The sequence below is a fragment of the Girardinichthys multiradiatus genome, chromosome 14 (assembly GCF_021462225.1).
Source record: "Girardinichthys multiradiatus isolate DD_20200921_A chromosome 14, DD_fGirMul_XY1, whole genome shotgun sequence".
NCBI classification, from domain to species: Eukaryota; Metazoa; Chordata; class Actinopteri; order Cyprinodontiformes; family Goodeidae; genus Girardinichthys; species Girardinichthys multiradiatus.
In genome coordinates this window covers 11646748-11790926 of record NC_061807.1, presented here as the reverse complement: position 1 = coordinate 11790926, position 144179 = coordinate 11646748, and the positions used below count along the sequence as shown (strand labels likewise).

Here is a 144179-nt window from a genome sequence, read left to right as displayed (position 1 = left end):
AAAGGAAGAGAAAATACAAAACCTATATATAAAGATGTATTACAGAGTGTTGAAGAAACAAATAATCTGTTAAATGTTGAATTTACAAAAGCTGAATTAAATTATGCACTTAGGAAGACAAAAAATACAGCACCAGGTAAAGATCAAATTTGGTACAGAATGATAAGGCAACTTGGTGGAAAATCGAAAGATATAATATTACAATTATATAATAAAATATGGGAGGAGGGAAAATTACCACTGAGCTGGAAGGAATCAATTATAGTACCAATAGCTAAACCAGGAAAAGATAAATCAAATCCAGGAAATTATAGACCAATAGCCTTAACATCAAATCTATGTAAAATAATGGAAAAAATGATTAATAGTAGACTAGTATATTATTTAAATAATAAAGGATATATGTCAAAGTATCAAAGTGGTTTTAGAAAAGGGAGGCGTACTAATGATCCAATGCTATGCTTAGAGCATGAAATTAGAAGAGCACAGGTAAATAAAGAAAGTGTAGTGGCAGTATTTTTTGATATAGAAAAAGCATATGATATGATGTGGGTGGAAGGATTATTAATTAAATTACAAATATTGGGCATTAAAGGGAAAATATTTAAATGGATCAAAGATTTTTTAACAAATAGGAAAATACAAGTTAGAATTGGGGAAGTGATCTCAGGAAAATATATAGTAGAAAATGGAACTCCACAGGGGAGTATTATAAGTCCGTTATTGTTTTCAATTATGATAAATGATGTTTTTAAAGATATTGGAAAAGTAATGGGATGTTCACTTTTTGCAGACGATGGAGCTGTTTGGAAAAGAGGAAAAAATGTAGATTTCATTGTAAAGAAATTACAAGAGGTTATTATTGAAATAGAGAAATGGGCGTTACAATGGGGATTTAAATTTTCAGTTGGAAAAACCAAAGTAATGATATTTAATCAGAAAAAAATAAACAAGGAAATAAAATTAAAATTATATAACCAAGAATTAGAGCAAGTAAAGTATATAAAATTTTTAGGATTATGGTTTGATGAAAAACTAAAATGGAATATACATATTCAAAAAGTTGTTGATAAATGTAAGAAAATGTTAAATATTATGAGATGCTTGGCTGGCAGTGACTGGGGAGCAGATAGGAAATCACTAAAACAGATTTACACAGGAAGGATAAGATCTAACATAGACTTTGGTTGTATAGTTTACGGTTCAGCAGCTAAAACACATCTGGTTAAATTAGATATTATCCAACATCAGGCATTAAGATTATGTACTGGAGCATTTAAAACTACACCAACAGCAGCAATAGAAATAGAAATGGAAGAAATGTCGTTAGAGTTAAGAAGAATAAAACTAGAAATAAATTATTGGTTAAATTTACAAGGTAATAACTTGGATCATCCAATTTGGGAAATTTTTAATCCATTGTTGGATGGGTGCAAAAACTTGTTATCACTCATGTAAAAACTTTGTGTTGCAAGGCACCTGCACTATGCTTTCCTCCCTGTGTGTGTGAGATCATTGTTATCTCTGTGTGAACCAGCCTCCTTTCTGTCTCACACACACACACACCCTGTCTGAACTGTCTGTTGAACTGTGCATATAAATAAAGAGATAGGGTGTCAAAAACTTTGTAGTTTCACTGCAAAGTGGGCTACCCTTGCTGCAAGTAACTCTGACTGTATCGTTCTTACCTCTGAGTTGACTAAATAATACCTAACATTTATTGGTCCTTCGTAGCCGGATTAATTCAATAACCTTATTTCTCTTTGCTTTAACAGTGACTCTGGGATCCGTGGGGGAAGCCTGACGTCGAGCGAAGCACCGCTGCACAGCCTCCATTAGCCGGAGTGGCTGAAAGTCCCGGTGTGTGTGAATTCACACCTGGCCAGTGGGTTATCGCCTTCCTCTGCGCGGGGTGACTCTCACAGGGTCCAAAGAGTCACCAAGAAGTCAACTCCGAGGTGAGACAGTTTTAAAATACAGTTCATAGGAAAAGTACTTAACAGTCGTTGGTAGTGCGTCGCCGGTAAGGACGCTGCATTCGGATGGTTTTATTCCACCGTGAAAGGAATAGTGACAAATTTGGTACAATCCCGCCGTGAAGGGGATTAAAGAAAACGACTGAGGATTATTCCCCTGCGAGGGAATAGAGTAAGCGCTATATAAATAAAAGAAGAAAAGTACTTAAAAGTCGTTGGTAGTGCGTCGCCGGTAAGGACGCTGCATTGGGAGGGTTTTATTCCACCGTGAAAGGAATAGTGACAAATTAAGGTAGGGCCCTGCCAAGAAGGGGGCCAAATAAAACGACTAAGGGTTATTCCCCTGCGAGGGAATAGAATAAGCGCTATAAAAGTAAAAAGAACGGAGTAAATTGAGCTCATAAAATAACACCAAGTTAACTTAGAAAAATTACAAGGTACCTGAAACTAACTGTGTGACTGTGTTGTGTGTGTATGGAGGACTAAGCATTTTAATAGAATCAGCAGGATTCTGCTAGTCCTGTGTTTTCTTTTGCCCAGATTAAAACTACGTACTGGTGACTTTGGAGATTCAGGTTGGATTTCATTCCAGAAAATTAACACCGCTGTGAATTAGTCGCAGTAGAAGGCCGTGTTAATGTCCTCTCCTTAAAGTCTCATGCCAGTGACCTTTTATCTGGGACATTTATACTACAATTAAACTAACATAAAACATAATGGGGAAGAAACAAAGTAAACTAATTGACTTAGAAGGGGAGGTAAAGTTTATGGAGAACTATGTAAAAGGAGCAGGTATGATCTGTCATAGATGGAATAAAAAATAAAAAACATGGGTTTTTGGGCAAATTAGATACAAAGGATGTCTTAAAATTACAAGGGGATCTAAAATTAGCAATAATGAAAACTAAAAAGAGAAAAATAACAAAGAACAATGGGGGAAGAACAGAGAAAAAGCTCTGATTTAACAGAAATATGTGCACGATGGCATAAAAATATGGATTTTCAGGTAACTTAATTATCACTGAAATCCTAAAACTACACAGGGATCTTAAACTGGAGATTATGCATTCAAAAGATTCAAGAGACAATAAAAAACCTTGCCAGATTATAATTTCAAAGGGGACCTTTCAGTCCCTGAGTGCACACAGTTAATAAACAGATTAAAACAAAAAGTTTAATTAAAAAAACAACAATAAGAGCAGCTTTTAACTGACATAGCCATAATACTGAGGCCTTAAGAAAAGCACAGGAAAAAACTTTCAGCTTAACTGAAAACAAATAAAGGGGGGCGGACCGCCACCCATCCCAGGTTAGAATACCAAGGTAGCCCCAAATTATAAAGACTAAGAGGTGGTTTTAGAGGACGTGGTAAAAGAAGTTAAAAGAGGAGGTGACAATGTGGACAACATGGAAACTGTCCAACTGGACAACCCAGTGAACAATGACTAGAGTTGTTAAAGAAGTAATCTGAGAGTAAAAGATTTTGTAGGCAAGCATTAGTGAGAAACAGGTGCTTTAAAAATCATTCTATGGTGTTATACTACCAACAATATCATGATAAAATGCAAAAGATTCATTTTACAGGGAAATAATCCATATTTGGCTCAGATTGTGTGCATTCTTGATTTTTCCTCTTTGAGAGAAGTTAAATTTCAGCTCTGTGAAACAACCTTAACAAAGAGATGCAGCTGCCTGAAAACAAAGATAAAACTTCTGCAAACAGCAGAAGCCTGTCTCTGCTGAAAGGTCTGAAAAAAATTGTAACTCTACCTCTGCATGTGTCAAACTCAAGGTCCGCGGGCCAAAACCGGACCCCAGAAGTTTAGTGATTCTCTAGAAGTAGAGCCTTTTAATATGGTGATTGTGTGCTTGAATGTTATTTTGTCAATCAATAAGCAGTTTTGTCTACATTCTGCCACAATCTGCCTTTTGAAAATGTTTTGAATCTTGCTCTTTATGTATAAAAAAAAAAAAGAAAGAAAAGAAAAATTGGCTAAAGTTTGCAGACACAAAATGAACTTGGATTGAAGCTCTAACTAAGTTTATTTAATCTGAGATCCTCTCCAAATGCAACAGTATATGTCAGTCTACATGAGATACTAACAACTTCACCTACTGGTATAATATAAAGATCTGATTGAATATGTGAAACAAACAATGATGAAAGTTTTTCAACAGGTGATGCTCATCCAGGAGGAAGACAGTGTTCCTAGGAAATGCAGCTCATTCATTAACAATCAATTTTCTCCTATAGGTGGAAGTTTTGCTGACTAATCATAGGATGGATCTATGAAACATTATGAGCACAGAACAAATGACCAAGGTTCTGACTGACTTATGAACCTCACTGACCTGACAATGATAACATGACACCCAACAGATAACACCTTTAAGGTGGACCCACTAAGACCACCTTATTGATTCTTGGTGGATAAAAAAAAAAAGAATTGAAGTGTTCAAAACAGACCTTGTGGAAACAAAAGGGGTTATGAGGAAACAATGTGCATTTTAAGAATAATAGAAGTCAAATTATGTTCAAATTTTTGCAAATAAAAATGACTCTGACAGAGAAATAAGTAAGTAGTGTGTGAATGTGTGTGAATGGAAATCACTGATTTCATTGTAATGCATCTTTGAGGGACCTTAAAAGCGCTAATAAAGGTCTGATGTTCTGATGATCTTTGCCAAATTTATATCTTAATAAGGTTTCCAGAATCTTTTTCGAAAAATCATATAAAGATGGCAAAGGTTCTACCTGTATTGAAAATACTGATAACCATAAGAAAGTTCATAGATCCGTCTTCAATTTTTCACAATTCTTTTACAAACAGGGTATTTAAACTTTCATGTGGCCAAATGTCTGTGTTTGACTTTCTGTTCTTGTGAAATAAATGTCTGTTTCATGTTATGTAAAAATTAGAGTCCTGAATATTACCATAATAATATTAGGTCAGTTCTCTATGGTAAAACAAAAAGATTTTAACAGATGTTTAGACTTTTTCCAGCCAGGTTCAAAATTATTGAATTAGACTCAAACTTAACATAAGATGAAATTAACCTTAACAGAATTACTGGATTGGACTGAAATAGATAAAACTTGAGTTAATTGAAACAAACTTTAGTTACTTGAACTAAATACAAAGCTGACTGAAACTGTATGTTGTATCTATAAAACTGGGTAAGATAAACTAAGATTATAAGATATAATATGCCCTTCATTTTTTGTGTTCATCAGTGAGTGAGTTTTTATTTTTTATTTTTAATAAGAACTAAACAAAGCATTATTTATAATAATAGCAACTACCAAAAATATTGATCTCATTTTTAAATGTAATAAGGACTTACTTTATAAAATATGATAAAAAAGAATAATAAGAATTTGGAAAAACAGAGGCTTTAAACCTCTGCAGGAACAGCACTGACACTGTCAAAGGTAGATCCTAATACAGGAATCTGGAAGCTCACTCTGGAGTGGATAGTCAAAGTCCATCCAAGGACACATTTAGATGAGGCAGAGGGACAAATACAGGGCTTAGCTGAGAGCAAAGAGAGCAACATGCATCCTGCCCTAGCTGCTGTCCCACCTGAACTGTGGTCCCAATCATCAACTGATGTAGGACTTATAAAGGGGTTCCCACCATACAAGGTTAAACTAATATCTGAAAAAAGGCTATTAGTCCGTCAATACCCCTTCAAGCCAGAAGCTGAAGAAGGTACTAAGCCAGTAATACAAGATATGTTGAAGTCAGGAAAATTAAGAGAAGCACCTGACGCTACATGCAAGACATATCACACTGACATCGCTATTATTATCACAGCCAAACATAACTCTAAAAAGATGTGCCCTTTAAATCCAAGTACTCTAATACCTACTGCAGAAGATGGAAAACCACATTCTTATAAAGCAAAAGTTGAAGAAGACACCAAACCCAGACAAGACATTTCTCAAACCCTTATACCAGATTCATGTGTTGTGTTTGTAGATGGCTCAGCATCTAAAGATGAATATGGAAAGAATAGAGTTGGTTATGCAGTAACAACCATCGATAGGATAATATAAGCTAAATCTCTACCCAATACATGCTCAGCCCAAACAGCAGAATTATATGCTGTAGTAAGAGCATGTGAATTACATGAGGGACAAATACTTACTATATACACAGACAGCCAATACGTTTTTGGATCAGTACATCACCATGCTAAGATTTGGCAAAATAGAGGTTTTAAAACATCATCAGGGACAGAACTAACTCATTTCAACCTATTAAAGAGAAAATGTCAGATCTGCTATTTATAGACACAGACGTGCTGAAAGACGCCCAACAGTCAGCACCCAAGACAGAAATAAAGGCCTGGCTAAAGAGAGGAGCACAGAAAAAAGATGACATCTATCAGATAGAAGATAAACCAATCCTCCCAAAACATTTATACAACACAGCGGCTACAGTGACACATTGGGAAGACCCACGTGTCAAGGGGGGAATATGTCACATCTGGTAAAGCATTAATGCTACACTATAAATATTTCTGACTATGCAAATCATTTTTGCAGATCATGCATAATTTGTTGCAAACACGAGGGAAGAAATATTGCCTAGTTGTAATAGATGAACCTAGTGACACATTTCTTCCCCACATATGGTATCCCACAGATTATAAGGTCAGATAATGGAACTCATTTTGTAAATAAATTAATAGACTAAGTTCTAATGCATTAGGGTTTCAGTTAAAGATTAAGGAAAACAATGGAAGAAACAGGGAGGCCATGACCCGAATGCCTATCCCTGGTTAAATTATGGATGAGAATAACTCCAAATCAAACTGGTCTTACTCCATTTGCCACCTACTGTACATCATTGTATAACTCCACCCACTATATTCTGTGTCTGAGATCACGTGGCACCAAGTTGCTGATGTGAATTTGTATTCTCAAAGAAATAGTACATGGCAGACCGTTTTCTCTGCCCTCTGACATGAATGAAATAGATAAAGCACAACAGGAAACTTCATTAGCTGAGTGGATGAATAAAATGTTGCAGACAAAAGAAGAACAAATGTCCAGTGGTCTGCCGATAATCTCTGCTCCTATCCCACAGAATGAGGCCTGAAGACCTGGTCCTGATTAAGACACTCCACCGGAAGGATTGGAGCACTCCTCGGTGGAAAGGGCCGTTTCAAATACTCCTGACAACGCCCACAGCTCTGAAAGTAGCAGAGAGGCCTTCCTGGATCCATAAAAGCCACTGTAAGCCAGTTTTGCCGTTACAGGAGCCAGATCAACCGACGGGGTAGCAGAGGAAGTCCGGGTTCAAAGATGGCCCAGCGTCTCAAACCGGTGAAGAAAACAGCTGATCTGCGCCCAATTATAAAATGGCTCTCTGTAACATGTGGACAGGACTGATAAGCCTGAGCTTAATTCTGGTAGCAGGACTCTTTCTCTATCTAAAGCAGGATCCACAGGAGGTGATACCGCACCAGAAGAGATGGACATCAGACGGGACCCATCTCAGAACACTGACGGAAGAACATGACGCACATCCATTCCTACAGAATTTCTGGTATTGTTCATGGTGGCATATGCAACACTGAACTAGGTAGAAATACACAAAAATGAAGGGGACGATTATGATGACATGTTGTAAATAAATCACATCAAAAGCCTGAGTGTACTCATACATTGTATTTCATAAAATGACCTTACAACAGAAAATCGAAAGAAGTTGTTGCTTAAGTGAAATGAGAAAAAGTACAATGATGACATAAACAGGGCAGATTTTTTAATTCCTTTATTATATTTCACTGTTTTCATTAAGTATTCTTTTATTTTTATGATTTCAAGTATTATTCTTTTATTTTTATGATTTCAAGTATTATTCTTTTATTTTTATGATTTCAAGTATTATTCTTTTATTTTTATGATTTCAAGTATTATTCTTTTATTTTTATGATTTCAAGTATTATTCTTTTATTTTTATGATTTCAAGTATAATTCTTTTATTTTTATGATTTCAAGTATTAATCAACATTTAACTTTTAATGGTCGCCGAGGGCGGCGGGGCCGTGTGAGTATTTCCCACAAAATATAATCTGTTTACCGTCCGTGGGTTTTCGCTCATACAAAGTATTTTTCTTACTCGTTTTTATATTAAATGTTTTTACTTGTGATAAAAGGAGGGACTGTTGGATGGGTGCAAAAACTTGTTATCACTCATGTAAAAACTTTGTGTTGCAAGGCACCTGCACTATGCTTTCCTCCCTGTGTGTGTGAGATCATTGTTATCTCTGTGTGAACCAGCCTCCTTTCTGTCTCACACACACACACCCTGTCTGAACTGTCTGTTGAACTGTGCATATAAATAAAGAGATAGGGTGTCAAAAACTTTGTAGTTTCACTGCAAAGTGGGCTACCCTTGCTGCAAGTAACTCTGACTGTATCGTTCTTACCTCTGAGTTGACTAAGTAATACCTAACATCCATGTTGGGATAAAGAAAAGAAAGAAATGAAGAGTTTTGGAAGGACAATTGAAAATAAAGTAAAAGAATTTAAAATGATTGATTTAGAAATTAGTCAAACATCACCAATATCAATTATACCACCATGGATTCTACCAGAAGCAACAGTAGATATGTCAATAATGGAAAAGAAGCAAGATAAATCTTCCATAGTAGATAGTTATTCAGTACAGATACATTTAAATAATTATTATAGATATATTCAAATATATACAGATGCATCAAAAATAAATGGAAAAGTAGGAATAGCTTTTGTAGTACCAGAATTCAATCTAAAAATAGGAAATCGAATTACAGACGGCTTATCAGTATACGCAGGAGAAATATTGGCTATATTATTAGCTTTACAATGGGTAGAAGACATAAAACCATTAAAAACAGTCATTTGCTCAGATTCAAGCTCTGCATTATTAAGTTTAAAATATAATCAATCAGATAGTAGGATGGACATTTTATTAGAAATATTTCATACATTATACAGAATACAAAAAATGGGCTTGATAGTTATATTTGTGTGGGTTCCAGCACATATTGGAGTAGAAGGAAACGAGAGGGCAGATAAAATAGCAAAGAGAATCATTCAAAATCCTATTAGTTTTATAGTTACAACAAGTAAATCTGAGGGAAAGAGTATTGTTAAAGGAAAGCTGATGGAAAAATGGCAAAAAAGGTGGGATGAAGGAAAAACAGGAAGATGGTTTTATAAAATTCAGAAGATAGTAGGAGAAAGAAGAAATGGAAGACGAAATAGAAAGGAGGAAAGAGTGATAACAAGGTTGAGATTTGGGCATACAGGACTTAATTATACACTTTTTAAAATTCAAAAGCATGATACTGGTAAATGTGATTACTGTGGAAAATATGAAACAATAGAACATGTTATATTAGAATGTCATAAATATGAAAGAGAAAGAAGATATATGAGAAGAGAGTTTGAAGGTATTAAGGAAAGGGTTAATTTATTAGATATTTTGAGGAAGAATTTAGGGAGTAAACATGTACAAATAGTGATTCGTTTTTTAAAGAAAACAAAATTATTTAATAGAATTTGATTATAGTAGATAAAATTGTGAAAGTATGGAGGATATAGAAGGGTAGAATACAATGTAATGTGTAAGTATGTCTATTTGTATATATACATATAGGTAAGATATATTTATTTATTTAATTTGTAGAATTAAATATATATATATAAATAGATAGACCGACACGAACCACACTCCATACCAGTAAGTGGCGGTAATGCTACTAAAAGTTTGTTGCCAACCGCCAATAAAACCAACAAGAAGAAGAAGAAGAAGCTTGGGGTAGATTGGAGCTGGAGAGTTGACTTGTGTCGCTTGAAGGAGGTGTCGGCTAGGCGGTGCTCGAGCGGAGCGCGAAACTTCGGTGTGAAAACGCTGGTCTACTTAGAACCCCACAGTGGTAGAAATTATTTACTTTTGGAAGTGGCAGTAAAAGGCATAAACTAGTTTGTGACTGGTTCAGAATGGATACACAGGAGGACAATATGGACTTTAATGAATGGACGCCAGTAAGTAGAGGGAGAGGACGGGGAAGAGGTAAAGCAGAAGAAGAAAAAATGTTAGACAGCCAAAGGACTAAAAGAGAGCTGGAAGAAAACAGTTCTGAAGAAGAGAGAGAAGTTAGGAGGAAAATTGGAAGGGAAGAATGTAAAATAATATTAAAGATAAAAAATGAAGAAGAAAAAGAGAACCTGAGTCCTATTTCACTATCTAGAGAAATAAAAAAAAAGATAGGAGATGTTGAAATGGTGAAGGTATTGAGAGATGGAAATATACTGGTGTTGTGTAAAACCGAAGAACAAAGAAGGAAGGCTTTACAAGTTGAAAACATTTGCAAGAAGACGGTGACAGAGAGGAAGATTATAGGAGAAGATAAAATCATTTGGGGGGTAATTTATGGCATAACTCTGGAGGAAGATATAGACAAGTTAAAAAAAAGCATTGTTGGTGCAAAGATAAAAAATCTCAAGAGACTGACAAGAAATGTAAATGGAGAAAGAGTAGGAAGCCTGTCAATTTTAATAGACTTTGAAGAAAAGGTGTTGCCACAAAATGTCCAAATAGGATATCTGAGTTTTTCTGTGAGGCCTTTCATTCCTCCACCACTAAGATGTTATAAATGTCAGAGATATGGTCATATAGCAGCTGTCTGCAAAGGAAAACAAAGATGTCCAAAGTGTGGAGAAGATCACAGAATTGAAGATTGTGGGGAAGAAGTGCAGGAAAAATGTTGCAATTGTGGAGGGCAACATAGAGTTACATTCGGGGGATGTGAGGTAAGGAAGAAAGCAAAAGAAATTCAACAAATTAAAATGACTAAAAACATAAGCTATGCTGAAGTAGTCAAAAATGTACAGAAAGAAAGATTAAGGGATGAAGGTCAAATTAGGATTCAAGATTATCAACAAAGAAAAGTAGAATCAGAGGAAAATGTTACAATGTCTGTGGAAAAACTGATATTTGTAGCTTATGTCATTAACTGCACTGAACAGGCTAAACACAAAACAGAAAAGATTAAAATAATAGTCAGAGGAGCAGAAAAGTTTGTAGGGTTTAAAGAAGGATCTTGGGAAAACATTAATAAAAAGTTGGAAACAGATGGAAGGCAAGGAGGAACCCCAGCTGATAGAAACATATGATAATATTACAGTGGAATGAAAGAAGCTTAATAGCTAATGGACAGGAATTTAAAGGGTATATAGATGGAATTGAAGAAAAACCAGAAATTATATGTATACAGGAGACGTGGTTAAAACCAAAACTAGATTTTGTGTTTAAAGGGTTTAATAGTATCAGTAGGGATAGAATAGAAGGAAGTGGAGGAGGATGTGGAATATTTATAAAAGAAGGGATACAATATCAGATATTAGGAAAAGGTAAAAAGTTAGAATACATAGTAGTTGAAATTTACAATAAAAAAGAAAAATGTAAGATAATAAATTTTTATAATCCATGTAAAATATTATCATTCGAGTTGATGGATGAATTAATGGGGTATTTAGAAGGAAAAGTAATCTGGTGTGGAGATTTTAATGCTAACAGCACATTATGGGGAAAATGTAATGATAAAAATGGACAAGTTATTGAAGAAATAATGGAAATAAAAAATTTGGTATGTATAAATGATGGAAGAGGAACAAGAATTAATGTAAAAACAGGTACAGAGTCTGTGATTGATTTAACATTTATATCAAATTGTTTAGCTAATAACTGTGAGTGGGACATTGACAAAGATACAACAGTAGGCAGTGATCATTACCCCATTAAAATCATAACAGGAATATTAATAAATAACAGGAATACAGGGTTATATAAAAGATGGAAATTTAATAAAGCTGACTGGGAAAAATTTAAATATTTAAGTCAAAAGAAAATGGAAGAAATAGATGAGTTAATTGATATAAATAGTTTAAATATAAATATCTATAAAACAATCTTACAACAACAGAAGAGTCAATTAAAAAAGAGGGAAAAAAGAACGATAACAAAAAATTGTGCCATGGTGGACAAAAGAATGTAGTGAAGTAATAAAACTAAGAAATAAAGCATTTAAAATGTTAAAAAGTAACCCAATTTATCAGAATCTAATTGAGTACAAAAGAAAGCAGGCAAAGGTAAGAAAGATCATTAAACATACAAAAAGAGAATATTGGAGAAACTTTTGTAATACCGTAGGGAGAGAAACAAAAATTGATCAAATTTGGAAAACAATTAAAAGAATGAAGGGTATTAGAAAAGAATATGGATATCCTATATTAAAAATAAATAATACAACTATAACGGAAGATAAAGAAAAGCAGAAATATTAGCTAAAACATTTAGTAAAATTCATAGTTCAAATAATATTAGTGAAGAGGGAAAGAAAGGTAGGGAAATCACAAAGATGAAATATAAAGAATTAATGCAAAATAATGTAGATACAAATAAATTAATAAATGAACCATTTACAAAAGGAGAATTGAACTTTGTTACCAGGAAAACAAAAAATACATCACCTGGAAAAGATCAAATGTACTATACGATGATAGAACATCTTAATGACAAAGCAAAAGACAAAATATTAGAATTATATAATAAAGTCTGGGAGGAGGGAGAGCTGCCACAGAGCTGGAAGGAAGCAATAATTATTCCAATAGTTAAACCTGGAAAAGATAACACAAAACCAGAAAATTATAGACCGATCGCATTAACATCAAATATTTGTAAAATAATGGAAAAAATGATTAATAATAGATTAACATATTATTTAAATATTAATGGATATATATCTAGAAATCAAAATGGGTTTAGAAAAGGGAGAAGCACAAATGACTGCATTATGTTTAGAATATGAAATTAGGAGAGCACAAATAAACAAAGAAAATGTAGTAGCTGTATTTTTTGATATAGAAAAAGCATATGACATGATGTGGGTTGAAGGATTATTAATTAAATTAAATAAAATGGGTATTACTGGAAAAATGTTTAACTGGATTAAAGATTTTTTATCAAATAGAACAATACAAGTAAGAATTGGTCAAGAATTGTCAGGTAAATATATAATAGATAATGGTACTCCTCAAGGAAGTATTATAAGTCCTTTATTGTTTTCTATAATGATAAATGATGTATTTAAAAATATTGGTAAGGAAGTCGGTTGTTCACTATTTGCAGATAGTGGAGCTTTATGGAAAAGGGGTCGTATTATCAAATTTATTGAAAAGAAAATACAAGAATAGATTATTAGAATAGAACAATGGGCATATCAATGGGGATTTAAATTATCAGTAGAAAAAACAAAAGTAATGGTGTTTACACAGAAAAGGAAAAGAGAAAATATAAAACTAAAATTATACAATCAAGTTTAAGAACAAGTAAAAAATATAAAATTTTTAGGTATATGGTTTGATGAAAAAATTATATGGAAAGTACATATAGAAAAATCATAGATAAATGCAAACAAATATTAAACATTATGAGATGTATGGCTGGTATTGATTGGGGAGCAGATCGAACATCATTAAAAAGAATTTATACAGGATTAATTAGATCAAATATTGATTATGGAAGTATAATTTATGGATCAGCAGCAAACACACATCTTATAAAATTAGACAATATACAACATCAAGCTTTAAGAATCTGTACAGGAGCAATCAGAACCAGTCCAACAGCACCACTCCAGGTAGAGATGGGACAGATGCCATTAGATATAAGAAGGAAACAGTTAGCAATAAATTACTGGATAAACTTACAAAGCAATAATCCATATCATCCCACACGTGATATTTTAAAACCATGCTGGGAAAAATAAAAATAAACAGAGTTTTGGTTGGATTATTAATAACATAGCAGAAGAATTTAAAATATATAGAAATAAGTTCAATGTTGCCTTTGCCAGTAGTGCCACCTTGGCTATTACCAGAGGCAGTGGTGGATATGGTATTGATGGAAAAGAAAAAGGATAAGAAATGTATTTTAGATTCAAGTAAAATACAAGAATATATAAACAATTACTATCATTATGTCCAGATTTACACAGACGCATCAAAAACAGATGAAAAAATAGGAGTAGCATTTATAATAAGACAATTTAAAATAAAAGTAGGAAAAAGAATTACAAATGGATTATCAGTATATTCAGGAGAATTATTAGAAATATTGTTAGCAGTGAAGTGGGTGGAGGATATAAAACCATTAAAAACAATCATTTGTTCAGACTCAAGTTCAGCATTATTAAGTTTAAAACATAATCTTTCAGATGGTAGACCAGACATTTTGTTGGACATAAAACATACTTTATTTAGAATACAAAGGATGGGATTAATATTAGTGTTTTTATGGGTACCAGCCTATGTAGGAGTTGGAGGGAATGAGATGGCGGACAGGATAGCAAAGAAGGCAACACAAAACCACATTAGCTTTATAATTAATATTAGTAGGTCAGAGGCAAGAAATATAATTAAACAGAGAATCAGGAAAGAGTGGCAAAAAAGGTGGGATGAAGAAAGGAAAGGAAGATGGTTTTATAGAATCAACAAGATAGTAGGAGAAGTAAGAACTGGAGCAGAAAAGAGGAAAGATTAATTACAAGATTAAGATTTGGACATACAGGATTTTATTCTACATTGTTTAAAATAAAGAAACATAATAAAAGAAAATGTGATCATTGTGGAGAGGAAGAAACAATAGAACATGTAATATTAAAGTGTCACAAATATGAACAAGAAAGAACAATTGTGAGGAGAGAATTTGTAGGTATTAAAGAACATTTTATTTTGATAGATACTTTGCAAATAAGTTTAGGTAGCAAACATATTCAAATTAGTTAGATTTTTCAAAAAAACTAAATTAATAAATAGAATTTGATTGTTGTAATAGTAAATAAGATTTAAAACCATGAAGAACCGCACTCAAAACCAGTTGGTGGCGGTAATGCGCACCATAAAGTTATTTGCCAACCACCAAAAATAATACAAGAAGAAGAAGAAGAAGCTTAGGGGAGGTTGTCAAAAGTAAATAAAAGTCAACAGAAGAATCTGAAACCGGTGGTTGATGGTGTTTTCTTGTTCACCTTGCTGCTCCTTGACGACACTACTTCACATTGTACAGAATCTTCTGGTGTGTTTGGATTGCACTAACTGGGATGTTTTCAGGACTGCTACCAACAACCTGGATCAGCGCTTTGAATGCCTTGTTACTGAAAAGCGCTATATAAATAAACTTACCTTCCCTTCTGTGAGGACAGCTGTATACCAACATGCACCAGGGTGAGTTATAACAAGAATAAACCCTTGTTTACAACCAAACCCAGCCTCCCTGTTAAATTCAGAATATAATATAAAATTCTCCTCCTCACATATAAAGCCCTTAATGATCTAGCTCCATCATACATCAGAGATCTGATTGTTCCATATGTTCCTAACAGAGCACTTCGTTCTCAGACTGCAGGTTTACTGGTGGTTCCTAGAGTCTCTAGAAGTAGAATGGGAGGCAGATCCTTTAGTTATCAGGCTCCTCTCCTGTGGAACCAGCTCCCAGTTTTAATCCGTGAGGCAGGCACCCTGTCTACTTTTAAGGCTAGGCTTAAAACTTTCCTTTTTGATAAAGCTTATAGTTAGAGTGGCTTAGTTTATCAGGGAGGGAGCCTTCCTCCCTCACTGTTGGTTGGAGTAAGGGGGAGTCAGGTTTAGCGTAAACCGGGTCAGTTATGGTTGAGGTGCAAACACACCCTCCATTTCTGCTACCTGTGTGACCCCTTCTCTTTTCCAATGGTTATAATCAGTCTGACAGAGAGAGGTATCCCAATCGTTGTGGTTTTTAGTATAACAATGACCATCAGTGGGACCCTTTGTGGGGTGTCTTGAGACAGATGGCCGCTCACACTGAGCCTGGTTCTGCTGGAAGTTTCTTCCTGTTAAAAGGGAGTTTTTCCTCTCCACTGTCGCTACATGCATGCTGAGTATGAGGGATTGCTGCAAAGTCAATCCAAGCGACTGTTCACTGTCCCTACAGGAGGAGTGACTGCTGCAAGTCACTGACGCGATGCAATCTGCTGGGTTTCCTTAGATAGAAAACCTTTTAACCAACTGGAATAATAAACTGAATCTGACTGCACTGTTTGATGGTTAGGATCAATTGGAATGTATGTACCTGACTTGGAATCTGTATGATTCAATTGAATTGACTTTGTAGAGAGCCTTGAGGCGACATGTGTTGTGCATTGGCTCTATATAAATAAAACTGAATTGACTCATCAGGCCTAACGCTCCCACCAGGTTTAGCGTTTACCTTTTCGATAGTTTTCCTTGGAGCACTCCCTTCTCCACTACTCACTTCAACCGTGCTTTTTTTCCTTGCCTTTTTAGTTTAGCCAGTTTCCATTTCTGAAATTCCCTCATCACCATCAAAACTATGATCCATTGCTACGCTAACCACACAGTTTGGTTACATTCATTCATGCTTAAAAACTTAAAATAACCCAAAAGCAAAATAATTTTTAAGACATTAAATTAAATATATCCATGTGAGGAATATGATAATTTTTGTTCTTTTTGACAGGTCTATGTAGAATCAGTGCAACACCTTGTTTTCTGCCTTTCATTTTCATGATCAACAACCTAATCATTCTTGCCAAAGATTTTATACACAAATTCCCATTTTTTTAAAGTTCCCCCCTAAACTTTTATTTTTCAAAATTCAGGTTTTTATGTTTGTGTATATATATATATATATATATATATATATATATATATATAATCACAAGACATGTCATCTCAAGGCACTTTATACAGACCGATTTCAAATCAAGTACATTTATTCCAGGTTCCACTTGGTCAAAAATATATCATTGATCATTACCATGAACAACATTGGACTAAATAGGCTACCTTGAGGTTCTCCACAGAAAATTAAAGGAATTCTTTCTCCAGTTGTACCTTTATAGTTCTTCCAAATTAGAAATGACAGATCCAATTATATCAGTTTTATGAGGAGGCCCTAATAAAACTGCTATGGGGTGCCATTTGTAAAGTTAAATATTCAAATATTGACGGCAAAATGTTGAGTTAATTTAGTCGTAAGAGAAAAAACAGGGATTCATTTTTCAGTGTCTTTCATATATTTAAAAAAATGTCACAGTCCCAAACTAAATATTCGATTAGCACATTAAATATTTGATTTATGAACAAAATATTTAGCTTGTCAATAAAACGACACCACATACGCTCCTTTGAAAGTGCATCATAAACTTTTTTACTATTAAAAATTATCACCTTGTGCTTCTATTTCAGATTCCAAGCATAACAATGAATTCATTGTGTTTTTTGCCTTTCTTGAATCCAGTTTGACTTGGTGAAAGATAATTTTGCATAACCTTTCAGGTTGTATTATTAAAAATTCAATGCCTAATTGTGGCTAGAGATAAATTTATGACTCACTAGCTGATACTGCAGCACCGCAGATTTTACTCTCTGCACACTCAGATTAATTGAACACAAAATTAGTAGCCAGTTGTCAAACTCAAGATAAATCAGCTGTCCAAGCTGCTCTTTAGCTTTTACCAACTGGCTTCAATAATTGAAAAGGTTTTTGTTTTCTTGAGCAAATGAAGACATAGGGTGGTTTCTCCTTTGGAGCTGCTACATAAATGACCCCTCTGGCCACTAAAAGGTCTTCACCACACACTCAGAAGAATCAGAACCAACTTTATTAACCAGGTTTCAGGGGACAGTAAGGACCATTTACTAGGATTAGTAGGAAACTAGGTTTTAACATGAAATATTTCAACAACTTTCTCAAACAAGATGACTGATCTCTGAGCAGTGAAGAAATAACAACAATGATCTCTCAGCAACAATGATGGTGACTAAAGAAACTGGAACTAAAATACATATTTTAACCAACTGGACCTCAGAGCAGTTCTGACTATTTCAGTTTAACAAACTCAGCAGAAGATCCAATTTGAACAAAACACTGTGCATGTAGAGGCTGAGTGAATGTGGTCTGGACTCTGTGGAGGAGAGTCATGGTTCTAGAGACGCTCTAGAAAGACAGAAGACCTGCTCTGTGATCCAGATACACTCCTATTCTGTAGGAAATTGGACATGGCAGTCGGATTAATTTTTTGTGACAAAATGTGAAAAACATTGTGTTACAACATAATTGCCAAACATCGTAAGCGGATTAACTGGCTTCTCCAGTGGTGACATTCTTGTATGAATGTCCTATAACAACTACTTCTCTCCACTCCACCTCCCAGTAACAACGTCCAGTCAGACTCTCTCTACTCAGAACCGGTTTATTGTAAAAGATATTACCTGACATATCAAACTGTGTCGGTGATGTCACTTTTCTGTTGCCCTTAGAAAGTGCCAGCCTCCTGTTTGTTGTGTTTGGATCCAGAGTGATTTCTTGTGAATATTTTAAGAATTCAGCTCTGGTCTTTGGTTCTGGTTCTGACAGTAAACCATCTCCTTCAGTGACTGTCATTGAGATGTTTGTCCATGTGTCTCTCAGGATGTCCTGTAGTTTATCTCTGAGCTCTGACACAGCTGCTGTCACATCCTCAAAGTATCTCAGAGGACGAATATTGATGCTGGATGAGTGTGTAGACTCACTGAGTGCTGACAGTGAGGGGTAGTTGTGGAGAAACTGGTTGTGATCCTCTGTGTTTGAGAGCTGCTCCAGCTCAGCATCTTTCCTCTTCAGCTCAGTGATCTCCTGCTCCAGCTTCTCCTGAAGATCTTTGACTCGACTCACTTCAGTTTCCTGCTGAGATCTGATCTGCTGCTTCACATCAGAGCTTCTTTTCTGGATGAGACGGATCAGCTCAGTGAAGATCTTCTCACTGTCCTAACTTAAGATACAGTGAAATAGATAAAACCATCAAAAACAGAATAATACACTTAATGGTTAATAAATCCCAATCCAAACAAAATGGTCTTTAGTATTTATTCAAAGATTCAGGGGCAGATCTACAGTTTTGCTGTAATGTAATTTAAAACAAGAGTATTCTTTTCAAAATAACTCGTATTATTAGTTTTTTTGTTGTTGTTTTTTTTACAGCAAACTGACCCGACAAGGTAAGAGACACTGCCACAGATAACACAAACGCTTTTAACTGCAAATGAAAAGATAAATACAATCCCCATTGGTTTCGTGTGAATCCTGAAAGAACCTCAGTCAATTCCTACAGGAGTGAAGAAATGTATGGGAGTGACTACTTTATTGAAACCCTTGAATGAAAACTGATTTTCTTTAGGCCTATAAATCCTTAAAGAATCAAATATATGTGAAATCATTAGCTTTTTTTCCAGTGAGTCAGGCACTTTGCAGAATTGCCAAACATATAAGCAACTTATGCTCTTTAAATGTTTTCTTACTTGCCAGGAAGATGTCACGACTGTAACTGTTCTTTTTTTATTTGTACTTACTAGTGATGTAAACATTTAAATGGAGCAGCTGTGGCTCAGGAGGCAGGGTGGTTAGATTGCTGGCCCCTCCTGTCCACATATGTAATTCTTCCTAGGCAAGACACTGAACCCCAAGTTGCCCCTGATGCTGTGGATCGGAGTGTGAATGTGACAGTGAATGGGCTTAGGTCTCCCTGGTGAACTGGTTGGCACCCTGCATAGAAGTGCCTGGCACAAGTGTGAGTGTGTGTAGAAGGGTGAATGTTGACTTGTAATGTAAAAGCACTCTGAGTGGCTGAAAAAACTAGAAAAGCACTATACAAGTACAGTCCTTTTACCATATAGAGCCAATTATAGGATCAAGTCGTTGAGATAATAGATACAGACAGGTGCAGATCACACACTCAGAAGAATCAGAACCAACTTTATTAACCAGGTTTCAGGGGACAAACATGAATTTTAACTTGGGTTTCCATCACTTGCATCGTAAATCAAACATCAGTCTCTCACAACAAACACAGTAAGTAAAAAAAAAAAAAAAAAAACACCGTAGAGGGATGAAGTAAGGACCATTTACTAGGAAACTAGGTTTTAAAATGAAATATTTCAACAACTTTCTCAAACAGGATGACTAAGTTAATGTTCAGACACACATCAAAGCTAATATTACAGGACTTCCTAGCTGAGCTTTTATTTCAGTTCAAGTCATATTTCCTCCCACCTGATCCCAAACAGTTCTTCTGATATGAAATATGTTAAAGAACTAGATTTGATGAAAATGTCCTGATTGATGATGATCATGATAATTACAGTTTCCATCAGCTCATCTGTACATGGATTTGAACAACAACAACATTTGGTCTGACAAAGCAATAAATGAGAATGTAATTAGTTTAGGTGAATAAAAATCCTCCTGAGCAGTGATAGCCTCCATGGCTGAACAGAAACAGGAAGGGGCAGCACCCAAACAAACTCCAACATCAACAAAACAACAAACAAGATAACAAAGTAGCTCCATAAAGACAGCTGATCTCTGAGCAGTGAAGAAATGACACAACAATGAGCTCTCAGCAACAATGATGGAGACTAAAGAAACTGGAACTAAAACACACATTTTAACCAACTGGACCTCAGATCAGTTCTGACTATTTCAGTTAAATAAACTCAGCATTTCCCACAGTGACAAAAACTCCAGCATGTAGAGACTGAGTGAATGTGGTCTGGACTCTGTGGAGGAGAGTCATGGTTTCAGAGATGCTGTAGAAAGACTCTGGAGGAAACTGGACCTGGTACTAGAGTAAGAATGTTGGGCTGTGATAAAACATGTAACAGTTTATGTAACAATCTAATGACCAAGATTTGTTATTGTATCCAAATAAACATGTATCTGAATCTCCTGCACTGCAGATGTTCTTGTATGAAACTGCTACATTTTTAAAAATCTAATTTGACAGTTATTCTTTCTTTTCTATATAACAGGTCAATCTATATAACATGTTAATGTCTGTCATTGTTTACATAATTATGCAACGGTTAGACGTTAAAGAGGTAGCTATGTGGTTGCCTGGTTTTGTATAGTCCTTTCCTGGTTTTCGTACTGTTATTACTGTGGCTTCCTTCCAGACTCTGTTATGTAATTCTAAAATGTCTTTCTATGACTCACTAAGATGTTTTCCCATACTTGTACTCGTAATCTTCCACTCCATCTGGGACCGGGTCGCGGGGGCAGCAGACTCAGTAGAGACACCCTGACGTCCCTCTTCCCAGACAACTCCTCCAGGGGGGAGCCCAAGGCGTTCTCAGGCCAGCCAAGAGAAACAGTCCCTCCAGTGTGTCCTGGGCCGTCCCCTGGGCCTCCTCCCGGTGGGACGTGCCCGGAACACCTTCCGAGGAAGGCGTCCAGGAGGCATCCGCTATAGATGCCCGAGTCAACTCAACTGGCTCCTCTCGATGTGGAGGAGCAGCGGCTCTACTCCGAGCCCCTCCTGGATGGCCGAGCTCCTCACCCTATCTCTAAGGGAGTGCCCAGCCACCCTACGGAGGAAGCTCATTTCAGCCACTTGTATCCTGGATCTCATTCTTTCAGTCATGACCCAAAGTTCCTGGCCATAGGTGAGGGCAGGAACATAGACCTACCGGTAAATCAAAAGCTTTGCTTTTTGACTTAGCTCTCTCTTGACCACAACGTACCACAGTGTCCCCATTACTGCTGCAGCCACACCGTCTGTCGATCTCCCGCTCCATTCTCCCCTCACACGTGAACAAGACCCCAAGATACTTGAACTCCTCCACTTGAGGCAGGAACTCATCTCCAACATTAAAAGGACAAGCCACCCTTTCCCGGTCTAGAACCATGGCCTCGGACTTAGAGGAGGTGGTCTACATCCCAGCCGCTTCACACGCGGCTGCGAACCGCCCCAGTGCACGCTGTAGGTCTTGGCTTATAAGTCTCTGCTCTCTTTAATAGTGTGTTCTCCTTTCATTTGCCCTTCTTCACTAATATTATTTGACCTATCAATTTTAATAAAAGCTTAAGCCATCATTGCTGCTTTCTCAAAATGTTTTTATAGAACACCAATTCACAACACGTTGTCTCAAGACTCTTTACAAAGTCAATTCAATTTGATCATACAGATTTTAAGTCAAGTACGTACATTCCAATTAATCCCATCAAACAGTGCAGTCGGATTCAGTTTTCTATTCAAATTGGTTAAAAGGTTTTTCTAAGGAACCCTAGCAGATTGCATCGAGTCAGTGACTTGCAGCATTCCCTTTTCCTGCATAAGCATGTAGCGACAGTGGAGAGGAAAACTCCCTTTTAACAGGAAGAAACCTTCAGCAGAACCAGAACCAGGACCAGGCTCAATGTGAGCGGCCATCTGCCACGACTGACTCGGGGTTTGAGAGAACAGAGCAGAGACACAAAAAGAACACAGAAGCACTGATCCAGGAGTATTTTCTATGGGAAGAAAAAAATAAAGTTGCTCCTTTAGTGGCTTCATCTACATTGTAGCCATAGCTGCAGACTAACACAGGTGGGGCAGCCATACAATCAGCGCCACTGGGTACTCTGACCACCGCCAGCAGGCAAGGCGGGTTAAGTATCTTTAAGGTGAACAACATTTATCTGACAAACCAAGTTCAGGGACTCATAAACAGTGGATCATTAAATGTAACAATTGAAAAGCCTAATTAATTACAAAATTAAAATATGGTTATTCTCAGAATCACAATATCAACACTTCAGTTGTAAGACAATCATTTTATTGGAATTAGTTGCTTACATAAAACATAATCTAACAAATACAGGATATCTCGACACACAGCTGTTCTTCAGCCAGGAAGGTCATCCTTAAAGTGGTCGGTGGTCTCTCTAATGCATCTGGACTCTGAATGCTGTAGTGTGAATACAAAAGTAAACAAGTCAATGAAAGCAACCTTCCTGGATGAGCTTGGTTCTGATCTCTAGGGCAGGTGCACAAAGTCATGATGCCGGGCCATGTGGGATACTGCTCTTCAAAGAGAGGCTGATGGTGTGTGTTTTTCAGGATCGAATATTTAAGACAAATAGAAAAGGCGTACAGAAAGGAGCCTTGTTTGAAGAAAGCCTTGAGCTACAGCCACCAGGCCCAGGAGCTACAGCCACCAGGCCCAGGAGCTGGGGAACTGGGGCAACACGGTGCTGGTGCTTAGGAACTGGTGAGGCATTGTGATATTGCTGCTGTTAAACTCTTTATAAGACTGCAAAATGCCACCTAAAAAGAACACTGGATTAGAGGAGGAGCTGGAGAAATAAAGAAATCACTGAACTTCATGCCTGGGGAGATCGACAAAGTAGCAACGCAACAAGAGAAACTTTTGAATTTAATGGAAAAAGTCAGTAAACTAGAGAACATGGTCAAAGAAAAAGACAAAAAATTGAAAATTTAGAAAAGAGAATTGAAGATCTGGTGTATGACATAATCATACAAGGACTGGAAACAAAACACCAGACATGCAAGAGCTGCATTAACTTATAGGGAGGAGGGAAAGAAAGAAGAACTAGAAACACTAGAACAGCAAATTATAAAGTTTTTTGAGAGTAACTTCAAAGCCTGTAACAGCCTTTCAAAAAAGGATGAGAAGGCGAGACCTGTTACAATTGTCAGGTTCTGGAACAGGAAGTATAAAACTCAGCTTCTTAAACAGGCAACAAAACTAAAGGGCTACTTAAATGAGCACTTGACTCCAAAGAAGGCAGAAATGGCCAAACAAGCTCGTATTCTCAAGAAACAAAACAATATTACAGCAACATGGACCAGAAATTGTAAGGTGATGATACGACCCAAGGACAGAACATGAGTTTTAAAGAAATAATAGACTTAGGCAAATATAGATAAGGTTGTATAAATGCTACTTATCAAAATAGAATCATTAACTGAAAGTAAATAAAATAAATTCACTAATGTCTGGTGTAACAAAATAATCACATTAATGAGGAAAAAGGCACCTATTAATAATAGCAACCAGTCATATTTCATCCAATGATTTAGGGATGCATCAAAGGATCCTGGACTACAAGCATCAAATAATATTTACAACAATTTGTGCAACCATTTAGTATTACAGCAATATCAGAAACACGGTTTAATGAAGATAACATAGTTCATTTTGAGTTAGATGGTTATGATTTGAATTAAAAATAGAGCAAATAGAACAGGTGGAGGAGGTGCTATTTATATTCACACAAAATTCAGATTTAAAGTGATTGAAAATATGACATTAACAATAAAATTATGGTGAGTTGTTTATATCGGTCACTGGGCTCCAGTTTGGAAATATTTATAGAGTGGGTTGAAAAAACACTTTTAAGAATAGGTAACAAAAAATAGTTATCTGTGGGGATTATAATATTTATTTGATAAATCTAAATCAACATAAAACAACTGATGAATTAATCAATAAGATGTACAATATGAGTCTATATCCAACTATTACAAAACCCAGTAGAATTACATAACACAGTGCTACTCTCTTTGACAACATTTTTACAAATAATATGGAGTCTACAAATGTCAGTGGCCTAATGATCTGTGATATAACTGACCATCCGCCTGTCTTTACATTATATGATAATAACTGTAATTACCATAAAGCTCCCCAAAAACCCATATATAAACGACTAAGAACCAAAGATGCAATTAACTCGTGAATTAACAGGACAAGACTGGAATACTGTATATACAGAGAAAGAGGTGGATTGTGCTTTTGATAAATTCTTAGATATTTTTAGTTCAGCATACAATAGAAACTGTCCAATTCATCAATTTAGTAAAAACAACAGTTATAAAATGTCCATGGTTAACTGAGGGTTTACAAAATGCTTGTAAGCAAAACAAATACTTACAATACAATTAATCAGATTAAAGAAGGACGAATCTGAACATATATATAAAATATATAAAAACAAATTGACTGATATAAGAATTAGTAAGAGATTATATTACACCAGTCTTTTAAATAATAAGAATAACACTAAGAGAGTCTGGGGAATATTTAATACTGTTATAAAAGGGAATACAAAAAAAAAAAAAAAAAAAACATATCCAGACTACTTTAGTGATAAGAAGAGTGATAATTATAATATGAATGAAATTATAGATATAGTTTCAATAATTTATTCATTAATGTTGGCCCAGACTTGGCAAATAAAATCCCTAAGTGTATAAGAAATATTAATTGGATAATTCATCCATAGAAATAAATTCAAAGACAATATTTTTGTCTGGAGTAACTGAGGTAGAATTAATGGATATTGTTAATAAGTGTAAGAAAAAAATCATCTATGGACTGTTATGATATAGATATGACATTAGTAAAAAGAATTATACATAGTATCTCTAAACCATTCACATATATATATGTAATCTATCATTTCAAACAGGAACTTTTCCAAGTAAAATGAAAATTGCTAAAGTAATACCACTATACATGAATGGAACACAATTTCACTAACTATAGACCTATCTCTCTGCTCCCTCAGTTTTCTAAAATCTTAGAAAAACTCTCAAATAATAGAGAAATTTATAGAAAAACATAATATAATCAATGAATGTAAGTATGGGTTTAGGTCAGCTAGGTCAACATTGATGGGCATAATGGTGGAAGAGATTGCACATAGGTTAGATAGGAAGAAATATGCAGTGGGAATATTTGACTTAAAAAAAGCCTTTGACACTCATCAATCATAAAATATTACTCAAAAAACTGGAAAAATATGGCACTAGGGGAGTGGCTTTGATTCAAAGCTACTTTGGGTGTATTCCCACTTGCCACTTTTGGTCCGCTTTAAACGGACCAGAATTCGTTTTCCCCGTTGGTCCAGACCGAGACCCACTTTTTGAGGCGGTTTCGGTACGCTTCCAAACGGACTCTGGTGCGGTTCGCTTATGGTCTGAATACGAACCGGCCCCAATCCGAACCAACTGCAGAAAACGCACGTCTCTTTGGACTTAACAAGCCACCGTGGCCGATAGCAAAGGTGTATGTTATACTCAAAACAAAGCTGGCCAGCTGATTGTTGCAACACCGGGCATGTGGGACCGGGCACGCAGAGCACACCGTCTTCTTCAGCGTTCAACACGCATTCTCCATCGCTGTTCCAAACGTATAAACAGAATGTCGCAAAGTCTGCGTTGAATGAGCTGCTCTTCACCTTCACAATAATATAGCAGCTGGAATAATGGCACAAATATGCAGAAGAGAGGTGCTGCACGCAGCACGTCTACAGTTGCTTTTCTAAATTTCCGGGTCTGTGCTCTGTGCCACCCCCCTCATTTCTGTCCAATCATCGACACCCTCGTGGCTTTGTTTACAAATAATAGTTCACTTGCAAAAAGTACAATGTGAAAGAAAACCGCACCAAACAAAAAGATAAAATAAAGTCCAGTTTTGCTCCGGACCGAACAAGCGGACTTTCCTGGTGTGAATAATGAAGAGACAACAGAATGTGAGTATGGGTGAGTTTGAATCAGGGTATTTGGGCATTGCTTGTGGGGTCCCACAGGGATCTGTATTGGGTCCGATGATGTTTAATTTACATATTGATGATATATTTAATGTATCTAAATTATTAAACTTAATTTTATTTGCAGATGACACCAATATATTTTACCCTATTGATTGTTATAGTAATTTAGTATACAATATAAATAATATAAATATATGAACTAATTAATGAACTATAAAAGTTTACTACATCCCCTCTTTATACTCTTTATACAAAAATGTGAGTTATACATAAAGGATTTTGTGATCACACTAAATACTTTATTCTGGCAGTCTAAATTGCTAAACTTTTTTGATTTAGTGGATTTTTATTCTGCACAACTTCTATATAAAGCCAGTAAAAATATATTACCCACTAACATCCAAAAGCTCTTTACACAGAGAGAAGGGGGTTATTATTTGAGGGGCTGTGGTAACTTTAAGGTCCAAGTGGTGAGAACTACTAGGAAAAGTTTGTGTGGTATTAAACTTTGGAACCGATTGGGATCACAGCTCAAGCAATGTCCAAATATTCATCAATTTAAATCAAGAAATAAAGAAACAGTTTGGTCACAATACATGGTTATTGGCAAGGGGGTCTGACTGGATGTGTAATTTATATTTGTATATTGTGGTTATAATAACTATATATTGAATATGGTAATTATTTTCTTTATGTATGTTATCGATGTAATATGCTATGCTGATATGACAGTGAAGATTTAATTATCAAGCTGTAAATGGCAACAATCATGTAATTTCTTAAGCAAAGTGAACAAGGGGTGGGACTGAATAAGATTTTCTTCATCCCACTGCTTTCCAAGTCATTGTTAGTATTATTATCACTAGTATTATTGTTATTTTTGTACTCTGTAGTACACTATCTTTTTATTTATTTTTGTATTATATGCGTTTTCTTACTGGCTTGGAATAAACCTTTAAATAAAAAAAAATAAAAACATTTGGCTGAAAATTGATTGGATGGTGAACAAAACTATACAGGTCCTTCTCAAAATATTAGCATATTGTGATAAAGTTCATTATTTTCCATAATGTCATGATGAAAATTTAACATTCATATATTTTAGATTCATTGAACACTAACTGAAATATTTCAGGTCTTTTATTGTCTTAATACGGATGATTTTGGCATACAGCTCATGAAAACCCAACATTCTTATCTCACAAAATTAGCATATTTCATCCGACCAATAAAAGAAAAGTGTTTTTAATACAAAAAACGTCAACCTTCAAATAATCATGTACAGTTATGCACTCAATACTTGGTCAGGAATCCTTTGGCAGAAATGACTGCTTCAATGCGGCGTGGCATGGAGGCAATCAGCCTGTGGCACTGCTGAGGTCTTATGGAGGCCCAGGATGCTTCGATAGCGGCCTTTAGCTCATCCAGAGTGTTGGGTCTTGAGTCTCTCAACGTTCTCTTCACAATATCCCACAGATTCTCTATGGGGTTCAGGTCAGGAGAGTTGGCAGGCCAATTGAGCACAGTGATACCATTGTCAGTAAACCATTTACCAGTGGTTTTGGCACTGTGAGCAGGTGCCAGATCGTGCTGAAAAATGAAATATTCATCTCCATAAAGCTTTTCAGCAGATGGAAGCATGAAGTGCTCCAAAATCTCCTGATAGCTAGCTGCATTGACCCTGCCCTTGATAAAACACAGTGGACCAACACCAGCAGCTGACAGCACCCCAGACCATCACTGACTGTGGGTACTTGACACTGGACTTCTGGCATTTCCTTCTCCCCAGTCTTCCTCCAGACTCTGGCACCTTGATTTCCGAATGACATGCAGAATTTGCTTTCATCTGAAAAAAGTACCTTGGACCACTGAGCAACAGTCCAGTGCTGCTTCTCTGTAGCCCAGGTCAGGCGCTTCTGCCACTGTTTCTGGTTCAAAAGTGGCTTGACCTGGGGAATGAGGCACCTGTAGCCCATTTCCTGCACACGCCTGTGCACGGTAGCTCTGGATGTTTCTACTCCAGACTCAGTCCACTGCTTCCGCAGGTTCCCCAAGGTCTGGAATCGGCCCTTCTCCACAATCTTCCTCAGGGTCCGGTCACCTCTTCTCGTTGTGCAGCATTTTCTGCCACACTTTTTCCTTCCCAAAGACTTCCCACTGAGGTGCCTTGATACAGCACTCCGGGAACAGCCTATTCGTTCAGAAATTTCTTTCTGTGTCTTACCCTCTTGCTTGAGGGTGTCAATAGTGGCCTTCTGGACAGCAGTCAGGTCGGCAGTCTTACCCATGATTGGGGTTTTGAGTGATGAACCAGGCTGGGAGTTTTAAAGGCCTCAGGAATCTTTTGCAGGTGTTTAGAGTTAACTCGTTGATTCAGATGATTAGGTTCATAGCTCGTTTAGAGACCCTTTTAATGATATGCTAATTTTGTGAGATAGGAATTTTGGGTTTTCATGAGCTGTATGTCAAAATCATTTGTATTAAGACAATAAAAGACCTGAAATATTTCAGTTAGTGTGCAATGAATCTAAAATATAGGAATGTTAAATTTTCATCATGACATTATGGAAAATAATGAACTTCATCACAATATGCTAATATTTTGAGAAGGACTTGTAGGTAAGGATTAACAAAGACACCACAACCAATTGTTAAACAAGATGGTTAAAGCGCTGTATTCTGGTTCTGTGTCCATCAACCCATCGCTGTCCTCCCGACTTCCTTTAAAGTAAGGTAAGGTAAGTTTATTTATATAGCGCTTTTCAGCAACGAGACACTCAAAGCGCTGTACATACAATTACAATACAATCACAAAGAAAATAAACACAGATACAGAAAAACAAATCAAATGATAAAATCAAACAACAGTGGTAATTTAAAAAAGTAAAATAAATAGAATAGAATAGAATGATGGATAAGAAAATGAAAGGAAAACTGGACTGAAAACGTAACCAACAATGTTTAGATGGCACAGTCAAAGGCCACTCTAAACAAATAAGTTTTTAATCTTGATATAAAGCAACTTAGGGTTTCAGCGCTTTTACAGAAGACCTGAGAGGTCTGGCTGGTTGATACACTGACAACAAGTCTGTAATGTATTTTGGTGCTAAGCCATTCAGTGATTTATAGACTAACAGAAGTATTTTAAAGTATATTCTCTGAGCTACAGGGAGCCAGTGTAGGGACTTTAGAACCGGGGTGATGTGCTCCACTTTCTTAGTTCTATTGAGGACGCGGGCAGCAGCGTTCTGGATCAACTGCAGCTGTCTGATCGACTTTTTTAGGCAGTCCTGTGAAGACACCGTTGCAGTAATCAATTCTACTAAATATGAACGCATGAATTAGTTTTTCAAGGTCCTGCTGAGACATTAGTCCTTTAATCCTGGAGATGTTTTTTAGGTGATAGAAGGCCGACCTAGTTACTGTCTTTATGTGCCTCTGAAGGTTCAGGTCTGAGTCCATCACTACACCCAGCTTTCGAGCCTGACTGGTGGTTTCTAGCTGTATTAACTGAAGCTGTGCGCTAACTTTTAAACGTTCTTCCTTTGGTTCAAAGATTATTACTTCAGTTTTGTTTTGATTCAGTTGAAGAAGATTCTGGCCCATCCATGCATTGATTTCTTCTAAGCATTTACCCAGCGCTTGAATGGGTTCATGGTCACCTGGTGTCATTGTAACGTATAGCTGTGTGTCGTCTGCATAGTTATGATAACTTACGTTGTTGTTTATTAAAATCTGAGTGAGGAGGAGCATGTAGATATTGAATGGGAGGGGCCCTAAGATGGACCCTTGGGGAATGTCACATGTGATTTTTGTGGTCTCTGATGTAAAGTTACCTATTGACACAAAAAAGTCCCTGTCCTTCAAGTAGGATTTAAACCAGTTGAGTGCTGTACCAGAAAGGCCGACCCAGTTTTCCAGGCGCTCTAATAAAATGAACAACAGTGTCGAATGCTGCACTAAGGTCCAATAATACCAGCATTGTGGTTCTTCCACAGTCTGCATTTATACGGATGTCATTGAACACCTTGACAAGAGCAGTCTCTGTACTGTGGTGAGCAGGAAGCCTGACTGGAAGACATCGAAACGGTTGGTCGTTGTTAGGAACTTGTTCAACTGCTGAAACACAGCTTTTTCAATAATCTTACTGATGAAGGGGAGGTTTGATCTAGGCCTGTAGTTCTGTAGTAGCAGCTTGTCCAAGTTGCTCTTTTGCAATAGAGGTTTGATAATTGCTGTTTTTAGGGCCTGGGGGAAAACACCTGACAAAAGGGACGTGTTTATTATTTGTGTTAAATCAGATGTTATTACAGGCAAAGCTTTCTTAAGGAAAGCTGTGGGTAAAAGATTGAGACAGCAGGAAGAAGAGCTTAGTTGCTGTACGATTTCTTCTAAGTTTTTGTAGTTTATTTGGTGAAATTGGGAAATTTTGTCAAAATCAGTTCTAGTTGGAGACAACTTTGGTACTGGAGTTGATGTGGATGTGCTGACTGCCTCTCTGATCTTTTGGGTTTTTTCAGTGAAGAATTTCGCAAATTCATTGCAGGCCCTGGTAGAGTGGAGTTCAGATGCTACAGTTACAGGAGGGTTTGTTAACCTGTCGACCGTGGCAAATAATTTACAAGCATTGTTAATGTTTTTACTGATGATCTCAGAAAAGAAAGATTCCCTTGCATTTTTCAGTTGTAGGTTATATCTGTATAGTCTCTCTTTATAGATAATATAGTGAACCTGGAGTCCAGTATTTCGCCACCTGCGTTCAGCTTTTCAACACTCCTTTTTTCACTTCTGACTGGTGGAGCACTTCTCCACGGAGACATTTTCTTCCCAGAAACAACTTTCACTTTAATTGGACCAATTGAATCAATGATGTCAGAGATTTTAGAATGAAAGTTATCTACCAACTCATCTACAGTGTTACAGGGCAAAGTGGAGGTTGAAGAGTAAATCTGGTTAAAGGTTTCAGCAGCATCGTCCTTAAAGATGCGTTTTCTTATCATGTCTCTTTGGCAAACTGAGTCATTGCAGATGATGCTTTCAAAAATAACAGAAAAGTGGTCAGATAGAGCAACATCAGTTACAGACACCTTGGAAATGTTTAGACCCTTAGTGATGATCAAGTCAAAAATATGTCCGTTTGTGCGTTTGCTGTTTAACATGTTGAGTCAAACCAACAGTTCTAAGAGTGTCACATAGATCTATTGCACTTCTGTCTTCAGGATTGTCCATGTGAATGTTGAAGTCTCCCACAATAATTAAACAGTCATAATCAACACATCACAGATAAAAGCTAATTAAAATCACTGATAAAGTTTGTTTTGGACTTAGGAGGCCTGTAAATATTCAAGAACATGGTTCGGACCGGGCTCTTTACCTGGAGAGCCAAATATTCAAAAGAGTCAAATTTGCCCAGAAATACTTTTTTACACTCTAATAAATCTTTAAACAAAGTGGCCACCCCTCCACCTTTTCTTTACTGTCTGCTCTCACAAAGAAAATTGTAGTTCGGAGGCGTCGCCTCTATCAGAATAGGAGCTTCATTAAATTCATGTAACCATGTTTCTGTTAAAAACATAACATCACGTTTGTGGTCAGTAATGAAGTCATTGATTAAAAATGATTTTCCTGACAGAGATCTAATGTTCAGTAAAGTCAGTTTATATGACTTAGTTGCTGATATTAACTCTGTGTCTGGTTGTACCTGACAAGTTTATGGCTTTTGTTGATTGTTTATTACTGTCTCTTATCCTTTTGGCTTTGTTCTTTCTGTCACGTAAGCACAGATATTTTACAACTATCTCCTATTAGGGGCCCAAGTTTTTCCTGGACATGTTCATTTCTGATAGAGTTACCACTGGGGCCCAGACTGATGTTGGTTTAGTAGCAGGGCCTCGGCCACGGGGGGTGTTGAATGGAGAAGATGTCAGAGCCATTTGGGTCCTGATTTTAAGAGCTCCTTTCATGTTATCAGAGTCCAGTAAAGCAAAAAGCGGGCTCAGTGGGGAGATGGGAGAGTTCTGTGTGGTCTGGGTCGAGGTCTGGGGTGAGGGGGGTTTACCGCGGGGGTTGGTCTGGGTTTGGGAGAGGGGGGTCTAACGGGGGGTCCACCTCTCCTGTGGATTTCGACGGGGAGACCTTTCGTGATGACCTCTCTTTCTCAGCCAACTGGCCGGTTGTTTCTGCTGGAGCTGTTGGAGGCAGCGTTATCATTGTTGTTGATACTCCATGTTCTCTGCTGAAGGTCGAAGCTGCTGGCGGATTATTTACTGAATAGAAGAGATTAGATGTGACACGTCTGGCTCCTGGCTTGTTCAAACAGAAACCATCTTGCTTGAAGAGTTGCCATTTTTCCCAAAAAATATTAAAGTTGTCGATGAAGTTCACAGGTGTGGTGGCACATGTTTTTTTCAACCACTTATTAATCATCAGAAGTCATCTCCACAACCTCATCTCCACAAAAAAATCGGTGCAAAGGGTCCGCTGAGAAACACCTTGATATTGAGACCTCCAACAGTATTCAGAAGACGAGTGAAATCCTCCTTCAGTCCTTCTGATCTTTTCTTAGCCACGTCATCCATGGCTCCACAGTGTATAATAAGGTTTTCTAGAGATGGGCGCCTTTCTGTGATTGGAAGAATATTCTCTGAGATATCAGAGACAACATTACTGGTACCAATCATAACTTCTGTGTTTTTCTTGTTGCAGAAGTTTTTAATCCCATCCACAGCTGTGTTGCCCACTATTAGGGTTCTTGGTCCGGTGGGGCGCTTTTTCTCTGGCAATTTAGGAGAAGACTGTTTAGAATGAAGGTTGTTCTCAAACCTTTTATTGTTCTCAGAAGATGGATAGTTTTCCTGGTTTTCATTCTGTAGTGGAGCAAATCTGTTTTGGAGGTGAACTCCATTATTTCCAGCTGTCTCACTCCTATCAGTTGTTGTGACAGCAGCTCGCTGTCAAAGTCTCCTTTTCACAGGGGAAACGGGGGCATTTCTCTGTAATTCCGGCCATTCTAATTTATTTAATTGCTGAGATCTTCCAGAGAGTCGTCCACCTTGATTTTTTTGGGCATGCCCCTAAAACATGCCAGGGAGGTCTGCTGGTAGGTTTATTCTCAGTGTTCTGAGTTGTTGAGCTGGCTGTCACTGTTTGGGATCACAGGGAGAGTTGAATCATCGTTGTACCCCATATTCACCTCCACATTCACTTCTAGTCTATGGATTTTCATCTCCAAAACAGCCAATTTCTGTAAAAGTTTGTCAGAGTCCTCTGTGGTGAAGGAAGGCATTTTGTGCTGATTAGCTGCTGTCAACTTGTCCTGCTTTCGAGTTCGATTATAAAAACATCAAAGTCCTTTAAAAAAAAGATAATAATAATCCTTGGGAGTCGCTAGTAAGAAGTTGTTTTAGTCCAATATTTCCGTAATTTTGGCTAAGAGATAAAAAGTTAGGAGTAAAGAGCTTAGGAGAAAAGCGTCTGAGCAGGCAGAGAGGCGGAAGCAAAAAAGTTTAGTTTAACAGTTTAAGGCAAGGGTCCTCAAACCCTGCACTGCAGTCCAAATCCGGACCCAGAGAGCCTTTTGTCCGGACCGCGAAGCATTTTCTCATTTACCGTGTAGACAGATATAGACATTTTATTCCTGCCGGCTGCCGTGTCTGACTTTTGAACAGGTGCGGCGGGCAGCTATGTGGATCAGCCAGCTGGTGGCAGTAATGCACCACATCGTTGTATGCCGACCACCAGAAAAAGACAAATGAGAAGCTATGGGGTCTTTGATCGCAGTTTGCTACGTTACTAGTTTGGGAGCTGACGCTTAGTGACAGTAAATGTGAGTTCCCAAACTAGTAGAGTGGCTCCACCAAGTGGTGCGCCGATGAGTGAGTAAAACAAGATTCTTTGTCTTGTCAAAAATACATAAAGTGTTTAAACACAAAAAGTATTTCACTGACTCGAAAATTATCAGAGTGCATGGAAGCTGTGGGAGAGACACTTAGATGTAAAAGGACAACAACTTAAGGAAAGGGTGAAGCAACTTGCCATGTCTGCCGCAAGCACAAGTAGAGCGCAGGTTATACAAAGATGTACAGACCCAGTTCAACTGTGCCATTCAAAATGTGTTTAATATTGGCACTTAAATTGGATTACACGTTTCTGCTCAGCAGATGATTTAATTGGCATATAATGAATTGGTCAGTAATTCAAAAACTAACAATGGTTCATAGCTTACCATGGTTGATCATGATTTATTTATGGGTCGTTTCAAAAGCTTTTTGAGTTCTAAACTAGCAGAATGAGATTAATCACCCATCAGAGATTTTTGATTTACATGGACATGCATCCAAGCAGTTCAACATAACAGCTTTATAGACACAAACATTGCAGATTATGATGCTTTAATAAACGTGAATGTTTATAGTTTATCTACAAAACTTGGGTTTTCATCACTTGTATCGTAAATCAAACATTAGTCTCTCACAACAAACAGTAAGTAAAAAAAAAACCACCGTAGAGGGATTAAGTAAGGACCATTTACTAGGATTAGTAGAAAACTAGGTTTTAACATGAAATATTTCAACAACTTTCTCAAACAAGATGACTGATCTCTGAGCAGTGAAGAAATAACAATGAGCTCTCAGCAACAATGATGGAGACTAAAGAAACTGGAACTAAAACACACATTTTAACCAACTGGACCTCAGAACAGTTCTGACTATTTCAGTTTAACAAACTCAGCATAGTCTCCGTCATCTGAAAGCCAAACCCCAGCATGTAGAGGCTGGGTGAATGTGGTCTGGACTCTGTGGAGGAGAGTCATGGTTCTAGAGACGCTGTAGAAAGACAGAATACCTGCTCTTTGATCCAGGTACACTCCAATTGTGGAGGAAAATGGACCTGATATTGGAGTTTTAACACTGTTGTGCCAAAATGTGTAGGCTTTTTCTTCACAATGTAAAGCCCAAGATTTGTTGTTGAATCCATATACACAGTCTTGTGAGGTTCCTGCTCTGCTAATATTCTTATATGCAACTGCTACATAAACTTCTTCCCCTCCCCACTCCACCTCCCAGTAACAACATCCCGTCAGACTCTGGATACTCAATACTTGCCACCATCGAGCAAATCTGTCTGGGTGATCAGAATAAAGCTGTGGTTTTTCCATCAAAGTCACTTTTCTGTTGTTCTTAGATAATAAGAGATATCTGTGAGCTGTGTTTGAATCCAGGGTGATTTCTTGTGAATATCTTAACAATCCAGCTCTGGTCGTTGGTTCCGTTTTTGGCCATAAAACACAAATTTTATTGAGTGGCTGTAAGATGTTTCTCCATGTGTCTCTCAGAAACCCCTGTAGTTTATCTCTGAGATATAATACTTCGTCAACAGTCCATGAATTGATGCTGGATGAGTGTGTAGACTCACTGAGTGCTGACAGTGAGGGGTAGTTGTGGAGAAACTGGTTGTGATCCTCTGTCTTTGAGAGCTGCTCCAGTTCGACATCTATCCTCTTCAGCTCAGTGATCTCCTGCTCCAGCTTCTTCTGAAGCTCTTTGACTCGACTCACTTCAGTTTCCTGCTGGGATCTGATCTGCTGCATCACATCAGAGCTTCTTTTCTGGATGAGAAGGATCAGCTCAGTGCAGATCTTCTCACTGTCCTCCACTGCTCTATCAGCAGAGACATTGATGACATTCACATCCTGCTGAAGCAGCTTCAGATCTTTCTCTTGGTCCTGGATTCTCTGGTTGATTTCTCGTCGACTCACCTGGAGCTCCTTCTGCTTCTCAGTCCTTTCTGCTGCAGCTGGGACTGTTTCATGACCTTTATGTTCATCCATAGAGCAGAGATAACAGATACACTGCTGATCAGTACGACAGAAGATCTTCATCACCTCATCATGTCGAGAGCAGATGTTCTCCTGGAGGTTCTTGCAGGGTTCCACCAGCTTGTGTTTCTTTAATGGTGGAGCATCATAGTGAGGTTGGAGGTGATCCCTACAGTAGGAAGCAGGACAGAATAAACAGGACTTGGCAGCTTTCATCTTCCTCCCAGTGCAGACATCACAGGCCACATCTTCAGGTCCAGCATAGCAGTGATCAGCTGGAGCAGCTTGAAGACCAGTCTTCTTCAGATCCTCCACTAAAGCAGCTAACGTGACGTTTTTTTTTAGAACAGGCCTTCGTCTGAAAATTTTCCTGCATTGAGGGCAGCTGTGGGTTCTCCTCTGATTCTCTCCATCCCAGTTGGTTTTAATACAGTTCATACAGTAGCTGTGTCCACAGGGAATAGTCACTGGATCCTTCAGTAGATCCAGACAGATGGAACAAGAGATTTTTTCTTGCTCCAGATTAGACATTTTCTGTGCCATTTCACCTCTCAATAACAATGACTGTTAGTTTCACTGGTCTGAGTTCAGATCTCAAAGGTGGGTTGCTCTAGAGAATCTCATAAATTCTTCATCTGATTTGTAGATCTGAAAGAAGGAACATGGAAATATGTTAGTTCACAGTAAAAAAAAAAAAATCAGCTGTTACATTACAGAGTTGGATTTAACATTGTGGATAATATTTGTTCCACTGATATTTAAAGTAAAATTTACTCCATAGTCAGTCTTACTTTTCAGGATTAATCTGATGTCAGATTAGGATAAGCCCCGAGTTATCTATATTCATGTGACTTACAAAATCACTGCTAAGATGCTTGATAAACAAACATTAATTTCTGAAATATCAGATAGAAGAATAAAAAGCTGCTATAGTGAAAAACATTCTGCAGTTTCAACTAAATGTGCAAAGCGAGACAGACATGTAAAGCACTGAAATGATCAAGACAACATGACTTACTCAAAGTGACCCTTGCAGGGCCATTAGCTAAATCTCTTAAATATTTCATCCTTAGCTTTCCTCATCCAAACTGCAAAGCACCACCACCAGGCCCTTATTCTCAATTTTTAGATCAGTTCTCAGACTTCTTTTCTGATTAAGTGTTAAATGCTGATACATTCATTATAGTGGGGGATTTTAACATTCAGGTTGACACTGAAAGTGATAGCCTAAATATAGCTTTTAATGTTGTCTTAGACTCAATTGGCTTTGCTCAAAACATTAGCAAACCTACCCACTTTTGTCTTCATTCTCTAGACCTTGAGCTGACATATGGCATCGAGTGTAAAGAAATAACAATATTTCATCATAACCCTGTCCTGTCTGACCATTTTTAATATCCTTCGAATTTAACCGAGTACTCCACACCTGAAAGAAAATATTATAGCAGATCATTATCAGACAATGCTGTAACAACCTTTAAAGAATCTGTTCCATTTTTAATTTCTTGATCATCAGAGAAAAACAGTGGAGGGCAATAATTTTGTTTCTTCCCCTTCACAAATTGATACTTTTGTTCATAGTGTTACTTCCTCATTGCATGGTGCATTAGAAAATGTAGCCCCATTGAAAAAGAAGATAATCATTAATAGGAGGCTAGCTCCTTGGTTTAATTCAGAGCTGCGTACTTTAAAGGACAATGTTAGAAGATTGGAGAGAAAATGGCACGCTACACACCTAGAAGATTCCTACTTAATCTGGAAAAATAGCCTACTGTTGTATAAAAAGACACTTCGCCAAGCTAGAACAGCTTATTTCTCATCATTAATAGAAGAGAAAAAGAATAATCCTAGGTTTCTCTTTAGTACAGTTGCTAAACTTACACAGAGTCATAGCTCTGTTGAGCCATCCATTCCCTTAGCTCTTAGCAGCCATGACTTTATGGGATTCTTTTTAATTTTTTTAAAATTGATTCTATTAAAAATAAAATCTTTGACATACTCCTGAAGATGATTACTTCATCCTCAGCAAGTGAGACAACATTGGAAATAACTGCAGAACCTGATCTGTGTTTGGACTGTTTTGATCCTGTGAAGCTTCCTGAGTTATCAGAAATATTACCTTCATCTAAACCTTCAACTTGTATGTTAGACCCAATCCCAACCAAATTATTTAAGGAAGTGTTCCCTCTGATTACCAGCCCCATTTTAGATATGATTAATCTATCTTTAGTAAATGGATATGTACCACAAGCTTTTATGGTAGCTGTAATTAAACCTTTACTTAAGAAACCTTCGCTTGATCGAGATGACTTAATAAATTACAGACCTATATCCAATCTTCCATTCTTATCTAAAATTCTTGAGAAAATAGTTGATGATGAAATGTGTGTAAATAAAATCTGATTAACTAAACAGCCCTGTTCTGCAAAACAGAAAAAGGAAGGAGACGCTGAACTGGTTGAGAAGCAGTTAGAAAAAACACATTTTTGTTTTCATCCTTCATGCTGTAAAAAGGGTTAGGGTTAGCAATGACCTGTTTGAAGAGTTTCAGTCAGGCTTCTGAGCTCACCATAGCACTGAAACAGCTCTACTGAAACTCACTAATGATATTCTTATGGCCTCAGATAATGGACTTGTGTCTGTTCTGGTTCTGTTAGATCTCAGTGCTGCATTTGATACAGTTGACCATAATATTCTCTTAAAAAGGCTGGAATATGCTGTAGGGATCAGGGAAACAGTGCTAGGCTGGTTTAAATCTTATCTGTCTGACAGATTCCAGTTTGTTCATGTAAATGATAAATCATCTTTAAACTACAGGGTTAATTGTGGAGTCCTGCAGGGGTCAGTGCTGGGGCCTTTTTTCTTCACTACATGTCTATATGCCTCCAATAGGTGAAATTATCAGGCAACGTGGGATAAATTTCCACCGTTATGCCAATGATACTCAGCTTTATCCATAAATCCTGATGAGCCCAACCAGCTAGACAGACTACAGTTATTACTTGAAGACATAAAAACTCCGGAACATTGCCAAAATGAGAAATATCCTCTCCAGGAGTGACGTTGAAAAACTAGTCCATGCATTTGTTACTTCAAGGCTGGACTATTGTAATTCTTTACTATCAGGATGTCCACAAAATGCAGTTAAAAGCCTTCAGCTGATCCAAAATGCTGCAGCAGACATTCTGATAAAAATAAAAAAAATAAAAATCAAATTCCTCAAAATCTAACTTCCCTTCATTGACTCCCTGTTAAATCCAGAATAGAATTTAAAATTCTCCTCCTCACATTTAAAGCCCTTAATGATTTAGCTCCATCATACATCAGAGATCTGATTGTTCCATATGTTCCTAACAGAGCACTTCGTTCTCAGACTGCAGGTTTACTGGTGGTTCCTAGAGTCTCTAGAAGTAGAATGGGAGGCAGATCCTTTAGTTATCAGGCTCCTCTCCTGTGGAACAAACTGGATGACATAATGACCACTTTCCCTCACTCTGCTACATTCTCCTACTGCTCAACAATTGTTCATTTCTGATGTTATTTCAGCTTTTAACCAAGTTCTCACTCTCTCTTCTCTTTATAGAAGCTACATCTGGCCTGGCTCTGTGTTCAGCCGCTGCACCTTCCTGGAGGGGGGCATCAGATAAACTGCTGCTGTCAACAACTTAATGTTATCCTTCTACAGATGATAGACTTGGCCCTGCCTTTCCTAGACATAGCTACTGATTGAGCTTCTACTGTGACTAACTGTATGTGCTCTCTTTCATACTCTAGACTTGAAACTGGCTCAGAGTTCATGTGCTTAGCTGTCTTTCTCTCCTAGATAAAGCCTCTAAAGGAGCTACAACCATTAATGTTTTACTTTTCCTTTCCATAGAAAACATTCCTGGATCAGTGCTTCGGTGTTCTTTTATGTCTCTGCTCCATCCACCAAAACCCCCAGTCAGTCGTGGCAGATGGTCGTTCTCACCTGGTTCTTTCTGGAGGTTTTGTCCTATGAAAAGGTAGTTTTCCTCTCCACTGTTGCTACATACATGATCAGTATGAAGGCATTACTGCTAAATCAATGCAGGCACCTGTCCACTGTCTCTACATGCTTACCCAGGAGGAGCAGTGTATGGAGGTATAGGAGCTACTGTTGGGGGCCTTCCAGGTTGTGGTTGATTTTAACAACCCCACACTGAAAGGGCACCAACCATCGCCGTGGCCAACAACCCCTTCCCCCTTCCAAAAAGCTTCCATTTGTAGGCATTTCTCCGTTGTGTTTATCTCAAACGAACAACATTTATGTGACTTCACCTCCACACACGTTATTTTTTCAGATGTAAATCGTATGTCTTGTGATGTGAACCGATTACCCAGAGTTTTTAGGAGGGAACACCGCCTAGCATAACAATAAACTGGGTCCTAACTTTGAGAACATTGAATCTATTTGTTTGTGCTGTGAAAACCATTTTAGACGCTCTTGGTTGAATGTAATCTGTCTAAACGAGACAAAATGGTTCAATGTAAATGCTGCAGGTATAAAAACCGAGTTAATATCAGAGAAGCAGTGAAATAAAACGTTCTGGTTAAACTGTGTTAGCATGGCGAAGCTACAATGTGACCGAGTCTGTAGTCAGTGTTTGTGGCTGTTTACAGCTCTCTGTTCTACGACGAGACGATTTCCAGTCAGAAATATTGACTAACTTCAGCTTCCAGGTGTTACCACGATGTAATAATTTATGTTTCAAACGTTTTTAGTCAAGATAAAAACTTTACGTACCTCGGTGGAGCTCTGGTGCTCTTCTTCTTCTGGAATTTAATGGCGGTTGGCAAAAATATGCAGGTGCGCATTACCGCCACCACCACTCATCTTCTTCTTCTTCTTCTTCTTATGTTTTTGAGATTTTTCGGTTTTTTTTGGTGGGTGGCATCAAACGTTTAGATGCATTGTCGCCATCTGCTGTGCTGGAGTGTGGGCCAGAGGATCTAACTGACCTGTTTTATATTTTTGCAAATAATCTTAAAAATCTTATAAATATTCTATTTATCATTTCATGTTTAGCTAGTATTGTATTCACTCTTAATGCTTCCATACCATACTTTCTTTATTCTTGCTTTAATTTTTCTCTACTCACCCTATATTTTTCACACTGAATTACAACCTGCTCTACTGTTTCCAAATCCATTCCACAATCACATGTTCCTGTTGGATGTTTACCCAACATATGTAAAGTTTTATTTAATCGTGTATGTCCTAATTGTAATCTTGTTATGACTGCCTGTTCTTTCCGATATTCTCCAATTACTTCCATTTTACCTACCAATTTTTGTATTTGAAATAGATGTCGCCCTTTGGTTCCCTCCTCCTAAAGCCGCTGCCATTCTGATTTTACTTTGTTCTTAATAACAGATTTTATTTCAGATTTAATATATGCTATTTCCATAATTCTATCTTGACTTAAAGACTGTTTGGCTAAACGATCTGCAACTTCAATACACTCTGTTTCTTTATGAGCAGGAACCCACATGAACTTAACTATTAAATAAAATTGTGTAAGTCTAAATAAAGTTTCATAAATTTCATAAACTAAATCTATACGGCCTTGAGATGAGAAACCCATAATTGACATCAAGGAGGACAGTGAATCTGAGCCGATACGAACTCTTTCTATTCTGTTTTGTTCTACCCATTGTAACGCCATCAGAATTGCAATCATTTCAACTGTAAAGACAGCTAAATGATGTGATGTTCTTTGTTTCATGTGGTTCGTCATGGATTAATATCTTTCTTATATAATCAATTTCTATTAAGTAATTTAGTTCTTTTCAGATGTAATATCATTTGTATATGTTTTCTCCATATGTTCTTTTGCAATGTATCTATTCTGCCATTCTTCCTTCAATTTTTGTTTGATGATACTCCTTGTCTATGACTTACTTATATGTACTTTAAAGTTTATATGATTTTGAGTTACCTTCTTAGCCATCTTATCTGCCATATAATTTCCTTTTATTCCAGTTTGAGCTGGTACCCATAAGAATACTAATGTTAAACCCGTCTGAATATTGTATGATGTATCTCAATAATATATGACGTATCTCTAATAAAACAAAAAACGTCCTGCTATCTGATTGATTGTGTATTAAATTCAATAATATGGAACTTAAATCAGAGCAAATTATTGTTTTTAATGCTTAACTGCTAACATATATTCTACAGAAAAACAATTGGGATTTGTTTATCTTTTTATATTTGAAATTAAAGGTCTCTACAGGTCACCTGTATAAATGTGAACTTACTGATAATAACTGTGTATATATTCCTGTATTATGCTTACATTTAAATTGGATGTCTGATCCTATTTCATTAATGTCATATCAACTGTTGCTTTTGATAATATCCATGGTGGTATTCCAGCTAGACATAGTATTGGACTTATTTTTAAACTATGTACTTGACGTTTTTCTGCAAACTTTCTACTAATGCATCCAAAACTATTCACTTGTTTTTTTCCTTTCTCCCAACATGAATTTAGGATGTCACCTGTTGGTTGAACCAGGTACTTTCCTTGTAAATTTACCCAATAATCTATGGCTAATAGTTTTCTTCTCAGATCTAACAGCATTTACCATTTCTACCTGGAGTGCTGCGCTTGGGAAGGTTTGTCACCTTTTAAGGAAGAAGCAATAAAGATGAATTAAACAGAAATAAGTTCAAATATGGTTATTATTAAAGAAGAAAATTGTTACAAATCTGAAATGTTCATATGCATGGACCTTAATTGTGGTCAGTGAGATTTAGACACGCAGACCCCGTCTTCTCAGCTTAGATCAGAAGTTGTTTTCTCTAGTAGTTTGCCGTTTATTTAGGAAATGTGCAACTATCTAAAAGACTAGATGGGGAACGTCCAGGTTTAGACAATTGACATTCCCCGATGATTCGACGCTGCATTCCAGGATTCAATTCAATTCAGTTTTATTTATATAGCGCCAATTCACAACAAATGTCGTCTCAAGGCACTTCACAAAGTCAGGTACATACATTCCAATTAGTCCTAACCATTGAACAGTGCAGTTGGATTCAGTTATTTATTCAAATTGGATAAAAGGTTTTTCTGTCTAAGGAAACCCAGCAGATTGCATCCAGTCAGTGACTTTGCAGCATTCACTCCTCCCGGACAGGATACCTCTGTTCTGACATCACTGCTACTTCTTGTACAATTTCACCATCAGCTTCTGCAAGATGAGTTACACATTCCTACCCCCCAGCATCCTTTATGTGGTTAATTAAAGCTTAATTAAAACAAAGTATACTCTGAATGATAACATCTACGGTTCCTCCAAGATAAGTTTCACAAGCATTTCCCCTTAACACTATTATCTAATAAAAACTTATTTTCCTGCTTTTATAACATTCTGCTATGTGTCCCATGGTTTTTACATTATTTAGCTTCATGTAATTGTGCAACAGGGCTAGAAAACAGGTAACCTTTAACTTCAAGCAATTGTATCTTATTGTTTTTAAGTTAAAGCAAGCCCCTAAAATTATACTAAGAATAATACTATTAATCATACTCATTTTAATGAAAAGAACCTTTATCATTATCCATAATTTAATATATGCTTATTGTTCAAACCACTTAATCTAATACATCAAATAATATGTTTATAATAAATGTTTATTTCCAACAAAAGCTCCTGCACAAAGTCTCAATGCTTGATGTTGTAAAATGTTTAATTTTTGTAGACGAGTCTTTGATGCGAAGATTTTCATCCATCTATTTTCTATAACCATTTCTTCCGTACAGGATTGCTGGGGAACTGGTGAGAGGCTTGGTCCACACTGGACAGGTCGCCAGTCCATTGCAGGGCAACACAGAGACACACAGGACAAACAACCATGCACACTGCAACAATGAGCCACTGTTCAATTTCTATTGTAGATCCATAATTGTCAGTAATAACACATATGTAATGTACAGTTCAATAACAATACAGCAACTGGTTTTTCATTTAGTTTGTTTGCTTGGAACGTGTGTATGTGTGTCTGGGTGTGTCATTCACTAAGGGTCTCATCTTGGCGTTCCTTCCTGAAAAAGGTGAACAGATGATAGTGTTGTGGTTATTCTCAAGTGTATCAATAGAGTTTTGATTTTAGCTGCAATAGAACACAAAACTGTCTTAAGAAACTAAAATAATGAAACCTTATTTTTAGTAAATACTTACCTCTGCCATTTTTTTCATAGGCAACAGCCAAAGTATGCTAATCGTTTTCACCATAAAACATTTTAATAACTCAAATTCTTTGAATAACTTGAATACTTTTAAACTCTGACGGAAAAAAGTGCAGTTTGCATATGTAACAGCAACATCACAGCAAACACAGTCAACAAAAAACTTTCTGTAAACTCTGTTTAAAAGAAAAAAGACGGGGACCTCTTGGTGTATGAGTTTGTCCCGTCATGGTGTGGGGTCGGGGGTCCGGTTGTGGGTGGGGTGCTGGGTGGGGTCTGCCCTGTTGCGCCAGTGGGGGTGTTTTGGGGGGCCTTTAGATGTCTGTGGCTCAGATCTCCTCAGTGTCCGTCCTGGTACCATGGGGCAGGTCTGTGGGTCCTCACACTCGCTATTGCATATTTTTGTGGAGAAACCTTGTATACAAAAGCGCGTCCACACCCATACTCACAGGTGTTAAGCTTCAGGTGTTGACAGATACACAGATGTTCTATATTGGGCTGCACCTCTCACTAAGTACATTTTATATTCAGAATTACCGTGTACTATTTTGTTAAAAAAAACAAAACAAACAAAAACAAAAAAACCAGCTGCAGGTGTACAAGCAAGCAGAGTGTAATGTATTCTCTTCATCCTTCTTTCTCTCCTCCACTCTTTCCTCTTTTTCTCCCCTTTTTCCCCCCATCTCTCTCTTTTTTGAGCTTCTTTTTTCCTTTTCATTTCAGTCTCCGTGTCTGTAACAATTGAAATATTCCCAAAGAAGTTTATAATAAAGTTTATTTTATAAATATCAAGCAGAGCTTTAAAGCATTAGCTGTGATGCTCTGCTTGATGGGCAATTTCTTGGTACTCAGACAACAATTCTGAGCGATACTCTGCCGGACAGGACACGGTTAAAAAAGAAAAAATACATATTTGAGATATTTTCCATATTTTCCCCACATACTAAAACTCATTCTCGCGCGGTCTCATCACTCCTTTCCCCGTCTCTGGTGTGTGTTTGGGGTGTGTCGAGTCAACTCGTGGGGGCACGATAACCAGGAAACGGGGCGTGGAAAGGACAAAGTACCTTCCACTCAGTTTCGCTTTATTGTGAGGAGCTGGGAGATGATCAATGGTTTTCACTTAGAAAGAAAGCCAAGCCCAAATAAGCAACCTTATGTAACTGAACTAAAAGGCAGGTTGTTAACCATGAATGTTATTTTAACATTATATTTTAGGTGATATTTATGTTATTTGAGAACATCCAGAAGAACATTGAGAGAAAGTATTCCTTCAGGAGCGTTCAAGACTTCACGTCACCAAACGTTTAAAATGAAATTCACAAAAGGCATCAACTCTAATTTTCTACAGTCATGTAAATAACCACATTGTGGAGAGAAATCAATCAAATCTGTTTATATGACCGTTGAGAGATGTCCTGGCAAAATTTGGTTCACCAACAAAATCATTTCAGTTCATCCATCATCTGTCCAATAAAATAATGACTGATGTCCTGATTGATGATGATCATGATAATTACAGTTTCCATCAGCTCATCTGTACATGGATTTGAACAACAACATTTGGTCTGACAAAGTAATAAATGTAAATGTAATTAGTTTAGGTGAATAAAAATCCTCCTGAGCAGTGATAGCCTCCATGACTGAACAGAAACAGGGAGGGGCAGCACCCAAATAAACTCCAACATCAATAAAACAAACAAGATGACAAAGTACACTGAACAAAAATGTAAACACAGATCTTCCCATTTTCCATTATTTGAACTGAAAGATATGACAGTATGTACGCAAAAAGCCTATTTTTCTCAAATATTGTTTACAAATCTGTCTAAATCTTGCCGAGACAATCCATCCATCTCGTAAGTGTGGCTCAAGATGCTAATTAAATAGCTTGATTATTGTACATATGTGCCTTAGGTTGGCCACAATAAAAGCTGAAGTTGTATCATGCAGCACAATGCCACACACGTCACCAGTTTTGAGGAACAATGCAACTGGCATGCTGACTGCAGCAAGGTCCACCTGAGCTGTTGCCCATGAATTGAATGTTCAATTCTCTATCATAAGCCAGATGGCTTATGATAGAGCAATTCTCCAACTGATTGCTCCTGGTGGTGGTGGTGGGGTTTTGGTGTGATTAGGCTTACGTTAATGACAACAAACACAGGTGCATTTTACTAGGTGGCAAGTTGAACGCAAGGATCTGTACACAATTCCTGGAAGCTGAAAACATTCCAGTTCTTGCATGGCCAGCATACTCCCCCAATTCAGCATGTTTGGGAGGCTCTGGAACAGTGTATACAAAAAGCACTTTCCAGTTCCATTTTGCTCTCTGTCGCAAATAGATATAAATTCAGGTTCATTTACCATTTCCATTTAAACAATACACCAGGCCCAGTGACACCAATATACCACAAACAAGTAAACCAGAGGGTCTTGGGAGTTATTTGATACCGTGGAAGACAATGAGTTCATTCTGCCAGCGAAAAATTTGTAAGAAAGAACACATCCTTTTTATAAGGATAACAACAGAAAGAAGGAGGATTGGGACAAGATAGTGGGAGTCACTGGATTAGATGGTGAGTTTGTCCTGCTTATTGTCAAATAGTGAGTGCAGTCTGTTCAGTGGTCTACAAGTAGAGACCGTAGTATTCATGCTGAATATTCTGTTTATCTAAGAGTTGTGAGTCCAATTGCCTCTGCAGTTGTCGGATGCATGAACGGATACTATAAAGGCCTTTAGTGTGAATTGCCAGATGACACAATGTTTTGACGGATGATGAAGCAGAAACTGAACATGGTCAATGTTAATTCAGGGTTATCTCAACAAAGAAGAAGGCCTCACCAACACCGTCTTAGACAGATTTGTGAACAATATTAGAGGGAAGGAGTCCTTTTTAATACCTAGGAAAAAGTCTTAGATCTTTGGTTTCAACTGTTAAAAACGGGAGTCTGGGAGTCATGGTTTCAGAGATGCTGTAGAAAGACAGAATACCTGCTCTATGATCCAAGAACACCTACTCTGAAGGAAACTGGACCTGATACTGGAGTTTGGAGATTTATCATTGAATCCAAATCCTCCTGCTTTGCTGATGTTTTTGTATGAAACTGCTACAACAACTCCTCCTCCTCTCCACTCCACCTCCTAGTAACAACGTCCAGTCAGACTCTCTCTGCTCAGAACCTGAGGCCAATGCGTAAATCTGTTGGGATGATCAGGATAAGACTGTTTCTGTCTCATTAAAGTAACGTTTCCATTTCCCCCAGATAAGGCCAAATATTTGTTTGCTGTGTTTGGATCCAGAGTGATTTCTTGTGAATATTCTAAGAATTCAGCTCTGGTCTTTGGTTCTGGTTCTGGTAGTAGAACCTCCACCTCAGTGACTGCCAGTGAGACGTTTGTCCCTCTGTCTCTCAGGATGTCCTGTAGTTTATCTCTGAGCTCTGACACAGCTGCTGTCACATCCTCCTGTCCCTCCCCACAGATAAAACTCCAACCCCTCATTTGAACATAAGAACATGAAATAACAAGAGCTTAAAATGAAAAACGGGGTTAAAAAATAAAAGTCACTGAAATACGTAAAGTAGCTTTACGAAATAAAAGTGACACAAAATAAAACTGCATTATGAAATTAATAAATAAATAAATATTTAAGTAAATTGAATAAATCTTGAAATTAATTAAATAAAACAAGAGAAAAATGTCTTTTAACATAATTATTTTGTTTTATTTTATGGGGATATTTATTTATTTCATAGAATATTTATTAGTAATTTATCAATAGCAGTATTTATTTATTTATTTAATTTTGAATGAAACGGCTCTCCATAGTTCATGGCTTTTTATAGTGCAGAGAAAATACACTGCTGATCAGTACGACAGAAGATCTTCATCACCTCATCATGACGAGAGCAGATGTTCTCCTGGAGCTTCTTGGAGGGATCCACCAGCTTGTGTTTCTTCAACCCAGGAACATCATAGTGAGATTGGAGATGTTTCTCATAGTAAGAAACCAAACAGACCAGACAGGACTTGGTAGCTTTCATCTTCCTTCCAGTGCAGACATCACAGGCCACATCTTCAGGTCCAGCATAGCAGTGATCAGCTGGAGCAGCTTGGAGTTCAGTCTTCTTCAGATCCTCCACTAACTCTGCTAACATGATGTTCTTCTCCAGGACAGGCCTCGGTCTGAACTCTTTCCTGCACTGAGGACAGCTGTGGATTCTCCTCTGACCCACTAAATCCCAGTGTTCTTTGATACAGTTCATACTGTGACCACAGGGAATAGTCACTGGTGTCAGTAGGTTTAGACCAAAACGCAGACATATTCTCAGAAGCAGCGTTGTGAGATTTGTCTTCTTTCTTTAATGAAGATCAGAGACGGAGTTACATAAACTGTAGACGCAAAGATCCAGAATCAGGAGATATCAGGAATTTCACAGGAATGAGACATAAGGAACCAGCGGGGAATTATGAGCACAACCAGGTATACAGGTCCTTCTCAAAATATTAGCATTGTGATAAAGTTAATTATTTTCCATAATGTCATGATGGAAATTTAACATTCATATATTTTAGATTCATTGCACACTAACTGAAATATTTCAGGTCTTTTATTGTCTTAATACGGATGATTGTGACATACAGCTCATGAAAACCCAAAATTCCTATCTCACAAAATTAGCATATTTCATCCGACCAATAAAAGAAAAGTGTTTTTAATACAAAAAACGTCAACCTTCAAATAATCATGTACAGTTATGCACTCAATACTTGGTCGGGAATCCTTTTGCAGAAATGACTGCTTCAATGCGGCGTGGCATGGAGGCAATCAGCCTGTGGCACTGCTGAGGTCTTATGGAGGCCCAGGATGCTTCGATAGCAGCCATTAGCTCATCCAGAGTGTTGGGTCTTGAGTCTCTCAACGTTCTCTTCACAATATCCCACAGATTCTCTATGGGGTTCAGGTCAGGAGAGTTGGCAGGCCAATTGAGCACAGTGATACCATGGTCAGTAAACCATTTACCAGTGGTTTTGGCACTGTGAGCAGGTGCCAGGTTGTGCTGAAAAATGAAATCTTCATCTCCATAAAGCTTTTCAGCAGATGGAAGCATGAAGTGCTCCAAAATCTCCCGATAGCTAGCTGCATTGACCCTGGCCTTGATAAAACACAGTGGACCAACACCAGCAGCTGACACGGCACCCCAGACCATCACTGACTGTGGGTACTTGACACTGGACTTCTGGCATTTTGGCATTTCCTTCTCCCCAGTCTTCCTCCAGACTCTGGCACCTTGATTTCCGAATGACATGCAGAATTTGCTTTCATCTGAAAAAAGTACTTTGGACCACTGAGCAACAGTCCAGTGCTGCTTCTCTGTAGCCCAGGTCAGGCGCTTCTGCTGCTGTTTCTGGTTAAAAAGTGGCTTGACCTGGGGAATGCGGCACCTGTAGCCCATTTCCTGCACACGCCTGTGCACGGTGGCTCTGGATGTTTCTACTCCAGACTCAGTCCACTGCTTCCGCAGGTCCTCCAAGGTCTGGAATCGGCCCTTCTCCACAATCTTCCTCAGGGTCCGGTCACCTCTTCTCGTTGTGCAGCGTTTTCTGCCACACTTTTTCCTTCCCACAGACTTCCCACTGAGGTGCCTTGATACAGCACTCTGGGAACAGCCTATTCGTTCAGAAATGTCTTTCTGTGTCTTACCCTCTTGCTTGAGGGTGTCAATAGTGGCCTTCTGGACAGCAGTCAGGTCGGCAGTCTTACCCATGATTGGGGTTTTGAGTGATGAACCAGGCTGGGAGTTTTAAAGGCCTCAGGAATCTTTTGCAGGTGTTTAGAGTTAACTTGTTGATTCAGATGATTAGGTTCATAGCTCGTTTAGAGACCCTTTTAATGATATGCTAATTTTGTGAGATAGGAATTTTGGGTTTTCATGAGCTGTATGCCAAAATCATCCGTATTAAGACAATAAAAGACCTGAAATATTTCAGTTAGTGTGCAATGAATCTAAAATATATGAATGTTAAATTTTCATCATGACATTATGGAAAATAATGAACTTTATCACAATATGCTAATATTTTGAGAAGGACCTGTATAAGCAGGGAGAGGAGGAGAATAGACCAATGAGAGGAAGCTATGGTGATCAGATGGGAAGTGGGAACAGGTGCTGTGGGGCCTGAGGGAATGAATGGTTATTGTGGTAACTGGACTAAACTATAAGAAAACCAAAGGGAAACTAGAATCTAAGGATAACATTATCTGATAAGGAAGAGCAGTGAAGCCAAGACCTAGAATTACTATAAACTAAAACATAAACAATAAGTGGAACTAAGCCTAGTGAGGAAACAAATAACTATAAACTATAACCTGTTTGGAAGGAACTTAAACAGTAGAGACTAATACGGGGAACTATACTAGAAATAAGGATCTCTCCAGATTGGGCATCGTCTGTGCCTTTTCACCTCTCAATAACAATGACTGTGTTCATTTCACTGGTCTCAGTTCAGATCTCAAAGGTGTGTTGCTCTAGAGAATCTCAGATAAATCCTTCATCTCATTTGTGGATCTAAAAGTAGAAACGTGGAAATATGTTAGTTCACAGTAAAAAGAAGGTTAGCTTTTAATTCACAAAGTTGGTTTTCATTTGTTCCACTAAAATTTATAGTAAATTTTACTCCATAGTCAGTGTCCACTTTTCAGAGATGATTTGATGTGACATAATCGAAATACTGTCGAGGTAAATTGTCCACTTCATACACAAGTTAAGTCTTTCCTTTGTTAGCTAACAACTAATGCTAGACCCATCTAGGTTAAATATTAACATCTGACTTGTCTCCATCTTGTGAGGGTCCATGGATGTTCCTCTCTGCCATTTTAGTAGCCCATTACTCCATGTTTTGGCTAGTTAAAACTGTAAGATCAATTATCCAAAAAGGTTATTTGCTTCTAAACTAATGATAATAAGCATATAAGCAATCATAATAATTTAGACGTATTGACTTTATTGATCTTACAATGTAGAAATTATCCCCTGCATTTAACCCATCCTTCAGGGAGCAGTGGGCTACCATTGTGTGGCGTCCGGGAAGCATTCAGGGGCTAAGAGTCTTGCTCAGGGACCCAGAGCAGCAGGCTGTGGGATTTGAACCTGGGTACTTGTGGCCTCGCCAGGACGCGAATGCCCAGCTCTCTGGCCACTACTCCCTAAGAGTTTCTTAAATATTTTTTCTCTGAAATAAAGAGGGCAAATTGAACATTAGGTTGATTGCCATTTCAGCAAATCATTCTTTAAAATCTTATTTGACTAAATATTTGATCTACTCTCCTGATTTTGCTTTGTGACTGGTTGTTTGATGACCTGCCAGTTATTGTTCTTAATACGTTCTGAACTAATTTGACGTCATTTACAGATTCCTGAAAATAAACCTTGGATCTTAAAACTAATTCCATATTGAACTTTGATATCATTGCATCATTTTTAACGGTCTCCTTGTTCCGTTATTTATACATAGCTCACTTTTCTTTATTCCTTTGTGTTGTTTGGTAGTTTTAGTCAAATTGTTCTAGCTGAATAAAGAGTTTGCTTACTGAAGTATGTTTAACTTGGAGTTGAATTGTTTTTGTTAATAAATTCTTATATTTTAAGGAGAAGTTGTTTTAAGTTTATTTCATATGTGCGCAGAGTTTGCTGTTCAATAATGCCAATGCTCGAATCACTCTTTCATCTATTGTCCTAATACCACCGTCATATTCGTCTGGTATTCCCTGGACAACAATTGACAGAACGAATGGTTATTTAATTAAATAGTAATTGAGCTTTTCTGTTGTGTGATGAATTTTAACTTCCGTAAAAGCTTCATCCGGGAGGGGCTCGGAGTAGAGCCGCTGCTCCTCCACATCGAGAGGAGCCAGTTGAGGTGGCTCGGGCATCTATACCGGATGCCTCCTGGACGCCTTCCTCGGGAGGTGTTCCAGGCCCGTCCCACCGGGAGGAGGTCCAGGGGACGGCCCAGGACATGCTGGAGGGACTATGTCTCTCGGCTGGCCTGGGAACGCCTTGGGCTTCCCCCGGTGGAACTGGAGGAGGTGTCTGGAGAGAGGGACGTCTGGGCGTCTCTGCTGAGTTTGTTGCACCCGCAACCCGGTCCCGGATAAGCAGAAGACGACGAGTACGAGTAAAAGCTTCATTTCTTGTTACCTCATCATGATAAGTGGCAACGTTCTCCTGGAGCTTCATAATGAATGTATATAATATATATGAGTCTCACGTTCTGAAATAAGTGACAAAAATATTTTTCACAATTTGTTTAGCTTGTACATGTACGATACTAAATACAAGAATTCTTATTATTAATTGTGTACGGAGACTTCATATATTTACTAAATGTATTTCATATATCAGATATAAACAGATATGTTTCATGATATAAATCTTATAACTATTAAATATATATTTATAATTATTATATAGATACTATTTAAATTGTTGTAGTATATTTGTATGACACATACTTTTAAATGTGTATTTCATTATATTAGAATATAAATATTACATGTATATATTGTATATTTATGTATTATATATTTATTAAATATATTATCTTTAAACCAAATGAGTAAGACTATTTTGACAGCACATTGAATCGCATTTCTTTTTTCCGCCGCTAGATGGCATCATTAGCGTAATTTAAACTACATAAAGTTAATTTGTTCATGACACCGGCCTTATTTAGACCGTCAAAGTAAAATACAAACATCCGTCTTTTGTCCTAAAAACACGTGAAAGCGATGAAAAACTAATGTAATTCTAAAATTATCAGGTGATATTATTTTATCATTACATATACAAGTGTAACTAGGCCAATTTGAGCTCTTGGGTGAAACACAAAGAGGCTTTTATTTTTAAAAGCAATGTCCGGAAGTTCATTGCCTTATTTCCCGCAGCTTAATGGTGAACGGTGGCCCAGTCAAAACAATGCAGTGTTGCAGCTTCGTGTAGCTTTGGCTTTAAAGGGCAGATATTTAAAATCCCCATCGACACGGTGGTCTGCGTCCGTCAGCTTGCTGTGTTATCCGGGCGAGCGGCAGTTGGATCGTGCCAGGAGTTTAGTTTCTTCCGAGCTGCCATCGTTTGGGATTTAACCGTTTGTTTGGCTGGAAATGGAGACAGCTAACGGTTGGATGACAGCAATGGAGGAGAGCGGCTGAAAGGTAAAGGAATACCGGAGTTTGCGTCAAGTTATTGTCACTAAACTCTGTAAAATAAACTCTCGGTCGGCCGGGGCAGCTGACATGGTGGAGTAGGCGTCGTCAGCGCTGAAGCTCTCTAGGTCTCTCTCTGCGGAGAGGATCGCCATGGCACCGGGCTCTCTGGTGGCGGCCTGCCGCAGTCTGGCCCTCTCTACGTGGCTGCTCTCCTTCTGCTTCGTCCACCTGCTGTGCCTGGACTTCACCGTGGCCGAGCGGGAGGAGTGGTACACCGCCTTCGTCAACATCACCTACATGGACCCGGCCACCTCCGAGCTGCGCACCGAGAAGACGGAGGTCGGCCGCTACGGTGAGCATTCCCCAAAGCGGGACGCCAAGGGGGTGGTGGTGCTGCCAGCCGCCCCCCTAGACCGGCAGGCCTGTGACCCTCACACTCGGTTCGTGGTCCCCACGCAGGCCTCGGCGGGCTGGATAGCGCTGATAGCCCGGGGAAACTGCACCTACAAGGACAAGATCCGCCATGCTGCCGCCCACAACGCCTCGGCGGTGGTCATCTTTAACGTGGGCTCCACTAATCCCAACGAGACCATCACCATGCCCCATCAAGGTAGGAGGCTGCCTGCTGGAGTGAAACAGAAGCTCGGTTCATTATGAATGAACTTTATTTCCTTTCAGCTTAACACAAACTAATGGTTTTTTTTTAGGGAGACAACATGGTAAAGAGTTTTATGAGCAGGAACGATTTCATCTGGAAAGGCGTTAAAAGAGCGTTCCCATGATGATCCCATGATGCCAAGGTCATAGAAGTAGGCAATAATGGATACAGATGAAGGTTACCTTTATTACTTCAAAGCACATTTTCACCATCAACACCAGCGGCAGAGAATATTCTACCTGTTTGTTATACTCTAATACTAATACATGCAGCCCTAGATGGACAGATTCAATTTATGTGCATCAGCATCCAATTAAATGGTCATATAGATAACAAACTTATGCAGTCAATATCACTTTCTACTGCTAGCTGGTCAAATGTTATCTGAAGACGACCAGCCGACTGCTTTGAGTCATTTACTTCGCAGCATTTCTTCCTCCTGTTCAAAGCATTTGGTGACAGTGGAAAGGAACCACTCCCTCTGAACAGGAAGAAACCTCCAGTGAATCATCTGCAGCGACTGACCGGGGATATGGCAGGGCAGAGCAAGCGCAAACGAAACCCAGAGAGGCTGCTTTACTTGTACCATATGTGCAAAGATTTAAATTATTTCTTTTTTTTGATGGAATCCAAACCTTGAACTGGCTAAATGAGCATAAGCCCACATATCCAGTCAGTTGATCTCTGCTAGATAGGGACTACTTGGTTGTTTCAAAACATTCTACTCCTCTCCAGGTAAATCAAAGTTTTGTTGGACCAAAGGTTCAGCAACGAGCCACGGCTGTGTCTTTAACAACAGACAGACGGTAGATGATGTTCTCCAAATGTTTACCTTAAGTAATCCATCAGGAATTCTCCGAACTGCGGTACCGTCATATGAAAGCTGTTTTATGGGACGCACCGTTGGCGGCGATATCAGTAGTCCAGAGATCGGGGCAAACGCAGCAGCAGCTGCAGACTCTGCAGACTGATGCTAACAAAACTAGTGATGGATCTTCTCAAAGCAGCGGATTTTCTCTGTTTCTAGTAGGCGCTCATTGATTATCCAATCATTACACTGATAAGCATGTGCGTTAAAGCCTAATTGTTTTCGTCATCAAAGAGTGAACTCGGTGTCACCAAATCATCTGTTTGTCCAAAGGTTCAAAACTGTTCTGCAACAGAAGCTGCACATCTGCAAGAAAAACAAATGTTTACCATGTATAATATAGTTGTTGCAGGAACCTCTAAGTTATAGTTGCAATTCAAATTCTTTAATATATTTTAGAAACCATCCCAAGTTCTTGGTTAATTCCTTTATTTGCTTGTTGGCAGAATAAATTGTCAGCTATAAAATGTCCTAACTATCGTTAAATTGTTTAAACCAGATGTTTGTTCATTACCGAGCTTTTTACGTTACAACTCAGTCAAACGGCAGAAATGAAGATCTTCTCAGTTAAGAAGCCAAAACGTTTGGGCACAACCTTGTGTCTGATGCTGCAGCAATGATGCTGAATCAGTAAGTTTGATCATAAATGTTTCATTTTAAACGGCATTTAAAGTTCAGTCGGTGTGCCATAAATAAAAGCATAGCAATAATAGTTAAAGTAGTGATTTAGCTGCAAAATGAAGGCATCCAAAATAGAGAAAAATACATATTTCTGTAACTTATTTAATTTTGACCTTTTTGATATGTATAGCCTTATTTAAAAAGTTTTTTACATTAATATTTAATAAGTAAAGTAATCTGTAGGGGCTGAGCATGTCTGTCATCATAATGTTAAATAGAAACATCAGTTTCACGGCATCGTCCTATCTCTACCATGTAAATGTGTTTCCAGCACGATCCTTATGTTTTGGTTTAAACATAGAAGCCCTGGTTATCCCTCCTGCTGGTAAACTAATAACACATTGATATTGATCCACACCGTTCTGCGAACTGAAATGTTCCCAAAAAACAGAATTTCTCTTTCTGTTGAGCGGAAGAAAAGTTTGGGAACCTTCTTTCAGCCAGCTGACCGGTAGTGCACAGGAAAATGCTGGGGAGGGGCCGCATTGTGCTCCATGCAGTCAGAGAAAACTCTGGTCATTCCTGCATTTTCTCTAAACTTTCATCAAAATGACTTTAAACGTCCTGATTTTATTCGTTTTAGTTTTAGTTTTTGGGATCAGGACCTTTGAACGTTTAACCGTAGCGTACCTTGGTACCAGTGACCAACGCATGCCTAGCAGTCACTTCAGATCTGTCATGTTTAATATGCAGAAGGCATCAGTCTTCATTTCTCTCCGAGCAAAAACACAGGAAGAAAAAATGATCCTTAACATTTTAAAAAGATTTATTGTTCTGCCGAATATCTACAAATTAAACCTGTTCTTTCTGGTGCTTTAGACCAACAGAAGTCCGGTGTAGGAACATGTTTCTTTGCCGTTGAGTCTGTCTGATTGGACCTTTTTGTCTCAGTAAAGCATTCAATGACAAACGATCCTCTGATGCGGCGTCTGGCTGTAAGGCTGTGACCAACAGTCTGAGCCGAACGTTTGACAAACTGCTGTCAGGAGCTTCTTTAACTCGGTCCGTTGAAGGTTTGATCAGATCATGTAATCTCTACGTATCTGATGTTTGAACCCAGTCGGTGGCGTGGATCAGGGACGGCCAGGCCTCCCTCCACCGCTCCGGCCTCTTCTGATTAGATTACATGCAGAGAAACTCAACGTGGCGAGTTGTTGTCAGTCACGATGGAGCTCTGGGTTGCATAACGGCAGCAGTGAAGGGAGGTCTGCTCATCTGAGCCGCTGAGCAAACTAACAGCTGTTTGTCCGACAGTTTGGATCTCCTTCAGCGATCCCTGCAGGCCTCCTCCCACTCCCACTCTGATTGCCAGGAATGCAGGAAGTAGATGGAAAATACTCCACGTTTGTTGATCTTAAATCTAGCTTCTCATGACGTTTTCCGTTTCTGGGAATCTGTCTTTGGAAACTGAATACATTTGCCAGTAGAAACATCTGCAGGGCGTTCAGAAGCTGTTGGGTTGTCAGGTTACTGGTGCTGTTTAGATACTTAACACATCTGGTTTTTATTAAAATCTCATTCCAAGGCTTGTTCTCGCTCTATTTTAGATGCTTTTTTTTATCGTTGTTCAGTCCACTATTAAATCACAGCTGGAAGACTCGTTTAAAAATGTGCAACCATCAAAATTTGGGGTTTTCTATGTAAAATAGTCATTTGAAGCTGTCTAAAAGAAGTTGGTGTTTAGTTTCCTCCCTTTAATTTCTGTGTTGTGATCATGAATCTGAGAATGTTATTTAATATTAATATTTTAATATTTTATCAAATAATATTTCGGTCTGTTAAGGATTGTCCTGTGAATACCAGCCCTATTAAGGCGATAGTATTAGGACAGAATAGAAAGGTGTGAGACGAGCTCTGACATTATTGAACAGCATAAACTCTGCACAAATATGGAATAAATTCACACAATTACTTAAAATACAAGAATTTATTAACAAAAATAAGTCAACTCAAAGTCAAACACATTTCAATCAACAAACTCTTTACTATGTTAATACAATCCAACTAAACTACCAAGCAGAATTAAAGAATAATGAAGATTAATGGGCTATGTACAATATAAACAAGTTGATTAAAGATGATTAGAAATTATGACCAAAAAGAGTGATGCAACATTACCATGCAATGTTTATGTTTGAGAACCAAGGATTATCTTGAAGAATCTGGAAATGAAGTTAAGTTAGTCTTGGAACCAACTTAGGAAATAATCAGCAACATTTAGACAACCATTCACAATGCAAGATCAGATTAAATATTATTTTAATAAAATAATGTTTTAAATAATGATCTGCTGAATAAAACCAACCTTCTGGATGACCATTTCTCAACGGTGTCTGATTAACTGCCTTTATTTATTTAAATAATATTTAAATAAATATTATTAAGGGAGTATTTTGGAAAAGAGCCAAATCTTTCTGGAGAAATGGGGCTTAATGGCGTTTACTTAGTTATCAAATCTAGTAAATGATGTTCAGGGACTATTATTCACTAGCTTGAAAACTAACAACCTTTCTGTTAAATACTCTTTAGTAGCAAACATGTGTTCTTACCGGTTAGCGGTTGAGCTAACAAAGAAGCGGATAGCTTAGCACCAGAATCAAACACATACCTTTAAAATACCTCGGTTAATATAAGGGTTAAAATGCATAAGCGCAGACGGCGCGTTATGATCAATGTTCAGTTTAAAAATCACCCTTTAAATAAAGTTTGTATTAACCTTAAAAACATACAAAGAACACAAACCGGCACGTGTGCTACAGATAGCCTGCTAGCACTAAGGTAGCCGAGCTTCACAAAAACAAAACTTCATAAATGAAAACATTCAGATTATTTCATCCTAACTGTTAATCTGCCCAAACCTAACCTCTGACCATGGTGAGGAAATGTTGTCCAAGGGGCGATGAAGTTTGAAGAAGGTATCCACAGTGAACAAAGGGTTAGCTTCCTGCTAACCTCCTCAGCTTCTCACGATCAGAAGGTGCGTTCGTTCAGTGAACAAAAGGGTTAGCTCCGGAGCTGTAGCTGGGCGGCCCGTCCTGTCCGCTGCGGTCTCTGCTGTCTTCCTTCCAGACTGGGAGACCGCGTCTTTGCAGGGGTTTCTCTCGAACACCGTTTGCGTCTGCGGGGGCTTGGAGAGATGGTCAAGCAATGCTTGTACCTTAATTACCCCCGTTCACGAATGAAAATACCAGATACACAGACAGTATTTCATCCGTACTTATCTTTGCATATGATCGATGATCATATGGCTTCCTTGGATCCAGTTGAAGAGTTTGTCTTTTTGCCAGCAAAGAGACATCAGCGCGCTTTGTCTCCCCTGTCCGGTCCCTCTGGAAGCCCGTGTGGAAAGAGGGCGGATGTAGCAACAGCTGTGCTTTTATTTGGGTAGTGGCATCACAGGAAGTCCGCAGTTATCCCGTTTCCTGGCTGTGCCGGAAGAAGGTTAATGCACTTTATTTTGAAAGTTCCAGAAATGTCCGTACCGGAGTTTAATGTTGAAATCCATGGCTGTGGGTCCCAACATCTGATACTGAAGGAAAACTCAGAAACAGCTGTGGGTTTGGTCAAGTTGCAACGGTAACATGCTCTGCATGATTTCAGGCTGTTTTAATAAATATTAAATATTGATATAAAGGACTAAAAAATGCAAACTTCTGTGATAACTTTGAAATATTCTTGTAATAAAGAAAGTTACTTAATTTCTTTTAAAGTCCCCCTGAAACCATGTTTTAAATATTTAATTTATGGATGAATCTCTTGCACATTCTTTTACATTTGCAACCATATTGGCATAAATAATTTTTTTTTTTACTGGTGGTTTGTCACTTTAAATAAAACAATAAAACAAAATCCTCTGTGCTTATCTGCTGAGGAGGGTTGGTAGTACCTGATCAAGCCACCAGAGATACTTCGTCTACATAAAGTTTGCAGGAAATATCTTCATTTTCAGAAGTTAATGGACCCGCTGACAATAGTAGAGCAGCCAGATGGGGCAGCTTACTCTGGATTTAATTCAGAACACATGGGGAAAAAAAGTCAAATGTGATTTGAAAAGTGTTAAAATTGGGGTAAAGTTCTAAAATAAGAGTCAGAACCTGATTTATGTTTTTTACAAATTTCGCGACTAACCTGAGTCAAAGACGGAAAATATTAAGTTCACATCTTTCTTTGTTTCTTCACCCCATAGCTCTGTTTGCTTTTACCTGCTACTATTACGGTGGCCGACGGGAAAAACACGTTGCAAACATCATTCATGCAAACGTCATTCAGGATGCCAAACAACCAATGCATAGGAAAAACGCAGCAAAAGACAAATGCTGCAATCACAGAAAATAGACAGAAGCAAAAAGAAAAATGCTGCAAATACCAAAAACAACAGTAAGTTAAAAACAGGCTGCAAGCTCGCTCCCCAAAACGGCAATACACCAGACAACCACCAAGTCATATGGGACTGGACCTTCAGTTAAGACATTAACGGGATCCTGGAAGAAAGTTGGAGGAAAGAAAGAAAATATACGTCTTCTTTCATGTCTTTTTTTTTTTTTTTAACAAGTGGTCATAATATTTTCTAATATTATAAAACGGCAGCATTTTTACGTAGGTAATATTTCAGCTTCAGAGAGTCGGCCCAGACTGAGCAGTAATCCCCTCCTTACCTGCAGGTTGTTGTGTTCATTTCATCATCTTAAATGCAGAAATCTGTGATTTAAGTTCAGGACTTTATTGTTGGTTCAGTTTGCAGAGATTACAATATTTAGGTGATTTAAAAAGCAATTTAGCGGTCAGGTTTAATATAGTTGCTCCTGTGATGATCAGAAGCTGCTACCTGCAGGGCTTGACCTCTGACCTTTACCAATAGGCAGTGTTTACACAGCTGTGTCATCGCTGGCAACAGACCATAAATGTCTTGTTCTGCAGTCTGCTGATGCACTGGTGACTTGCAGCACATCAGCCACTGCCTGAACATTGACTGCTCGTCTGTTTGGTGTTGAAGCAGAGGACACGCACAGCGTTGGTCAGACGGTTGCCCCCACTCACCACAGCATGAGTTTCACATTCACTCTAACCTTATAGGGATTTATTTTGAGATGAAACTCATCAAACACACAACCTTAGTGATTTTATTTAAACCAGAACTAGGTGAAGAAGTTAAAATGTCCTGTGTTTTTCTTCTAATCATCACAGGATTGAGATACACCGCCACTAGTATTTGGAGAAATGTCCCTTTTTATGGCAAGCTTTTGTAGCAATTAACAAGCTACTAGCATAATTCTGGCCAGAAGCTTCACCGACCACACCTTCATGTTAAGATCAACATGGACTGAGAGGTTCTGATGTAAAACGAAGCCCCCGCGTTGGAATCAACGCCTTGAAGCTGGAAGTTGCTCCACATGGCCAGAAGGTCTCTGGAGAACGGTTTTATGATCAGATGAGGCTGAGGTGGAGCTGTTGGGCCCCAGTTACAAGAATAATGCGTAAGATTCAGACTTATTTATTTACATGTACATTCATTAAGACGAGGCTTTCTGTCTATCCTGTAAATGTTCCAGATTTATCCGTAGAAGCTCGTTTTCTGTCTGGAGTGTCTGGCAGGTTGTTGCTTTACAACATGAATAAAACATTAACCATGTGATTAAATTACATTAACCAAACGAAAATAAACTAAAAATAAAAACACATGGTCAATATTCAGCTGTCACTACGTTTGATCTCTAATTATGAGTTACCGACCACTGTTTTATGGATTTACAGAACTACCTATGAGCTGTAGCGTTCCTCACGGTATTCCCAGTATGAACTTTCCTATAAGAAAAGGCTAACTTTCCAATGGGAACTTTTCTGACTCTTACAGTCTCCTCTAATTAAATCTCTCATGGACACATTTTGAGATTGTTTAATGAAATTACTTAGTAGAGGGCGGTCCAGACCATGCAGAATTTTATACATTAGAAAATATGCAAGAATGTAATCCTGTTTTCCTGGTGAACGATGTATTTTGTTAAAACTTTGCAATGATGGTGTGAGTTAGACTTTTCATTAAAGCCAGTTATTGCAGTCTTTCTGTTGATTATAATGTAGCCTTCCCTGTTTGTGTCCATCTGGACGTACCGTTAATCACATGTGACAGAAAAATCTCATTCATGTACATCTGCAAAGCTTGAGTAGTTCAGATATTTCTAATGTGTCTAAAACTCATCAAAGCATGGTGGCGGTAGCATCATGCTTTGGGACTGTATTGCTGCCAGTGGTGCCAGTGGGTTAAATAATCAAGTTCGGAGCCCGCTTCGGTTCCTGAACATGATTTCAAATTGTGTTTCCACCAACAAAAAGAGGTTCCAGGCTGTGAACTCTGGTTCAACTCCGGCACCGCAGAATACTTGGTTCCTCTGTGTGAACCAGAACGTCACCCCTGGGCGGCTCGAAGCTGCAGACAATAGACACAGCAAGTACGGCGGCGGTGGCGAAGAGCGTACCGTATAAACATTATTTATATGTTGGCAAAAACTACCCGACTTCAGGAAGTGGCTTCCTTGCCAAGGGGAGGGTGTATGTTTACCTTTGAAACCCTGTGTGGATCAGAGAAAATCTACAATTTAGTCAAACTTGATCACTGTGGAATAAAAAGAAAAGCCATGAGCTAATTGTTGGCTCTTATTTTTCATTGTGTCAAGATGAGCAGTAATGTTTTGCTCTGAGCTGGAAATGCTAATTAAATTCATCAGCGTTTGTCTTCTGTGAGTCACTTCTAGTAAGTTAAATCCAGTGATTACATTTACAGCAGCAAAGCATTGCCTGTTGCATAATATGGTTTTATTTGTTCCTATACCTCCCACTCAGTGAATCCCTCAGACATAAAAACACCTATTTTTAACAAGCTTGATTTACTTTGAGTAGATCATTGTTTTCAGTATCTCAAGAGCATAAAAGTGCTCTGGACCCAAGAGCTCTGAAGACGATGAGCACTGAAGCTTTGAGATCCAGATGCTGCAACATGTCTGAGTGGGAGAGGGTGAGTTGATCCCTTGGTCTGGTCAGGCAGGGAGAGCTGGGGAGTTGGACTGGTCATTCAGTGGGTGGTCAGGCCTTTTCACTGTTAATCCACCTGAAAACAGACTGTGTGGAATCAGCTGCTTCATCATTTCCACGGTTCATCCCACAGATTAGATCAGAGCCGCTGACCGCTTCATGTCGCTTTGCTGTTTTGAAGCTGGAATTGTGACATAACACGTCATCATGAGCAGAAATGTTTGCTCGTCTGTGATTGGTCCAGGGAGGCAGTTGTCATGCATCTGTACAGAGGAAGAGGTGGTGCACAACTCCAGTCTTACAAGACGATTTAAAAAAATAATAATAATTTTTTTATCTTGGACTATAAAAATATTATCTACTGCTCAAAAAAATAAAAGGAACTCTGAAATAACACATCCTAGATCTGAATGAATGAAATATTCTCATTGAATACTTTATTCTGTACAAAGTTGAATGTGCTGAGAACAAAATCACACAAACCTCATCAATGGAAATCAAATTTATTAACCAATGGAGGCCTGGATTTGGAGTCACACACAAAATTAAAGTGGAAAAACACACTAGAGGCTGATCCAACTTTGATGTAATGTCCTTAAAACAAGTCAAAATGAGGCTCAGTATTGTGTGTGGCCTCCATGTGTCTGTATGACCTCCCTACAACGCCTGGACATGCTCCTGATGAGATGCGGATGGTCTCCTGAGGGATCTCCTTCCAGACCTGGACTAAAGCATCCACCAACTCCTGGACAGTCTGTGGTGCAACGTGACGTTGGTGGATGGAGCGAGACATGATGTCCCAGATGTGCTCAATCGGATTCAGGTCTGGGGAACGGGCGGGCCAGTCCATAGCTTCAATGTCTTCATCTTGCAAGAACTGCTGACACACTCCAGCCACATGAGGTCTAGCATTGACCTACATTAGGAGGAACCCAGGGCCAACCACACCAGCATATGGTCTCACAAGGGGTCTGAGGATCTCATCTCGGTACCTAATGGCAGTCAGGCTACCTCTGGCGAGCACACGGAAAGAGATGCCACCCCACACCATTACTGACCCACTGCCAAACCAGTCATGCTGAAGGATGTTGCAGGCAGCAGATCGTTCTCCACGGTGTCTCCAGACTCTGTCACGACTGTCACATGTGCTCAGTGTGAACCTGCTTTCATCTGTGAAGACCACAGGGTGCCAGTGGAGAATTTACCAATCCTGGTGTTCTCTGGCAAATGCCAAGCGTCCTGCACGGTGTTGGGCTGTGAGCACAACCCCCATTTGTGGACGTCGGGCCCTCATACCATCCTCATGGAGTCGGTTTCTAAACGTTTGTGCAGACACATGCACATTTGTGGCCTGCTGGAGGTCATTTTGCAGGGCTCTGGCAGTGCTTCTCCTGTTTCTCCTTGCTCAAAGGCTGAGATAGCGGTCCAGCTGCTGGGTTGTTGCCCTCCTACGGCCTCCTCCACGTCTCCTGGTGTACTGGCCTGTCTCCTGGTAGCGCCTCCAGGCTCTGGACACTACGCTGACAGACACAGCAAACCTTTTTGCCACAGCTCGCATTGATGTGCCATCCTGGATGAGCTGCACTACCTGAGCCACTTGTGTGGGTTGTAGAGTCCGTCTCATGCTACCACGAGTGTGAAAGCACCACCAACATTCAAAAGTGACCAAAACATCAGCCAGAAAGCATAGGTACTGAGAAGTGGTCTGTGGTCCCCATCTGCAGAACCACTCCTTTATTGAGTGTGTCTCGCTAATCACCAAAGATTTCCCCCTGTTGTCTATTTCATTTGAACAACAGTTTGATTTACTTGGAGTTATATTGTGTTGTTTAAGTGTTCCCTTTATTTTTTTTAAGCAGTGTAGTCTATTATAGTATATTTTTATTTAGATTTTTTTGATACCTCATTGTTTCTAAAACGCCTTTAGGAAGCTTGAATGACTTGACCTGTTACCTGTCCGTTCTGTAAATTGAAATTAGTTCGGTTTTTTGATTCAGTTTCCTCCGCCACCACACAGAAACCATTTGACCTTTCAGTTTTTGTCTGAAGTGCTGACTCTGTTCAGCCAAACAGCTGCGAGAGTTGCGAACATGTTTCAAAGCACCTTGAATAACGCTGCTCAGTCCCGCGCTGTGGTTGTTACAGCCGACACATTTTATCTCTGACTTCCGTTGATAAGGTGACACTTCCTAGTCAACATTGTACAGTAGTGAGCATTTTAAAGCCAAACAGAAGGTACCAAAGGCTTCATGAAAAGCATGCAATGAATTTCCAACAGTTGCAAAAACAATGAGCTGTAGAAGCACTGAAGTGTACATAGGTTTTATCTTTATAGTAAACACATCCAAGACTCCCAGACTGGTTTTGTTTGCAGCTGTTGTGACAATTGATTTTTCAAGCAATAATGACAATATGTTAGATTTTTGCACTAAGTCTTGTTTTATGGGCTAAATGTTTAAATATTCAGTACAATAAGAAGTCTGTTAGATTATTACCGGCCCAGTTGTTCAAACTGTCGTAGAATTACACAATTTCTCCTTAATCTGCAGGTCAGCTACTGAAAGCTACATACAAACTGAAAGCTCAGTCTGTAAATACATCAACAAACTCTGAGCTCTATGACGCAGAGAAAATTCATTTTTTATTCTTTTATTTTTAATTATTGGCTTTGCAATAATATTTTGTGTGTGTTTAAATGGTTATAAAGAAAATCAGAATTTTCTAAAATCGGGCTACAAGGCTCTGGGTCAGTTTGCCGGTTCGTACCCACCTACTGCTTGGATATTCCCATAAATCAACAGTTTCATCCTCACAGACCAAGTTACATCACAACCCACTAACCAGAACAAATCATTGTGTTTCTCTGGGCTGGGTATTTCTGTGAGAAAATATTAGTGAAGTAAAATTACAAAAGCAACATTAATATGAGGGCGCTGGGCTATTACTGCTATCAAGGTATAGAATGGTTAATAAACATTACTGGTGCGCGTCGCAGGCGTAGCTGTAGAGCACGCAACCTTTATATATGGAGGCTTTGGCCCTTGATGCAGCTGTCCCCTGGTTCGAGTCCCGGTCACAGTGACCTGTGCTGCATGTCGCCCTCTTCTCTTCACCCCTTTTCCTGTCTGCCAACTTTCAAGAAATGACAAAATAAAGGCCACTAGTGCTGCAATAAAAAAACATTTAAACAAAAAACTTTACTGTTTCCAAACTACTTGAAATTTCCATCCCACAGTTTCTACAGTTTAATGTCCTTTCATTGAGACACCAGAGAAAGAGTTGAAATGGCCTGGATTTGTGAAGAATAAAGCCACACTTTACCCTTTCTTGTAAGAAGTCCAGCTTGACACAAATTGAGGTCAAAAGCCTTGTTACAGTGTGCTGCTGTGATTGTTTACACATGCAGTAACCTCTGAGTAGCTTTTTTCTGTGTACGTAGTAGGCTTAGGTTATACATGGAAAGAGTTGTAACATGGAGACAGAGAAGAAACGACCATGAAGTGAGTAGGATCGACTCGGTTTTATACAAAAAAGTCAAGTATGAAACAACCAGAATGGTAACTGGGCAAGTTGACCAGCACCAGCAAAGACAACCAGAACCTGGTACAGGTCATTACATACCTGACTGGTGCATCTAAAAGAGGAATGATAACCAGGGTAGGATGATGGTCAGTAACTGCAGACTAGGATAACCACTGGTGTTTAGGCTCAGAAAGCATGTTTTATGTCAGTTAATGAAAGATGCACCGATCTGACCTTTACTGGCCAACAATCTTGGCTGGTTTTCTTTAAGGTCAGACCTGCTGATTCTCGATTTCCTTTCCAAGGACTATAACACAAACAAACTGCTTTGATTGGGTCAGAAACAGAAAAAAACTGTGCTTCAGGGTTCTTGAAAGAATCAGTAGTTTTGGATCCATCATAAAATGAAGGAATTTACAAGATTACAGCCATTTATTCATCATAAATCCCTAACCTTTGTCTGACTTTTTCCTAAGCTCAGTGCACAAAGTGCATTAACAGATATATGCTGTTTGAGTTTACTGGCTGGAAACTCCTGCAGGTTCAGTTCTGATACATTTAATAAGCAGCACCACCCGATCACCAGTCAGAGCCGATCTGAGGAAAATCGTCTGATTCCCGTCACTGGCTGGTTGATTGGTGCATCATTCATAAAAACAAAGTGAAATAAAAACATGCGGTTTGTTGTAAGTCTACTGTATCATATGGCTGTATGTTCAGTAGTGTCTGATCGGTTCTTTATCTGATATGTTATTTTAAACGGTGATTAAAAACGGGGGTTTATAAAAAATAGATGAAGGAATGAGGCAGAACCTGTCGTCTGTAACATTTATTAAAACATTTGAGATTGTCAAACCTCTGTCTACCACGAGTAGTTTAAGGTTTTTACTCAACCAGATTTTTAAGACTGTTAAAACCTTACTTGGGTTTTGGACAAACAAGTAGTTGTCAAATTGCAAAGAATTTAAAGTGCTAATTTCTGGAAATGTTAAGTAAAAACTCAGCTGAAAAACTCGTGATTTGATATTTGTGGCCACAGCAAGCAGTGCCTGAATTGGGTTTAAATTAGGATTTGTTCCAAAGGTTAGCATTATGTAACTGCTGTGAGGGGCCTCTCAGTTACACAGGAGCAATATTGATCCCAGAGGAGTATTTTTAGGTCAACACTAATCAATTTTTTGGTATTTTGTTCAGTCAGTGTGAGTTCAGTTTTGGCCTCCAGGGAATTGATCCAACTTGTGCTCTTCCAGTCTGCAAATAGAGCAAATTAAGTCACTGCTGAGCAAACAATCAGCAGCTGCATCTCAGGTTTCTCAATATTTATACGTCCTGAAAGTCGAGGGAAACGGAGTTGGTAGCATAAAACTGTAACATGGGAACTACCAAATTACCTGCATCATACAATGTTTCTATATGGTTATTAAAGGCTGATATTTAGTCTGTTTAAAGTCAAACTCAAAGAAAAATTGTTTCAGCAAAATGACTTAAATATAATAAATAATTAAGTGGATGTCTCTTCATTATAAAACTGCATAAAATGACCCTAAGTCAGTATTCTCTGTACAAGTGCTGCTTCTTAAGAGTAATTATGTGTAAGGACAAATAAACCAATGAAAATTCTTGTGTGTGGTCTCCAGGCAGAGTTTGGTCTTCCCTGCAGTTTGGGTTCCTTTCCTTTTGTGTGAATCCCTTCCTCCCTAAATAGCATAAGTTAAAATAGACATTTCATCAGTCAGTAATATTTCAAATTATAGCCAGTTGGTGTTTTCTTTCTAGCCTCAGGACTTTCCAGCAGGCCTGGTGATGAACTTTATAGTGGATTTATAGCCTTTGGTCAGAGACCTTCAGTGACTCCTGAACTTTTATTGACTAGATATGATTCTCACTGTTTTTGGTGTCCTTTTCCAAACAGTTGTACATTTAAAGAGACAGAATAGTTTTTTCCATTATGTGGGGTGTTTTCCAGTCTGTATTTATTGGTTGATTTCACGTTTGAATCTGGACCCACACTGGGCTCACTTTGGCTCTGATAGTTCTGCCCTTTTCACAGTTTCCCAAAAGTCTGAGCTGAATATTGGAATAGGAGTCGTAGTGCTGTATTTTTACCTGGTATACATGATGTATCAACTGGAATAAAGTGATGTGTGTATGCCTGACAGAGCTGTATACAGTTATTAGAGAACAAACTTCAGACTTGTAAATCAGACTTTAGAGATTTCATTACAGAATAAATTTTTAATTAATAATTCTTCAGATGTGCTGTAAGACGGAGCGCTACAAGAGATCCTTCGTGCCCATAGCCATCAGCATCTACAACGGCTCTTTGAAGAAACCTACATAATATGAGCTACAACAACATTTAATTTCCCTTTGGGATTAATAGAGTATTTTTGAATTGAAACAAAGCAGCTTTGATTTTAAGACATGAGCATTTTCTGATTTCCTTGCAACTTCATTTAAATTGGTGCTCATGTGGAGAGCCTTTGCTCTCCTGGGCTGGTCATTTGAAGAAGTTATAGACTTCAGCAGGAGTGGAGAAGCAATAGGATTACATGCTACATGTGCTTCCTTTTGTATAAATCTAGAAAAACATTCAAAACAAGGCTATTCTCCACAAGCAGTAAGTACTTCAATCACAACTCTACTCCATTTACGCCTAACCCAGTCAGGTAACTTTTTCAAAAGCTTGTTATTTTCTTCACAATCAATTTAAAATACACCGTTTTATTACTTGAGGCATAGACTCTTCACAACCTTTCAGGAAGTCTGCAAAATCTTTGTGAGACAAATGATCATTTGGAGCAAACTTTGGCCATAGCCTCAGTTTATCTCTGAAGGCCTTCTGCAGGACACATGGGTTTCCAAATCTGTCCTGCAGAACTGACCAGGCACCTCATATGCATCCTCAGAGCTTCTGTAAAAGAAGCTTTCCACAGCCTTTCGAGCTTCCCCTGTTGGGTAGCCTTTCAGATACAGTATTTTCTCACCAACAGAGAATGATTTTCTATCAATTAAACTTGAAAAAAATATTTTGAAATCAAAAAACCTGAGAGGGTCAACTAAAAATATGTCGGGTTCAGGAACCCAGAAGACAATTTAAACTTAATGAACTTGCTATAGCTTCAGCCAAGTTCACTGCAGAACTGTCAGAAAATACTGGTTGCGATGTAGCAACCACTGCATTTGACTTCTGTTTGTGCCAGTTTAATATTAAGGTTTAATTCAAGGTTTTCAGATAGTTTTCACATCATCTTCAAGTCTACTACAACCCCTGGCAAAAAGTATGGAATCACCAGTCTAGGAGGATGTTCTTTCAGTTGTTTCATTTTTATGTCGGATCACAGACATGACACAAAACTGCAGTCATTCTAAGTGGCAACTTAAAATTTTCATTCCCAAAGCTAACACCTGCATCAGATTAGATCTGCTCGCTGGTCTGCAGTTAAGGAGTAATCACACCTTGGAGAGCTGTCACCAACAAGACAAATGTCAATTGAAACAATGGAGAGGATTATTAAACTTCTTGAAGAAGGTAAATCATCACGCAATGTTGCAAAAGATGTTTGTTGTTCCCAGTCAGCTGTGTCCAAAATCTGGACTAGGTACAAACAACATGGGAAGGATGTTAAAAGCAAGCATACTGGTAGACCAAGAAAGACATCAAAACATCAAGACAGAAAACTTAAAGCAATGTGTCTTGAAAACAGAAAATACAGAACAAAACAAATGAGGAACAAATGGGAGGAAACTGGAGTTGAAGTTTGTGACCGAACTGTTAGAAACCGCCTAAAGGAAATTGGATTTACATACAGAAAGGCTAAATGTAAGTCATCATTAACACCTAAACAGAAGAAAACAAGGTTACAGTGGGCTAAGGAAAAGCAATGGTGGACTGTGGATGACTGGATGAAAGTCATATTCAGTGATGAGTTGGGAATCTGCATCGGGCAAGGTGATGATGCTGGAACTTTTGTTTGGTGCCGTTCCAATGAGATTTATAAAGCAAATCTCCACTGTCATTAGCTCAAGCAGAGGGACTTGATGTCAAGTGAAGGCACTGGGGAGATGGCTGTCATCACATCTTCAATAAATGCACAAGTTGACGTTGACATTTTGGACGCTTTTCTTATCACATCAATAGAAATGATGTTTGGGGATGTTGAAATCATTTTTCAAGATGATAATGCATCTTGCCATAGAGCTTAAACTGTGAAACATTCCTTGAGGAAAGACGCATAAGGTCAATGTAATGGCCTGCAAATGGTCCGGATCTCGATCCAATTGAAAATCTGTAGTGGAAGCTGAAGAAAATGGTCCATGACAAGGCTCCAACCTGCAAAGCTGATCTGGCAAAAGCAATCAGAAAGTTGGAGCCAAATTGATGAAGACTACTGTTTGTTACTCATTAAGTCGGTGCCTCAGAGACTGCGAGCTGTTATAAAAGCCGGAGGTGGTGCAACAAAGTACCAGTGGTGTGTTGAAATGTTCATTTGTTTCTTTTTTTTAAGATTCCATAATTTTTCCCTCTGTTTGAGCTAAAACAGTGACTGTTACTGACTACCACAGTGTGTTTTCTTGATTTATTTGAATGTTTCTTAAAGCCAGAAAGTTAGAATGACTGTAGATTGGTGTCATGTCTGTGATCTGAACTGAATGAACATTCGCTGAGACTGGGGATTCCAATATTTTTGCCAGGGGTTGTATATACATTCAAGCTACATACAACTCGAGCTGCAACCATCCAATTGTGTACATACATCCAGCTCCGCGTTGATTGTCAGACATCACATCAACTTATTTCCACATTGTTAAACAATCGCAATTTCTCACCGTGTCATTAGACTTCTGTCCGTTTCGGCTGCTATCGGAGACTTTCTCTACATACAACCTTTGATCTACCGTGAAGACATAGCTTTACGGTGGTTTCAAATTTGAAGACGCATCAAACTTTGGTCGATGTCCAAATCCAAAACGCTTCTCCGTCAAAGGCCAATGACTCAGACAGGCGTTGAACTTTCACTGTAGCAGACGCCCAGCTCTGGAACAAAGTTTAGCGTTGCCTCGACGGGTGATTTTAATGATTTATTTTTTATTTATTTATTTTTCTTCGTTCATCACCAATCGCCTTGATCACCGTGAAAGCTAAAAACACACATACAAAAACATTACCTACATAAAGACATGGGCTTTATAATACAAAGGAAATGCAGCAAACAACATACCTCGCTGCTTTCATCCAGCAGGATGCGATTCATAAAAATGTTATGTCATAAGACAAAATAAAATAAAATGAAGCCAATAGTGAGTAGTTCATTTAAACCATTCATTCACAAAACCAATCACTGCCAGCTTTTATAAGGCCCACCCCTGATGGCTATAACATCACAAAGCACAAATACCACAGCCACAAATTACATCAAAGCATACAAATAAACACCTTTATAAATAATCTTTACAATTTAAATGCATTCCAACTGATTCCACGAACCTCAAATTTACAGTCTGTTACAAAAGGCTTATTGAAAAATCGATCAGCACATTAAAAGAAAAAAGGCTTGAACAGTCGGCCTTGAGGTGCTCCGTAACTTTAAGGTGATAGAATCTTCACACATTTTTCTGTTATAATCCACAGAAAGTTATCAGTCCATACTTGTTGCACATGTTTATCATTCATTTAAATAATCTGATCAAGTGACCACTAAAAACACAAACATTTGATGCATGTTATTACTGTTTAATATATTTATTCTTACGATATACAGTTGTGCAACTTGGAAGCCTTTACCTTTCCTGACATTAAAAAATCTAGCACCTAATTTGGTTTAAATTATGTATACAAATGTACCAACTCCAGTAAGAACATTCCTTCAGTTTGCCTGTTTCTAATTACAGTTTTCCCTGCAGGCATGTGTCTGCATGTACCGATTTGCTTCACACTTCTTCAGACTTGGTGACACATTCCTGTGTGCATCCTTCTGTTGAAGCTCATATAAACCTGTTCTTGTGTGTTTAATGCTGATCTGAACAGATCTGCAGGCTCTGTTTAACAGTGGAAGCAAACGTCCCTCTGGGATATTTTTTCCACTCTTCGGGCTTACATCAGACAGTGTTTGTATGGAGTCAGGCCTCAGTCACAAGGTAAACCTGAGATTTAAATCAAAACCAGCCGAGATGTGGTCGACAGATTGAATTTTCTCTTCAGATGTTCAGGACTGAAAGGCTTGCGTTCATCAGCTACAGAGATGAAGTCTGTTTTTAGCAGCAGAGGAAGCGACTGCAGAAAGTTGCTCTTATTGTTTGACTTGGAGGTGCAAAATCATTGCAATCCTGACCTTTGTGCAAAATGATTAGTCTGCCAAGGTTATTTTAAAGCTTCCTCTTTTAATTTCCCTTCTTGCTTTTTAAAACTCTTTTATTAATCTAAGTGGCTGTCTGTAGAGGATGACTCCCTGAGGGTAATACTAATTTGAACTTAAAAGGTTTACAACATCATAAAATGACAGCTTGTAAAATATGATAAATTAGGCCCTAAAATGCTCCAGCAATGCATGAAGACTTTGTACACTGAAGATCTTCTGAAGAGAAAAATCAAATGACTTTAAATTTACTTCATATTTTAAACTGACGTTGGGAACCTCAGTTATGAAGAGGTAAACCAATGAGGTCTGGTCAGTCTTGGTTATCAGCAATTTCAGTTCAAATGAAGCCTCATCCAGCTGTGTGTTTATTCCCGTGGAAAACATTGGATCCATTCAAGCCTTTAGACTTTGGTCTGCAGCTGCAGGTCTGCACACATCATTGCTTTGGAGATCAGATTAGAGTTCAGCACATTGTCACCCCTTTCTCAGTTACTGTATTGCATTGCTAGATATTTATAAATTAAAGCTGTAGATGACACCACATCTGAAGACTGCAAAATCAAGGCGAGGAGGAAGTGAGCGAGGAAAACCAGAAAGAATTGCTGCAAAAATAAACAAGACATTTTTTATTTGCTTAAATAAAATGGCCAAAATAAAATAAAGTTGTGTTGCTAGTGCTTCACGTTGTATGTGCGTGTAGGTCTTAAGATATATGCCATAGAAATATGATTTGTCTCCTATATACTTTCAAAACACTCATCTGATCTCACATAATAACCTAAATTAGTACGATTCACACAATATACCCTTCTGGGTTGCACAGGTGGTTGGCTGCTCAGGCAGCTCAATCCTCCCATTATCGTAGCTCATAGATGTACCCCTGCAGCCCTCGTGTACCCAGAGAACAGTATTAACATTCTCTCAATGGCTCCTGGTTAGAATATTAATGTTTGCAGTATTCTGGCAGTACTTACTCTTCTTGCAGAAAGACATTACCTTGCCTTATTTACAGCCGGGCTTTCTTCCCCTCGCTATGCTGCCCCTCATCAAACAACCTTAAGGTAGTGTTCGGCTTATTCTTGCATTAAAAATACACCAAACATTGAAAAGATGTGCTTTGTGGTGTGGCAAGGCCTTTAGAAGACAAAATGTTTTGGAGTTTGAAGTGGGTTAACCTAACTCCTAGGTTTGCAGAAGTAGCTAAATATGCAAAGACATTTGTACATAACTAGCACAATAAATACACACGAATTATTTTAGTAAGAGTGATTTAGAGTGGTGCTCTCTTGACAAGTTTTATATTAAGATAATTTATTTTATTAAACAGACACACGCACATACTAAAAATAAATGGTTAAAATCATCTAACAGTATTAAGAAATAAAATAAAACCCTAATCTTCACATTTCTTTCTGTGTTTATTTAATATGTTATGTTACGTCCATACTCGTATAAATTCATGGTAATTGGTGGTCATTGGTCATTCATGTTTCTTTTCATGTATATAATTGATTTTTCATGCATGTTTGTTTGTTTATTTATTTATTTATTTATTATATCAAATTGGTATTCTACACTGGTATTTTTAGGCATTTTAAATAGGTATGTTACATTTTGTTATGAGCCTATATGTGTGCCATACATGCATTATTAATTTGCCTTTGGTGTTCCATACGTATGTTTTTAGTGGTGTTCAATAAGTATATATTTTTTTTATGTAAAACTGTTGTTCCATACATATATTTTTACTGCTACACTATTTTTCTATACATATACTTTTTGTTATTCTGGTGTTCCACACAATTTTTAAAGTTAAACTTGTGTTCCATATATATGTTTTTAATGTTAAACTGGTGCTCCATACATATGTTTTTAATGTTAAACTGGTGTTCCATATTGGCAGCACAGTTGTAGGCTGTCTGAGGGGATGTTCTGCAAAACCTGCTGCAGGATTATAGAAATCCTGTGAACAGTCCTCAGAGAAACTTGGATAATCTCATGTTCAGGCTGAATCCTGAAGCCGATCGGTCCACCAGAGTGAAACCAGGCCACTCCACACATCACCCACCACGTCGGCTCACAAAGTGTATTTTTAGAGTTGTGGTTGTCATGGCGACGTGGGGATGTGTCGGGCTCAAGCTGTTATTGGATCAATAAGCAGGGTGATGAACACAATCTGTGTTAGATTGTTTTAAGGTGAAGTGAGGAAGCGAGGGAAATGTTTTCTGTGGTTTTCACAGAGCTTAATGTGTTCAGATGAAAACATCCAAAAAGGTGAGACTAGAGATAAAAAAAACTTAAACATTTACACGATAAAACAAACTGAAACCACTCAGAAGTCAACCTCATGTACCAGATTATAACCGTAAGGGGCCATCACTTTAAACACCTGATCATGGCTGCTGCTTTATATTATCAATCCTCCTCTTGTTTTTCTCTAAAAGTCAATTCCAGAAACCTGGAGATCCAGAGTTTTAGACAGTTTCAAACAGAACTGGATGTTTCTAAGAGCCAAATGGCAGGAACCATGAGCTGCTGTTTGTCCTATGAGGTCACATCTGTGTTGGAGCTCAGTTTTAGTTCTTATCTCTGGAGCTATGCAGTCTAAAAGCCATCTGGTTGGTTTGGATTCAGTTTTTTATCCTGCCCTTGCAGCAGACTGGCTGGTCAGGTGTTGTGGGGTTAATAATGCTACGTTCAGCCTTTTATTTGTTGCTTTAGTCTTGTAGTGAGAGCATTTATATGAATGCTTAAATGCTCTGGATACAATGCGCCATGGAGCTTTAAGATGCTTTACAAAATCATCATTGTGAGGTTTTGTTTTGGATCTTCATCTTTGTTGGTTTGGAAAAATTAAAGGTCCATCCGTTTTTCTCCATGTCTGCACTTTTTGTTTGTTTTTTTTGGTTTATTGATGTGCCAAAGTTACTGATTAATTACTGATCTGTGACCTAGTTGAATGTTTTGCTCTTAAATAATGTCAGGTTATGTTCTAACTTTTGGTGCAATCACTTTAGGGACTTCCATGCTGAACAGTAGCTGTCCCTCCATGCTTGTCCTTCTGATTTAGCTTCATGTGTTTTATGGCTGTTGGGGAAACTGCTTTGTGTATTACTGCAGCATTGTAATGTTAGCAATACATTAAAACCAGTGGAAGCCATTTCTTGTCATAATAGTTGCACTGTAATGACTGTTTGTTGAAAAACCAAGGCTTTTTTTTCCTGCTGAGTGATTTTTCTGCGGTTCACAAGGTTTCAGAATAGAATCAACAAGAAGTCACAGAGCGTTTTCTTTTCTCAGGTACCGGTGAGGTGATCGCTATCATGATCCCAGAGCCAAAAGGCAGGGAGGTCGTGTCGCTACTGGAGCGCAACGTCACGGTCACCATGACGATCACCATCGGGACGAGGAACTTGCAGAAGTATGTGAGCAGGACGTCAGTGGTGTTCGTGTCCATCTCCTTCATCGTGCTGATGATCATCTCCCTCGCCTGGCTCGTCTTCTACTACATCCAGAGGTTCAGATACGCCAACGCGCGGGACAGGAACCAGGTATGAACAGCTGACATCAACGCAATGATGCTAGTCCTGAAAACAGGTCAGCAGAAGGGTTGACCTCTGCAATGAGCCCAATGTTTCCACAACATGACCATCAAAGTTTTGGTCCTAAGCTGAAGGTTAACTCTTCATGGATCAGAAACAACACAATTCCTCCTTCTGACTTCAAACAGGATTTTTAATATACCTATTATAAAATAATTATATTTTGCTTGTGTTTAGATGACTTCCTTGGAGTATTTGTTCATGAGAGCGAAGTATTATATTTGCTCCTTGTTGTTTCGGTTGAAAAAACATGAAGACTACAAAAAAACGTCATGGTTCCAACATCTTCTTGGTTTTTATTTATTTTCATTAAATCTGGACCTTGTTCTGTCTTTTTTCTGTCTAAAGCGTCGTCTTGGTGATGCAGCAAAGAAGGCCATCAGTAAGCTCCAGGTTCGCACCATCAGGAAGGGCGACCAGGAGACGGAGGCAGACTTCGACAACTGTGCAGTCTGCATCGAAGGCTACAAGGCCAACGATGTGGTTCGCATCCTGCCCTGCAGGTAAGTATGCCAACTTTCTTCCCTTTATAAAAGTATGGTTTGAAGAGGCCGTCTGCTGTTGGAAGAATTTCCATAAAACATGGTTGTAAAAGGAAGCAGCTAAAAGTCTCGCTTTTATTACCTGTAGTGCGGCTCTCAAAAAGTCTCAAAAAGAGATGTACGGTAAATGAGACCACGATAATTCATTAAGAAACCCATGTAAATTCAACTACAAAACAAAGAAAATGAAAATGCAAAAGCCTGGTTGAATAAATGTCCACACATTAAATTTAATAAAAAGTTAAGCCACATTTTAGTTTAATTTCAGCACTTAGTTTACTGTGGTACACACCTGCCATTTGATAAAAATAAAGTTCAGTCCCTCTGAATAGATTTTTCACACATTTACCAGTTAGCATCCTTTAGCTAACGCCGAAGTTCAGAGAGGTTACAAAGAATGAAAATGATCTCATTGTACAAAGGTATCAGTCTGGAGTAGGGTGCGAATATATTGCAATATTATCTATGCCTCATGGCTGAGTGAAGACATTCATCAGCTATTGGAGAAAATATTTTTTTGTTGTTTCTCCAAAACTGATTTAACAAAAACAAGACAGAACTGGGTCAGGGAGGCTTCAATAGATCTGACAACAGCACTGAAGGAGCTGCAGGACTTAACAAGTACTGGTCATCTTCTACATGTGACGGCAGCCTGCTGTGTTATCCATATGTCTGGACTAAGATGCAGGGATGTTCAATTCAGTTTATTTATATAGCGCCAATTCACAACACAAGTTGTCTCAAGGCACTTCACAACAGTCAGGTTCATACATTCCAATTAATCCTAACCATTGAACAGTGCAGTCAGAGTTTTATTCAAATTGGATAAAAAGTTTTTCTATCTAAGGAAACCCAGCAGATTGCATCCAGTCAGTGACTTGCAGCATTCACTCCTCCTGGATGAGCATGTAGAGACAGTGGACAGTCACTGGTGTTGACTTTGCAGCAATCCCTCATACTGAGCATGCATGTAGCGACAGTGGAGAGGAAAAACTCCCTTTTAACAGGAAGAAACCTCCAGCAGAACCAGGCTCAGTTTGAGCGGCCATCTGCCACGACCGACTGGGGGTTTGAGAGAACAGAGCAGAGACACAAAAAGAACAAAGAAGCACTTATCCAGGAGTACTTTCCAGGTACTTTCCAGGAGTGGGAAGGAAAAGTAAATGTTAATGGATGTTGCTCCTTTAGTCGTTTCACCTAGAAAGAAAGAACAGATCAACTCTGAGCCAGTTTTCAAGGTTAGAGTCTGAAAGAGAGCACATATAATTAGTTACAGTAAAAGGTCAGTCAATTTCCATGTCTAGGAGAGAGAAAGGGTTAAACACTAAAAGACAGGGTCATGTGGATTATTGGTAGAGGGTGAGCATTAAGTTGTTGCCAGCAGAAGCTCGTTCAATTCCCCTCTCCAGAAAGGTGTCACAGGTAGACACAGAGTCAGGCCAGGTGTAGCTTCTAGGAAGAGAATAGAGAGAACAAAGTTAAAAACTGAAATAACATCAAATAATGCAAAATTGGAGAGTAGTGTGAGAATGTAGCGAAGAGGGTGAAAGTGGTCATTATGTCCTCCAACAGTCTAAGCCTATAGCAGCATAACTACAGATAAGGATAACCTAAACCACTCTAACTATAAGCTTTATCAAAAAGGAAAGTTTTAAGCCTAGCCTTAAAAGTAGACAGGGTGACTGCCTCACGGTCTAAAGCTGGTAGCTGGTTCCACAGGAGAGGAGCCTGATAACTAAAGGATCTGCCTCCCATTCTACTTCTAGAGACTCTAGGAACCACCAGTAAACCTGCAGTCTGAGAACGAAGTGCTCTGTTAGGAACATATGAAACAATCAGATCTCTGATGTATGATGGAGCTAAATCATTAAGGGCTTTATATGTGAGGAGGAGAATTTTAAATTCTATTCTGGATTTAACAGGGAGTCAATGAAGGGAAGCTAAAATAGGAGAAATATGATCTCTCTTTTTAATTTTCATCAGAACTCTTGCTGCAGCATTTTGAATCAGCTGAAGGCTTTTAACTGCATGTTAGAAAGAACTCTTTCAAAAACAAACATACAATTCTTGCTAATCTTTGTGGAGAACGGGTTTTGGTCCGATAAGTTTAGTAAACACAGACCATTACCAAAAGTAAATCATAGCCACACTGAAACATGGTAGTGGCAGCATCATGTTCCGGGGTTGCATTCAAATCAACAAATTGCCTCATGAGAGGAAAACTAAAGTTCTGGAGTGGCCAAATGAGAGTCCAGAACTAAATCTGACCAAAAAATCAGTTGGGTGGCCTGGAGACGACTGTGGACAAGGGTTGTTCTGATGTTCTGAGGGATTTGGAGGACTTTTTCCAAGCCAGATGGGACAAATATGGATGTAGGAGGCTGATGGATGCAAACCAAAGAAGACTTGGTATTAGTTTAGGCTGCGCTCTGTTATTTAACCAGTTTATTGCAGATTTTTTTATTTTAATTTTATTTTTACCTCTAAGAGATGATTGATTCTTAGTTATATTGTATAGAATAAGTGAGATCTCTGAAAAAAGTTTTGAAATGATTTATCTGATTTATTTATTTTTACATCGCCAAAGTCTGGCATTGTTAAAACTCTTTATCCGCTTTGAAAAACAGTGGAAAGACCAAATAATCTATTTGTTCCAGCCTCATCAGGAACATTTAGACTTGCTGTAAACCAACCAGCTCCTCTCTGGGAATCCTGAGCCGTTCCCAATACAGATGTGATCTATAATCCATCTCCACCCAGAAAACACCTCCCGTTTGATGTCCAAGTAGAAGACATGAACCCAAAATGTCCATGAAGAATATTATTCTCAGATTGTTTTCCATCCCATCATTTCGTGATCATGTTTTTTCCTGGCGGTGTCCCTGAGAAACTCTTTCAGCCTTACATAATATCATTTTGCTCACCTGATTTAGTTGAAGGATAAAGTTCTCTCAGGTTGCTTCATGGTTTCCTACAGGGTTAAAGTCAAAGCATCTCTCTGCTGATGGCATGGATCAGCGGTGGAATAAGGAATTTGTTTGTTTTTCAGACATTTGTTCCATAAGAGCTGCGTGGATCCGTGGCTGCTGGACCATCGCACCTGTCCCATGTGCAAGATGAACATCCTGAAGGCCTTGGGCATCGCCGTGAGTCAGACTGATCTGTTTAACGCCCTGATATCCAACACAGGCAGATCCAAATGTGTTAACAGAAAATCTATGAAAACACAAACCGAACCTGAACCGTCTTTATTCCAGCTGAACGCAGACTGCCTGGATGACCTCCCCCTGGACTACGACCTGGCCCTGGGCGGCGTAGGTGGGGTCGGAATGGGCGGAGTGGGAGTTCTGGCGCTGGAAGCTGTAGTGTCCGGAGCATCCAGCGACGGGACTCTGAGCGAGGGCAGCTCTTCGGTGGTCCTGGACCCCGGCGTGCGACGGGTGGGACTCCCACAGGACTACCAGGACCTCGACCCCCTGCGAGATAGCCCCATAACGGCCACAACCGACACCCACACAGGTTGGACGCAAACACACTGGTGGGCATCAATCAGCACACACATGTGGGGTTATACGGACACCTGGTGGTGGTTCTGATGCATTACATCTTCAGGTTGCAAAGCTGTTCACATCCTCAATTCAATTCAATTCAAAGATACTTTATTGATCCCCGAGGGGAAATTAGAACCCTGGTTCTTATTGCGATCCAGGCTGTTAAATAAAAACACGGGAACTGAAAACAGCCTAAAACTTAGAAGAAGAGCTCTGCTTTTTTCCGCATCTTAATGATTGACTAAAAACAAGCAGAAGAAGAAGAATAACTGTACCGAGTTGAACCTGAAACAACGTAAGCTGTTTCATTAACCAGCATAAAGTGGGCTGACAGGAACACAGAACCCAGGTTAGTATTCATACTCCTTTTAACTTTATCAAGCTTTGTCTCTTTACAAATACAAACATTGATGTTTTTATTTGGACTTTGTAGACCAACACTAAATGGTGCATAATCTGATGTAGAAGAAACAAATGTGAATCTGTGGCGCACATTCAGCCCCATTTACCCTGATACTCCTAAATAACATCTAGTGTGACCGACCGCCTTCAGTCACCTGGTTAGCAAACAGAGTCCACCTGTGTGTAGTTTGATCTCATTATAAATGCAGCTGTTCTGTGAAGGCATCCGAGGTTTGTCAGAGAACATTAGAGAACAATCATCATCATGAAGATCAAGGAACACTGCAGACAGGTCAGACAGGAGGTTCTGGAGAAGTTCAAAGCAGGGTTTGCTTCTACAACAACATCCCAAGCTTTGAACATCTACCAGAGCTCTGTTCAATCCATCATATGAACACGGAGAGAGGATGGACCAACTGGAGACCTACCAATACATTGTGGTCCATCTAGACTGACACAACAGGCAAGGAGAGCATTTAACAGAGAAGCAGGCACAAGGCACAGGGTAACTCCGGAGGAGCTGTGTTGGTCCACAGCTCAGGTGAAACAATCTGTTAACAGGACGATAAATTGATGACTAAATCTGGACTTTATAGATGAGTGGGATTAAGACAGCCTTTGTTGAAAGGCCACCAGAAGACGTCCTGTTTGCCACCAGCCCTGTAGGGGACACAGCAAACTTGTGGAGGGAACATGCAGAGAACAACCACTCCCCCAGAACACACCATCTCCACAGTGAAACATGGAGGCAGCACCATCATTCTGTAGGGAAGCTATTCTTCATCAGTCACTTAGAAGCTGGTCAAAGTCAATGGGAAGATGGTTGGAGCTAAATACAAGGCAGCCCTTGAAAAATCCTGTTGGAGGCTTCAGAAGACTTGAGATTGGTGGTGGAGGTGGAGGTTCACTCCAGCAGGAGAACAGCCCTAAACACACAACCAGAGCTACAGTGGAATGTCTTATTCATGTGTTGGAACGGCCTAGTTAAAACATGGACCTACATCCCAATAAAATCTGTGGTGTCAGTGTCTAGATGTTCAAAGGTGCTAGAGAGAAAATACGTGGTTGTAGAAAGTACTGAGTCAGGAGGGCAGAATACACAGGTAGGCGATCAAAAAATCAAACCATGTTTCCTTTTCTTTCCTCCTAGTATGCACTACTTTGATGCATTTAGGAGAATTTTATATTGATAAACACAGAGGTAATGATTGCAATGTGAGAAAATAGGAAAACATTGAAGCGATGTGAAAACTTCTGCGAAGAACCTTACCAGGTGAACTATTGTAGAAAGTAATGAGTCACTTTTAAAATAATAAATATGTAGAAATAACTGGATCCACGGTTCCTTCAGTGACGATTCAGACGAAGCTGACATGTGTAGACCGAACACCAGAGGGCAGAGTTGAGGTTCCCCAGTCAAACGTGGGTTTATTTCAGACGGTCTGACTGAAAGCTGCTGTTCTGTTGGACCAAGTCACATGACCTTCATACATTTATTTTCTTCCCTCCTTCCTGCCACTCTTCTTCTCTTGGTTTATTTCGGCATTTTAACAATAGGAAATGTTTCTGGTTCCAATCGGTGCTGTTGTTTGTTCTGGTTCTGAAAATGTCTGACAAGCCAGCTGAGTGTTAATCTTCATCTCCTTCTCCTCTTCATCTTCATCTTCCAGGTGAGCTGCAGCCGATGGCGAGCAGCGCCTCCGTGGCATCACTGGTCATTGCCATGGAAACCGGCCTGTCAGACGAGGAATCCATCGAGCAGATGGGGGCCAAGTCCTGAGAACATCACAACAGAACCAAGCCAGAACCCGGCCAAAATAAATAAGACTCGGAACAGACTTTAATGGGCCAGAAGGTCCAGAGAGACAGCTCGACTGAAAACAATCAGAACCAAACCTGCTAACAACCTGGTTCTGGATTTTGCTTGTCTAAAATAAAAACTGATCTAGAACCGGCACCATGAGGTTTGAGTCGGTTTGGACTTTTAAAGTAGACCTGTCGGGTTCAGGTTCAGAGGAAGTGGACTCATCTGGACTTAGTTTTTCCCGTCCGTTAGTTTCAGTGTTAACCTTCGCTTGTTCTGCGTTTTCCTGATCCAGATTCCACCTGGTTCCTTCCCAAATGACCCAGTTTACATCTGCCTCAGTTAGTTCTGTTAGTAGAACCGAATCATTGGCCCAGACAGTCTTCCTGACTGAATCCAGTCCTTTATCTCGCTTGTGGCTGAACCTCCTTCAGACATCTCTATTATCTCCAGAGTGGGACTGGAAGTTCAGCCTGAAGCATCTGCTGTGGTTCTCTTTTATGATGAGTTCTGTTGTCTCTGGATCTTCTCTGGAGTACCTGGAATCTCCAGGAAAACCTCATTCAGACACTGTCTCCTTGTTCTGGTCCTGGTTTCTTGGGTCTTGGACATCTGGACTGGCCTGCTGCAGCTCAGAAGTTTTTAAAAGGACTCTGCGGCTCCTGGGGGTCGACCCGGCGGTCTTACTGCAGTATTGAACAGCTGCTTCATCTCAGAGTTTCCTCTTTCTGCTCGGTTTGCTCCTTTATCTTTAAAATCTGTGGTGACATTTGGTTTGAATGCTTCCTCTGCTGTTTCCAGACGGTATTTCTTTGTATATTCAGGGGGAAAAGTTCTTGTTTCTGAGCCTTTGCAGGAAGTCCTACGACGAGTAAAGGAAGTGAGGATATTTTTTTTTTTTTTTTTTTTTTTTTACATGTGAAGCACAGATTAAAACAGGTGAAAGCTGTGTGAGAAAGCAGAAATCCCTGAGTGCTGTCAGACATATAGGTACAAGGTAAATTACTCCCATGCTGCTGAGCGGATGTTGAGTGTTTACATCCTTTCAAAATAATTTTTAGCATTAAATTTAGGTTAACTTCGACCATCTTTATTACAGTAAACAAAGTGATGAGGTGGATCTGCACACTGCTGAAAGAAAACAGTCTTTCCTCTCCCTTAAACTTTGTTTTTCATCAAACTTCCTTACAGGAACTCCATGTTTATAAGGTGCTTTTGGACCACAGTATAGTTATCGTAGTTCCTGGAACCTTTTGGAGCAAGTATCCTGTCTGTTTGGGTTTGATTGCTGCAGAGTATTTCACCAATCTGGTATTCTATTTATTAATCCATCAAGTAATTGGATATACGTATTCGCACAATGCTGAACTACCTGTTCCGCGCTGCTACTTGATCTTCTGAGGGCAACTTTTATAAAGGGAGAAAATGAGCCTGGTTGCAATGAATCTGACTGAATCTGAACACAAAGAGAGAAACAGGCTAAAAGTTAGTTTGTCTTTAAACCATTTGGACCTCCCATCAGCTAATTCAGTAAATGTTTGTGTAAACGTGTATTTGTGATACAAGACTGTTTTTTCCAACCCAACTAAGATTTGTTACAACATCAAGCTCCACCAGGAAACTGACCGTGTGATAAAAGCAGAAAACACGACCTTTCCTTTGTGGGTTAGGGTGGGTTCTGTTGGGAGGCTTGAGGTTCTGAGCTGTTTGGATCATGTTTTGTCCCTAATTCTGATTGGAGCCATTTATGATGAGGCATATCAGCTCCTCTCATACATCATTAATGTTAATTAGGGCTGCACAGTATGAAGAAAACATGAGATATGCGGTAATGTGAGTGTCGCCATAGCGATAAATAATCTAAAACCTACCGGTGTTGATGTGTTCACTGCAGACTTACATAACGCCTTTTCCTGGTGAATTTATCTCCTTACCACCACTTTACCTTCTAAGATCTACTGATACTGCCTTAAACAATAAGCATAGTGAGCCTAAATCCATGTTAAAACATGCAAGTAGCTGATATTTATAGCAGTGATGTAACAATAAACTTGCGTTACACTGTGCAGCCCTAACGTTAATAGAATTAATGCCATGCCTGACATCTCAGTAGCTTTCAAGTGCTAAATAATAACACTACATCTGGAAGATATGATGCACTTCCTCCCTCTCCAGTGACATTTAGGACACCACGGCTTGTTTATCCTGACAGCTCCAGATATTTGGCCCCCTTCAGATATTTGGTTCTGCAGGACAGCCCCTCCACCAAAACATTCTGATAATTACTAGCTTCATCTTTAGTTTCTAAAGCTATATCTGACTCAACATGCGTAAAGTTGCCTCTTCCTCCTGCTGATGATGTTTTCAAGCTAAAGAGCCAAGCTAGCTTTATTATCTTCACTCTGCATTTTGATTTGACCCGTAGATATTTTCCCTTAATGTATTTCAGTGCAGTTCTAATCATTGGTGTGGAGATGAAACTTGGAGAAGACGTTGCTCACTCCCTTCATAAACTGGTGATGTTTGTTGAATGGTGTAAAAATTTAATGCCCAGTGTTTTAAACGGTCACATGACTGAGACATGGAGCTGCAGCAGCCAGTACAGTCTTTCTCTCATAGTGGACATCATTGTAAAGTCATAAATCCTAAGATTGTTAAGCAAACGCCCAGATATTGTTTTTAGGCACACGCAAATCGGATGTGATTTTAAAGGATGGTCAGCTATCTGACCCCTGATATCAACCATTTCAAAATGCCTCAATTAGAAGGTTCCACTATTTTGATAAATATGTTTTTTTATTCTGAATTTCTCCCTGTTTTCTTCTGTCTTTTCCTTTGTCCCAGTAAAATCAGAGACGGTACAAAGCTGTTGCAGGGTTAGTTAGCTTGTGTGACAGAAATAATTATTCCCCAGTGGTCTGGAGGATTAAACAGAACCTTTATTTACTCACTTGTTCTTAAAACAGGATGATCATTGCTACATAAGTCCCTTTCTCTGGGTTTCTAAAATATTAAGGTTGCTTCTCATGCGTGAAACTGTGCTTGAAGCTGCCACACCAGGGCCTTCTCATACAGCAAACTGCTCCACCTGACCAACCTAAAGAGCTTCTCTGATTGAAGGAACAATCTTCTAAGATTAGTTTGCAGAAAAAATGTTAATGCCAAAATCCTTCAACAAGAGAACTGATCTTTTAACGGTACTTCTCAAGAACCCTACGCAAGTTCCTAGAACCTTGTGGTCTGACAGCACCTGTAGCTTTGCCTTGCTCATTTTACCTAATGTCTCCGACTGCCCGACCACCTGCCTCCTTTATCATCTTGCTGCCTTTTTCTACCTTTGACTTCTGACAATCCAGGAAGCTGCTGGTCCGGGTTCTTTACTCAGAACCTCAACAGATCTGTGCACCACAGAAGGTTACGATTATTTCCACATTACAGTCCCAAACAGTGAGAGAAAGGTTCCTGTGCTTCTCCCGGTTCTGCCTCTACACGTCCATCAGCCCTTTCTTTAAATATAGGACACAGGTTCACTTCGCTCCGGACGTCGGCGCTCGTGTTTCGGTGCTGCCGGTGAGAAAGAAAAAGATTGTTGTCTATTTTGATACCAGAGGAGACATTTATTTTTGTAACGAAGCAGCAGAGACTGACCTATTCCCCTTCCATCCCCCATGACTCGCTTGGTTCTAATCGGGCTGATTTAGATGTTGAATATTTGTGTAATTGTACATATAAACCTTTTTTTTCAGAGGCCTCCAGTGTTCTGAACCTGGTCCAGAAAATGTTAGGATCTGACTGATGGAACCTGAGAACTGAGCTCATCTTCAGGCAGCTGTGGTCCAGTTGACACAAACTGTTGGGTTTCCTTTAATATTTGTCAGTTATTCCAGTCACAGTGCTTCTGTTTCCCGTGAGTTCGGTTCCTCTCACACTCTGTGGACATCTTACTTTTCTTCTAAGGCATAATGGGTCAAGAGGTCACCGGGTTTGTTGTAAACACAAAGTAATTTATACTCTGTAATACTCGAGAGCTTGTAAGAAGGTGACCGATTTGTACGGCTTGTCTTGGACAGTTTTAGTGAGTGTTTTAATTAAATTCACCTGCTTTGTGTTGTGAGTTTCTTCCTCAAAAGACTTTTTATTCATTTATTTATTCGTTTTTCTTCAGTATCCTGTAAAACTTTTACAAGGTAGGCCACAGTAGGACTTAGCACGAAAACATGCAAATCAAGTCAAACTTTTTGTGGTATTGTGAGTTTCCCGCTGTGCCTGAAAATCCAACATTCAACTTCACTTAGGAAGAAAAACTCACAATTAGGACCCATTGGATGCCATCAAATAGTTTTTAATTCATTTCCAAATTAATAATTTCTTTCATTCAAGTTTTAACAAAATAGCAATGGCTGCTATATCTAACAAAATATCTAAATTATAATGTTTGGGGTGTTTGTGGTTTATCCAGTTTATTTCTATGTAATTATGCAACAAAATACAGAAACAAGGACTCAGTCGCTGCAGGAAAACTATTGATCATATTGGAAAACAAAATGGAGGCATCGGTACCAGAACTTTCAGATGGTCACATGTAAATATTTCCTTAAAAGATTCTGTTGCAGGGATGTGAGACGTTACAGAAAAAAAATGTATTTCAGTTGTAATATAAACCTTTGGATGATTTGACAGAAAACTGTCAGTCCTTTGGCAGTTAAATGCACGCGGTATGAAACAAAATGTTTTGATGTAGATATTTTACACAATGAAAGGAAACTTTGAGCATTAAAGTAGTTTAAACCAAAAGTTTCTGAATATTTAACACGGTCAAAACCTAGAGTTTAAAATCATTCCACTGTAAGCTTAACATGCTGATGTAAAATTAGTTTAAAATGTCATAAACATGAACTCTGATGCAGAAAATGTTGTCAAAGATATCATGCAAACTCAGAAAACAGAAAAGACTGACCTTCTGTGACCTTTGAAATTTCTACCAAAATGATGGCATAGATGGAGCTCCAAGAACAGCTGGGTTTCCTCACTCCTTCAGCTAAGGTCCTACTGCTGTACAAAAAAAGGTTCTGGTTTATTCTGCCACATTAAACTGTTCAGCCACAGTTGTTTGTCTGAGAGATTACAGATGCATATATGATTATACACATTTCTTTTATGGAAGCCTGAGTAGGACTTTTTTGGCTTGTTTAACTGCCGAAACTGGCCACAGGGGTGCAGAACCTGCAGCATAAATTTGACCCCTGTGTTATTTGTCAGTTTTACATTTTCTTGAACATTTACTGGCATTCACTACCTGCCTGGGTGTTGACTGACACAAACAGCTGTCTCTGGAGACAACCAGCCGCCTCAAGGTGAGGATGTGTGTTCGAGTCCCTGAGGATTGTCTTAATGCAGATGATTTTGGCATACAGCTCATGAAAACCCAAAATTCCTATCTCACAAAATTAGCATATCATTAAAAGTGTCTCTAAATGAGCTATGAACCTAATCATCTGAATCAACGAGTTAACTCTAAACACCTGCAAAAGATTCCTGAGGCCTTTAAAACTCCCAGCCTGGTTCATCACTCAAAACCCCAATCATGGGTAAGACTGCCGACCTGACTGCTGTCCAGAAGGCCACTATTGACACCCTCAAGCAAGAGGGTAAGACACAGAAAGACATTTCTGAACGAATAGGCTGTTCCCAGAGTGCTGTATCAAGGCACCTCAGTGGAAAGTCTGTGGGAAGGAAAAAGTGTGGCAGAAAACGCTGCACAACAAGAAGAGGTGACCGGACCCTGAGGAAGATTGTGGAGAAGGGCCGATTCCAGACCTTGGGGGACCTGCGGAAGCAGTGGACTGAGTCTGGAGTAGAAACATCCAGAGCCACCGTGCACAGGCGTGTGCAGGAAATGGGCTACAGGTGCCGCATTCCCCAGGTCAAGCCACTTTTGAACCAGAAACAGCGGTAGAAGCGCCTGACCTGAGCTACAGAGAAGCAGCACTGGACTGTTGCTCAGTGGTCCAAAGTACTTTTTTCGGATGAAAGCAAATTCTGCATGTCATTCGGAAATCAAGATGCCAGAGTCTGGAGGAAGACTGGGGAGAAGGAAATGCCAAAATGCCAGAAGTCCAGTGTCAAGTACCCACAGTCAGTGATGGTCTTGGGTGCCGTGTCAGCTGCTGGTGTTGGTCTACTGTGTTTTATCAAGGGCAGGGTCAATGCAGCTAGCTATCAGGAGATTTTGGAGCACTTCATGCTTCCATCTGCTGAAAAGCTTTATGGAGATGAAGATTTCATTTTTCAGCACGACCTGGCACCTGCTCACAGTGCCAAAACCACTGGTAAATGGTTTACTGACCATGGTATCACTGTGCTCAATTGGCCTGCCAACTCTCCTGACCTGAACCCCATAGAGAATCTGTGGGATATTGTGAAGAGAACGTTGAGAGACTCAAGACCCAACACTCTGGATGAGCTAAAGGCCGCTATCGAAGCATCCTGGGCCTCCATAAGACCTCAGCAGTGCCACAGGCTGATTGCCTCCATGCCACGCCGCATTGAAGCAGTCATTTCTGCAAAAGGATTCCCGACCAAGTATTGAGTGCATAACTGTACATGATTATTTGAAGGTTGACGTTTTTTGTATTAAAAACACTTTTCTTTTATTGGTCGGATGAAATATGCTAATTTTGTGAGATAGGAATTTTGGGTTTTCATGAGCTGTATGCCAAAATCATCCGTATTAAGACAATAAAAGACCTGAAATATTTCAGTTAGTGTGCAATGAATCTAAAATATATGAATGTTAAATTTTCATCATGACATTATGGAAAATAATGAACTTTATCACAATATGCTAATATTTTGAGAAGGACCTGTATGTCATCCTCAGCACAGAAACACTGTGAAGATGGGAGCTGATGTCCCAGTTCCTCAACTTACCAAACATTAGATTCTGTATCCTCCAGATAAGGACTACATCTCTCATGTTTCTTGTCAACCCCTACCCCCCTTGTTCCTTTCAGAAAAGCAGCTTTTCTTTTTTTGTTCAGCAGACATCTTACTAAAAATTTATATCGGAGGAAGTTTTGTGATCAGATGTAAAAACAAGAAGCTATGTTGTTTTCTCCATAAACTTAATTCAAATAAATTACCACATGAATTAATGAATCTGAAACTCGTGCCTTTACCTGCAACCGCACAATGAAACATAACAGTTTTCAACTTGTAGTATTATAGAGGCTTGTGCAAAAAATCTTCCTCATGACATAAATGAACCAAGATTATATTTTATTCCATGCAGGAGGCATCTGATATTTGACTGAGGATGTCATGAAGGTGTTTATTCAGATGCAGAACATGTTTTTTTAAAGCAGTACTAGTATTGCTTTCTACAAGTTTAAAAAACTAACTTCTAAAAAAACTAAACTCTAACTTACCAGAGGTGCACCTTTAACCTGTCCTGCTGCTGAAACTATTTAATTTCCCCCTAGTAGGGATGATGAGGTTAATCTAATCTCTATATTAATAATTGTATGATTGTAGAAGTTCATTTATTCAACTGTTTAGGGGATGGATCCCTGCACCATGGAGCCCATAGAGTTTTATTAATTCTCTGTTGTTCATTGTAGGAGAATATCTCTCCTTTCTCTCGGTCTTTCCACCATTTTCTCTGCTTAGGACACTCTTAGGCTCACTATAAGTCCTCCTCACTACTCTTAACATCTTCTCACGTTAGCTATATTAAGGTCTAAGGTGCTTCATGAATAACTTTTATCTTCCCGAGGGAAAATTCTAAGAACTATCCTAGAATTCGAGAAATTCTACGTTTTTCTTAGAATGACATCAATAGGAGCTACTTTTAGTGTTTGGAGTCTTTGTGAATACAGGCCCTGGTCTGTGTAGTCATTCCTTGCAGGTCAGTTCTAAGCTGTGCTTCCCTGACGGTTCTGCTGCTCAGTCTCCATATCCATATCCAAGCATGCAGGATTACATGCATCCTCACTCAGTCAAGTGGCCGCCTCCTTATCAGTTGACCATGTAGCTTCCTTCACATAACAAACCATCTTTTAGCTTTTATGCATTATTAAAGATACGCCTTATCGCCTTTGAAAAAACAGAGAAAAATACTATTTATTATAGCATATTTAGTTGAAAGTAAAGTACTTTTTCTAAAGGTGAGGTGTCTCCACACCTGCGTCTAGCCATTCTCAAGCAGTTTTGGATTCGTTATTTATTATGAATAGTATCTTTGCCATGGTAGATGTTTTCATCATAATGTGCATTAACTGAGAAATCAACTCATGCTTCTGGCTAAAAAGCAAAACTGAATGGTGCAGAGAAAAGTCACATTATGAAATATCAGGAAAATCACTTTTCTTCATCTGAACACAAAGTATCCCTTTTCTCACATCATCTGGACAGCGGTACCATACTGGACTGCTTGGGCTACAGGGACTTACTGCCAGGGGCCCAAAGAGTCACAGGGCCCCCTGAGCTTCACCAGAAAAATGTCACAGAAAAGACCCAGCTGAGCTCCAGTAACTGGATGTTAAAGACTTCACATCATTTCTAACCAGTCTTCAAGTAGAAAAAACTTGGAGGAGAATCAGGAGGGGAATCATTGCCACAGCATTAGAAACCTTAATATATAGGTGCTTTAAGAAGATGAATAATGGAGAAAAGACAGAAGAAGAGGAGGAGCAAAAGCAACTCTCTTCTCCTTCATTGTTATTAATTTATTCACTGCTGCCTCCTCTGGAGCAGTGAGGAGAAACAAAACAGAGAGCGGCAGAACATTTGCTTTCTACCGGGCAGGACTTCCAGCGTCAACCTCTGCTTCTGTCCACCGGCGCTGATTTCTATGAAGCCTGAATAGGTACGAATATAACAAATGTATTTCTGAAAGAGCTTTTGTTGTAGATTATGAAAGATTTTATTGGTCAGGGACTACATGATGGTCAGATATGTAGTCACATGTCTTGAGTCTTAGGTAACTATTTTATGATGGAATAATTGCAAAAATATTAAATTCAGCAAACATCAATAGTTGTAGTCTAATTGCTTGAAGTTTGTAATTTTCATCTCTTCTGTCACCATTTGTCAAACCAGGCTCACGTGTTTGTTGGGATTCGGTCAGATCTTTTGCTGATCGAATAGGAATCATAACAATGTCCACAACCACAAATATCACAAAACGAAGAAAGGATGTTCTCCAGTTGGATTGTGATGTTTCTGTGGAAGTGGAGCCTTCAAATACTCCTGTAAACACGGATCCCAATGCTAGCTGGGGGACGGAGCCAAACTTCAACCTCAACCTTAATCTGAGCTCGCTGAGTAATCCTCGCCCCACCAAAGAGACCTCAAAGATACATTCTGGGAGTAAAAAGGAAGAGAAAAGTAAACGAGGGGGGAACCCTGGCGATAAGAGAGCAGTAGCTGCAGATTTTAATACAATTTCATTACCAGATGAAAAACTAAGGAGCAAAATCCCAACCATTTCCAGCTCACCAACAGCTCAGATGACTGTGAAAAACAAATCCGACCAGCAGCTTAAATCTCCAAACATTAAGCATTCTTCTACACCCGAGATACAAATGCATGACAAATCAGTACTGAGTCCCAAACCAAAAGGTGTGAAGCTGAACAGCAGCCAAAGATCTACAGAAAAAGTCAAAACTGAAACACCTAAAGCAGAATCTGCAACTGCGCTGACGCCTAAACCGACAACTAACTCTGCAAACAATGTATCCCCAAACCTTAAGGTGCAATCAAACAGGAAAGATGAAGCTGGAAACGAGATTCACCACGAGACACCATCAAAAACACTGAAGCTGCTTAAAAGCCCAAAGGGCCCCATTCAAAAAGGAGATGAAAGCAGTATCAGTCCACGACCGACCTATCGGACCCCAACAATGATGACCAAAACCAAGAAAACAGATCCTAACCCTGTAAACTTGATTACTGCTTCCGACCAAAACACTGGGGATGACTCCAGAAGACAAGGTGTTTTCATAACCCCAGGAAGTTCTCACAAAGAGAAAACAGAATCAGCATTGCTCAGGACTACCCCCCCCCAAGTAACGTCTCAGAGTCAGAAATCATCCACACAAATTAAAACCACCAGGACCAGAAACAGTATCGTATCAGGGTCAAAGGAGAATCTTCATGTTAAAGATTTAAATGTTGCTTCTGGATCCAAAATCACTCTCAAATCTAGAGCAAAGTCCAAAGCAACAAAAGGATCCAAAGACAGCCTGGATTCAAAAGCCAGTTCTAAATCAAGATCTCATACTGGGTCCAAAGATGCACTGGATTGCAAAAGCAGCAGTGCCTCCAAAAGCAGTTTGGACTCTAGAGAGAGCTTGGATTTTAAAACACTCCAGAGCTCCAAAACTAGGCCAAAGTTTAGGATTGGTTCCAGAGACATACATGACCCAAAAGCACCAACGGAAACCAGGATGAAGAAAAGCCACCAAAGTTCTGAGGAAATTGCTGATTCCAAAACGGTGCCAGGTTCAAACAACAACCATGACTCCAAACTTCTTCAAAACTCTGAAGCAAGTTTTGATCCCAAAATCAAAACTGCCTCGGGTTCTGATTCTAAGCCAGGCATTACTCAGTCAAGTTCTCCTGCTACCCTGCAGGCCTCTGCTTTCAATATGGACCTTCTTGGACGTGTTTCCCTATCCTCCACCTCTAGCGGAAGCATCCAGACTGCAGGCTCTACTGTTGGGCCCAGTTTAAATCCTAAAAATCAGTTCGATTTATCAAGGTGTGGACAAGTTTGGTCCGGTTCAAAGTCAACGCTCACTGATTTGTCCTCCGCTTTGAGGCACTCTCTGGTATCAACTAGTCCGAATCCAGGATCCAGTACTGGAAAAGGCTTTGCTTCTACTTTAACTGGATCAAACGGGGAGAACCAGAAGAGTCCAAGTTTCTCTCCAGGTAACAATCAAATTGTCAAAATACTACAGAGGCACGGTAAAACTTTCAACCACAAACGTATAGTTATTTACAAAGCAGAGGTTTTAGGGAGTGGAGTGACCTTCTCCTTTTAGACCTGCAGGGTCTTCTTCACCTGAAACTCACTGAATGGGAACTTATGACTGTATTACTGTTTTGACATGTTGGTATAGAGTCTCGGTCTCCTAAGCTACTAACATCTGAAGTGCTTACAGAGGCACTGTCTTGCCAGAGGCCATGCAATTGTTCAGGGAAACTCTAGATCCAAGTATTGAAGGAGTATGACAGCTGGTAGAAATGCCTCTGGGTTTTGCCTTTGATTTCGCTCTGGAACATTAGCTTGGCAGCCATGTTGCACCGCCATGATGTGCTAGAGCAAAACCGTTAGTCTATAGGGAGTCTTTTAGGTTTTTCTAAGCAGTCAAAGCAGTTTTTGTAAGAAAATAAATTGACGTAACAGGTTTCAGTTTTAGGGTTTTACCAGTAGAGGTTACTACATCCTGCATATTAAATCTTTAATATAAATCGGCAAACACTGAGACAGCGCTTTACAACTTTATCAGAACAGAGTGACTGTTGCGTTTACCTCTCTGTCAACAGACCATCTACTTCTTTGTTTTTGCTTCTCGGTGTGTTATTTCAGGTATCCTGGCCCCCTTGGCTTCTTCCAGTCCTAAAGCCAGACCTATGGTGACCTCAAAGATGTTGGATGGATTCGCATTTACCTCTGAAGCTTCTGCAGTTATGAAGAGAAATCCCGGCAGTTCATCTCAAAATTCTAGTCTGACTCGGGGTCTTACCTTTGACTCAATCACAAAACCAGGTACTAATGCTGACAAGGAGCATTCAAAAGTTGCTGAGAGTAAGGTGAATACTCAAGGAGGGCTTGGGGAATCCCCAGAGGCCAAGAATGATGGGGATGGATGTCTGTCAGGAGATGATAGGAGAAAACCGGATATCCTCCTGACCAAAGATGGTCACCCTGGAGAAACAAATATCATCTCATCGCCTTGGGCATCAAGGGAGCCAAAGCAGAAAAAGCAGGTTCGTGGAAAAAAGAATGAAGCGAATCCTTCATCACCCCTTCATCCTCTTTCTTCTTCTTCCACTCATATGCCAACCAAGAAGAAAGTCAAAGAGATTGCAGTCAAAACTGAGTTGGCTCAAAGACTCCATAAACATCCAGGGAGGCAGAAAGAGGTGGGCGTTCAGGTGGAGGTGGAAGTGGTCGAGCGCTCTGCCTCTACAAGCCCCAGCCTCCAATGGGGACCTCCTACTTCCTCCCTGATTGGTTCCCCCAGCTGTCAGTCATCGCTGAGCTGCAACCCACCCCTTAAACATGTCTGCCAGATTGAGATTGAGCTATGCAGCCAAACAATGCTTCCCTACAATGTTCCTGACAAGGCGGGTTCCCTCCCTGCATGTTTGCACACTTACAGCTTACAGCAAAACCCCACCCTCATTTTGGAGCTTGGACAAAACCACAATCCAGATGTGAGCACTGACAGCATCAGGGAAGACGAAAACGAAGATGAAGAGAAACGACAACCCAACAAAGCAGAAGAGGATGGATTTGAAGGGAAGACAGAAAAACCTCTGGAGGTGTTGTGGGACAAACAAGGGATGACGTGGGAGGTTTACGGCGCCTCTGTAGACCTGGAATCTCTGGGCACCACCATCCAGTCCCACCTGGAGATGAAGATTCGGGAGCAGGAGAGACGCAACTGGATACTTAGGAAGTCCATCTGTTCCAACAGCAGCTTCACGCGATACAAGCTGAAGAAGAGACGGAGAAGGTTTCTGGGTTGCTGCATCAAGGCGTCAACTGTGGCAGACTGAGATCCACGAAGTTCACAGAGTTCAAACACATGATCTTAATTAATTCAAGATGGATTTAGATCAAGCAAACTGTAAAACACCCCTAATATTTCCCATGTTTGTTTTAAATACACATAAACTAATTAGCCAACATAACCACTGTTTGGAAAAATAACCTTCTACAAACTGGGTCCAACCTCAACAAGGTGGTCAGGTCAGAACAGTTCAGGATTCATACCTTCAGTCTTCAGACATTTGCTCCTCATTTAGGGAGAAATATCACTTTATTTGTAATTTAATCCAATAAAACACAGTTTTGTTGATTTTTGCTAAGTAAATTCATACTTCCCCCATACACCCTTAAATTCATGTGGAAAATGTAAGTTTTAGCACTTTGATCTTCGATCAAATGTGCCTAAAAAGGAATATTTGGCTACAGTGTCTCATATGTCAAAGAAGTAAGTGAAATCACTAAGACTTGTTCCCTCTTCTGTTAGGAGAACAGAGTATGGCCCTTTGTTTGTAATAATAAAGTAGGACGTCCTAACAATATGTAGTCCTCATCTTGTGATGTTTAGCACACATTTAGGTGTGTTAGGATTTCCTCACACAGCAGAATGGGTCGGTACCTCGGTTTTGTAGCGTTACAGATTGAGTTTTGAGCTGCATAGGCTGTTGACGTGGAGCTGAGAGGACAGTACCTCTGTTGCTGGTAAATATTTCATCCCGTTTCTTTTTTGTGAAACTCTGCACAAAGCACTCAAGCACAGAGCAGAACAAAAAGCTTCCAGTCAGAGGGGGATTATTTGCTAAGGAGTTATAAAGTCATTTTCTTTCCTCGTTTTCTGTCTGTTCTCTTTCTTCTCCTTTCCTTTTCATTTTTATCTTTATTTCAATTGCCTTGTTTTTTTTACCAATTTCTGATTCTTTCTCTTTCAACTTAATTTTCCTTTTCTCTCCTATTTTTGTTACTTTCAGTTGTTCCTGTCTTTATTTATGTTCACTCCTTATTTTCCTTGTCGTTCCTTGTTGCATATGTTATTTTTCATTTTCTTCTTCTCTCCTTCAGCGTTTCTGTCAATCTCTTTCTTGTCTAAATTGTCTAATTTTCTTTTTACTTCTCATTGTTTCAGTTTCTTTCCTTGCCTCCTGTTTCCTTTGTATTTTCCACTTTTTGCAGGTGTTATTCTATTTTGCACATAACTTTCCTCCTTTTTCTTTCATTTTTTAAAGTCTTCATGTTTATTTTTTACTTTTCATCTTTCATTTTTTGTTCTTCCTCTGTTAAACATCACTTTCCAGCTGCTGATCTAACAGTAATGGTTCTTTTGATATTCATATATGTGTTCCGTCTAATTGTTTTGTTTCATTATATTTCAGACTCTGGTCCCCTTCCTCTTCATCTCCTCTTCTTCTTGAAGCCCTCCCCCCTGTTTTGTAACTCCTTCTCCTCCTCCTCCTGTGGATGCTGCTGATGGAGCTGAATCCATTATTTAAATTATTCAGAAACATTAAATTCATGCTCATGTTAACAATGGAAACTCCACAATATTTTATTCACAGGCACATAAGAACACACAGACTGTATGGAGGGTAATATTTAATTAAATCAAGCTCGTTTTAAGTCAATCAGTTTTAAGTCAAGTATCTTTGGCCTGTTAGTTTTAAATTTGTAAAATAAGTTCTTATTTTGAAAAGAGTTTTTTCTTGGCAGTTCAAGTAACTTTGATTTCAGATTGATTTCATAAAGCTGGTCCACTTGGGGAACATGTAAGGCTTAACCTTTGTGGTAAAAAAAACAACCTAATGTTTCAGGTTTATGTCAGCATTTTATTAGTTGATTAATCCTTTACATGTTGTCCATAACCTCCAGGGTCCAAGTTTCAACCGTCTAGCTGTTGGTTTAAGGTGAAGTTGAAGAACTTGGAGGAAGTCCTCTCTTATCATTATTCCTCCGACTTTTTGCAGTGCAGCAGTATCACTGGCATCTGTCCCTCAGCATGATGTTACCACTGTCATGCTTAACAGTTGATAGACTTACCTTGATTTCTTCAATACACTTCATGTCATTGTGGTAAACAAGTTGCCTTTAGTCTACCATGAAAGCATCCCCTGAAAGTATCTGACTTGTCCATGTAGTGGTAAATTTCAGTTGAGCTTGAAGGTATCATTTTTGGAGCACGAGTTTCAGTCTTGGTCAGCAATGTAAATAAATGTTATAAATTCTGAACAAGTGAACAAATATCCAGACAAAAGCATGCCAGAAGCCTGTTGATAACCACGAGAAGTGTCTGGTGTCTCTGCAACTTGCTAAGGGACATTTATCCCATTATTAAAGGGGAGAAATATTTGAGCCTTAATTTCTGATGTTTAAAACCATGCATTCATTGGTTATATCCATTTATTTTTGTATGGTTGCAAATTGGGAAGGCAGGTGCTTATCTCCAGTGGTCATTGGATGACAGGCATGGCACACCCAGGGCAGTTTATCAGTCAATCACAGGGCGACACAGAGACACCATGCTTGCACTCACTCACTACTAAGGGCAATTTAGAGAGATTAGGTGACCTAACACACATAATTCTGGTCTGGTGGAAGGAAGTTGGAATACCCAGAGAGACCCCACACATGCATGAGGAAAACATGCAAACTCCGTGCAGAAAGACCCCAGGTTGGGATTTAAACCTAGGATTTTCTTGCTACAAGGCAACATGGTGTTTGAATCAAAATTAAATTCATGTGCTTAATATGAATTTTTTGTTTGCTGGAGAATCATTCCACTCAGGGGAATCAATAAAAGCCAGAAATTAATAATACATCCATGCTAATGATGAGAGGGTGTAAACTTCTGCTAGTTATTTTAAATAATAACTTTTTGAAATGCTTTGTTCATCGAGGTCATGGCTCTCAAAATGATATTTATTTCCTAAACAAGGTTCTGCACACAAAATCTGATTTATTTTGTGGTTGTTTAAGAATAAAGAAAACTCATTAAAATAAGGCCGGAAGAGTAATTTGGACCCGATTAAGCTCAAGAAACCAAAACATCTTACACCTTTTGTTCGTGGCTGACGTCAGGACGTGCCGTGCTCTGATTGGACGCCTCTCCGCTCAGTTTAAGCCATTCCCCGTTCAGCTGAATGCGACCTCCAGAGTCACAGCGCGAGCGCCACTGACTGTTCAGGGCCGCCACTGGGCACCTGTTGCCAAGGAAACTGAAAGAGGCGGAAATTACCAGTTAATGACGTAAAAAGGTGAGTTCGTCTGTTTTTTTGGGGTTTTTTTTTTTGCCGTCATATTGACTTCAAAACGTTTGGAAATGATTTTTTCTTTATATTCTCCAACATACTTTTAAAAACTATTTAAATTTTTTTCAGTTTTTGCGTTGATATTTTAATGTCATAATTGCAATAATCTTAATGTTTAGCTATTGCCAAAAAAATTGGTGGCCATATAATAAGACGATTATTTCTAATGCAAGTAAAATATAGATAAATATAGGGAATAATCTCTTAATTTCTTGGTCAAGCTCTCTCTAATTTTATTACTTGTTCTGTTTCCTAAACATTTTTAATTAAATAATTAAATGCAAAGTTTTAATCTGTTTTTCCAAAAATATGCTGCCTTAAATGCACATGTGTTTTTGATGTGTACACTGTTGTGAAGGTCATGCTCACCAATAACAAACTTCTCTGGTGTTTGTCGCTGAGTGATTTTCAGTCCAAACATGTCAGCAGCAGGAGATCTGTATTTAATACCATCAGAGTTTTGATCTAACCTAAAATGTAAAATGTAGATTGCATCACCAGAAAATGAAGAGAAAGGTGACAAGTTCAGAGTTATCTGTCATATATGGGATCAGTTTTACATACAGCTTTTAAACTCTAAAATCAAACCCAAAGTTGTTGATTTGAAAGGTTTTTACATTTTCCTGGGAGGTGTTACAGGTCAGTATTTATAGAACCGGGGCTGTTGTAGGTGACAGACAGGGAAAATAAGGGGTGAAATCGCCGAGCTACAGGTCTATTTGTGGAACACACACATACACAGAAGGAGAAATGGACACCGAGGGAGTAGCAACCTAAAAAACTACTTCAGCCCTCTTTCATCCTTCCCCCCTCTAAATAAGAGACCCCTAAATATGCAAAAGCTGGAGGTTTGATGCTGTATTAAAGAGACGGTTGTAGTAATGATGGTGTCATGAGTTATATGTTTTTCAGAAATGTGCAACTTGCTCAGGTTTAATTCCTTCATGTGAAATCTCTACAGCTGTTAAGGACAGTCAGTCATGTCGTCTACTGTGCTGGTCAACCTTCTACGCTGTGGCCACTTCTCCATGGCCAGACGAACCCTCCTCGCTGTACAGTCCTCTCTGGAAGCCTCCACACAGTCAGGGCAGGTGAATATGTCCATGCAGTTGCATTGTGTAGCATTCAGGAGAATTATTTAAGACAACCTTAGCTACAATACGTCATTCATTGACGCATATTACACCCTGGCACTGAGAGGGTTCTCTCAGGGTACTTTAAGGTACCTACAGGATACATAGTAGTACTAAATGGCTATCTCCAAAAAACCTTCTGGACACTTACAGGGCACCCATAGCGTGCATACAAGAATGGATACATTGATTGGGTACTTAAATGGTGTCTACAGGATATACTGCAAATATGCTAGGTACCTATAAAGTACTTACAATGATTCTATGAGTAACCTATATGATCCTTTGGGGGTACCTGAAGGGTACTTACATGAAGCCTTCTAAGTCATTACAGGGATCAGGCTGTATAATGAAATTTACCTTTTTCTCCTGGTCGTTGCCAAACATACTACTTGCATACATACTGTTTACTGGGTAAACACCCAAAACATACAAGGTGCTTTTGGGAGACCTAAAGGGATATTTGCATGGTACATTCAGGGTCATTACAGGGATCAATTATAAAATACTTATTACTTACTTGACTTACTTAATCACTGACAGAGCACCCACGTTGTATTACAAGGCAATTTTTAGCACATTTTGAACCTACAAAGTACTGATTTTCTACCCATGGATTTTTTAAAAGAGTCCCTATATGGTAACAGCAGTGAATCTGCAAGGTGCTTACAGGGTACCCACTCAATACCTGGGTATCTCTGCAGTACCTATTGGGTACATGCATATAACTTAATAGATGCAAAAGTGGTACCCACATAGTAGCTGTATGGTACTTTCAAGGTACCTATGGAGTACTAACAGGGAGCCTATGCGATACACTGGGCTCGTACTTACATAGTACTTACAAGGGTTCTTTCAGGTACGTGTAAGGTGTGCCTTTGGAATATATACTTACACAAAATAGGGTAATTACACATGGGGTCCTTAGTGGAGACCTAAATAGTACCTACATTGTTCCCAGAAGGCTCTGTTATGAGATGCGAATTGTTACCATCCTGTTGTCCAGGATTTACATACTATTGACCAGGCTAACTGTCGGGTATTTAAAGTATACTTACTAGATATTTGCTCTATACTTAAGGAGTTCTTATTGGTTACCTTTGGAGTAGGTACTGAATACGGAGACCAGGCGGTGTTATAAGGTGTGACTTATTCAGTGGGAACATAGACAAAATTATAATTTCTTAAACAGGTCTTGTAATCATTAAATAGTTAATACATTATTTGAATATCTATAGCATTTCAGAGTAGTTAATATTTTCTTTACAGCAGGAATTTCTATAATTTTATGCAGGTTGGTGGACCGTTGTTGGGGTTGGTGGGTGTACGACGGGCCAGCGGGTCGGTCAGGTTTGACAGTGACGGCAGTGGCCAGCCGGTGACATGGGACTCATTTGGTATTTGGGACAACCGGATAGAAGAACCCATATTACTGCCTTCTAGTATCCGTTACGGAAAACCCATTCCACAGGTAAGCGGTCCATTAGATTAATGAATAAATAGATGGTTGAACTTCTTAATCGACTAATGGATGAAATTAGAGTTGATAAAACAGAGTCGTAAAAGGACGGATGTCAAACCTATTAGAGCATTGTTGGTGTAATCCAGAAGATGAAGGTAAATATTTGTTTTCCTCTCAGATCAGTCTGTCCCGGGTTGGCAGTGCATCTGTTTTGGGTCTTCGGAAGCAGAATGAGGACCGACTCCGTATCGCCCGTATCCATGACAACCTGTTGTACTTTGCCGTGTTTGATGGCCATGGTGGGCCACATGCTGCCGACTACTGCTGCACCTTCATGGAGAAATGTATCAGGTTGAATAAACTTCAGTTAACTTTAAAAGATGGCATCTTAACCACCATATTTTATAAACACCGGAGTGTTTTGCTACAGAGACGCTTTGGAGGAGGAGGATGATCTTGAGAAAGTTTTAAACAAAGCTTTCTTAGATGCTGATAAAGCTCTACACACACATCTGAGCTACTTCAACAACAGTAAGATATTTTACTAAATCATTTATTCTGAAACTTTATATTAGATGCACATGAAAAAAATAGGGTTTCAAACCAAATTCTGTTTAGAAATTTGAATTACTACACAGTAATGGTTTAATCTCTGCCTATTGTCCATTGCAGCCTCATTACTAAGGTCAGGTACAACAGCAACAGTTGCTCTGCTACAAGGTGGCATTGAGCTGGTGGTTGGCAGCGTCGGTGACAGTCGGGCGATGCTGTGCAGGAAGGGACATGCCAACAAGCTCACCAAAGACCATACACCAGACCGCAAAGACGAGAGAAAACGGTACACGAGGCCTTTTAATACTACTATGTTACCTTGCTTTAATAAGTTCCTATGCCGTCTTTTTTGGTACTTATTTGAGTTACTATGTACCTATACGGTACTTACAGCATATCAGCAGGGTGCTTATAGGGTACTTACTGGGCATTTATGGCATATTTCCAGGCTACTTGTGAGGTACCAGTGGGGTACTTACAGAATTTTTACTGAGTACCTTTGGGACATCTACAGGGTACTTAAATGGTACAAATATAGTTCTTACTGGCTATTATCGGGTATATGGGGCATACCTACAGCTCATTATTAAGGACCATCATGGTACCCATAGGATAATTACTAGCTATCAATGGGATGCATACAGGGAACTTATAAGGTACCAACTTGGTATCTATGAGGCACTGATTGGGTGTCTATCGTGTTACTTCAGGGTTCTTATGAGTTACCAAAGCGGTACACATATGTGAAACTTGCCAGGAGGTGGGATACCTACATGGCTCTTATAAAGTATCATCTTGTTACATATGGGGAGCTTCCTGGATATTTATGGGATAGCTAATTGATCAGAGTGTTTGCAAACAGACCCAGTGTGCTGATCATGTATTCCCCTTTATTGTTTTCTGGTGTTGGGGTTTGCCATGAAGAGCTGCAGCCTCAGAGCAAACAGAGCAACGACACAGTTTTCCAAACAGTCCAACAGCTCGTTGGGTATAAATAGTGTGGAAGTCCACATTCATGGAGCTCATCCAGGAGTTGAAATCAGAGCAGGTCCACAGGTTTGGGATTCCCTTCAGCTAAAAGCAGCTGGTGTTATGTAACAGCAGAGCGAGCCTCCATCCAGCTGTGGACATCAATCAAAGGGGTTCACCGTTTAGTGCAGGTCAGACCACAAGTACTTTACAGAGATACTAAATATGTGTGACTGATATAAAGCTGCTAATGTGTTTTGTTTTAAATAAGTTATAGTTATTTAAATAAATGTTTAATTAGATTTAGCTTCAACACCTAAAGAAATGGTTTGAAGCTCTTTACATTTACGTTTTATAACAGGGGGGATTAAGAGCTGCTTAGCGTCTGACTAGTGGAACAGTTTGCCTTCTTCAGGATGAGTAAAGTTAAATTTCCACTGCAGCCTGCTTTGACCTGGTCTAACTCCTGCAGTATCTGTAACAGGAAACCAGCTGAGCTAAACACTGTAAACTGGTCAGCTTCAAGTGGTGGTTTTATTCTTTAAGAGTTTGTACCCCGTCGATCTTCTTTAGATTTAATATATTTAAGAGTTTTAAACTGAATGTCTGCATTTAGTAACTTGAATAATTAATTGTTATGTATGGTTATAGAGAGTTTGTTGGGAATGCTGAGGAAATATGGGGGTTTAACTTTTACGGCTAATCCAGTTCCTTTATAACCAAACTCGACTTAGTTTCCAGTGTGAGATGGACTCCACTGGGGCTGCTCTTACTTTTGCAAGACAATGGATTGTTGATGGATGGATGGACTTCTCTCTGAACAAACCAGTCCCTTATAGATAAGAAACGCAGATGCTCTTAAAATGCAAACAGAACCAAAGTAACACACAACCAGTGAGTTGAATGTGCAAATACCTGTCTAGCCTAGTTTTACTCAGAAAATAACCGATCCTGTTTGGTTTTTGTATTCAGGATCCAGAGGTTTGGTGGTTTCCTGTCATGGAACAGTGTTGGTCAGGCAAATGTTAACGGGCGGCTCGCCATGACGCGCAGCATTGGGGACTTCCACCTGAAATCCAGTGGTGTCATTGCAGAGCCGGAAACACATCGACTCTCTGTGAGTCCTGGCCCATATTTATCTGGGGTCTCAGTTCTGAGTCAGTTTGGATCTGCAGAGGTTTAAAACCCAGACTTACTCTTCTGTTGGAGTATTTTTTTGTATCTGTGTTATTAGGTAGATTATTCCACTGGATAATTAGCTTACATACACATCATCTATCTGTGCAGGTCCAACATGCCAACGACTCCTTCCTGGCTTTGACCACAGATGGCATCAACTTCTTATTGAGTGACCAGGAGATCTGTGATGTCATCAACCAGTGCCAAGACCCCACCGAAGCAGCAGAGGTCATCTCTCAGCAGGTAGACAATTAATAAAGCAAAATTTCAGAAAAGAATAGATACAACTGGCAATTTATTTCTGTACCCAATTCATTTCTGTATACATGTGCAATGAACTGTAGAGAAAACAGTATCATCTGTCAAGATAATGAGACTTAATTTTCTCTAGACTGAGAATAACTGAGCTTCAACCTGTGTTGTTACTAATATCAGACATGGTCCCAACTAAAATCTGAGATCTACTACATCATAAAATACACCTAGTAACCAGCAAACCACACTCCTTAAAAGGAAACTGTGACACATTTACAGTCGTTGTGAAAAGGAAGTACATTTATTTTACTTCTAGGCGTTTATGTGTTTATACATTTATAGTTTGCATTTTTTGCTTAATCTTTGTTTAATAAATATTGGCAAGTGGTTTTTGTACTCTGGAAGGTATATTTAAACTATCTTAGATTCTGTTAGAGATCAGATTATGTGATTTGGTTATGACTTGTATCACAAACGAAGTCGGCCGGTCATCAACCTGTTTGCTGTACAGGGGGGCAATATAAGATGATATGTGTCATCATCGAAATAAAACTTTTTAAGGGGGACACCAGGAACAGTAATAGTGGGCTGAGTTATACTCCCTGTGGAACACCATTACACCATTTTATATCTATAGATATATATATATATATATAGATGTTTTTTACAGGATTATGACACATACCAGCATTTTAGTGGCAAATGAATGTCTATATCCCCAAATAAGTGTATAAAATATTTATTTCAGGCCCTGCAGTATGGCTCAGAGGACAATGCAACCATCGTCATCATCCCGTTTGGAGCCTGGGGGAAACATAAAAGTTCCACCACCAACTACAGCATGAGCAGGAACTTCGCTTCAAGTGGCAGATGGTCGTAGACAAAAACATACATGAAACATGACAGAGCTGAGACTATTATCCTAATTTGACTTTAAGTAACCCAGAGTACCTTAAATTATGTATAACACCGCTCATGAATGCATCCAAACTAACTGGTGCCCACCAGCGGTCATCATGCTTGTTCCCAGCTAAGTAGTCAACCCTGTAAATAGAGTGTAAAATAATAAAAGTTGTACATATAGAGAGATTTACTGCCGTGTTTGTCCCGTACATCAGCTTTCTCTTATCATATAATTTGCATTTAGAGAAAACATTTTAGTATATTTAATGCATTTCCTTCTAAGTGACAGCAGGCATGCTGTCACTGTCATTCTGTTCATTTTAAATGAAACCTCCAGAATAGCAGAAATGTGTAAAATTATAAAGAGGAAAGGAAATGTTTCAGCCTCTCACAAATAAAGAAATAGTAATGAAAGCAGATTGTTTTTGTCGCCAACAAACCTTTTGTTGAAATGATGAAATACAATTAGATGTTTGACTCGATGTATTGATGTCCACCTTCAGACTTTGACTCCTAACCTTTGACGCTGTAAAATAATAAAGTTTAACAAGTTAAACAGATAAACATACATTTTTAGTGTGTTTATTTTCTTCAGATGTTCAAATGTGTTTTTTTTGAGGTTTCATAGACAGTAATCAATGGGCAGAGAGAGAAGAAAAGCAGCAAAGATCTCAACACCTGGCGTCTGTGTCGAAGACTGTTATCTCCATATATGGGGCGCTCGCTCCTTCACCACATCATGCTCGGTCTCACATGTAATACTGACAATACAGTACTTCCATATGGAGACAAGACTTGGGAGGACAACAGTCACATTCATGAAGTCACTGCAGCTGCAAACATTTGTCAACAGATGCCTTCAAAGATGCTGTACATTTGCTGGCCAGAGGAGATCAGCAACAACCTTTGGTTCTGTTCAGAAGACAATACTCTAAAGATTCGTAGAGTATGGCCATGAATTGGCCATACTCTAGGAAAGCCCCCTTCTAACATCACCAGACAAGATCTGACCTGGAAGCCCACAAGAACAGCTGGTGAAGGAAAATGGAGGCAGACAACAAGAGGAAACATAAATTATAGTTTTAAAATTAAGGAGTTTGTTTGCAAACTGTAATGTAGCCTTTTGTTGCTTCTGGAGTAATGGCCTCTTCCTGGCTGAGTGACCTTTCAACCCATGTTGTTCCAGGACTGGTGTTACTGTGGATAAAAACACTCTCTTACCAGCTTCAGCCAGCACCTTCTCAAGGTATTGTCTTTATTTTTTGTTTGAGTCACACATTTCGCAGCAATACATGTTATCTCTGGAAAACGCTTCCTGAACGGTCCGACGACTGGATGTCGCAATAATGTTTATATTACTATTTGAAAAAAATGAACATGGAACCTTCAGGCATCTGGAAATTGTACCTAAGGATGAAAAAGACTTGTGGAGGTTCACATTTCGGTCTGATTATTTTGGCTTTTGGCTAATATAAATAGTTCTGGTAATCCAAACTGACCTAAACAGAAAATGTCTGCTGTGTATTTAAAAATAATTACTGTGGTGTTGGTTTAAACATTTGGCTCACAGATATAAGGTTTATCATGAACTTTCTCCTGGTTGACTACTTGCTGACCCTCCTTAGACGTCCAATCACGTTGCAGGATTCTCAAATCCAGTGAGGGGTTCAGATGTTAGAAGGTAAATATAGAAACCATCAAGCTTAGCTGAATTCTCTCACATGACCAGGAGGTGTGACCAGCACACACCTTCCACACCATAACTGCACCTAGGAAACCTCTGAGGGACTGCATGTGTGTGCTGACCTTCATGAAATGCTGCTCTGTTAGTTGGTGTGTGGGCTGGTAGTCATGCGGTTGTTCTGGTAAATACCAGGTTGTATTTCAGAGCTTTAAAGTGATGACATTTGAGGAAATGGAGTAAACAAATCCCTTGTGTTCAAGGTAACTTGTTGGGGTTGTGCATGGTGTAGAGGTAGAGCGGGTCTCATATACTGAATCTATTAGATATTGATGCAGCCGTCCAGGAATTCCTGACCTTAAAACCAAACCCCCTTCTGTCTCTGCCCATTTCCTGTCTGATTGTTGAAAACCAGTTATTTAAACTAAATAACTAAAGTACTTGTTGTGTTAAGCACAGTGCAATGGCTGATTCTTGGTTCAACTCCATAAAAGGAATCTGTGTAAGAAATAACGCGTAAGCTTGTATTTGAAATAAACAGTGTACTGGCGCCCTGTATTGGTCTACATCTGTCCTAAACATGCCTAAAAAGCCACATCTGGGGAAAAAATCGTTAGGGAATTTAACTGGAGTTAGCACATCTGATATTTGTTTCCAACTTGAGGACTCAAAAGTGCTGCCAAAAAATATTGTAAACTTTTTCCATCTCCTTATGATAGGACTTATTATATATTTTCTAATACATTTTAATCATATCATTAGCTTATCAAAAATTTTAGTTTTAATTGTTTACATTAAATGCATAGTTTGTGCCAACACAAAAGTTGTCCAGCTAAAATATTAGAACACAATATATCATATTACACAATCACTATGGCAGTATCAATGTGTACAAATTTCACATTCAAAATAATGCCAAAATTAGAAATATGCTGTCCCAAAGTGATGCATAAAACCTGGTCCATGCATTTCTTACTTCAAGGCTGGACGTTAGTATTCCTAACTATTGGCAAGTCAAAAGAAATCAGCTGCAGCAAGAGTTCTGATGAAAATTAAAAAGAGAGATCATATTTCTCCTATTTTAGCTTCCCTTCATTGGTTCCCTGTTAAATCCAGAGTATAATATAAAATTCTCCTCCTCACATATAAAGCCCTTAATGATTTAGCTCCATCATACATCAGAGATCTGATTGTTCCATATGTTCCTAACAGAGCACTTTGTTCTCAGACTGCAGGTTTACTGGTGGTTCCTAGAGTCTCTAGAAGTAGAATGGGAGGCAGATCCTTTAGTTATCAGGCTCCTCTCCTGTGGAACCAGCTCCCAGTTTTGGTCCGTGAGGCAGACACCCTGTCTACTTTTAAGGCTAGGCTTAAAACTTTCCTTTTTGATAAAGCTTATAGTTAGAGTGGCTTAGATCATCCTGAGTTATCTCTGTAGTTATGCTGCTATAGGTTTAGGCTGCTGGAGGACATAATGAGCAGTATCATTCTCTCTGCAACATTCTCATACTACTCTCCAGTTTTGCATTATTTGCTGTTATTTCAGCTTTTAACTTTGTTCTCTCTATTCTCTTCCTAGAAGCTACACCTGGCCTGGCTCTGTGTCTACCTGTGACACCTTTCTGGAGAGGGGAATCGTCCGAGCTTCTGCTGACAACAACTTAATGCTCACCCTCTACCAATTATCCTGTCCAATTATCCTGTCTTCCTGTTAAAAGGGAGTTTTTCCTCTCCACTGTCGCTACATGCATGCTCAGTATGAGGGATTGCTGCAAAGTCAATGCCAGTGACAGTCCACTGTCTCTACATGCTCATCCAGGAGGAGTGAATGCTGCAAGTCACTGACTGGATGCAATCTGCTGGGTTTCCTTAGATAGAAAAACTTTTTATCCAATTTGAATAAATAACTAACTCTGACTGCACTGTTCAGTTGTTAGGATTAATTGGAATGTATGTACCTGACTGTTGTGAAGTGCCTTGAGACAACATGTGTTGTGAATTGGCACTATATAAATAAAATTGAATTGAATTGAATCGTATTGATTACCAGTTAATAAGTTGTTAATCAATTAAACTAATGAGCGTTAGTGACGAATGAGCAAAATGAATGACCTGAGTTTTTGCACTCAGTTTTCCACCTGCGAAGATGAGATATGCAATGCTACATAGTGACCAGCAGGAGGAGCCAAGGCGGCGCAGTACGGCCGACAACAGATTGTAATTTTTTTTACTATTATAATTATTACCATAATTTAAAAGATGAAACGTCATCAGTGCTACATCAGCTGTTGCTGCCCTGATTCTTTTACTTCTGGCTGAGAGGTTTTCTGATTCAGCAGCTGGTTGTTCAGTTGCATCTTGATTTATAGAGAAAAATGTAGTAGCTAAATCTAAAGCTAAATTTTTAACATATATGTGGCGGATTATCTTAACAGTACAAATTTGTCCAAAGGTATATATGGGTTTGGTAATATATAATTGATGTAACAGGATGTAAGAATTTCTGGGACTTCCTGCAGAAACTGAAAGCTGCGGGCTGCTGCAGTCCCTCCTCCTCTGTCTGCTTTCCGGGAGAAAATTGCTTCTTGGTGCTTCGGTATGTCTGCGGCAGCATATAAATATATTCTATTTAAATATTTACAGTTTGCGGTGTAGGAAACAGTCCCTGAGATTAGATTTTTGCCGTGATATTTTCCTTTTGTTACCTGCAACTCCTTGTCCAGGATGTGTGTGTGATTGCAGGAATAATGTCCGTAAATGGTTTAATTATCCATGTGGAGGAAGCTGCAGGGAGGACGGCACAGGGCAGGGCTTCTGAGCAGACAAATGGTGAGGCTCTCTGAGGTTTTCAGTTTACTATCACAGTGCTGTGAAAAGGCAATTCAATCTTTAGAAAGTTCTCGTTTTCCTTTTTGTTTGTCACAGACAAGTCAGACGAAGGTAAATACAGAAAGCGGGTTTTAATTGTTTATTTATTATAGGGAGAAGTTTTCCAAACCAGCCTGGTCCTATGCTGAAATGTGATTGGCCTTTGTTAGATCATACATTAGCTGTGTTTTACCACTTTTATTTGTGGAAAGCAGAGTATTTAAATTTCACTAAGCCAGACCTGTAAGAAATCACTTAAATAAAAGCTGTATGACAACATGAAGTAGGCTAAAAAAAGCAACCGATCTAAAGAAATTGAAAAACGTGAGAAGCAAAGTCTAGCAGTCTCAAAATGGTTGCAAAGCCGTTTCTAAGGCACTGGGGCTCCAAAGAACCACAGTGAGAGCCACTACCCAGTGATGAAGACAACCTGAAAGAGCAGTGAACCTTCCCAGGAGACCAGCTTACCAAAATTACTCCAAGAGAACATCGATGAGTCATCCAGGAGATCACAGAACAACATCTAAAGCCCTGCAGTTCTCACTTGCATCACTCAAGGCCAGTGTTTATGATACAATGATAAGAAAGAGACTCGACAGTAAAATGTCTTCTATCGCAGGGTTCCAAGACTAAAAGCAGTTCACATTTACCAAAAGATGATTGAAAAAATATTCTGTGGATGGATGAGACAAAGGTGGACCCTTTTGGAAGGTGTGTGTCCTGTAACATCGGGCGTAAGACTAATACAGCAAGTCAGTTAAAGAACATCATCCTGACAGTCAAACATGGTGGTGATAGTGTGATGGTCTGGCAGCTGCTTTGCTTTTGAAGGACTTGGACAACTTGCCATAATCGATAAAAACATAAATTCTGCTCTTCAACAGATATCCTGACCATCAGTTTGTGACCTGAAGCTCAAGCCTCAAACACACTTGGCTTTTACAGCAAGACGGTGATCTGAAGCACACCAGCAGGTCCACCTCTGAATGAATCAAAAAAACAAAGGGAAAGTTTTGGAGTGGCCTAGCCAAAGTATGGACTTAAACCCAATTGGGACGCTGTGGAATGACCTTTTAAAAAAGGTTGTTCATGCTTGAAAGCTGGTTAATGAGGCTGAATTAAAATAATTCTGGAAAGAAGAGTGGGTTAAGATTCCTCCACAGTAATGTAAAAGACTGATTAGCAGTAATCATGAAGACTTAACGGCAGTTTGCTAAAATAAATAAATCTGAAATCTAAGTTGTAGCTGTCAAGGACGGTGCAACCAGTTATTACGTTTAGGGTGCAACTACTTTTTCACACAGCCAGGTTGGTTTGAATAGTTTTTTTTTTCCTTTTAATACAAAAAATCATCTTTTGGGAAACCGTATTTTGTAGTTACTCAGGTTATCTCATAATAAAACTTCTTTGATGATTTGAAACATTAAAATGTGACAAAAAGCAAAAACAGAAGAAACCTGTAAGGGTGCAAATACTTTCTTCACAGCAATGATAAAGTCACTTATTGGTGAAAATACTTTTTTATATTCTTGGTCATCATTCAGGGCAATGTGTAGGTACTCTGCTGGCGTTAAAGTGACTTCTTAAAAAGAAATGGAAAAATTAATTATTATGATATAAGGGACTATTTACGTTTACCTACAATTATCTGACATGTTGCTATTTTACAGTTTTAAGCTCAGACATCGAAACTAGTGTGCATCATAATTGTATGATAATGAAATGTACTTTACGATCATGTGTTTGTAATTGGATGAGCGTGGCTTGTTATGCAAAGAAGTGGTGAAAAAGACCATTCATCTATTTACAGTTCTGATGTTGCCTTTTGGAAAGAAACAAACCAGATACTGAATTTAAAAAATAAACTCTATCATGGAATATCAGAGTATTAGAAAGTGTGTAGGACACTGTACAAACCTGTTCTCTCTCTCTTTGCTCTGCTTTCTCTGACTTTTATAGCCCAGACTTTAGGTAAGAGTCATTCTCAGTGCTGCCCTTCACCCTACTTATCACGCCTCAGTCATAAAGCTAGACTTACCAAACGTCCACACATGCGCACACTGTGTGAAAGTTAAACAAACTGACTCTTCTCTGTCAAACACACATTGATCTCTGCAGTCTGAATCCCTGCTCCCTCTTGGTCAACGTCCTGTTGTGTGGATGTCCGTCAGCCGGTTTGCTTTGGGATTTTCTGATTTCAGCAGGTAAAAATATCTGCGCTTAGTCACTTCTTTCACGTGTAACGTTTATCTCTATATACTGATTAAACAAATGTCTTGTTTTCCTGTGATTCATACAAATCCACGTCATATTTAATTAAGTTTAGCTGTTTTTTTGTTTTTTAAAAAGGAAAATTTGCTCTGCTAAAAAGAGGAATTAAATAAATTTGCTGCTTTTGAGTTCACCAGATTTGATTTCTTTGACCCAATCAGCAGAATGTCAGGAAATCTTGTGGGTAAAATTTGTCAGAGGGCTGCATACGGGGTCCTGGTGATGCAAATAAGACTGTGTTTGCTTATGACGTTTTGATGGTATTGTCACTACAATGAGCCTACTTTTGTATGTCTGTAAAATTGTAAGCCACTAGTAACTGCTTAAAACTGTTGTCACCAGTAAAACAACTGTCAATTATTTGTTCAAATACCTGACTGCCAAAGTTACATAATTGAGTTTCTAAAAAGGTGTTTTTATATTAAAATAAATATTTAAAAACTGGCAGAGGTAGAAGTCCTGAATGGTGAGATGAATTTAATGTTTAGATTGATGGGTGATGTTGTTAGAAGGTTTTGTTTGGTCAGCAAACGGGTTTTCTGTTTCCATTCACTGCAGTTGTTGAATAACATTTTCATCTTTTCCCTGAGCTTCCCTGAATAGTAACTTTGGTGTTTGAAGCTAAAAAAACTGACCAAATACTTACAGAAATTGATTTTGGAGACTGTTCAGACAAACATCACCTTGCTGAAAGTACTCCACTATAAATGATAGTTAATTATATTGTTGATAAATAAACGCAAAGGTTCAGTTGGACTTTAACTGGTCCTGGTATTCAGCATAAGTTGTAACACACAGAAGTATGAAAGGATGCATTAAAACATGATCAGTAAGATCATGCCAAAAGTCAAATTCCTTCTTCTTCTTGTGTAGCTACTCAATTAGGTCACATCTGTCCATTTAAATTGCAAAGTTGAACACATAATCTTAATATTAGGGTGTGGTAAATCTAACTATGGAGGAAAATACTCATCTGTGTACTTGCTCTTTTGGTGGTGAAAAACATGGGAGAGCACAGCGGTCGGTCAGACACTTTTTTTGTTTCAGGTAAAGAAAGTCATTAGACTTTTTGACAAACAAACTGGGTCTAAAATAACATAGTTGTTGGTATTACATTGTAACATTCTAACTTGCATTGAATCTGACAGAACAAAACTGCTATCGTTAGCTTGTAAAGTTAGCTGTCATACTATCTAGTACACAGTTGTCAAACTCCAGTCCTCAAGGACCAGTGTCCTGCAACCTCTAGATGAGTCTCTGCTTCAACACACCTGAATAAAGTAATTAAATCATCAGTAGGACTCTGGAGAAATTGATTGCATACACACCTGAATGTAATTCAGCCATTGGATTCAGGTGTGTTGGACCAGAGACATATTTATATGGGGTAAGAACGCTGTCAAAAACAATGTGTATGTAAAGATGGAAATGTGTGCATATTAGTCAATAGTTGTGCATAAGTAAAATCCAAAAGAGGTATTGTATATTTTCTCTATAAGAATACAAAATAAAATGTTACAGCTTCAAGAAATTACAAACACAAAGTTAAAGTTTACAGTTGTGGTTTATTCTTTATGAATACAATACGTTATAACACTTTGTGAATACGATTTCGTTTTTTGAGGATACGAATTTACAACAGCGACTTGGTGTCACGTGATCTCAGGCTGGTTAGTGGAGCACAGAGTTAGTCGATTCGCGTTGCGCATGCGTTGTCACACTCCTCACCGCCAGTAAACATAGTGCCGGAATGGGAGGTAATTCAGTCTAAAAGGAATATCAGGGACATAGGGGGGGAATCAAGAGTATTATAAATAAAGCATTGTTCTTATTTTTATCAAATACAAAACTAAAACATAGAATATAGTGGTGGAGTTATACAATGATGTACAGTAGGTGGCAGTATGCACCTCTGAATTTGTTGCGAACTGCCAGCAGAAGAAAAGAAGAAGAAGAAGCAGCACTAGCGCCAAATAAACGGACCAAGAAACTACGGTACAAAGCCAGATAATGTTAAAAAGTTTATATATGTCTTAATGTTGTTCTTGGTCCGTCATCTTGGCGCTAGTGCTGCTGCTTCTTCTTCTTCTTAAGCTGGCGGTTCGCAACAAATTCAGAAGTGCATACTGCCACCTACTGTACATCATTGTATAACTCCACCCACTATATTCTGAGCCTGAGATCACGTGACACCAAGTCGCTGATGTACAGTGCCTTGCGAAAGTATTCGGCCCCCTTGAACTTTTCAACCTTTTGCCACAATTCAGGCTTCAAACATAAAGATATAAAATTCAAATTTTTTGTGAAGAATCAACAACAAGTGGGACACAATCGTGAAGTGGAATGAAATTTATTGGATGTGTCAAACTTGTTTAACAAATAAAAAACTGAAAAGTTGTGCGTGCAATATTATTCGGCCCCTTTACTTTCAGTGCAGCAAACTCTCTCCAGACGTTCAGTGAGGATCTCTGAATGATCCAATGTTGTCCCAAATGACTGATGATGATAAATAGAATCCACCTGTGTGTAATCAAGTCTCCGTATAAATGCACCTGCTCTGTGATAGTCTCAGGGTTCTGTTCAAAGCACAGAGAGCATCATGAAGACCAAGGAACACACCAGGCAGGTCCGAGATACTGTTGTGGAGAAGTTTAAAGCCGGATTTGGATACAAAAAGATTTCCCAAGCTTTAAGTATCCCAAGGAGCACTGTGCAAGCAATCATATTGAAATGGAAGGAGTATCAGACCACTGCAAATCTACCAAGACCCGGCCGTCCCTCTAAACTCTCATCTCGAACAAGGAGAAGACTGAACAGAGATGCAGCCAAGAGGCCCATGATCATTCTGGATGAACTGCAGAGATCTACAGCTGAGGTGGGAGAGTCTGTCCATAGGACAACAATCAGTCGTACACTGCACAAATCTGGCCTTTATGGAAGAGTGGCAAGAAGAAAGCCATTTCTCAAAGATATCCATAAAAAGTCTCATTCAAAGTTTGCCACAAGCCATTTGGGAGACACACCAAACATGTGGAAGAAGGTGCTCTGGTCAGATGAAACCAAAGTCGAACTGTTTGGCCACAATGCAAAACGATATGTTTGGTGTAAAAGCAACACAGCTCATCACCCTGAACACACCATCCCCACTGTCAAACATGGTGGTGGCAGCATCATGGTTTGGGCCTGCTTTTCGTCAGTAGGGAAGATGGTCAAAATGGATGGGAAGATGGATGGGGCCAAATACAGGACCATTCTGGAAGAAAACCTGTTGGAGTCTGCAAGAGACCTGAGACTGGGACGGAGATTTATCTTCCAACAAGACAATGATCCAAAACATAAAGCCAAATCTACAATGGAATGGTTCACAAATAAACGTATCCAGGTGTTGGAATGGCCAAGTCAAAGTCCATACCTGAATCCAATCGAGAATCTGTGGAAAGAGCTGAAGACTGGTGTTCACGAACGCTCTCTATTCAACCTCACTGAGCTCCAGTTGTTTTGCAAGGAAGAATGGGCAAGAATTTCAGTCTCTTGATGTGCAAAACTGATAGAGACATACCCCAAGCGACTTGCAGCTGTAATTGCAGCAAAAGGTGGCGCTACAAAGTATTAACCCAAGGGGGCCGAATAATATTGCACGCCCCACTTTTCAGTTTTTTATTTGTTAAACAAGTTTGACACATCCAACAAATTTCATTCCACTACATGATTGTGTCCCACTTGTTGTTGATTCTTCACCAAAAATTGGCTCAGCTCTCTCTTCACCACAACGGACCGGCACAGCGCCCCCATTACTGTGGCAGCCGCACTGATCCGTCTGTCGATCTCCCGCTCCATTCTTCCCTCACTCGTGAACAAGACCAAGAGATACTTAAACTCCTCCACTTGAGGCAGGAACTCCCCTCCAACCTGAAGAGGACAAGCCACCCTTTTCCGGTCGAGAACCATGGCCTCGGACTTGGAGGAGCTGATCTTCATCCCAGCTGCTTCACACTCGGCTGCGAACCGCCCCAGTGCATGCTGTAGGTCTTGGCTAGAGGGGGCCAGCAGGACCACGTCATCTGCAAAAAGAAGAGACGAAATCCTCTGGTCCCCAAACCAGACCCCCTCTGGCCCTTGGCTGCACCTAGAAATCCTGTCCATAAAAGTTATGAACAGGACCGGTGACAAAGGGCAGCGCTGCCGGAGTCCAACATGCACCGGGAACAGGTCCGACTTAATGCCGGCAATGCGAACCAAACTCCTGCTCCGCTTGTACAGAGATCGATGGCCCCTAGTAAAGGGCCCCCGATTCCATACTCCTGGAGCACCCCCCACAGGGCATCACGAGGGACACAGTCGAATGCTTTCTCCAGGTCCACAAAACACATGTGGACCGGTTGGGCAAACTCCCATGAACCCTCGAGTACCCTGTAGAGGGTATAGAGCTGGTCCAGTGTTCCACGGCATGGACGAAAACCACACTGCTCCTCCTGAAGCCAGGGTTCGACTATTGGCCGGACCCTCCTCTCCAATACCCTGGCGTTGGCCTTACCAGGGAGGCTGAGGAGTGTGATCCCCCTGTCGTTGGAACACACCCTCCGGTCACCCTTCTTATGTAGGGGAACCACCACCCCAGTCTGCCAATCCAAAGGCACTGTCCCCATCCGCCACGCAATGTTGAAGAGGCGTCAACCATGACAGCCCCACAACATCCAAAGACTTGAGGTACTCAGGGCGGATCTCATCCAACCCCGAAGCCTTGCCACCGCGGAGCTTTTTAACCACCTCGGTGACTTCAGCCTGGGTGATGAAAGAGTCCAACCCCGAGTCCCCAGCCTCTGTTTCCACCAGGGAATGCGTGATGGCGGGATTGAGGAGATCCTCGAAGTACTCCTTCCACCGGCCGATAATGTCCCCAGTCGAGGTCAGCAGCTCCCCACACCCACTGTAAACAGTGTTGGCGAAGCACCGCTTCCCCCTCCTGACGGACAATCCGTGACTAGCACAGAAGTCCAATAACAAAACACCGCTCGGATTCAGATCGGGGAGGCCTCTCCAGGTGTCGCTGTCATTTCCCATGTGGGCGTTGAAGTCCCCCAGCAGAATAATGGAGTCCCCAGGAGGGGCACTATCCAGCACCCCCGAAAGGGACGCCAAGAAGGCCGGGTACTCCGCACTACCACTCGGGCCGTAGGCTGAAATGATAGTCAGAGACCTCTCCCCAACCCGAAGGTGTAGGGATGCGACCCTCTCATCCACTGGGGTAAACCCCAACACGAGATGGCTGAGCTGGGGGGCGACAAGCAAACCCACCCCAGCCCGCCGCCTCTCCCCGTGGGCCACTCCAGAGTAGAAGAGAGTCCAGCCCCTCTCGAGGAGATGGGTTCCAGAGCCCACGCTGTGCGTGGAAGCGAGCCCGACTATTTCTAGTCGATATCTCTCGACCTCCCACACAAGCTCAGGCTCCTTACCCCCCAGCGAGGTGACATTCCACATCCCTAGAGCCAGCCTAAGCATCCGGGGATCGGACCGCTGAGGTCTCCACCTTCGTCCGCCGCCCAATCCTCTTTGCACCGGTCCCTCACGGTTCCCCCTGCAGGTGGTGGGCCCACTGGGGGATGGTCTCACGTCTCTCGTTCGGGCTTGGCCCGGCCGGGTCCCGCGAGGAGCAACCCAGCCACCAGGCACTCTTCGACGAGTCCCAACCCCAGGCCTGGCTCCAGGGTGGGACCCTGGCTCCGCCGTACCGGGCGACGTCACGTGCCTCGATTTTGTAATCGTCATGAGGGGTTCTTGAACCGCTCTTTGTCTGACCCGTCACCTAGAGCCTGTTTGCAATGGGAGACCCTACCAGGGGCATTTAAGCCCCAGACAACATAGCCTCTTGGATCATTCGAGCACTCAAACCCCTCCACCACGTTAAGGTGACGGTTCAAGGAGGGGGCATTAGAAATCATTGGACTTATTATCTTCCAAATTAAACTTGCGTTAATCTTAATTTCCTGCTCTTCATCTGTTTTTTCTCACGACATCCGGACTGGGAGAAGTTGAGGCCGCAAGAATATCAGTGATAGCATTATTTTGCCTCAACACTGTAAATATTGACTAATGCATCTGATAAAGTTAAGATGTTGCTGCTAGCTAGTGAAGTTGTAGCTAACAGCAAACAGTTATCTTGTGAAATTATATATTTCTTAATCCTAAAGTCATGATACTTCCACCAATATTAGCTGTTCTTGAAATGTAATTATTCTTCAAATCTCCATCTTGGGTGTGTTTGCTTTCCAAGACAGAATTTACGTTTGGTTTTTGAAATTCACTGGAGTTGTCACAATGATCCTATGGAGTTTACAGGTTTTACAAAATTCAAATATTTTTCGTCTTTGAGTGATTCACCTGGATGTAAAAGAATTTCTAGTTATTTCAAATGTGTTTTTCAGTGTTTTGAATACTGGAGGCGAGGTAAAGGATGTCTAATGACTCTGAAGCCATTGAGCTTGGGCGGAATGGAGCCTCCAAACACCAGGTAATCTTCTATCTACATGCTAACAGTCTTAATTTTAACATATTCATTTTTTGTGAAGTACTGATTTTTTTTTAGTCTGCAGGTGCAAGCAAACATGGTTCCACCGTTAGTTTCCACAATATTCACTACAAAGTGAAGCAGGGAGGAGGCCTTTTTTGCCGGAAGAAGGCCACAACCAAAGACATCCTCATTGACCTGAAGTAAGTGCACGTTTGTGCTCAAAAGATGGTCTCAGAACACTTTTATCTCAAAGCAAAAACTATTATCCTTAAAGATCTTAAATTTCCTACAAAAGTTCAACTAGTTGATTAAACTAAGCTATATTTATGAGAGATAGATAGGTGTAAAACACGTTTTCTTCCAGTGGTATCATCACAGAAACAAAAACCTCTTGTCCCAAACAGATTTATCAAGCTAAGTTGTTTTATGAGATCCATGGTTGAAGCTCTACAGTCACTATACAAATTCCTGAACACAACATTGCATGCTTCAGCCACCAGGTGAGGTATGCATCCTGTATGAAAAACAAAACCATGAGCTTGTTGGTCTACGTGCCAACACAAGCTCACCTGGGAGGCCAACGTGACATGATCAGGTCTGTTCTTTGGTTCCACATCAAATACCACATGTTGGGAGGCAAAGGAAGGAAGTTTTGCTTTGTGGAGGGACTCCAGCTTTGCCTCTGCAACACACACACTGTACGTTCAGAAGCCTGTTGGAAGACAATAACTTTGAGCTTGAACCAACAAACAGGCACAGTAGCAGGATGCTGATCTATTTAAATAGCTTGACACAATGAGAAAGTTCAGGGTGTTAAAGTCACATAATCAAGTTGGCTTTAATGATTTCAGTTAAAATGACAAATATAGAGGTAGAAATGTTTATGAAAGTCCTATCATTCTTTTTTTAAATGGACCTCAGGGCAAACTTTAAATAATAATCTAATAATGGACAATATAGTTTATTATGTATTTGATGACAAATAGAGACATTAAAATAGAATCTTTTAATACTCTCATCTAGGGAAAAAACAGATCTAATAATAAGAGGTGAATGTTTGAGCAGCATGTTGAAACCAGACATAGGTTTTCTAGGTTATTTTAATCTCTTTCTAAAGTTAAGTAAAAAACAGATTAATAAACATTTTCTTCTAACTAGAAAATTCTAGAAAAACCAGAATTCGGTTTCCTGAATGAGCAGCTGACCACTTCAGTGCTGTTATGAAAACAATCTTGTTATGGAAACTGTATTTGGCCAAAGGTCAGTGTGTGTCAGGTTATACTATACTTCCTTATGTTACTGTTCAGTGTGTGTGTATTAATTAACAGAGTTGGAGAGAGGGTTGAAGCTTTATTTAAAATGCACTTGTGTGAAAACGAAGCGTGTATCCGGTCCAGACAGCTATCCGCCCATTAACATTCACCTCTCTGCTGTTTATCTGATGAACAGAAAGATTCACTGATGGCTTTGGTCTCATAGTCGCTTCAGCTGCTCATTAAGACTGAACAGACAGAGAAGAAAGACAAATTTGGATTTTTCTCGACAATCATTCTTTTTCCACTTCACCTGCTGTTATTTCTGACCCATTTTTTTATGACGTCACAGATTTAAGTTCAGGGATAGAAATAAAACAAGATGTTTTCCTATAAAATCTATAAAAATGGATAATGCTATAGGATTAGGAAGAAATCAGCACATTTTTACTGAAAGGTTAAGACAAAAACCAACGATTCATAGAAACCCCATGTTTAGACTGTGTGTTCAAAACAAGCAACACAACTGCAGCATCATGGTTTCGATGTATGAGATCTTCTGAATGGATGACTTCATGTTTTTCAACATTACTGACAATGCATTCTTAGTTTTGCTGATAGAAAAACTGAAGCAGTTTTAGTTCCCTAAAAACGTGACCTGTTGCATGCAGTCATGCCCCAGAGGATGTAGAATTGAAACTGCTGTCACTGCAGCAAAAACGCCCTGGAAAAGTTAGCCTTGGGTAAATTTACAGAAGCTTCTCATGATGCCTTTCGTTTTTCATTGATCTTACTCTAATATTTTACTTACTCACTTCTCTGCAAACTTTATTAAAAAATATTAAGTCATCCATTTAAATTAATGTAAATCCCTCTACTGCAGATTATTTGCATGTAAAATAAGTGATTGGACCTGAGTTTAAGCGTCTTAAAAATGAAGCGACTTCTTGAAGCAGTCGGTCTTTAAGGGCAAAAAAATGCCTCAACTCAAGCCTAAAATCATCTAAATCAAAAACTTCTGGGTTCATATAGACGTAACGTTTTATTTTCTGGGTTAGAATGGCTCCTGTTTCTACTGACATGACCAGACTGATTGTTTTATAACTAAAGGTAAAACTTAAAATGTAGAATTATACAGAATATTTCGTTGACTAAGAGGTCATATGTGTCTTCCAGCTTTACATATATCCTGCAAAGTTGTGATCATTTGAAAAAGGAAATAAAAACTGTTGAAGATGTTCTACATCGTATCTGTTTGGAAAAGGTAAAAGTTGTCCTATGAAGTTGTTGTCTTGTCAGCTGGAACACCTTAGAGCATTAAAGAAAACCGACCACATCAGAAAAAAATTCACTCTCTGGAAAATCGAATGCGTTCATTTAGTTAAACACTCAAGGTATCCAAACATAGAAACAGCACACCCAGAAAGGACTTACCTCTGCTTAGAGATTGCAAAACAGAAGTTGTTGTTTCGCACTGATATGCTTTAGAGAATCATCCAATTTTAATGTAATTTATTAAAATTAATCACGCCCCTCTTCTAAATACCCTGAATGCGGATCGCTTTTGTCCTACAATATGTTTGGAAACAATCTAGTAATCCTTCAGGATAACCCAAATGTTTTTCTTTATTAAGATCAGAACTGTTCTCCGAAAGGTTAAAGGTTCTCTGTATTTGAGATCTGTTGAATAACGCTCTGTTATGAAAACCAACAAAGCCTTTAATTATTATGTGAAATTTATGAAAACTGTCCTCGGTTAAACGGCGTCACGTAAGGCTCTGACAGTTCTGGGTAGTTTAGGTGGTGTCTTTTGTGTTTTATTGATTGATGAGTCTAATCATTGACAGAGTTAAAGGTGGGTTCAGTTTGTTTTCACGTCAGGCTGAACGTTCATCTAAGCTGACAGCACATGTATGAGTTTATTGCTGTCTGATGGTATAATTTCCATTCCTAGATGAAGCAGATTTTCCTCCTTGAGATCCTTGGTTTTATGACGTAATCGTCCTCATTTTCCTCATTTTAAACCCTGTAAATTTATTCTTATGTTTTATATAAAATATATAAATGTTATAAAACCTTTATTTGGTCAAAGGGCAGCGTGTTCTTATGAGGTCCAATAATCCCAGTCGTTTATTAGATTCCCTGTGCTTCACTGTCTGCTGCAGAGTTGAACTGAGCTGAAGTGACAATAAAACCTTCCTATTACATAAAATAATTTATGTGGGAAGCAATGCCAGATATGCTAGTTTCGGTGGTCATTATTTGTTTTTATTCTTCAAAAGTTTCAATGCTAAAGCATGGAGGCACAATTATTTCTATTTACTGCATATTCTTCCCGCCACAATATTCTGTTCACTAACCCCTCAAACAGCATTAGAAAACCTTTTTAAAAATGGCATAGCCTCCACCTGGAAGCCTTTAACGACTTTTAGCAGAAATGCATGGTGTGCTGTGTGGACATAACAATTCAGCACCTTTTCTATCCAATTATTAATTAATTATTCAAAAAGAAAAACAGTCGACAGAATAATCGATTAGCAAAAAATCGTTAGTTGCAGCCCTTAAATAAATCAGAATGGCTGCAATGACTTTATTAATTGTTCTGTCCATGAAAGAGACGACACTGAGCAGCTGCTTATTCCTATAGCAGCACAGTGATGGAGTAAACAGAGGCTCAGCAGACCGAAGAGACTGGAATTATATAGGACTTCTCTAGTCATACGGACCACTGCGAAGGCTTTAACACGATGCCTCGTTGACCGAGCTGCACTCACAAACATACACACTGATGCACACACAGCAGGTAGGCTACTTGGGGTTGGAGGCGATGGAGGAAGCTGAAATCAAACCCACAACCTTCTGATTGCAAGACAACTACTGATTTTGTTTAATGAAAACAGTCCTGGTATTCTTATTATTTCATTTTGAACAATGTTCTTTTAGTTTTCGCCTCGGAGGAGAGCTTAGATGTGGTGGGACGAGGAGCTGGCTGTAAATCTAAGGCACCATTTTTATGGCTTTTTGAACCTCTACTGTTTAGCATTTAAAGGGGTAACATTAAAATCAGTGTGAAGTCTAGTGTCGCAGCAAAAACAGGCTAAAACCTGAAGGCCCTGTAATCAGCAGCAGGGAACTGTTTTATGACCGGTTCTGTAAATGTGTTTTCTCCTCCTCAGTGGGCTCATGAAGCCGGGTGTGAACGCCATCATGGGAGCCACAGGAAGCGGGAAGTCATCGTAAGTGGTTCTGCACATGTTTGTTATAAAACATATGCACAAGACAAAAAACCGTTCAGTTTTTCCATTCAGAACCACGAGCGCCTCACTCATCTTACTAATAAAGGATAAGGTTAAAACCAAATTGATTTTTCTAAATAACCTAATTTTCTGTTGATTTTAGGGGATTGTTTCAATTTGGCAAAAACAAAAACACGTATGGATTCATCAATAGTTTTAGTACTCATTAACTGAATGAGAAGGAACATGGTTCTCATATTTTCCACATTTTGCTTCCTTTACACTAAATACCAGATGGAAAAAACATCCCCTTCGTAAACCAGTTCTAATTTTGTTATATTTTTGATTCATTCATGCACATTTTTAGTGCCTTTTCCTGGACTTTCAGTGTCAAACCCACGTTTATTTACCAATGCTGTTTTTCCATCAGGTTCCTTGATGTTCTGGCAGCCAGAAAAGATCCCGCAGGTCTGTCAGGTGAAGTCCTGATTGACGGAGCTCCTCAGCCTCCCAATTTCAAGTGTCTCTCTGGATATGTGGTGCAGGTAGGTAAAGGCAGCCAGGAAGCCAGACCTGCAGAAGCCAGTTTGAAATGTTTTTTCCATTCAGGAATGTTCCCTGGAGAGGAAGGAAGAGACCGCCTGCAACAATAGGACCGGCCTCTTCGGGCCAAATCTGCTTCAGTCGTGTTAAATAAGCTGTTTTAGTTTATTTAGAGAGAGTCACGGCAGGGGAAGTTTGACTCAATGTGAACCGAAATGATTGAAAAAAAGGTGCATCCAGATGCAGCTAATGTTTGAGTTTTTGTAAGCAGTGGTTTCCTGTCTGCAGGATGATGTGGTGATGGGAACTCTGACGGTCAGAGAGAACTTCAGCTTCTCAGCGGCGCTGCGCCTCCCGTCCACCATCACTCAGAAGGAGAAAGTGCAGAAGGTCAACAAACTGATCCAAGAGTTGGGACTGGGACGAGTGGCTGACTCCAGGGTGAGGAGGAGAGACGAGGAAGATGGAGAACAAGCAATGATACAGGAGGACAAAACTCCAACCAGAAAGTTATAATGAAGAAACATGTAGAAAGTTAAAATATTCATAAAACAAAAATATGAAAAAAGAAGAACATGGTGGTGAACATGAGCATCAAAGGTCATCAGCACTGAATCACAGGTAGACCATCTTAATACACAAGTCCTGGTGTGTTTCAGGTGGGAACTCAGCTGATTCGAGGGATCTCCGGCGGTGAGAGGAAGAGGACAAATATCGGCATGGAGCTGATCATTGACCCGTCCGTCCTCTTCCTGGACGAACCCACCACAGGGCTGGACGCCAGCACGGCTAACTCTGTGCTGCTGCTGCTAAAGAGGTAAACCCCATCAGATTAAATCAAACTGCAGATCTCACTCCTCAGGACTTGCAACCAGGAAAATTCAGGAAGCACATTTTATTTCATTCAGTTTCAGGTTTTTTTCTGTTAAATCCCAAAGATAAAACCACATTCCACGTAATTGGTAGTATTGTTACTTTTATCACTTTTATTTTGCAGTGAGATAAATTGTGAATTTAATTTTGTACAGTTATTGAGTCAGTCAGTGGTGGAGTCTTAACATGTTGTTGGATTTCACATAAGTGTCTTATTCTAGGACATACTTATGAACTTTATTTATATTTCATTTATATTTACACGGACGTCAACTGAACTCCCATGAACCCCACACCTAAATCTGACTCCCAAGGTTAGAATAATCTTGCTTTTGACTGAATTTCATGCGTTTCTCAGTTAAAGACACTGTTTTCACTCAAAGTGTTAGGACTGCTTCTGTGCTGTGTGTTTTCACCTGATCACAAAAACAGAAATAAAAGTTAAAGATAGTTTTATTGTGGATTAGAAAAAAAATGGTGACCTCTACAGGACAATAGTTATACGTTTTATGTTCCATGTTAGCCCTAAATAACGTTGGCTAAAAGTGATAAAGAACCAACTAATGTTTTCAAATATATATATATATATAAATATATATATATATATATATATATATATTAGCAAATTCAGATTTTAGCACTTATTCCATTCATGGAATAATTGCATTGCATTTCCACAAGATGCCAGTAAAAGAGCCAGTAATATTTTTAGACCACTTTTCTTTAGGTTGGATAATATGCTTTTTTTTCTTTTTTTTTACATCATTTTCCACAAACACCAACATCCCATAGAATAAAATGTATCCATCCTCTTTTCACAAAATTTTTATTTTTTTCTTTATTTTAAAACCAAAAAATAGAAATAAAATAGTGGTTCTTTAAAAGTGGCAACACATTTTTTTTATAGTGTATATACAGGGGTTGGACAATGAAACTGAAACACCTGTCATTTTAGTGTGGGAGGTTTCATGGCTAAATTGGACCAGCCTGGTAGCCAGTCTTCATTGATTGCACATTGCACCAGTAAGAGCAGAGTGTGAAGGTTCAATTAGCAGGGTAAGAGCACAGTTTTGCTCAAAATATTGAAATGCACACAACATTATGGGTGACATACCAGAGTTCAAAAGAGGACAAATTGTTGGTGCACGTCTTGCTGGCGCATCTGTGACCAAGACAGCAAGTCTTTGTGATGTATCAAGAGCCACGGTATCCAGGGTAATGTCAGCATACCACCAAGAAGGACAAACCACATCCAACAGGATTAACTGTGGACGCAAGAGGAAGTTGTCTGAAAGGGATGTTCAGGTGCTAACCCGGATTGTATCCAAAAAACATAAAACCACGGCTGCCCAAATCACAGCAGAATTAAAGGTGCACCTCAACTCTCCTGTTTCCACCAGAACTGTCCGTCGGGAGCTCCACAGGGTCAATATACACGGCCGGGCTGCTATAGTCAAACCTTTGGTCACTCATGCCAATGCCAAACGTCGGTTTCAATGGTGCAAGGAGCGCAAATCTTGGGCTGTGGACAATGTGAAACATGTATTGTTCTCTGATGAGTCCACCTTTACTGTTTTCCCCACATCCAGGAGAGTTACGGTGTGGAGAAGCCCCAAAGAAGCGTACCACCCAGACTGTTGCATGCCCAGAGTGAAGCATGGGGGTGGATCAGTGATGGTTTGGGATGCCATATCATGGCATTCCCTTGGCCCAATACTTGTGCTAGATGGGCGCGTCACTGCCAAGGACTACCAAACTATTCTTGAGGACCATGTGCATCCAATGATTCAAACATTGTATCCTGAAGGCGGTGCCGTGTATCAGGATGACAATGCACCAATACACACAGCAAGACTGGTGAAAGATTGGTTTGATGAACATGAAAGTGAAGTTGAACATTTCCCATGGCCTGCACAGTCACCAGATCTAAATATTATTGAGCTACTTTGGGGTGTTTTGGAGGAGCGAGTCAGGAAACGTTTTCCTCCACCAGTATCACGTAGTGACCTGGCCACTATCCTGCAAGAAGAATGGCTTAAAATCCCTCTGACCACTGTGCAGGACTTGTATATGTCATTCCCAAGACGAATTTATGCTGTATTGGCTGCAAAAGGAGGCCCTACACCATACTAATAAATTATTGTGGTCTAAAACCAGGTGTTTCAGTTTCATTGTCCAACCCCTGTATATTAAAATTATAAGTTGTCTTTTTTCATGTAACATTCGCAGGTCTAAATTAGTTTTATTCAGCTGGTCTGATGGCAAAATTGCTCTTTGGACTGTAAAGGTTGCAGACCCCTGTTCTAGACAATCAACGCCCTTAAATAAGCACCAGTAAATTATAAACGTTAACTATAACTGAGGCTTAGTTTTTCTTTTTTTTTGTAGGATGGCAAACAACGGCCGTACCATCATCCTGTCCATCCATCAGCCCCGATACAGCATCTACCGCCTGTTCGACAGCCTCACCCTGCTCGTCAATGGCAAACAGGTCCACTACAACTGCTTCTTATCATAAACCCACCACATCTGCTGACTGATCAAATGTGGAAAAAAATAACCTAATAACTTTGTTTTATGGTGAAATGTAAACATTCAGGTTTACCACGGCCCGGCACACAGAGCACTGGAATATTTCTCTGACATTGGTAAGAAAGTGGATCAAATATTCTGTCTGTCTTGATACAGCAGGGAGGATTTTAGCTCAGTTTGGGGTTTTGTCTTCCAGGATACACCTGTGAGGCCCACAACAACCCTGCTGACTTCTTCCTGGACGTCATCAACGGAGACTCGACTGCTGTCACCCTCAACAGCGTGGAAGGAGAAGGTTGGCGGCTTTGACTTTATTCGAACCAACTTTTATTGTAAAACATTGCATCATTTATAGTTGGAGTATACTGAGAGGTGCTTGTAATTTGGTCCAGTACCAACAGATTTAGGACACAGAAGTGGATTCTGAACTTTTCCAAAATCAAAGAAACTCAAAATAAAAATAACAATAAAATAATAGAAAAATAACATTAAAAGGGTTAAAGATTAGAATGGTTAAACCTAAAAAAGATGAGTGCAAAGATGAAAAATATTCAAATTGACGATAAATGAAGGATAAACAAGACAGAAGACTGCCAATTCAAAGCACATATGCTGTTTTAAACAAATGGGCCTTTAATGTTGACTTAAAAACCTTAAGTGAACATGTCAGCCTGACATCTGGAGGTTGATGGTTTCATAGTTTCAATGCCCGATGTAAAAAAGCTCTCACCCAATGTTGTTTTTGCAAAGCGCAGAGATTGTATATCTGTTGTTATATGTGAATATTTACTGGTACCCGAGAAAACCCTTGCTCTGCGTTCTGTGCCATCTCAAGACCTCTCAGACCCTTCCTTGATAAACCTGATAAAAGAGCAATGCAATAATCTAATCTTGAAGAAACAATGCTATTCATAAGGATCTCAGCATCCTTAAGTAAAAGGTAGGAGCTGATCTTTATGTTCATTAGATGATGAGGTGATCGAGCTTTTTAACACAATCCTGCCATGAATCACACAGTCGAGGGTAAAATTATCATATTTTTATTTTTGTTTAGTTGGACCAGTTACTATCATTTCTATTTTGTATGAATTACGTAGAAGGACATTTTAAAATAACCACCTCATTACAGCCCTCACAAAAGTTTCAAGTTTCAGAGCCATTTTGTAAAGCGCCGAAAATGTACAACTGTAAATCATCTGCATAAAAGTGAAAGGTTACCCCAAATCATCGAAGATTCAGACCTAATGGCACCAAATTCAAAGAATATAGTAGTGGACCTAATACACATCCCTGAGGTACCGCTTGGGGAATGGCAGCACATTCAGAGATTGTGTTATTACACACGGCACAGTGAGATCTTTAAAACACATACTATCTTAATTACTCAGACACCTGGGAAACCAAAATAATTCAGAACCCATCTTGCTGGCCCAGACTTGCTCAGTATTCCCTATCCTAAACCTGGCTTGAGAATGGTTTAGTTTCCCTCAAGTAAAACTGGAAAACTGGTTGCTGAAGACAAGTAAAGCAGAGCTTCTCTTCTCAAGCTGTTTTCTCTCAGAACAGGAAGGACCCTGCTTAGAGTGGAAAAATGATGGACAGCTGTTGATCTTAGTCTCATTCTGTGTTAACTTGAACCTTGGTCATCTTAAACAGATGTTTTTTTTTTTTCCAGATGCAGATTCCCAAAAAGATGCAGAATCAACGTCCATGTCCAGAAAGGGAATTGAGGACAGACTGGTGGAGGAGTACAGAAACTGCCAATATTACCAAAAAACAAAAGACGACCTGGGTAGGTACTAAAGACATGTAGGGTTAGTTTTTATTTAAGTTTTAATGACAGTCTATAATGCATCCTAAAAGCCACATGATTGAAAATTGAAACCCATTGGAGACACAGAGAACCTACAAAGACATCCTGCTATTATTTACATCACTACTAATTAATTGTTTTCTAGATGCTTGGTCAGTGGAAACGTTGACACAGGAGACTGTCTTGGGGAAATATTTGTTTTTATTTCATTTTCATACCTTGTATCTTCTAGAAAGGATAGCTCAGGGAAAGCCAAAGACCAAAGGTTCTCGCTTCAGAACCATCACCTACAACACCAGTTTCCTGACACAGTTCAAATGGGTTCTCAAGAGAACGTTCCGCAACCTCATGCTGAACCCTCAGACCTCCGTCGCCCAGGTAAAACAACACGGAGCAATCTGGTTCCTGTACTGCTGCCTTTTAAAGAAAACATGATCTGAAGTTCTGGTGGAAGAAATGTAACGTTTGTAGGAACATCTTGTGGACAGAAGGGGTACTGCATTTTCAAACACTTGAGTTTTCTTCTGGCAGCCAGTTTCATTCCTTTATTCACTCTCTGTCAGTTATTGTGAATATGAAACGCTCAGATTTTGCTTCATATGTTTGTTTTAGATAGCTGTAACGCTGTTACTCGCTCTGGTTGTCGGAGCTCTGTTCTTTGATGTCCAGCTGGATGACAGTGGGATCCAGAACAGGTATGTCACTTTTATAATCTAGAGCAGGGTTTGAGATTTTGATTCCTGTTTCCTTTATCTTATTTATTTTTGCTTCCTATTTGTGTTGACAGAAAACTGAATTTGAATTTTGACAACATTCACAACTGTAAGGACCACAAGTAAAGCGGATCTAAAAGCAGCAGCTATATTAGGCCTAAATATGGAGAGGTTTATGTTCCACACATGTCCTTGTAGATTATAAAGATCTTTTGCGTTTATTAGTTTTGTGAGATGGCTTGGGATGCTTTCACAGACCTAATGTGTCCAAGAGTTGTGTGCCTAAAACGGATTATACAGTTCAGTTTGGAGGATGCTTGTGTGTTTTATCTGTGTGGTGACGGCAGCTCACTGTGTGGTTGTTTTCAGGACCGGCGCTCTCTTCTTCATCGTGGTGAATCAGTGTTTCAGCTCGCTGTCGGCCGCTGAGCTCTTCATCGCCGAGAGGAAACTCTTCGTGTGGGTCTGACTCACAAAATCACATATTTAGGAGGATATTTTAGCTGAGTTCTCGTCTCATGCAAAAGAGTTGGGTTGAAAACACCCAAAAATTATTTAGATTTATTTTCTAATGAGGAACATCACTAATAGTGATTCTATGAGAGCTCATCACTCTTTAAACCTGTAGACTTTTACACATACTGGTTCTGTTGACTGCAGGTGATCATAGTGGTAATAATCAAAACTCATGTGTTCAACCCTCTAAGAATCTCTTCTGATTATCCTCTGATTGCTCCTAACCTTCACAGAGGAAGTTTACTGATGAAAGCTTCTTATTTCTCTCTCTGCAGCCATGAGTATATCAGCGGTTACTACAGACTCTCTGTCTACTTCCTGTCTAAGATCCTGTCTGACATCATCACTCTGAGGACCATCCCTGCCATCGTCTTCACCTGCGTCGCCTACTACATGATTGGTAGGTAAAACTTTGCTATTTGCGCTCATTTTTGTCTCCAGTTTTATATTTTCGGATATTTTTCCCAGATGTTTTTCCTCCTCTTTAATGTGTTGATTATATTTTGGTGGTTGGTGTGTTTTCGTGCAGGTCTGAAGCCCACACCTGGGGCCTTCTTCACCTTCATGTTCACAGTGGCTATGGTCGCCTACACAGCCACCTCCATGGCCATGGCCATCTCAGCCGACCAGACGGTGGTGGCCATCGCCAACATCTATATGACCATCACCTGTGTCTTCATGATGGTAACATATCAACACTCACCAATGGTCAGATAATTACAATATTTCCCCTGAAGGTGTAGGTGCACAAGCAAGTCCCTCAGATACTGTAATGTTAGCGTTTATCCTCAGATAATCTATTATCCCTGTTTGGCGATGCAAAGCTCAGCCATAGTTCTGAATAATTTATAGGTTAAACAGGTCATAGAACACTGGACTTTTACTCAGTTTTTCTCTACTGCTTTTACAATTTCTACACGGTCACATTTTCAGTTCTGTGGTTTTATTTTTTAAAACATTTTCCACTGAATGTTCAGCTCTGAGTGGAATGATAAAATATTCAGGAACTATTTGTTTTAAACTAGTTTGATGCCCAGATATTCATGTCCTTGTATATAGTTTAGACATTAAAGCGTAAATGCCGTGTCCTCTTTCACCCAGTATCTAACTCTCCTGAAGGACCTGTGGTATTTTATTAAGCATCCCTTCACATCCTAAGCTCTAATTTACTGATCATATTTTAGCTCTGACTTTTACTATGGGCATAAATTCCAGTCATATATATTTTTGTTTGTAAATCAGACATACATAGTTTAGACTACATAGTTCAGTTTTGTAAAATAAAAAGGCTGATAAATTCTGCTTTGTGCATCTGTAGAAAGAATGTATGCGTGTCAAAAATCCATGGCACATAAGTTTAGTGATTGTAAAGCAAAATGTGTGTTTCCAAACTCGTAATTATTTTTCCTTGATCAAGATCTGGTCAACAAAACAATTTTCTCGGTTTATAGCCCGTCATCAGAATAAAGGTTTTCAACCTATATTGTCATTAACAGCACAAAGGTGACACCTAATGGTCAAATATAGTTTCTACACCTGACTTTATAAATGACCTTAACTAAGGAAATTTAAGAGGGATCTAATTACGGTCTAAAAAACTGCCCAGCCAAAAAACCCAGTTCTTCACTCACATCTTTGTTTTCCCTTACTGAACAGAAGAGACAAATAAGATGTTGACCTGTATGTTTAATTATATTGAGCACATGGTGGCAGAGACCAGTATAAGTCCATAGATCTACTTGTAATTTATAAACTTGGTGTAAAACTACCAGTTTACCACTGATCTTTGTATTTTCTCCGGTCATTACTTGTTGCACTTCATCATGTCATCGTAGGTCTGGTAAAAAATACACCCTTTCCTCTTGTGTTTTTATACCCCAACATATCCTGTTCTCTATTGGGACTCTATGGGGCGATGGTGGCAGGGGTTCATCTTGTAACCGGTGGGTTGCCGGTTCGAGCCCCCGCTATGTCTGTCTCAGTTGTTGTGTCCTTGGGCAAAACACTTCACCCGCCTTGCCTACTGATGGTGGTCAGGGGGCTTGGTGGTGCCTGTGTATGGCAGCCTCATCTCGGTCAGTCTGCCCCAGGTCAGCTGTGGCTACAGTGTAGCTCACCGCTGTCAGTGTGTGAATGAATGGCTGAATGTGGTGTGAAGTGCTTTGGGGTCTCTGTGGACTTGATAAAGCGTTATACAAGTACAGGTCATTCTTTTTATTTCTATTAATATTAGTTTATTTTTCTACTTTCCATCCATTCCATTAGATTTCACCACCTCACTGACTCATTTGGCACTTTATAAAGCAGTGGCGGCTGGTGAAAAATATTCTTGGTGGGGCTGAACAATAAATTTCTCTACTTGGTCCAATATATGAAATCGAATCAACAGTGAGACGACGAATACAATTGAACAGCATCCCTTTCATCATGCCAGCGCAATGCCAGTTCAGAAGCACCAAAAAACTTAATACAGTCAAAGAGTTTAGATAAAATGTGACAATTCTTATCAACTTCTTCATTGTGCCTTCTTACCGCAACGCGGTGTCCGTTATCCAGCTGCACCGCTATGCTAATCTCTCTGAGCGCAGCTAGCTTGACGCAGTTTTCCATATGAACTCTTGATTGTTCATGCTTCTTAATACGTTCGGAAAGATGCTTCAAGTCGGTTTGTCCTGACTGTCAAGATCTGGTCAACATAATTTGTTTATGAAGAACTTTTTGATAAAGCTGTGCAAGTTGTAAAATTACTTTGCATTCACTAAAAACTTCACATTTGATCTTTTCTACCATTTTAACTGCTGTACTGCAATATTTTTATTAACCTCCATCAATAATACAAGTCAAAACCATTCAAAATCTAAATTCCCATAATCACAAAAAACCCTGACTCTGTGTAGCTTCAGGTCACCAATGCACCTGTTTTGTTTTCTGCAGATCTTTGCAGGTCTGCTCGTGAATCTTCCCTCCATCGTCAGCTGGCTCGCCTGGTTGAAGTACTTCAGTATACCCAGATATGGATTAAGTGTATGTACACAAACCATTTCCCATATTAGCAAAGATTCTTTTGTGATTAGTGTTTATTAATTTTCTGTCTCGGTCTTCAGGCTCTGCAGGCAAATGAGTTCACCGGGCTCAACTTCTGTCAAGGAAACAGTTCCAGGTCTACCCTAGAGGCAGGGTAAGACCCTGAGAAAAACACAAAAACCATCATCAGTTGATAACATCTAGAGGAACAGCTTCTCAGCAGCCATCTGTTTACTTATTTTATTTTTTATTTTGACCTTTAGCCAGATGATGTCGATGACCATGAATGAAGTTGGATTTAGTGTTTGGCCACCATTATTCTGCTCACTGACTACCAGAGGTCATCAGAATATTATATACAGGTCCTTCTCAAAATATTAGCATATTGTGATAAAGTTAATTATTTTCCATATGAATGTTAAATTTTCATCATGACATTATGGAAAATAATGAACTTTATCACAATATGCTAATATTTTGAGAAGGACTTGTAAAGTGTCCTGGTATTTATGCATTAGAGTTCAGGAAACATGGCCATAGCACCATAGATCCTCCACCATACATAACAGTGGGCATGAGATGCCTTTTTACATATATATCTTTTAACGCTGAACACAGCTGCAGTGTTTAATCAGAATCAGAATCAGAATCAGAAAAGCTTTATTGCCAAGTACGTTTTTGGACATACAAGGAATTTGTTTTGGCGTAGTCGGTGCAATACAGTACAAGTTAAACAGTACAAACATATCTACAATATAATATAATATAAGTGCACAGTTTTAAGTGAGTGAGAGTAAATATAGAGCAGTATAAGATGCAAGAGCAATACAACAGTGCAGGTGATCATTGTGCAAGTAAAGCAGTGCAAGTAAGCAGGAGTCCAAGCTGAGCGTTAATGTAACGCATAGAGTTACAGGTTACAGGTGTCCTGTCAGCAAAAAAAGGGGGGGTGTGGGGGAAAGGGGGAATGTCAGTGTGGTTTCCGGGCTTTGTTAACCAGGCTGGTGGCAGATGGGAAAAAACTGTTCTTGTGGCGTGAGGTTTTGGTCCGGATGGACCGCAGCCTCCTGCCAGAGGGGAGAGTCTCAAAGAGTCTGTGACCGGGGTGGGAGGGATCAGCCAGAATCTTCCCTGCCCGCTTCAGGGTCCTGGAGGTGTACAGTTCCTGGAGCGACAGTAGACTGCAGCCAATCACCTTCTCAGCAGACCGAATGACACGCTGCAGTCTGCCCTTATCCTTGGCTGTAGCAGCGGCGTACCAGATGGTGATGGAGGAGGTGAGGATGGACTCAATGATGGCTGTGTAGAAGTGCACCATCATAGTCTTTGGCAGGTTGAATTTCTTCAGCTGCCGCAGGAAGAACATCCTCTGCTGGGCTTTCTTGATGAGGGAGCTGATGTTTGGCTCCCACTTGAGATCCTGGGAGATGATGGTTCCCAGGAAGCGGAAAGATTCCACAGTGTCAATTGTGGAGTCACAGAGGGTGATGGGGGCAGGTGGGGCTGGGTTCTGCCTGAAGTTCACAACCATCTCCACTGTCTTTAGAGCGTTGAGCTCAAGGCTGTTCTGGCTGCACCAGTCCAACAGATGGTCCACTTCCCATCTGTACGCAGACTCATCACCATCAGAGATGAGTCCGATCAGGGTGGTGTCGTCCGCAAACTTCAGAAGCTTGACAGACTGGTGACTGGAGGTGCAGCTGTTGGTGTACAGGGAGAAGAGCAGAGGAGAGAGAACACAGCCTTGGGGGGAACCGGTGCTGATGGTCAGGGAGTCAGAGACATGCTTCCCCAGCCTCACGCGCTGCTTCCTGTCAGACAGGAAGTCAGTGATCCACCTGCAGGTGGAGTCGGGCACACTCAGCTGGGAGAGCTTCTCCTGGAGCAGAGCTGGGACGATGGTGTTGAAGGCAGAGCTGAAATCCACAAACAGGATCCTGGCATAGGTTCCTGTGGAGTCCAGGTTTTTAATGACATTAAAAACAAAAAATAACAATAAAATAAGCACACAGTCCCAGAAACGTTTAGCAAAGCTTATATTTTTATGTTTGTGAAGTTCGAAGAGAAAACTCATTGTCTTTCCCTGTCTACTAAACAAAGGTTTGGCGTGTATGGAGACATTTTACCTTCCCAACTGTGGCCGGTGGCAAATAAATGTGTTTTTTGTCAGGTTTATTAGAACGCCTTTCTCATTTAATAGTTTTCTTTATGTTTATGACTACTTACATTGTACATAGATTCTCAATGAAGGCATCAAAACAGTGAATGAACACATGCAATTATGTAGCAAACCAAAAATGTTAATCTTTTTTATAATATGCAATATATTTTCCAATGAGAATTCTTTTTAAAATAATGGTTTGTGAATCTGTGATAAACCGGCAACCTGTCCAGGGTGGACCCCCCCTCTCGCCTGTTAGGCGACAGCTGCCCCTGTGACCCTGTATGGGAGAGGCGGGTATGGAAAACAGATGGATGGATTTTTCTAAATTTTCCTGTATAAGATTTGTCATTGAGGAAAAGATGAATTCATGTCCATTTACACATCTTTACCAGGGTTGCCAACATATTTGTCCGTGTCTGCATTCGTTTGATGGTTAGATGGTTCATTTGTCGTTCAGTAATGTTTTGTTTTGTTACTGCGGTGAAATAAATGTCAGCTTGTAGCCAACATATAACATCCTAGCCTACTGCTGTATTTATTTTTGTCATTAAAGTAAGATTACACCGTATTTACCTGAATGTGTTGTGTCTCCAGTTGCACAGGGGAGTATTTCCTGGAAATTCAGGGTGTTGATTACTCCACCTGGGGTCTCTGGCAGAACCACCTGGCTCTGGGCATCATGACCATCTGCTTCCTCATCATCACATACCTCAAACTGCGTTTCATCAAGAAGTTCACCTGAAGCCTTCTGGAAACTCAAAATGTGTTTTACTGTTTTTTTTCATTTATAACTTGTTATTTTGCGTCAGTATTGTATTTAAAGGTGATTAATCTGTTAAAACCAGCTCTGTTCCTTTGAGATTTCCTGTTAATGTTTAGTTTTGACAACAAATCCTTTACTCACTCCTTATTATCACTGCATCACGCTGTATTGGTATAAACTGTATGCTGATTTTTGCACTTTAATGTTAAAAAAACATTTTGCATTTTATATTTGTAATTTTTTTCTACAGCAGTAAAGTAACTCATTAAAGCAAAAATTGCATAAGGGTGTAGTATAAAGAAATATGTTCGAATTAAAAGTTAATTTGTCAAAAAAAAAAAAAAAACTCCTTAAGTTTATTATTCATTACCAGTAATGGCTGCAATGTGTTGAACAGTCAACAGAAAATTTTGTCAGATCGAACTGACAATGCATCAGGTAGATATACAGGGGTTGGACGATGAAACTGAAACACCTGTCATTTTAGTGTGGGAGGTTTCATGGCTAACTTGGACCAGCCTGGTAGCCAGTCTTCATTGATTGCACATTGCACCAGTAAGAGCAGAGTGTGAAGGTTCAATTAGCAGGGTAAGAGCACAGTTTTGCTCAAAATATTGAAATGCACACAACATTATGGGTGACATACCAGAGTTCAAAAGAGGACAAATTGTTGGTGCAGGTCTTGCTGGCGCATCTTTGACCAAGACAGCAAGTCTTTGTGATGTATCAAGAGCCACGGTATCCAGGGTAATGTCAGCATACCACCAAGAAGGACGAACCACATCCAACAGGATTAACTGTGGACGCAAGAGGAAGCTGTCTGAAAGGGATGTTCAGGTGCTAACCTGGATTGTATCCAAAAAATATAAAACCACGGCTGCCCAAATCACGGCAGAATTAAATGTGCACCTCAACTCTCCTGTTTCCACCAGAACTGTCCATCGGGAGCTCCACAGGGTCAATATACACGGCCGGGCTGCTATAGCCAAACCTTTGGTCAATCATGCCAATGCCAAACGTTGGTTTCAATGGTGCAAGGAGCGCAAATCTTGGGCTGTGGACAATGTGAAACATGTACAGGTCCTTCTCAAAATATTAGCATATTGTGATAAAGTTCATTATTTTCCATAATGTCATGATGAAAATTTAACATTCATATATTTTAGATTCATTGCACACTAACTGAAATATTTCAGGTCTTTTATTGTCTTAATATGGATGATTGTGGCATACAGCTCATGAAAACCCAAAATTCCTATCTCACAAAATTAGTATATTTCATCCGACCAATAAAAGAAAAGTGTTTTTAATACAAAAAACGTCAAACTTCAAATAATCATGTACAGTTATGCACTCAATACTTGGTCGGGAATCCTTTGGCAGAAATGACTGCTTCAATGCGGCGTGGCATGGAGGCAATCAGCCTGTGGCACTGCTGAGGTCTTATGGAGGCCCAGGATGCTTCGATAGCGGCCTTTAGCTCATCCAGAGTGTTGGGTCTTGAGTCTCTCAACGTTCTCTTCACAATATCCCACAGATTCTCTATGGGGTTCAGGTCAGGAGAGTTGGCAGGCCAATTGAGCACAGTGATACCATGGTCAGTAAACCATTTACCAGTGGTTTTGGCACTGTGAGCAGGTGCCAGGTCATGCTGAAAAATGAAATCTTCATCTCCATAAAGCTTTTCAGCAGATGGAAGCATGAAGTGCTCCAAAATCTCCTGATAGCTAGCTGCATTGACCCTGCCCTTGATAAAACACAGTGGACCAACACCAGCAGCTGACACGGCACCCCAGACCATCACTGACTCTGGGTACTTGACACTGGACTTCTGGCATTTTGGCATTTCCTTCTCCCCAGTCTTCCTCCAGACTCTGGCACCTTGATTTCCGAATGACATGCAGAATTTGCTTTCATCTGAAAAAAGTACTTTGGACCACTGAGCAACAGTCCAGTGCTGCTTCTCTGTAGCCCAGGTCATGCGCTTCTGCCGCTGTTTCTGATTCAAAAGTGGCTTGACCTGGGGAATGCGGCAGCTGTAGCCCATTTCCTGCACACGCCTGTGCACGGTGGCTCTGGATGTTTCTACTCCAGACTCAGTCCACTGCTTCCGCAGGTCCCCCAAGGTCTGGAATTGGCTTTTCTCCACAATCTTCCTCAGGGTCCGGTCACCTCTTCTCGTTGTGCAGCGTTTTCTGCCACACTTTTTCCTTCCCACAGACGTCCCACTGAGGTGCCTTGATACAGCACTCTGGGAACAGCCTATTCGTTCAGAAATGTCTTTCTGTGTCTTACCCTCTTTCTTGAGGGTGTCAATAGTGGCCTTCTGGACAGCAGTCAGGTCGGCAGTCTTACCCATGATTGGGGTTTTGAGTGATGAACCAGGCTGGGAGTTTTAAAGGCCTCAGGAATCTTTTGCAGGTGTTTAGAGTTAACTCGTTGATTCAGATGATTAGGTCCATAGCTCGTTTAGAGACCCTTTTAATGATATGCTAATTTTGTGAGATAGGAATTTTGGGTTTTCATGAGCTGTATGCCAAAATCATCCATATTAAGACAATAAAAGACCTGAAATATTTCAGTTAGTGTGCAATGATTCTAAAATATATGAATGTTAAATTTTCATCATGACATTATGGAAAATAATGAACTTTATCACAATATGCTAATATTTTGAGAAGGACCTGTATTGTTCTCTGATGAGTCCACCTTTAATGTTTTCCCCACATCCGGGAGAGTTACGGTGTGGAGAAGCCCCAAAGAAGCGTACCACCCAGACTGTTGCATGCACAGAGTGAAGCATGGGGGTGGATCAGTGATGGTTTGGGATGCCATATCATGGCATTCCCTTGGCCCAATACTTGTGCTAGATGGGCGCGTCACTGCCAAGGACTACCGAACCATTCTTGAGGACCATGTGCATCCAATGGTTCAAACATTGTATCCTGAAGGCGGTGCCGTGTATCAGGATGACAATGCACCAATACACACAGCAAGACTGGTGAAAGACTGGTTTGATGAACATGAAAGTGAAGTTGAACATCTCCCATGGCCTGCACAGTCACCAGATCTGAATATTATTAAGACACTTTGGGTGCTTTGGAGGAGCGAGTCAGGAAACGTTTTCCTCCACCAGTATCACGTAGTGACCTGGCCACTATCCTGCAAGGAGAATGGCTTAAAATTCCTCTGACCACTGTGCAGGACTTGTATATGTCATTCCCAAGACGAATTGACGCTGTATTGGCCGCAAAAGGAGGCCCTACACCATACTAATAAATTATTGTGGTCTAAAACCAGGTGTTTCAGTTTCATTGTCCAACCCCTGTATGTATTTGAACTTGTCTACAATTGAGCTGTTTATAAGTTGACAAAGATCATTTTCAGTTTGGAGAAAACTGGATTATGCATGTGTGATATAGAGCCAAACGTATGCAAACAGCGAGATACAGAAATTAGCCGCTGTGTTACACCCACATGGTCCAGCCAACACTCACTGTTCACGGTAGGATTCATCGCCTTGTTCTGGGTCAGGCACAGCATGAAGTGTAAAGGGGACAACCACTGGGTAACAGATCACTTCCTGTTCTAAGAGGGCGTGGCTAAAGTGACGGTCAGCAGAGGACCATGTGAATGTGTTGAGTGCTAGTCTGGGATGACACAGAAAGTTTGGTACAGCTCCAACCTTGTGTGTGAAAGTTATAACACGCCTGTGTTTTATGGCAAAGAGTTTTATGCTTGGCCACGCCCACACGCTTTCATGCAGCAAAAAGCTTTTAATAACTTTTAATCCCCAGTGCCTTAAGAGTATACTGAGTCATTTTGAAGTCTGTAAGTGATGAGCTGCAGGAGTGTTTCACTGAGATACAACGTGTCTAAAGAGAAACATTTGATCTTACATGGCCAACTTCTTGTGGGGTTTGGACTATGGCTCCAGGAGACCTTTTTTCTAGGTCCTGGGAAGATACATATGGGTTTGGCCACCATTATTCTGCTCACTGACTACCAGAGGTCATCAGAATATTATATACAGGTCCTTCTCAAAATATTAGCATATTGTGATAAAGTTCATTATTTTCCATAATGTCATGATGAAAATTTAACATTCATATATTTTAGATTCATTGCACAATAACTGAAATATTTCAGGTCTTTTATTGTCTTAATACGGATGATTTTGGCATACAGCTCATGAAAACCCAAAATTCCTATCTCACAAAATTAGCATATCATTAAAGGGTCTCTAAACGAGCTATGAACCTAATCATCTGAATCAACGAGTTAACTCTAAACACCTGCAAAAGATTCCTGAGGCGTTTAAAACTCCCAACCTGGTTCATCACTCAAAACCCCAATCATGGGTAAGACTGCCGACCTGACTGCTGTCCAGAAGGCCACTATTGACACCCTCAAGCAAGAGGGTAAGACACAGAAAGACATTTCTGAACGAATAGGCTGTTCCCAGAGTGCTGTATCAAGGCACCTCAGTGGGAAGTCTGTGGGAAGGAAAAAGTGTGGCAGAAAACACTGCCCAACGAGAAGAGGTGACCGGACCCTGAGGAAGATTGTGGAGAAGGGCCAATTCCAGACCTTGGAGGACCTGCGGAAGCAGTGGACTGAGTCTGGAGTAGAAACATCCAGAGCCACCGTGCACAGGCGTGTGCAGGAAATGGGCTACAGGTGCCGCATTCCCCAGGTCAAGCCCCTTTTGAACCAGAAACAGCGGCAGAAGCGCCTGACCTGGGCTACAGAGAAGCAGCACTGGACTGTTGCTCAGTGGTCCAAAGTACTTTTTTCGGATGAAAGCAAATTCTGCATGTCATTCGGAAATCAAGGTGCCAGAGTCTGGAGGAAGACTGGGGCAAAGGAAATGCCAAAATGCCAGAAGTCCAGTGTCAAGTACCCACAGTCAGTGATGGTCTGGGGTGCCGTGTCAGCTGCTGGTGTTGGTCCACTGTGTTTTATCAAGGACAGGGTCAATGCAGCTAGCTATCAGGAGATTTTGGAGCACTTCATGCTTCCATCTGCTGAAAAGCTTTATGGAGATGAAGATTTCATTTTTCAGCACGACCTGGCACCTGCTCACAGTGCCAAAACCACTGGTAAATGGTTTACTTACCATGGTATCACTGTGCTCAATTCGCCTGCAAACTCTCCTGACCTGAACCCCATAGAGAATCTGTGGGATATTGTGAAGAGAACATTGAGAGACTCAAGACCCAACACTCTGGATGAGCTAAAGGCCGCTATCGAAGCATCCTGGGCCTCCATAAGACCTCAGCAGTGCCACAGGCTGATTGCCTCCATGCCACGCCGCATTGAAGCAGTCATTTCTGCAAAAGGATTCCCGACCAAGTATTGAGTGCATAACTGTACATGATTATTTGAAGGTTGACGTTTTTTGTATTAAAAACACTTTTCTTTTATTGGTCGGATGAAATTTGCTAATTTTGTGAGATAGGAATTTTGGGTTTTCATGAGCTGTATGCCAAAATCATCCGTATTAAGACAATAAAAGACCTGAAATATTTCAGTTAGTGTGCAATGAATCTAAAATATATGAATGTTAAATTTTCATCATGACATTATGGAAAATAATGAACTTTATCACAATATGCTAATATTTTGAGAAGGACTTGTAAAGTGTCCTGGTATTTATGCATTAGAGTTCAGGAAACATGGCCATAGCACCATAGATCCTCCACCATACATAACAGTGGGCATGAGATGCCTTTTTACATATATATCTTTTAACGCTGAACACAGCTGCAGTGTTTAATGACATTAAAAACAAAAAATAACAATAAAATAAGCACACAGTCCCAGAAACGTTTAGCAAAGCTTATATTTTTATGTTTGTGAAGTTCGAAGAGAAAACTCATTGTCTTTCCCTGTCTACTAAACAAAGGTTTGGCGTGTATGGAGACATTTTACCTTCCCAACTGTGGCCGGCGGCAAATAAATGTGTTTTTTGTCAGGTTTATTAGAACGCCTTTCTCATTTAATGGTTTGGGATGCCATATCATGGCATTCCCTTGGCCCAATACTTGTGCTAGATGGGCGCGTCACTGCCAAGGACTACCGAACCATTCTTGAGGACCATGTCCATTCAATGGATCAAACATTGTATCCTGAAGGTGGTGCCGTGTATCAGGATGACAATGCACCAATACACACAGCAAGACTGGTGAAAGACTGGTTTGATGAACATGAAAGTGAAGTTGAACATCTCCCATGGCCTGCACAGTCACCAGATCTGAATATTATTAAGACACTTTGGGTGCTTTGGAGGAGCGAGTCAGGAAACGTTTTCCTCCACCAGTATCACGTAGTGACCTGGCCACTATCCTGCAAGGAGAATGGCTTAAAATTCCTCTGACCACTGTGCAGGACTTGTATATGTCATTCCCAAGACGAATTGACGCTGTATTGGCCGCAAAAGGAGGCCCTACACCATACTAATAAATTATTGTGGTCTAAAACCAGGTGTTTCAGTTTCATTGTCCAACCCCTGTATGTATTTGAACTTGTCTACAATTGAGCTGTTTATAAGTTGACAAAGATCATTTTCAGTTTGGAGAAAACTGGATTATGCATGTGTGATATAGAGCCAAACGTATGCAAACAGCGAGATACAGAAATTAGCCGCTGTGTTACACCCACATGGTCCAGCCAACACTCACTGTTCACGGTAGGATTCATCGCCTTGTTCTGGGTCAGGCACAGCATGAAGTGTAAAGGGGACAACCACTGGGTAACAGATCACTTCCTGTTTTAAGAGGGCGTGGCTAAAGTGACGGTCAGCAGAGGACCATGTGAATGTGTTGAGTGCTAGTCTGGGATGACACAGAAAGTTTGGTACAGCTTTAACCTTGTGTGGGAAAGTTATAACACGCCTGTGTTTTATGGCGAGAAGTCAAAGAGTTTTATGCTTGGCCACGCCCACACGCTTTCATGCAGCAAAAAGCTTTTAATAACTTTTAATCCCCAGTGCCTTAAGAGTATACTGAGTCATTTTGAAGTCTGTAAGTGATGAGCTGCAGGAGTGTTTCACTGAGATACAACGTGTCTAAAGAGAAACATTTGATCTTACATGGCCAACTTCTTGTGGGGTTTGGACTATGGCTCCAGGAGACCTTTTTTCTAGGTCCTGGGAAGATACATATGGGTACCAATTTTCACAATCTTCGGTCAAAGCATGACTTTGGCTGACTGTTTTAATGTTTCTAGGGGGCGCTGTGGATAATTTAGCCCACACCCACCATATTTTTACCTTGATATCTGTTCAGGGTTGGATTAATATGTATCATGTTCAATTTAGTGCAGATCTTTGTAGTGGAGACCACATTACACCAGCTTGTCTCCTGTTAATGGGAACAGTTTCATGTTGATTAGATCAACAGGATGGAATATTGACCTTCCGACGTAAAACATTACACTTCCATTTCTTTGAGGCTTAGGTGATGTCAGCATTTCACCGTTGTGTTTTGTTTGGTGCCACATGTGGATTAATCACAGAAGGTTCCATATTTTTGTGACTTTCTTTTTCTTGGCGAGAAGTCAAACTTTGAGGTCTGGCCACGCCCCTTTAGCATGCACAAAAACTCACAACGCACAAAGATTTTAATAACTTTAGCTCCCCCATCCCTTCTGATTGAACTCACAAAATTTCAAGCCAGTCGATCAAAACCTCTAGAAGTTTGATCAAATGCAGAGGCTAGAAATGTCCAAAACAGGGTCAAAATTGCAAATTCAATCCAAGATGGCCGACTTCCCCTTTGTTGTAAAGCATGGGAGCAAAAAGAGTTTTGGGTAGGTCTTGGGAATTTGTACAAGTGTACCAAATTTCAAACCTCTATGGTAAAGTTTGGTAAATAAGGAGGTTGTGTTGATAACTTCAAGGGGTCTATTATTGCGAAGTTTGCGAAAAACCTAAAACACTTAAATTTCACGCATGACTGAAGCATGTGCAAAATTTGGTGAGTTTTCATATATGTCTAGGCCTCCAAAAAGCCAGTTAATTTGAGAGAAGATTAATAAACATTTGAATTAAAATAGGTATTTGCAGTGCTTTGCTGCTCAGGTCTAAGAAACCCAAATGGAATAGGAATCAAAAGTCAGACACATTATATGAGTGTACAGATATGACAGTTACTTTGTTTTACCAAACAGTTACTTTGTTTTCCAAAAACTCTGACAACCCAGGGTT

General features: G+C 39.6%; 5 protein-coding genes across 9 annotated transcripts; 4 read left to right on the top strand and 1 right to left on the bottom strand.

Moving 5' to 3' along the window:
* Window positions 1-34509: 34509 nt before the first annotated feature.
* On the bottom strand, window positions 34510-41058 carry LOC124880131 (tripartite motif-containing protein 16-like). Its single transcript, XM_047385065.1, has 2 exons — window positions 40999-41058; window positions 34510-36881 (listed from the first exon to the last, which is right to left on the bottom strand). Exon 2 carries the CDS (start codon window positions 36774-36776, stop codon window positions 35124-35126), a length of 1653 nt encoding a protein of 550 aa, XP_047241021.1. The 5' UTR covers window positions 36777-36881; window positions 40999-41058; the 3' UTR covers window positions 34510-35123.
* A 12276-nt stretch (window positions 41059-53334) lies between these two features.
* rnf150b (ring finger protein 150b) lies at window positions 53335-86793 on the top strand. Of its 2 annotated transcripts, none has more exons than XM_047385699.1 (6): window positions 53335-54274; window positions 76079-76329; window positions 76729-76883; window positions 79972-80068; window positions 80180-80460; window positions 82546-86793. In XM_047385699.1, the coding sequence occupies exons 1-6, from the start codon at window positions 53815-53817 to the stop codon at window positions 82547-82549; spliced, it is 1248 nt and encodes a 415-aa protein (XP_047241655.1). In that variant the 5' UTR covers window positions 53335-53814; the 3' UTR covers window positions 82550-86793. The 2 variants fall into 2 exon arrangements, with proteins under 2 accessions (XP_047241655.1, XP_047241654.1); XM_047385698.1 differs by having other exon boundaries at window positions 53340-54274; window positions 80180-80441.
* A 4695-nt stretch (window positions 86794-91488) lies between these two features.
* Window positions 91489-95471, top strand: gprin3a (GPRIN family member 3a). The gene is made up of 3 exons (XM_047386518.1): window positions 91489-91545; window positions 91779-93614; window positions 94276-95471. Exons 2-3 carry the CDS (start codon window positions 91838-91840, stop codon window positions 95469-95471), a joined length of 2973 nt encoding a protein of 990 aa, XP_047242474.1. The 5' UTR covers window positions 91489-91545; window positions 91779-91837.
* A 3093-nt stretch (window positions 95472-98564) lies between these two features.
* Window positions 98565-105772, top strand: LOC124880270 (protein phosphatase 1K, mitochondrial-like). The gene is made up of 9 exons (XM_047385298.1): window positions 98565-98705; window positions 99721-99850; window positions 101187-101363; window positions 101533-101705; window positions 101785-101885; window positions 102027-102192; window positions 103848-103992; window positions 104163-104297; window positions 105058-105772. The coding sequence occupies exons 2-9, from the start codon at window positions 99740-99742 to the stop codon at window positions 105187-105189; spliced, it is 1140 nt and encodes a 379-aa protein (XP_047241254.1). The 5' UTR covers window positions 98565-98705; window positions 99721-99739; the 3' UTR covers window positions 105190-105772.
* A 3674-nt stretch (window positions 105773-109446) lies between these two features.
* Window positions 109447-136316, top strand: abcg2a (ATP-binding cassette, sub-family G (WHITE), member 2a). Of its 4 annotated transcripts, none has more exons than XM_047386773.1 (21): window positions 109447-109489; window positions 109636-109722; window positions 111880-111965; window positions 118455-118540; window positions 118616-118740; window positions 122970-123029; window positions 123460-123574; window positions 123861-124013; window positions 124232-124389; window positions 126834-126936; window positions 127045-127093; window positions 127174-127272; window positions 128653-128769; window positions 129023-129168; window positions 129403-129485; window positions 129873-129962; window positions 130295-130419; window positions 130549-130703; window positions 132954-133043; window positions 133124-133197; window positions 135802-136316. In XM_047386773.1, the coding sequence occupies exons 4-21, from the start codon at window positions 118484-118486 to the stop codon at window positions 135947-135949; spliced, it is 1947 nt and encodes a 648-aa protein (XP_047242729.1). In that variant the 5' UTR covers window positions 109447-109489; window positions 109636-109722; window positions 111880-111965; window positions 118455-118483; the 3' UTR covers window positions 135950-136316. The 4 variants fall into 4 exon arrangements, with proteins under 4 accessions (XP_047242729.1, XP_047242730.1, XP_047242727.1 ...); XM_047386774.1 differs by lacking the exon at window positions 109447-109489 and adding an exon at window positions 110646-110735 and having other exon boundaries at window positions 109504-109722; XM_047386771.1 differs by lacking the exon at window positions 109447-109489 and having other exon boundaries at window positions 109504-109722.
* Window positions 136317-144179: the final 7863 nt, after the last annotated feature.

Bases quoted from the DNA above. Each gene is read 5' to 3' on its own strand.
- LOC124880131 (XM_047385065.1), bottom strand. From the start codon at position 36,776: ATGGCACAGAAAATGTCTAATCTGGAGCAAGAAAAAATCTCTTGTTCC.
- rnf150b (XM_047385698.1), top strand. From the start codon at position 53,815: ATGGCACCGGGCTCTCTGGTGGCGGCCTGCCGCAGTCTGGCCCTCTCT. The intron at 54,275-76,078 runs GTAGGAGGCTGC...TTCTTTTCTCAG, and splicing joins CATCACCATGCCCCATCAAG to GTACCGGTGAGGTGATCGCT. The intron at 76,330-76,728 runs GTATGAACAGCT...TTCTGTCTAAAG, and splicing joins ACGCGCGGGACAGGAACCAG to CGTCGTCTTGGTGATGCAGC.
- gprin3a (XM_047386518.1), top strand. From the start codon at position 91,838: ATGTCCACAACCACAAATATCACAAAACGAAGAAAGGATGTTCTCCAG. The intron at 93,615-94,275 runs GTAACAATCAAA...GTGTTATTTCAG, and splicing joins GAGTCCAAGTTTCTCTCCAG to GTATCCTGGCCCCCTTGGCT.
- LOC124880270 (XM_047385298.1), top strand. From the start codon at position 99,740: ATGTCGTCTACTGTGCTGGTCAACCTTCTACGCTGTGGCCACTTCTCC. The intron at 101,706-101,784 runs GTTGAATAAACT...GTTTTGCTACAG, and splicing joins TTCATGGAGAAATGTATCAG to AGACGCTTTGGAGGAGGAGG. The intron at 101,886-102,026 runs GTAAGATATTTT...TGTCCATTGCAG, and splicing joins TCTGAGCTACTTCAACAACA to CCTCATTACTAAGGTCAGGT.
- abcg2a (XM_047386773.1), top strand. From the start codon at position 118,484: ATGTCTAATGACTCTGAAGCCATTGAGCTTGGGCGGAATGGAGCCTCC. The intron at 123,575-123,860 runs GTAGGTAAAGGC...TCCTGTCTGCAG, and splicing joins TCTCTGGATATGTGGTGCAG to GATGATGTGGTGATGGGAAC. The intron at 130,420-130,548 runs GTAGGTAAAACT...GTTTTCGTGCAG, and splicing joins CGTCGCCTACTACATGATTG to GTCTGAAGCCCACACCTGGG.